Here is a 144,179-nt window from a genome sequence, read left to right on the forward strand (position 1 = left end):
TGATGCTGCGAAATAGGGTCAGTGTCTTTACTGGATTTGGTGATTCTTCTACAAACGGAGATCAAAAAGTACCTTACACATTACTATGACATGCCACATAGTTTTTATCCAATGGCTCACTACGCTTCATTGTAAGACGAGTACATTACTCTATTTTTTACCATCATCACCAAGTCTCTTTAAACAACGGTCGGAACATTCTTCCAGTGGCTCAATTCCTTGACCATAGAAATCTGCTCATTGGACACGGATCTATTCGAGAACCACTAGATGAACGTTCTCATCGTTGAGAAATCTCATTCACACCAGGAAATCTTTCAGATGGCCGAAAAGATGGAAAATGCATTGTGCAAGATGTGGGCTGTATGGCGGAGGCTTCCAAACCTTCCATGGAAAAAGTCTAAACAAAGCTCACGTTGGGCGCTACATATGGGTTGTTGCACCAATCGTAATGTCCCGCGTTCTTCCACTTTGGAGTACGTTTCCAGATGCCATTCCATTCCGTTCGCACACTGCAATGCACATGTTACCTTTACTGAAGCAGAATGTTGCCTAGGACACCCAGAACATGTGCTCTCTTCCGACAATGGGCCATACTTGTTGCGGATTGGTCTTAGCAAAGCCGGCCGAGGTGGCCGAGCGGTTCTAGGTGCTACAGCCTGGAACCGCGTGACCGCTACGGTCGCAGGTTCGAATCCTGCCTCGGGCATGGATGTGTGTGATGTCCTTAGGTTAGTTAGGTTTAAGTAGTTCTAAGTTCTAGGGGACTGAAGAGCTCAGAAGTTAAGTCCCATAGTGCTCAGAGCCATTTGAACCATTTATTTCTTAGCAAAGGCCGACATATGTAACTTATTGTCTAAAGTAACTTCTCAGACAAAAAAAATCAATACTTTGTTCACCTTCCCCACAATTTGCCGCGCGGGGTAGCCACGCAATCTAGAGCGCCTTGGTTTGCGCGGCTCCCCCTGTCGAAGGTTCGAGTCCTTCCTCGGGCATGGAGGTGTGTGTTGTCCTTAGCGTAACTTAGTTTAAGTTAGATTAGGTAGCGTATCAGCCTAGGGACCGATGACCTCAGCGGATTGGTCCCCTTAGGAACTTACCACCACCACCAACACCACCACCACAGTGTGAAAGTTCCAGTTTTAATTGCTCTTAATTGTAAGTACTAGATATTTACTTATATTGACAACCTTTAAATTTGTGTGATTCAGGGTGTAACTGAAATTTAATGTTTTCCTTTTGTTACTCGTGTGCGGGACGTCCCACTTTTTACTGTTTACTGTCGAGTGTCACTGATATCTAAATTATTTCCCTATGAGTTTTTAACTTTTGATGACACTACTGGACGGTAAACAACAGCATCATCTAGGAGGGCTGCTCAGATTATCTCCTACATCGTCTATGTATATTAAGAATATCAGAGGTTCTGTAACAGTCCGTGATGCGTCCCTGATCTATGGTTACTTGGAAAATTTTGCTCGATTCGACTTCCCATATCCGCAGTGACATTATGAAGTTTCTTTTTATCCGTCCTATATTGAGAAACTGTACAGTTCTTTATGGAGTAGATGGTAAGATGGTCGTGGATGAGCAGGTCCTATTGTTCCAATGGATCAACTGCAATGTTTAGTTGCTACTGTATTAAATATGAATGTATGATATTCTTAGCTGGGAAGTCCACAGGGGAACCACCATCTAATTTCGAGAGGCTCTTTTTCCTTTCTCTTAACCGTTGTGAACTTCCATTTTCGGATCATAGACATTGCTTGTAAAACATAGTTTTTCCGTATTTGGAGCGACGGTGGCCTTGTTTCGAGTGTGGCGTCGTCTCAGTGTTATTTGTGACTATTAGGGAAAAGGATAGAATGAAACTTGGCCCCTCTCCAAGAGGACAGCCTAATTGTAAGTCTGCATCCGACGTAAGAATCATCATCAACAGAGTCACATGTCCATACTGCGTGAGACGAAGCTGAGAGGCTGGTGTGTAGTGTGGTGATCAGCACCCTTACTTCATTATGCCTACTTCTCTTACTGGCGGAAAACCACCATAACTATTCGAACCGGTCACCTCACAGCCGAGCGTCACCAAACAAGCGGGTGTTAGTGATGCTGGCTGCGGAGAGGCGTTTCGCTACAACCGTTGAAGGTTTTTTTGCGTTTCCAGTACGCTAAACATGGACGCCATCCTCAAACCACAAGAATCATAATCAAAAATAGTAAACCGGATCACAGTAAGTATCTCAAAGCTTTTGGGGTATTTAACTGGATAATGTGAGTATATCCACCAATCGGCTATAGACATTAGAGAGAACATGAATAATACAGGATGTGTAAAACAAAAGCGTTTCGCTTGAATAATACATTGAGTCGTAGGAACACATATTTTATCTAAAACGAGAAAACACTTTTAAAGTAGTAGAAATCATTAAAAGTTAAAAATTTAAACATATCTTGAAAATGGTCGCTATTCATCTGTACGTATTTTGCGCTAGTGATATTGCATTCTAAGTCATTACACGTACAACCGTAACCTGAATTAAAAAGTCATAAGCCATACAATCTGACGAAGGAAATGACTACAAATATTTGCTTACTGTGTGTTCTTCTGTGAAGGCTTCATGAGTACGAGACAGCTACTGATGACGATGTGACACTTAGCTCTGCCTTGCTCGAAAAATCAGTACTGCCTTTCATGTTCTGTTAACTGAGAGTGTGTAAATTGTCGAAAATTTGAAGACAAATGTCTGTACTGTCATCGGGATAATAATTCGATTGCCAAACAACGCGCACTGAAGTCCGATATTTTTACGTTAAAGAGGAATTTAGTGCAGAAACTGACGGTTTTCGATGGACAAGTAGTGATTAGTCTGGCAGTTCAAATGGCCAAAAAGATGAAACCATGCTTCATCATTTGTAAGATGCATCTACAACGACCTTAAGAAATCAGTTGCAACACCCCACCTTCTTTTCTTTACGAACCGCGAGTAAAGCCTGAACAGTACAGCTCTAATCACTTTACTGCCATAAATTTTAGACCTGTTATCTGTAATTCTTACGTCAAAATTTGACTCCAAAGATCTGTGGCGGATATTGTACTGACGTCCTTCCTAATTGTTGTTCAAACGTAGGGGGATAATTGTGTGTGTGTGTGTGTGTGTGTGTGTGTGTGTGTGTGTAATGATCAACGGATCAACTTGAATGAATACTGCGCCAGCAACTTCTAGATTTTTAATTCTTTATAAATATGCATAAACAAAAAGCGTTGTATACAACCCCTTTGTCAGTTAAACTCGTAAGTAGGAGGTAATTAACTTTTAACTGTTCATGCCTTTGTGTTATGATGACACGTCAACTAGCACCGTTTAACCACACTGTGGACGGATATACTGACTAACCAGTTCCTTTACATAGATTTGTTAATATCTTAAGCCGTGGCGCAGTCGACCTGGCTTCAATGGTTTTCTTGGTTCGATACCTCGCACTAAATAGAAACTCTGATTACTAGAGGAACCTTGGCGCGGTTAGCTTTAAAAGGCCAAGCACGGTGGCACTGAGGCGAAAGTGAGACCGCAGAGTGACGTCTTGTTTGCGGAGATAAGAGGTGGAGCCACCGTACAACTACCCTGACGCGGCGGGCTGTGTGTTGTGTCCTGTATGGACCGGTGTCGTATGTGCCGGTATTGGGTTCTACCAGGCTGAACGAAGTACACCGCGTCCTAGTGGTTTGTACGCGGCGCAAGTTAGCTTGGCTGAGTTCCAAGTGTGGATTGCGCTTTCGGCAAATACAGCTGCTGTAGGCATCGTTCCAGATAAAGCTTTTGGAAAAAGCTATTGCCGATAGTGTGTGGAACGTAGCTTTGGAAGGGTCGCTAAGTGTGTCTAATGTATAAGGGAATGGAATTACAGCTCTGGTGATGAAGAGCGCAGTGAGAGTTTTGTTACTGGCAAGCACTACCATGCTCGAAATATATGAATTAAAGTAAAACTGTGTGAAGTTCGCCACCCATCTTGCAAGACACAGATTTAACTTCAATGTTCGCGTAGTTTAAAGAGCGCAGTGCGCCAAGCGATTTAGGTGCTGTGACTTATATTTGCTAGCTTATTTCGTTAATTAACTCGTCTAGTTCCATCTCTTGTTTAGGCATAAATGTTCTTGGTAACTCAAATACCTTGGTGAAACGTGATGGTTTCAGTGTTACACATATATTGATGTTTCATAGTAATTGTAAGTGTTGAATAGTTGTTGTGTTGCAGGAGCTATTACTATGTGCTGAAGTTGTATAACGAAAATTGCTGTAAGCCAAAAGTGGAAGCCGTAGAGGTTTCATGTGTAAGTGCTGCGGGCTGGGCCCCGTTTTAGAGCAAATGTAGCCATTCAAACGCGATCTCTTTTGGAAACAAGGCGCCCGATTTGCACTTCGGATTGGCCAACTTGCCATTTCAATGCTTATTTTTTAAAATTACTTAAATTTGTCAATACATTTTTAATGTATTGTTTTTTAAATTTATTACAACGTTATAACTGAAGAATTTTTAAAATTTATGAAACATTTAAAGGTTGAAAAATCTGAATGTTTTGTGTTTTTTTTATTTATTGTAAAGTTTGGTTAAAATTTGTAAAAGTTAAGGCCCCTAAAATCAAATGGATGTACAGATCGTTGCCGATACGTTTCATGTAGAGACGTTAGATTGCTTTACTTATTGACTGTTTCCTTGTGTGAAGTTTGTTAGTCCACTTGTCCTATGTTGGTATATATCATGTTGTGTGTGACATGCTTACATTTGATATGGGTACCAGTTTCTGTATGACATGTACTACTAGTCCATGATGTTTTGATTGTAATTTATATTATCGCATTGTATGCAGGTTTCTTGTCCTTCTGAAGAACACGGGTTTAAATCCGTCGAAAGAATGGTTAGGGTTAATTGAAAACCACCATTTATTGCAACTGGTTGGCTGTATTATTCACCTCCTATTCTGTAACCGTTGAGGAACCATACTCAGAATTTTCAGCAACTTGTCATTTTGAAATTACCGAGTACAAAAAATTAGTTGATTTAAAATTGTGGTTGAACACTTTCTGTTCCAGCATCATGACTTTGACAAAGCATTATAATATTTGATTTTAAACTTAACATAAAAATCCGTATATAATTATCTCACCGTAAAAAACAGCGTAAAATTAAAACTAGAGCTAATTTTCAATTGTCTTTATGATATTCTAGATCAGCAGATTTGAACTGATAGGAATTGGCTCTTTTCATTCAATTTACATTCTCCACATCATTACGAAATATCGTATTCATGATCCATGGAACTAGTATTAATCTAATCTAATCTAATCTAATCGTTGTTGCACAGTGTATTTACTCACAAAAAGGGTCAAAGAAGATGACAGAGTCGATATATCAAAGTAAAATCTTTTGATAAAATTATTTATCATTTACTGAGTGCAAATAATGTATGTAGGTTACCTGTCACAATATGCGAGTATAATTACAGATATTGAAAATTCAGACTTTGCACCAAACTAAAATTATAAGATTTCGAGCATGAAATAAACTTTGCAAGCACAATGGACCTTCAAATTAATTATTTCACACGTAAATTGTCTGTATAACACATTAAAATCCACACAGCTTGCCTACTGACAACATTAAATTCATCTAAATACATAGAAAACGGTTATAAAACACACATGAGCAGAGTTGCAGATCTTACAGTCTAAAGCACACTTATGAACGAGATTTAGAAAAATAAAGAATGTCATTCCAAAGAGAAGAAAACGTCTGGTATCAAGTTCAGGCAAACATTCGTAATGACCTGTGCTAGGGTATTATCTTCGTCTTGCACTGTATGACATTGGAAACTGCAAGTATACGACATTTCGATGGAAAAACATTCTGAACTGTAGTAATACAAATCCACAAAGGTAAAAAATAAAGGTTGCTATGCTTCCAAAGTCATCCAAACATTACAGAGATTCTATGCTACGGTATTAACTTTACCTTGCAGTACAAAACGTTGATCATCTTCTGCTAATAATGTAAAAAATTATACGGACATTCATATATATAAGATACTAGGATTGCTATGCTTTCAACTACCCAATTTCAAAGTTGGTCAAACGTTACAGTGACCTTAAAAGAAGGTGGTAATTTTGTCTTGCAGTACAATATGTTTATCATCGTTTGCTTACAATGCTAAATTGCCACACCACGACACTTTGATTAAATAACACACTGAACAGTAGATGATGACTGCCATCACCCAATTCACATTGAAAAGCTTGGAACTGCCTGTTTAGTCCCAAAAAATTATTATTTGTGTGTTTAAGATTTTGTTTGAACTTACTTTTTGAAAATTACATGACCAATCTTGTAATCAAACTAAACCCTTAGCAGAATATGTTTGCTGTATAAAGTCGTGACTGTACAACAGGCGACTTTGAAACAGCTGTTCCGCTGTAACATTTTTCCACGTCAATACGCCCCTTCCCTCTTCTGCAGAATCACCGCAAACTGCATCGTTCCTGGCAATTTCTCGAATTTAAAGCGAATTGGGGGAGTCTGGCGGGACAGTGAGTGGAAATCCAGAGTGGGGGAGGCGCGCCGTTGAAGTGCCGGGCCTGGAGAGAGATGCGCGTCTAAAGCGCAGTCAGTCAGCCCGCTTTTCTGCCCCTCCTCCCACACACACACACACACACTGCACACCTCTCGCTGCCCCCTCTTCCACCGCGCATTGAATAACTTGAAATATGGCGGGAGAGGGAGTGGTTGCAAATTGTGGCAGCGTGCAGGGCCGACGGAAAGCAAACACAGTCGGCGGTGTAGAGCGGAGCGGGGCTGGGGTAATGAAGTTAGGCGCCTCCTCCGTCCCCGGAACGCCGCCTGTCTGACTGATGGGCCCCCTGAGCCGAACGTCTCGTCCTTCGCGCCGCCACCGCACCCCTTACAGAGCCTCTTCACAATCGTTCGCTTTCCCATTGCCTGCCGTATTCCTTAAATCACTCACATTCTTACCTACTTCTCTTTCTTTCCCCTCTCGCAGGTGACTTGACTCGCCAGATTTCTTGTAATATTGGACATGTAGTATTTCATGCTTTCCTGTCTGTACCCACATTTGTTTTAAATCTCTGAACGTTTCTTCTATGGACAGAACGATTATGATTTTACCAGAGCTGAAATTGGAGCCGGACTCGGAGACAGTCAGTCAGAATCAGATGCCACACAATTATGTTTTTTGGAGACAAAGTCTGATTCTGAACAACTGTTTTATATGATAATTTTTTTCATAATGCGGGGCCACAGTCATAATATATTTCTTTAAAGCCAGTATCGCCATTAGACTGTTGTTTATTTACAATGTTACATTTACACTTACACCATCATGATTTCGGCTTCAAAGTGATATTTTCAAGTGTTTTAAGTGTTATAAAATGCCTAAGGTGGCATACTGTCGTATTAAAATACACTAATACTGTATTTTAACACGACAGTATGCCATCTTAGGCAATTTCTAACACTTAAAAATTTGATGATGGCACTTTGAAGCCGAAATCATGATTGTGTAAGTGTAAATGTAATACTGTAAATAAACAAGTCTAATGGCGGTGGATGGGGAGAAGACCAGTTTGGCTTCAGGAAAGGAAAGGGTACCAGAGATGCCATTGACATGATGAGGATATTGTCAGAGAGAGTTTTGGCCGTTAACGAAGAAGTTTGGGCTTGTTTTATAGACTGGCAGAAGGCCTTCGACAGAGTCACTTGGGATATATTGATGAACATCCTTAAGGAAATAGGAATCAACTGGAGAGATCGGAGACTTATAAGGAACTTGTACCTGAGACAAATGGTAAAGGTACGGGTTAACTACGGAGAAACGAACAGTGAGGAAATAGGAAGGGGAGTGAGACGAGGATGTTGTCTGTCGCCTGTCTCTTCAGCCTGTATGGAGAAATGCTGGCGAGAGAAGCGCCGAAAGGATGCGGAAACTTCAAACTAGGAGGACGTCTCATCAACACCATCAAGTATGCAGACGACCTGGTAGTGTTCGCCAAAACTCAGAGACAGCTACAATAGATGATGAACAATTTGGTGGAAAGGGAAGAAAATACGGCGTGGAAATCAATATCGAAAAATCAAAAGTGATGCGCATATCAAAACGTGAGAAACACTTGAAGATAACTGTTGACAGTCGGGAACTGGAAAATGTGAATCAATTCAAGTACCTGGGAAGTTTTATCACAAAGGATGCCCAATGCACCAACGTAATCCGAGCAAGAATCGCCATGGCCAAAGCTTCTTTCAACAAGAAGAGGACTCTGCTGATCAGCAAGTTGAGTTTGGCATTGAGGAAAAAACTGATGAAGTGCTACATTTGGAACATTGCACTTTATCGAGCAGAGACATGGACCATAAGAAAGAAGGAGAAAAAATACTTAGAGACCTTTGAAATGTGGTGCTGGAAAAGAATGAAAAAGATCAAGTGGACAGATCTCATAAAAAAGTGACGATGTACTGCGAAGAGTAGGAGAGAAGAGAAGTATTCTGCGTACTATTTTTCAGAGAAAGGCCAACTGGATTGGACATGCACTTAGACACGAGGGACTCATACATGATGTCATCGAAGGGGAACTCAGAGGAAACGCAGGACGAGGAAGAAGAAGAATTCAACATGTGGACGACATGAAAGATGGAAGGAGATACAACAGACTGAAGGAAGAAGCTCAAGACAGGGAACAGTGGAATCAGAAATTCTCCGCACGGAGGCATGGACCTGCCACAAGGCAGAATACTACATAATAATAATAATGGCGGTACTGACTTAAAAAAAATGTTTTATATGAGTCACACTGACAGTTTCCTTGCTGGATTTGAAGTTGGAGTCAGATGGTGCACAGTTTTTATTTCGCTCATCAAAATCGATGTTTTTGAAAAGACTGCAGCTAAAAAATCATGCTGCACAATTATTTGGCATAACTGAAATGGTATTTAGGTAGTTATTGTTTCTGAATAACTGTGTCAGTCTATTTCTTCGTATAATAAATTTAATGTTATTGTAAATTAGTTATCTGATCAACGATCTGAAGGTTTCATGGAAATATGTTTGTTGAAAATACAAAGAAATAGCATTCCCTGATTGGTAGTCTGGCATAACAAACTGCATTAACTGTTGAAGCATATTGCAAGGCCTTGGAGTGCAGTCACCGTAGTAATCAGCTTTTCAATTTCTTATCATACAGAGTTTTATGTATCCAACTCATCAAAGCTTTTGAGACTGGTTTACTTAGGGAAAAGACAGATTTCGGTGTGGATGGGGTCTCAGCTACCGTTGGTTGCGCAGTTTGTTTGTTTGTTCGTGTTTAAATCACGTACACTTTATTTGGAACCAATTGCTTAAAATGTTGACAATAAGGAACAATTATCAAATTTGACTGTTAAGACAATATCTAATTAAAAATTCTTTAGACAAATTGCATTCACAGCTGAAGGCCTTACCGACCAGAAATTCAAATTATTTGTCGGCTAAGGGCAATAATAGTAATAACTCAAAAACCATTTGATGGGTGAAGGCCTAGGTAGCAAGTTATTACTAAAATATTATAAAAAGGACCATCATATTAAGTGACAATATCAAATTAAAACTTCTTAAGACAAATAGCAGTCACGGCTGAAGGCCTTATTGACAACCATCACAATCTGATCAAATCAAGAGAGAAGTGGGCCTCAGACGGTGCTCCAAAGATATATCTGGGAAAGTCGCTCATTTCGTAAATGATTAGAGTTGTATTCACTTAACTGGATGGAAACTCCAACTAGTGACAGTTAAAACGCCGGCCAACACTCCTGCAACATCTACGTAACGTCTGATAACCAACACAACGATGGAATAGCCCAGGCAAGGCGGAACTGGCGGACAACCCTACGTCTTCTGAGTTCGGTGTTAGAACATCCAGAAGGAGAAGGACCCACTACGACCAAAGTAGTCCAAGGGAAACAAATATCCGAACCACTATCAAGGAGGCTGCCGAACTACACGCCTTACTGGACAGCACCGGCAAAGCGAGGAAAGGTACACTGCCGCGAAAATATGCTAACCTCCAGAGCAGATAACTGGGGCGTTAGCGGCCACTAGACACAAAAATACCGCTTGTTAAACTTCATCAATAAACACCAGGAATTCAATGATTAACAATAAAGGTGGAGGACCGCTAATTAATTTCGCCAACTCCAAACACTCCACTCGTTGCTCTTCGTCTCAGCGACCCTGCGAGCAGCAACGAGCGAACAAATGACGTGATCTCAAAATAGTGGAGGTTTCACTACTGAGTTGATGTTCACTCAACTCAAACGTCCTGGGTCCGGTGGAGAAAGAGGTTGTCGCCTTCACAGCTACAGCCCCACGATCCAGCAGTGCCTGCATGGCGCCAGAGGTCCCGGTATGTCTTCATTCTGTCGGACTTCACTGCTGCTCCATCCCAACCGAACTGACTCATACACTCCGACCTGGAAAACAGTTCCCTCCAACGATAGTAGCACCGAACTAGATATCGATAACCGCTGCTGCTGCCATTCGCGGACAGACAACACTAGCAAACGTAGCAGCGCCAGGAAACACAAGAAGAAAACGAGCCGCCACCATCCCTATATCACGATGCCAACCTACCAGCGGCACCACGCGAGCAGCAACACGGCTCAGTTTTCTTTCAACAATACCTTAATTTCTTGTGGTGGACCTGCAATGGAGGAAGATGAAATAATTTTACTTTCATTTTCAAGTTTCCAGTATTTTTCAAGTACAGCAATGTGTGAAGCAGGCCGCGCGGGATTAGCCGAGCGGTGTAAGGCGCTGTAGTCATGGACTGTGCGGCTGGTCCCGGCGACGGTTCGAGTCCTCCCTCGGGCGTGGGTGTGTGTGCTTGTCCTTAGGATAATTTAGGTTACGCAGTGTGTAAGCTTAGGGACTGATGACCTTAGCAGTTAAGTCCCATAAGATTTCACACACATTTGAACATTTTTTTGTGGAGCAGGCACAGGTAACTTCTGGTGACCAGCGGCGGTGATCCATTTACTTACGAGAGGAGTCCAGTAAGTGAAGCAACGCCTTTTTTACTGAAAGCAGGTTCGTTTAAATCACGATTACTATACACCATATTATTCCCCACTCATTTGGTTACAAAAACTTATTTTTCAACATATTCTCCATTCAATATGACGGCCGTACGCCACCTTACTGAGAGTACCTGTATGCGCGCATGGTACCACTCTACTGGTCGGTGTCAAAGTCAACGGCCTGCTGAATCAGTAGCCTCCACATGATGCACATACTGCTTCCCATGGAGTGCATCGTTCATTGGACCAAACAGATGAAAGTGGGAAGATGCGAGGTCCGGTCTGTAGGAAGGGTGAAGACGAACAGCCCACTGAAGTTTTGTGAGCACTTCTCGGGTGCGCAGACTTGTGTGACGCCTTGCGTTGTCATGGAGGAGAAGTTCGTTCACAGTTTTTTTGGAGACGTACACGCTTAAGTCGTTTCTTCGTGTTTCTCGAGGATAGCAGAACACACTTCAGAGTAGATCGTTGCACTGTGAGGGAGGCCATCATACAGAAAAACCCATTGAGAGTCCCAGAGGAACGTCACCATGCGACTTTGAACTTTTTCTTCGGAGGAGAGGTGGTGTGGCGCCAATTTGTGGTTGTTTCCGGTGCTAAGTGACGAACCCACGTTTCATTGCCTTTGATTATGTACCACAAACAATTTTCACGATCAGCTTGGTAACGCGCAAGCAATTCCGCACAGATGATACTTCGTTGGTCTTTATAGTCTTCCGCTAGCCGGCGAGGAACGTAGCGTGCGCACACCTTTTATACCCCAACTGGCGGACGAGAGTGTCAGCACTACCAACAGAGAAGTCCAGTTCTGGAGCGAGGTGTCTGATTGTGATCTGTCGATCACCTCGAGTGAGTGTCCACACGTTGCAACATTCCAAGAGTCACGCACCTGTGGATCGGACAGAACTGCGCGACCGTGTTGTGATGATGATAGACGTCTACCCCAACAACTCACCGTGCTTTTATTCACTGCCAGGTCTCCGTAGACATTCTGCAAGCGCCTATGAGCGTCTGCGATACTGTAGTTTTCCGCCAGAAGAACTTCAGTAACAGTTCTCTGCTTGGAACACAGACGTCAGATGTCGTTTTGAACGCTACGTATAGTGTGGCTACCTGTCGGAACTTCATGAAACTATAGGGGCTACATCGGGAGTATTTCATGAAGTCTCCCAACAAATTCCGCATTTTTTTTCAACCAAAATTTGCTGAGAAAAAAAAGGGTTGCATTACTTATCGAACGCCCTCGCACTTAAGTTCGCTAGCAGCCTCGTCACGTGAGGTGACAGCAGCGCTCTTCGGGCATACTGCCAAAGCAATGATATCCGTGACGTTAATGCATATGGGATAACGCATCCATATGTCCCCGACCACCGCAGACGCTCGATCACAACAAACTCCAGCTAGCTGACTCTAGTGCAAATTCAACGCTTCAGTTCTTTTTTCTTTTTTTTTTTCACTTCTCCAAAATTGTCTGCACCAGTAGTGGTTCTCTTTTAGTGGCTGTAATGCTAACAACAATTCTTCCGTTAGATTGAAGTCCACATTTACACCACGACCAAAAACTACTAACTGTGCTCTGTCTGACAAATCAGTGTTTTCGTCCAAAGCGACCGTAACTGCTTCGTATGTGACAGATCGACCACATAAACTGTTCTTAATGTTGTAATTCATCGTGTCAGTTCAACTCTTAGTCTATATAACCTTATTTGTTCTAAATCCCTCCAGGCAAATGCCGGGATGGTCCGTTTGAAAGGGCACGGTCGACTTCCTTCCCATACTTCCCTAATCCGATGAGACCGATGACCTCACTGTCTGGTTTCCTTCCCCAAAAAACAACCCTACTCTTATTTGTTCGAACTTTTTATCATAAAACAAGCCTTAACCGTCCCCAATTTGCCAAACATTTCCTGTCGATTGTCCAAATTGGAAATGTTGTCTTTCCGCAATTGCCTAGTAAGCTGTTGTTGAGGAATGTGTTTCGTAGAAAACTGGCTTTTCATATTCTATTTCATCACAACAGACAGCGATTCGCTATATGACAAGCCGATAGGTTTTTGCACCTGATAAAGAAATAATCCTTAATCCATTCTATTTAGCATCTACTTTTCTCACTTTTTATTGCGAATAAATTCATGAAGGTCGACCCAAAGACTTGTACGAAACTAACAAACCACTAGCCCAGAACTTTCCGCGTGAACTGAGAACAGATGACTAGTTCGTTCACCAAGTTACACCTCTGCTGTCCTTGTTCAAATCGGCACATTGCCCGAGAAGTCGGTAATTTTCGTGCCATGGCCGCCTACATTCAATGTTTGCGATCTATCCGTGTGTAGCGCAAGAGAGCCGACCGGAGTGGCCGTGCGGTTCTAGGCGCTGCACTCTGGAGCCGAGCGACCGCTACGGTCGAGGTTCGAATCCTACCTCGGACATGGATGTGTGTGATGTCCTTAGGTAAGTTAGGTTTAATTAGTTCTAAGTTCTAGGCGACTGATGACCTTAGAAGTTAAGTCGCATAGTGCTCAGTGCCATTTGTAGCGCAAGAAATAGACAGCAAGCAGTAAATAACGTGATTGTAGTCAACACTGATTCAGATACGAAAATATTTCTGCCCGCACCACTTCAAATTGGTCATCAGTTTTCCCCACTCTTCGCAGGTCCATAAGCACGTGGGCCATAACTTCACGCTGAGACGATAGACATGTTTTTCTTTGTTGCTCATATCCAGCAGCAGCAGCAGCAGCAGCGAAAGAGCATTGCTCATGTCTGATGTAAGCAAACCCTTCACAGGCTTGTGCCATGAACTACAAACACTAGGCGAGCCGAGCGTCGGCTGAAATATCCGAAAATACGTCTTCGCTCTGTGTCCCACGAGTTTCTTCCACGAGCCTAAATGAAACTAATCGGAGGCTGGATCCGGCTCGTTGGCCGCCGATTGCCCCACGTGCTGTAAAGGATCGAAATGTTCTTTCAAAAAAGTAGCTGGAACTTCATTTTGTAAATACTTTTTCTCACAAATTTAACTCTTCAAATTATTTGCGCCGACTTCACTAAAGTAATTCACATAATAATAATAACAATAATAATAATTTCGTGTGACTCAGTGGCCGAGTGCATGTCTTTGCACTGCATATCACTTCGGCACCCCCAACATATCCCAGTTACCGAAACTTAGGGGATCTATAGTTTAATGCGGCATCCGAACTGCGTGCCGTTTCTGGCGAATCTTCACTTCACTGACAGGTGAATTCTATGTTAAAGCCAAAAAAAAAAGAGAAAAAATGTCTGACTAGGATTAGAACCCGCTGCCTTTCGACTTCCTGCCACGTGCGTTGTCAACAGACCATTAGGCCCGAAGTAGTTCTAATGACACTTGTCTCAGGCTTCAACAGTATCTCTATTCAGGCTCAGGAGCGGCTTATGAATGCAGACTGCTGACATAGGAAGTTAACTGAATACCACAAGAAACACTTCAAACACTGTTAGGACATCTTGTCGGAACCTCAAAGCCGTTTGTGGCTTGTTTCGAGGTTCCACATCCCTAATGCACTTAACAGCTGACTAAGGTTTTTGGAAAATTCAACTGATCTGTCCCACAGTGGACATACTCAATGCTGTTTTCAAACAGCCTCATCTCTTCGTAGTGGGCCAAGGTCATTCGGGAGACAGCAACGTTCCTCGAACTGGGTGGTAAAACTATTGCAGCTATCTGACGTTTGATTTTTGAAGTTCTAAACTCTAACTTTCACCGCTCACTTATAGTGAAACCGCTTCAGAACTGTCCGTGGTGCTATTTCAGTTGAGGGTTTCGACGGAGTCCCGTTTCGTCAGCTTACTCGAGCTTATAAGGTAATCGCGGGTTACGAGCCGAAATGGAGCCACGTTTGCAAGCTTCATGGTACGACAAATGGGTTGTGCCAAGACGAAGTAGGTTATTTATTCACTGGGCGATGATATCATATAAAAGTCCTAATTTCTCTTGAATGTCAATACAGAAAACTGCGACCAATCACTTTTGATCCATTTGTTCATTTCCATAAACTAGTTTTATAGCCTTGACAGGTCACATCCCTACATCCGTAAACGTAACTGTAAAGGCGCACTCTGTGATAGAAGGTAGCAAACGCATTACTGAACTCCCATCAGAGATACACTCCTGGAAATTGAAATAAGAACACCGTGAATTCATTGTCCCAGGAAGGGGAAACTATATTGACACATTCCTGGGGTCAGATACATCACATGATCACACTGACAGAACCACAGGCACATAGACACAGGCAACAGAGCATGCACAATGTCGGCACTAGTACAGTGTATATCGACCTTTCGCAGCAATGCAGGCTGCTATTCTCCCATAGAGACGATCGTAGAGATGCTGGATGTAGTCCTGTGGAACGGCTTGCCATGCCATTTCCACCTGGCGCCTCAGTTGGACCAGCGTTCGTGCTCGACGTGCAGACCGCGTGAGACGACGCTTCATCCAGTCCCAAACATGCTCAATGGGGGACAGATCCGGAGATCTTGCTGGCCAGGGTAGTTGACTTACACCTTCTAGAGCACGTTGGGTGGCACGGGATACATGCGGACGTGCATTGTCCTGTTGGAACAGCAAGTTCCCTTGCCGGTCTAGGAATGATAGAACGATGGGTTCGATGACGGTTTGGATGTACCGTGCACTATTCAGTGTCCCCTCGACGATCACCAGTGGTGTACGGCCGGTGTAGGAGATCGCTCCCCACACCATGATGCCGGGTGTTGGTCCTGTGTGCCTCGGTCGTATGCAGTCCTGATTGTGGCGCTCACCTGCACGGCGCCAAACACGCATACGACCATCATTGGCACCAAGGCAGAAGCGACTCTCATCGCTGAAGACGACACGTCTCCATTCGTCCCTCCATTCACGCCTGTCGCGACACCACTGGAGGCGGGCTGCACGATGTTGGGGCGTGAGCGGAAGACGGCCTAACGGTGTGCGGGACCGTAGCCCAGCTTCATGGAGACGGTTGCGAATGGTCCTCGCCGATACCCCAGGAGCAACAGTGTCGCTAATTTGCTGGGAAGTGGCGGTGCGGTCCCCTACGGCACTGCGTAGGATCCTACGGTCTTGGCGTGCATCCGTGCGTCGCTGCGGTCCGGTCCCAGGTCGACGGGCACGTGCACCTTCCGCCGACCACTGGCGACAACATCGATGTACTGTGGAGACCTCACGCCCCACGTGTTGAGCAATTCGGCGGTACATCCACCCGGCCTCCCGCATGCCCACTATACGCCCTCGCTCAAAGTCCGTCAACTGCACATACGGTTCACGTCCACGCTGTCGCGGCATGCTACCAGTGTTAAAGACTGCGATGGAGCTCCGTATGCCACGGCAAACTGGCTGACACTGACGTTGGCGGTGCACAAATGCTGCGCAGCTAGCGCCATTCGACGGCCAACACCGCGGTTCCTGGTGTGTCCGCTGTGCCGTGCGTGTGATCATTGCTTGTACAGCCCTCTCGCAGTGTCCGGAGCAAGTATGGTGGGTCTGACACACCGGTGTCAATGTGTTCTTTTTTCCATTTCCAGGAGTGTAGTTCTACGGTAAGTTGAGTAGAAAAACAAAGTCTTTTACTTATTGCAGTGTGGGAAATATTATAGGTACTTAGTATCCATCTGACAGCTTTCAATTTAACTGTCTATTTCTTATTGAGTGGAAACCAATAATTTCACGCTGAAATGCAGTAATTACTCAGAAACAAGTAACGTGATTTTGCAGAATAAAACACCATTGAATTCCTCTGTTTTACAACTGTGATACAAGTAGCAGAAAGTAACATAGCTCCAATTGAAAAAACGAAGCTCATTTCTGTATCTTTGTAATTAACATGGCTATGAAAGAAATAAAAAATGGTTCAAATGGCTCTGAGCACTATGGGACTTAATATCTGTGGTCATCAGTCCCCTAGAACTTAGAACTACTTAAACCTAACTAACCTAAGGACATCACACACATCCATGCCCGAGGCAGTATTCGAACCTGAGATCGTAGCGCTCACACGGTTCCAGACTGAAGCGCCTAGAACCGCACGGCTACACCGGCCGTCTGAAAGAAATAGTACATCATTGGTGAGTTACCAACCTTCGCTTGGATTCCTACCAAAATCAATAGTTATAAGATCACTCGCAGAAAGCAATATTTCAACTTGTAGTAAGGACTTTTCCGCAATTCATTGTAAGGAAATATAGAACTACGATATCTTAAACGGTTCCGGAAATATTTGAGATGAACAGCTCAGCTGAATCACTTATATAACAACTGTAGTTTTTTAAGCATTTAACTACTGTAAGATTATCTTTCTAAATTCATTTTAACCTCAGTTTAGATAACATATTTGCCCACACATCGTTTATATGCGGTGGTTATAGTTCAAGTGCAGGTACTCACGGAGCTCCAACGTCGGCTGTAATTATCGCATGATAGCGAAACTTGCTAGATATGCTAATGCGTTACTGCCGAACCGTCCGCACGTTACCGAGATACGCTTTGTAAGAGAGCAACTGCGTGGAAACCCCTGTTTTCATGCAAGATGTGGCAACACTTTATGTCACTCGACCAATGAAAGATCTTTTCAATGCAACCTTAAACGAACGTGTTTTCTCCAGTTTTCCAGCTGCATGGCCTACTAGATCACCTTATCTAAATCCATGTGACATTTGGCTCTGGAGATATGTAAAAGAATGCCTTTACGTGGGACTTGTTCGGTGTCTATTTGATCTTAAGACAAGTATATAGGAATACGTTGGTCAGATTCCACGGGAATTGCTGCTGGCAACTGCTGATCACGTCATTTTACAGATACAGCATCTCGTCGACGTCTCCGGTGTTTATATTGAACGAATTGTGTGAGCGACAGTTAATACCTGGTCTATTCTGAAAGTAAATTCCGACCGGTTGCGAAATGGAGACCACTGTGAAAATAAAAAACGTTTTAATTGTAATGGTTAGCTACACCTTACAGGCACTCCTCTACAGAGTTGCCACTCCGACATTTGTCGTAGTGTTGTACCAACTTCCCATTACCATCGTCATAGAAAGCAGCCGCCTGTGCTTTCCGTAAATTCTCCTCAGTGGACTAAACTCGTTGTCTGTGCCAAAAGTTGTCTTCACAATCTGCGGTTTATGTCAGAAGAGATGAAACTCAGAACGAGACAATTACGAGCTGTGTTGTAAGCGATCAAACACGTCAAATCGAAAACGCTACGGGAGAATCTTCGTTGCCTCTGCAGAGTGCGGCCGAGAATTTTCATGAAGAACGAAACCCATGACAGTTATGTTATGTGAGCTGCATAACATCAAGCGAAATTTCTCACCAGGCTCTCATAGTTGCGCGTGACCGCTACGGTCGCAGGTTCGAATCCTGCCTCGGGCATGGATGCGTGTGATGTCCTTAGGTTAGTTAGGTTTAAATAGTTCTAAGTTCTAGGGACTGATGACCTCAGATTTTAAGTCCCATCTGCTCAGAGCCATTTGAACCCAAATATTTTGTGGGAGACACTATTTTCTATGCATCTTTACGTGCTCATTGTGCGCTCACAATTGAAAACAGCGACGTGCTGCGATCGAAGGGCATACTAGCGACAATATCCAATACATCTGTGCAAAACGTCATCGGGTTTTCACAGTGGTTTACATTTAGCGACCGACTGGAATCTTCTTTCCGAATAGCCCTCATAATAAAATCAACAGTAAGCCTTTTCATTGGTTTGACATTTTCTGTTCACGTCCCGTTCCTCGTCCACTACATATGGAAACATTTCTATACGTGTGATTCTTGGGTTTCTCCCGGCGTATTTGATAGTCAAAATATCCACGGGTGTGCTGCCGGTCTATAGTGTCCAACGGGCACAATATTTCGGCGATCATACATGTCGCCATCATCAGGTGAACTGACGGACTGAGCTCCTGTGAACGTTCCGCCACGGAGATCCGTACGCTATGGCTGCTCAGAGGGAACTGGGTTCGGTGAAATGGCTGGGTCTATACCCATGTTGTGTATGAAGAACCAGCGTCCTTGAAAACGCTCTGTCTTTCGAATTGGTCCTTGGTGGTGCGGATTCGGGGGTTATACGGTAATGGTTAGGGGTCGTTTTTCCCCTGGGTAGATGATGTTAGTGGAGGTGGCGGCGATGATGATGATAGTGGAGGCAGCGGCGATGATGATGTAAGTGTTTGTTTGTGTATGGGTTCATACGACTAACGCCTGAATTGGCGATGGATTGTAGTGATTGGTGCTCTTTGGTCAGGGTTTTCGTGCCTTCCCAGAGAGCTGATGAGTTGGTGTGGTGATGCGTTGGATGATTCGTAGAATTTTAATGACTTTTGTTTTATGAGATGGTAGAATGAGGGCTGTCCTAACATTGCTCTGATCTCTTCATTGCTCGAGAAGCACGGAGCGTCTGCAACGATTCGGAAGGCTTTGTTTTGGATGATTTCCAAATGCTTGAGATTGGTGTCTGCTGCCATACTCCGCGCTTCTGAACCGTAGAGCATGGCTGGGAGGATTATCGTTTTCCAAATTTTGAGCTTGGCAGGTACTGTGAGTCCCCTGCCTTTGAGGAGTGGGTATAGCTGAAAGAGCCGGGCAGAGCTCTTGTTTCTCGCCTCTTTAATGTGATGCGTAAATGTCAGATTCTTATCCAGTTTTAGCCCGAGGTAGGTAACTACTTCTCTCCAGGGTAGTACCTGGTTGTTGTGCGTGATGTTCACTATGGGGCGTTTGATTTTGTGGCTGAATAAGATAGTCTGACATTTGTCTGCGTTTATCTTTATTTTCCACAGATTGCACCACTTTGTCACTTTGTCTAGGTGTCGTTGTAGGCGGTAGGCTAGATAGTTGATGTTTCTGCCACTGTGGTATAATGCAGTGTCATCTGCATATAGGGCAATGTTACCGCCCGGCTCCTTCGGCAGATCGTTGGTGTATAGTAAGTATAGGAGGGGGCCAAGCACAGATCCCTGTGGGACACCTGCTTCTATTTGTTTTAGCTCGCTGTCTGCTCGATCTACTGTAGAGTAAAATGTCCTTTCCACCAGGAACGAGTGGACTATTTTAAGCAGGTGAAGTGGGCAGTTCATCTTCGACAGCTTGTATAGCAGGCCGCCATGCCAAACCCGGTCGAACGCTTTTTCAATGTCCAGGAAAATGGCAGCTGTCTATTGCCCTGGCTCTTCTCTTTGCAGATGTGCTCCACCAGACGAATGGCTTGTTGTGTTGTGCTATGCCCAGCACGAAATCCAAATTGTTCAGGGATAAGGATATTGTTGGCAGATAGGAATTGTAATAGGGAGTTTTGGATGAGGATTTCAAGTATCTTAGACAGGTGGTTGAGCAGGGAGATTGGTCGATAGTTTTGAGGGAATAGGTGATCTTTATTTGGTTTTGGGATTGATATTACTTTAGCAATCTTCCAGGTTGAAGGGAAATATTGTGCTGTAAGACAATTATTTAAGATGGCAGTGAGATGGGAGATTGCAGGTTGGGGGAGGGCCTTAAGGAAGGATGGTTTGATGTTGTCAGGACCAGGGGCTTTTGCAGTGCCGATTCGCCTGATGATAGCAGCAACTACACGCTCGCTGGTCAGTTCGAAGGTCGAGTCAGACCTGGTGCGAAGTCTACGATGGAGGTGTCGTTCTACCCGCTGTTCCAGGGCGTCTGCTTCGTCCTCGTCGTCCTCTATGACATTCTCCCGGAATTGGAGCTCGAGGGTGTTTGACATGGCAGTCGCTTTGTCCTCCGGCGTGTATACCAAGCCGTTCTGCCCGTGTAGTGGTCTGTTGCCCCCAGAACTTTTCAGAATTTCTCTCAGCTGCCTGAAGACTTTGTTCCCACCTGGAACATCGCAGGAGTTTCAGTCTGGTCTGTATTTCATGAGCCATTTGGTTCATGCGTCTCCTATCCTGGGGGTCTCGGTAGGTCTGCCATCTTTTGCGCATGCGGTTTTTATCTGAGATTAGCTGTGCTAGTTCTGGGGGCAGGTTGGATCGCCCATTGTTGTGTGTGATTTTGGTGGTGGCAGCCTTTCCACACGCCTTGATAATGTTGGTAAATCCCTCTATTGCCTGGTCAATTTCCACATGGGTTGGCATGTCTGGTGCATGGTCTGGGATGTGTAAGGCGACCAGTTGCTTGTACCTATCCCAGTCGGTGTACACCGTTGTGTGTATTCTGTTGTTGGGTACGTCTTGATCTCCCTCAAATCTGAGTACCACAGGGCTGTGATCTGAGTTTAGACTGTTGACAACTTCTGTGGTGGTTGCCAGATTGATATTTTTTAACAGAAATATGTCCAGTATGTCCGGTCGACACCTTGAATTATATGGGAAGTGAGTGGGCTCGTCTGGAGAGACGACCTGCACTGCCGGATGGTTATCGAGGTATCTTAATAACCGATTTCCACTGGTGTTCGTGGTGCGGCAACCCCATGCCCTGTGCTTGGCGTTCAGGTCCCCTCCTACTATTGTGTTGTGACTGCCGTTCAGAAGACCGTCCAGGTCGTGAGGAAATAGTGTCGTGCTTGGTGGGTGGTATACTGACGTTTCTCGATTTACCCTTGATTAACCCGATCGCTGGTTCCCAAGCCTTACTAAGATTATACCCACAGTCACGGTTTATGAGGTCGTCATTGGTGCGAATTTCGATGGCCTCTCTAACAACGCTGTCCCAGTATCTCGACGTCTGTACCAGAATCCTCGTGCGGTCATATTCCATGACGTGATTTTCCGACAAACAATGTTCAGCGACCGCCGACTTGCTCGGATACATCAGGCGAGTGTGCCTCTGGTGTTCACGGCATCGATCCTCGACGGTACGCATCGTCTGACCAATATACGACTTGCCACATTGACACGGAATCTGGTACACGCCGGCCTTCCTCAAACCGAGGTCATCTTTGGCGCTCCCCACCAGTGCACGAGTTTTATTGGGAGGACAAAACACAGTTCCGACCCGGTCTTTCTTCAGAATGCGAGCGATTTTCCCCGAGAGTGCGCCTGTGTACGGAATAAATGCAGTGCCTACCTCCTCCCTCGTGACTTCATCCATCTCAAGAGGTTGTGCTGCAGTGGTTGGGCGAAGGGCACGTTGAATCTGCCACTCTGAGTAACCACCCGGTATTCCAAACGGATTATTTCTGTAGGTTTGAATGAATATCTTTAAGTGAATCTACCTTAGTTGTAGAGCATATTCTTGTTCGTTCATGGAGACAGTGTTCTTCGTAAGTAGTGTTTAATTCTGTAGCTAACAGGCTATTAGCATGGGCGCTGCGCAGGTGGATAGTAACTACAGTACCGATCATATAACTATCACTCATGGTATTATGTTAAAGTGTTTCCTCTTTCTCGCAGAGTGGATACCCAGAATCGTTTTTCAAAAATACGGGTGTATGTTCTGTATGCCCCATCTGTAGATGAGCCCGAAAAGGCCCGAAAACTGGTTTGTAGAAACAAATCAATGTTTCAGATTGACTGGTTGCAGATGCCTGTATTTACATTCAGTAAGAACGCAGGCACTTTTTCTCGAATATCAGTAGTGCATGCAGTAGTGGGTGAGCTTGACCCTAATTTCTTCGTTTTTGTCGATAATCTTAGGCTACATGTGCGCTTCTGAAATTATTTTACAATATTTCTAAGACTACGTGTGGTATGGAACACTTCCGGGTTCGCGCGAACTCGCTTCCTCAGAAAGAATAGGAAACGGAGGTTTATATGTTGTCTAAAATATTAGTCTTATAAAAACCTCCCCACAGGGCCTTTAGTTTGTTGCTGATGATCGTTTCTTCACATATGTTTCAGTAATTTTCCATTAAAAAGGTATACTGTTGATAAAAAAATCGCAGTTACAAAAGTAGGCCAGACAAAGCGCGCGTGCCTATAAAAAGAGAATGATCATGAAGGCGCTCTCACTTGTAGCCACGTCTAATGGGAGAGAAATGCTCGTAACGTCGCTTCAACTGCAAATATCTCGATCTGCAGAATTTAACTTCAACTAGTGACCCGCCGCAGGGATAGCACTAAAACGGGGTTTTTCCATCTGCAGGAATTTTGTGCCGCGTAGTACTTAATGTGCCCGGTGCATTGCGTCGTCCATTCCACAGAGACAAAGGTGACTTGTTTTCCGATAGAGCACAGTGCGTAGTGCGCCAACGCTTTACGTCAGCCGTGACAGGCGAACGGGTTCTGGACGTGTCTACCGCGCTCTGTACTGCGTCGCAGTCAACGACTGCCAAAGACGGTGTGATCAATAGAGAACATAGGGAAAAGCAGAAACAAGTCTCGCAGCTTCTGCTGCAGGAACAGAGCCAGTAAGCTACTAGGACGTGTTGGGATTTGTGGAAGATGAAGACTTCTTCAAATGTTATATCGCAGACTGAAAATAAAATTGCCATTACGTTTCGGCGGAACCCAATAATGACTTCTGCAGCAATGCTGACTGAATGTGAACCACTTTTCCCCGAATCTCAACAAACAACGGAACCGTCTTTTTCAGCCACATTCCAGTGTCCTGCGACCAAAATGCGACGGAAATGCTTGCACCCTTGGCCCTATAGCCAGTGATCATGCACTTTTGGATGTCAGATAAATCGCTCCGTTTCTGCATTGCGACACCTATTGCACTGTTTTCTGCGTACCCCCCAGACATGCCTTACATACCGCTGCTACTAGTGCTCCCAACTGACGTCTATGAGTCGTTATTGCAAATTGACGTCGAACATAGGCGGTGCTCACATAAATGTGACTGGACCGTTTAATAAGAAATTATTCATAACATCGATACGATAAATCCTTCCACGCAATTTACTTCGGAGACGGCGCATGTAGACTGAATAGTTAACGTGCTTGCAGTTTCATTTTCTGCGAAAATACAAATGCGCTACGTATTTAAGTTTTATGTCCCTGTCGACATAGCGCCTTTGCGCAGCGCAGAATTACTTCTCCTAGAAAAACACAGCTTAAGATTTACGGCCCGAAGGCTTGTCTAGCGTAGCGATAATAAATTATATACACAGCCTTTCCTCGTGAGTCAGTCTATCTACGAAGGTTGGAACTTAAATAGTGGCAACACTGCTGTGGAGACACGATGCAATGGAATCTACTACTGTCGCTAATAGCACACTTTGTTGACATGCCTACCTTACCTCCAAGTAAATGGACTCGCCCGTCCCACATCACCGGCGTGCGCATAATCGAGGAATATACAGTCACTTGTGAGCGAGCGGTCAAACGTAACGGAGTCACTATGTTTTCGAAACAGCAACAATGGAGTTGGATCAAGATTGAATGTGCCAGAGGTCGTACAGCACGACAATGTTATCAAGGTCTCCAAGAGGCTTGCAGGGAATCGGCATTGCAATACAGAACAGAGGCACGTTGGGTAAAAGCCTTCAATGAAGGTCGGCAAACTGTGGCAGACAGGCATCGGGTAGGTCGTCCTAGCGTCTCTGAAGAAGAAGTTCATACTGTTGCCGCGTTAGTGGACAGTGATCGACGACATACGATTCGTGAGCTCGCCCACGAAACCAGATTAGCGCATTCACATCCTGAAGGAACGCCTGGACATGCGAAAAATTGCATCACGGTGGGTTCCGCATGAGTTGACGGGAATGCAGAAATAGATGCGTTACGACGCTGCTCAGACGCACTTGGAGCGCTATGAGCGCGAAGAGAGGCTTTCTTATATCGTATCGTAACATTGGATGATACATGGACCACATCGTGCGAACCAAAACTGAAACGCCAATCCAACGAATAGCGTCATTATGGGTCGCCGCGGAAGTCGATATTGCGTCAGACCCCCAGTATGGTGAAAGTTATGGAGACACTCGTGTACGACTGTGATGGTGTTATCCTAACGCATTACGTTCCTCCACGGCAGACCGTCAGTGCACAGTATTACTGTTCGTTTTTGGAGCATTACCTGCGACCAGCTTTGTGAAAGAAGCGGCGACACTTTCTGCGCAACCCACCCATCATTTTGCATGGCAATGCGCGGGCGCATACAGCGCAAGCTGTGGCTGCTCTGTTCGGTCGATGGGACTGGGAAGTACTGTACCATCCACCATACTCCCCGGAGTTAAGTCCTTGTGACTTTGATTTGATTCCGAAGGTGAAGGAATCACTTCGTGGCATTCGTTTCAAAACTGTTCCAGAGATTCGACAGGCGGAAGACCGCTCCATTCACACCATCAACAGAACAGGCTCTGCTAACGCCTTCCACATCGCTGGCAACGGGTTCTACACAACGGTGGTGACTATTTGAAGGACAATAATAGGTGCAAACATGTAGCTCTGTTGTATCGGTTGTGAATAAATAGTTGCCACTATTTAATTTTCAGCCCTCGTATTAGTGGAACCGCATCAAAATGCATACAGTAGTTACAGAGATTAGCTTGCACACATTGACGGAAAAACCCTGTAGAGGACATTAATTTAGTCGTCTACTATGTGGAGGTATATAGATTCTGGTCAAGCTCCGGTGCTCTCTTTACTGTTTACTTTACTGTTTTTCTCACTAGATACAGCCTTCGCTGTAGTTGATCGACTCATAGCTCCGATCACTGCCACGAAATGTCAATCAAGAAGCCAGTTCAGTATAGAACGTATAACAATACAAATATTATACACTCAGAATTACTATGATTATAAATCACATACACAAATCTTCCTCGTGAATCTACTAGTGAAAGATGTAGTAAAATCTCTGCAGTAGGTCCTGAGACTGGCCATCACATAGAGAAAAAAATATTGTGTGGGACTTTAATGTATAAATGTATACTCACGTGGCAGTTATTTTTATCGCATGTCAATAAGGTGTTCCTCCAGTTGTAGGGACAGTCATTCAATAAGTTAGTGTAACGAAGGAATGTGCGTTTGCTTCTTCATCAGGGTACCAAGGGATAATTGTACCTATACCCTTATGTAATGGAGAATTCCATAAGAGAGTTCACAAACCGACCCACTATACACGAAAGAGTAATAAATCAGGTTTGTTACCTCATCACAGGCCTTTATTGTGTGGTCCAGAAGTCAAGAACTTGTTTCAGACAAACGACTTTCGGCGTGAGGAGATTGGATAGCTCCGTTCTTGCTGAGCAGGTGAAGGTGGCAGGCTGTCTACGGAAGACAGCGGATGCCACCGGGAATGCAGAGTGAAATGAGTACCTGCTGAGATTAGGATTGCACACCCACTCTGCAACTGAGCTTGCGACGTAAAATTGCGCAGCAGGCCTCCTAGCATTACATGAGTGAACGAACACATGCTTGTCACTGTTTTATGTCGCTGGTGACAGGAGCCCAGTTGTTTTTATTTATCAGTTTCGGCCATGGCTCATCATCAGGATATCCGAGAAAAACTGCCTGAAAAGTAGGAAGACCACACACAAAATGCAGGATCTCGGGATCGCGTCTCGGTATCGCACATCCCGATATGCCGTGTACGCTCATCACTCAACCACAGATAAAATATTTCAACCTCTTAACGGTCAGAAAAAAACTATTAACTGCTTTAGTCTGCATACACAATATTTATTTTTCATGGTGGCTGCCTCTTTCGGTAGAAAATCATTTGTAGCGCCACCCAAATCAATCCTATAAAATTCCGACGGACCTCTTCTAAATTACAATAAAAATCTCATAACTTAGAGCGTAAAAGAATAGGCAGACTAATAAGGTAACGAGTGAATCGTAGCAGACAACACAAATGTAATGTATTGCGAATACATAGAAAGAAGGATCCTTTATTGTATGATTATATGATAGCGGAACAAACACTGGTAGCAGTTACTTCTGTAAAATATCTGCGAGTATGTATACGGAACGATTTGAAGTGGAATGATCATATATAATTAATTGTTGGTAAGGCGGGTGCCAGGTTGAGATTCATTGGAAAAGTCCTTAGAAAATGTAGTCCATCAATAAAGGAGTAGTCTTTAGATGGCTGCCTCTTTCGGTAGAAAATAATATGTAGCTCCACCCCAATCAATCCTACAAATTCCGACGCTGCACGTGATCTCGCGGTAGCGTTCTCGCTTCCCGAGTACGTGGTCCCGAGTTCGATTCCCGGCGGGGTCAGGGATTTTTCCTGCCTCTAGATGACTGGGTGTTGTTGTGTCGTCTTCATCATTCATACCCATTACGGTCGGAGGAAGGCAATGGCAAACCACCTCTACTAGGACCTTGCCTAGTACGGGGGTGCGGGTCTCCCGCATCGTTCCCCTACACTCCGTCACGGAGTATGGGACTTCATCATCATCATCATCATCATCAATAAAGGAGGTGGCTTAAAAACACTCGTTCGACCTATACTTCAGTATTTCTCATCAGTGTGGGATCCGTACCAGGTCGGATTGACAGAGGGGATAGAGAAGATCCAAAGAAAAGCGGCGCGTTTCGCCACAGGGTTATTTGGTAAGCGTGATAGCGTTACGGAGATGTTTAGCGAACTCAAGTGGCAGACTCTGCAAGAGAGGCGCTCTGCTTCGCGGTGTAGCTTGCTGTCCAGGTTTCGAGAGGGTGTGTTTCTGGATGAGGTATCAAATATATTGCTTTCCCCTACTTGTACCTCCCGAGGAGATCACGAATGTAAAATTAGAGAGATTCGAGCGCGCACGGAGGCTTTCCGGCAGTCGTTCTTCCCGCGAACCGTACGCGACTGGAACAGGAAAGGGAGGAAATGACAGTGGCACGTAAAGTGCCCTCCGTCACACACCGTTGGGTGCCTCGCGGAGTATAAATGTAGATGTAGATGTAGAAAGATACTGTTTAACTTACGTGCGGTAACTGCAACTCACGACATAAAGTGAAAGACACTTCAAATTACATAGTGATTGAAACAAGCTTACGCAGCTTTTTCACGTAATAAAGATACTTGCTGCTTCAGTTGATGCAATTAAGATCATGAACAAACACGATAACGTACTGATAGACATTATACAAAGTGAACCAGAACTGCAGCAATAAAATTTAAGCCGTTGGTAGCATTGACCAAAATAGGAAAAAATGTCATTAAACATGGGCTTTAACATGCATACCGTAAGAGCTACGGACATTTGATTATCTTCGCTACTGTGAGATACATCTCTTTTGCTGGAAGCTCTTTTGCTTTCAATATTTTGAAAACTGGTAGTGTGGGCCAAACCAAGAAAAATGAAATGTCCTGTAAACATGTGCTCTAAAGTGCATGCTTTCAGATCTGCGCCACTTGTTCATCTTCGTTACTGTGAAACAAATTTCTTCTACTAAATAAGTACTCATAGCTCTTAAAGTATGCATTTTAGAGCCCATGTTTACTGGACCTATTTTTTTTTTATTTTGACCCAAATTATCTCCTCCGATAACACGAAAGCAGGGAGCTTGTAACAGAACAGATGTGTTGCACACTATCGAAGATGAGCAAGTGTTCATAGCTCGTAAGGTATGCATTTCAGTTCCCATATTTACTACACAAAGTCCATACTTCTTTCTGTAGATCGCATTTGTCCTATAATTTGCCAGTTGGCTCTCGTAGGATTTGCATGAATCAATACAATTGTCAAACTAGTACCATTCCTAAATCTTCAATGACCGTCCATGCATTGTAATATCGAACACAGCGATATAGTATCGCTGATTGTTTTAAACGCCATAGATGAGCAACAACGCAGATTATACGAACAAGACAATTTACGCAGCAATAAAATAGATAACGCAAACTTGAAACAGAAAGTCGAATTTTCTGTTAGAGTATAAGGTAAGTAGTCATTCAACCTCTTTCACTTGAAAACTGATGTACTCTACGACAATTTTTTTGAAAGTTTCTAATGAATTAAATTAAAGTCAAGAAAGTATTCATGCAAGTGACCTTACCCGTGTAGCAAAATGTAGCCATTTTTTAAAGAAATTTTGTTAAAATTTACAAACAGTTGAAACAAATCACATCAAAAGTTTAATCACATCAAAAGTTTTTGTAAGTCTGCTCAAATCAGTCTTTAAAATATAATAGGAAAGGCCATCAATAAGGGGTCATCAATCTAAATGAAACTGTTGGTTAGAAAAAACATCTAACTTTACTGCACATTTTAATATAAGTTAGGTGAACGTTGGTTCACAAAAACTCGCGTTTCCCTTGGGCACTTACCTGTTAATGTCGACGAGGTGCGTCCGACACAGCTGGGGTGGTCGCGAGTGTCACTTATGCATAGGTGCAGTAAATACTGCCGAAATTCACATCACAGACGTGAGAGACTTTTTCTGAAAAACCTCCGATAAGCCCAAGTGGTAGCACCGTGATGGAACAGCATCATGAGAATAGTCTCAGTCCTCGCTTCGTTGACGCACATCACGCCGCACCACCGTGACCGCGCTCTGCCGTCGTCATCTTGCGGCCATTTCCTCCATTCTCTCTCCTGTTATGTCCTCCTGCTACTGCGACGTGAAGCGGCAATGCTACTTCTGCGTCTGCTTTTACTATCGAATTGTACATTTACCTGAAACTCTGCCATTGAGCCTAAGGAATTATTGTTCAATTCGTTTCATCATACTGAAGCACAAAATGAGTAGCACTGAAAAAATCAGGTTCTTAAATAAAAGAAATTGTTAAAAAGGAAAAAAAGTAATGAAAATGATTATTCCACATATTGTCCACACAGAACGGTATCTTAAGAGAAGAACTGAAAACTACATCCGTCATGTTACATGTTCTTTAAGTGGTTACTAAATGAAGGTGCCAAATCATATATGGATATGGAGGGACCAACTAAGAATATTTTCTTTTACATTCTACAAGTAAATCAGTATAGCAATCGGTCTCAAACAGAATCTGAAAGCTCATTAGGGTTTTATTCTCCTTTCCACTTCTCGACTTTAAATATCATGTGCTGACCTCCCGATCTGCCCACCGTAGCTACTCTCTTGAGTATTGTGCGTTCAATTATATTTGAATCTTGCGTCTTACGACTATCACTACGCCGGCCGTTGTGGCTTCAGCGTGGAACCGCGCGACCGCTACGCTCGCAGGTTTTTATCACCACTTTCTTCACGCGTCGCTTCCGAGGTATCTACAACTCTTGGATCTCCTTTCTACGACAACTATCCATACCTCGCACTGAACCAAATATCGTCCTAGAGATTTTAGCTCGAATATTAACAGTTTATCGTGGTACTCTAAGTCGGAACTGTTACTGCATTACATGTCTTTAATTTACTTTTGCTGTAGGTAGAGCACGACAGCGTATAAAGGCACATTTGCATGCCGAGCGTGAGTTTCCTCGGAAACGCGAGATATTAATTAAATAAACAATCAGTGACAAATAAATAAAGCCTATGGCACACAACTGCAGCGCTGTGTCGCTGATAAAACAAAAGCAGAATTACGATACTCTTATATTGGATTAAGAAAAGCGAGGTCCAGGTTGAAGTGGTGCGAGAAGCACGTATTTTAGTTTATTGTCTGGCACACCGCCATATTTCATGTTATAGAAAATTACTGCGAGTTGCAACCATACTAGGCACTCGATTCTGAAAAGAATTTATATTTATAAAAGTAAGTAGGATTATGAACTGTAGGCTTATTCATTGAATATATCTGATTTAACTAACTGTGTAATTTTTATGTTTAGTAGACAGTCACCTCTGTACGACGTTTTGGCATGGCTGGCAAATTATTGTAATATTGAGATTTAGATTTGAGTCCGCACCTACCGCAGCAGTCTTTGGAAACGATTTAAATACGAAGTCCGATTCTTTGAGTCTTATTTCACGGTCAACTACGAATAACATTACATTTACGAAAAAGCCATTGTCAAGCGTCTGATACCGAATAATTAAACGTCGCGCAAATATTAAGTACAACCAATCACTATCATACAATAATACATAATTAATATTTTATTTTATTTTATTTTATTTATTTTATATTGGCGACTGCGTGTCGGACTTGTTATTTTGTCATTTGTTACATTGTTCTCTTTGTTTCATGTGAAAAATCAACCTTCTGGTCCTGGACTTGACTATATGAGAAATAAAAAAATCAGAAGATATTTGCCAATTATAAAATTTTGCGGGAAGACGCAATGAAGCTTCCAGCAAAATAAGGTAAGACGCAGCATCTTTGCATTGGCAGGCTTGACCAGACGTATAATTCAGTGTATTAGCTTTTCAGTAAAATTCTGTAGTGTTTCTTTTCCGCATAACAGTTTCAGTGATAAATTCCATTCTCAGTATTTTTCCTTAAACAATAACGTATGCAACAATACCAATACACGAGTGTACAATATGGCCGACTTCTGTACGATATCATGTAACATGGCCAGCAGCCATTACCAATAATCTCAAATTCAGTTTATATTTTTAAATTAACAGACAGCCATTGTTGCTACGACCGATTCATACTCAACTGTATTTTATTTTAAAATCAGTGTCAAATATTTTCTTGAAACATATATCACGTGTGGCATGGTAATAACTAGAAAACAATACGCAAAAATGGAACAGCAAAGACGTACTATTCAGACGCAATCCGACTCGGACGAGAGACAAATGTTAGAAAATGACTTTACGACAGCAACCGGTAGTGACGATTCATCAAACATTGAGGCAAGTGTTGACGAACATTTTGACAATAGGCCGTCCACCACAAAAATTTCAAAGTCTCAGTCAGAGCCCATGTTAATACATGACGTCACGTCTAATGACGCGGCGGGGGCAGAGACCTTGCAAACAGTAAACATTGCCAACATGTTACAAGTGCTAATGAAACAGAACGCGGAAAACATGGCAACCTTAAAGACACAAAATGACGAAATTAAATCTGACCTCATAGCAATCAAGGCATGTAATGACACTTTGTGTAAACGTGTGGAACTTATAGACGCCACACTGACCAAACAGATGACTGAACTCAGTACGAAATTTTCCAAGCTTAATACGAGACAAGAAAAGACTACAAATGACGTAGCACTTTTACAGACACAATTAAAAAACCTTAACGTCACGTGTGAAGCTCTTACTGAACAAATTCAAACATATCCTTCAGTACACGACAACCTTGAAAAACGAATTACTGACGTGCAGAATAAATTTGACGATGTTGAACAACACCTGACTGACATCTGACAATCTGATGCCACAGCTCATTTTCAAAATATTAATAAAGAATTTCATGATTGGGTAGAGAACAAAGACAAACATTTTGATAGATGCATACGTGAAAATTTACCAACAATTGTGCACGACTCCGTAGCGGAATACATCACTAATAACAAACAGCTGATTAGTGATGCAGTACAATCCGTCACTGCACCCATGAGACAATTCACCGATCAACCACAGTCTGAATGTAACGAAAATATCAGTCAAAATGTACAGTTCAGAAATCAATATACATTCGAGTATGACGCACACATACCGCACACGACAAACACACAAGAACAAAACACACCACGACTACAACACATACCACGACGTGCAACCACAAACACAAGCTATTATCATGGTAAACCACAGCAACATTATCGTAATTACTCGCCAGCTGAGCATTGCAGTAATTACAGTGGAACAAATCCATATCATAATGCAAAGGAAGACGAAAGCTTAATGAAACACAGGCAATTTCAGATTTTTATCCCAGAAAAACGAACCATTCATCCGGTGATTTTTCTTAAATCTTTTAGTAACGCATTTCCACGCACTTGGAGTGACCGGAAAAAGATTTCATATATTGTCGGTTACATCCAAGGCGATGCAGCTGTCTGGGCATACAGTCAAGCTGACGTATGTACCACGTACAGTGAGTTTGAGCGTGCTTTTCTGAACAAATTCTGGTCGCAATCCGTCCAGGAGCGACTCAGAAGACAAATTTTAGAACCTGAAACTTTTAACAGTAAAAATGGTAACTTACGCAGATATTTTGAAAAATACTTGAACATGGGACATTTTTTAGACGAACCAGTCGCAACGCGTGATATACTCCGAGCGTTGAAGGCCAAATTGCCTTTCAACATTAAGGAAAAACTTCTACATATCCCGGATGACGATTCAGATTATTTTTTAACAGCTTTAGATTCGGTTGACATGTTACTTGAAGATCAGCGCTTCGCGCGGCAAAACAGCAGCCACAATGTTTACACTAGTGGTATGCAAAACATGCAGGCTTGCCAACACAATTCTGGCGCGCCCACAGTTGGATACGCGGTACAGCAAAAACAGCAAAATCACATGCCGTCTCAATACGGAAATCAAAATCAACACGCGTATTCCAATACAAACAACAATTACAACAGTAATAACACTTCATGCGGCAATCCATACAAAAGGCACCGCGGTAATAACAACAGCGGTAACAACGGATACAAATGTAACAACAAAAACACAAACAGAAATAGAAATAATAATAACTACGAGCCAAGACAGCATCAAGGCTGGACTCGTAGCGATCAATACTATCATTCAAATACTGCTTTACCACAGCAGCCACCAGGTCAAAATTGGAGCATACCTTACGACCGACAGGTAAGTTATAATGCGCAACAGCAACAACAACCGCAAAAGTTTGGAGATCATAATAGGCAATATCCGAATGTGAATATAATAGAAATGACACCTGATGCACAACCCCAATCTGTGTCAGTACCTAGTACAAATGCTAATCCAACAAACTAGAAACAGTCACTACTTTGCCCCAGGTCGTGGCTGAAGAATTCTTGGGGGGCGACTTCAATGTTAATCAGTTATTTGACACCACAATTGAACAACAAAATATTGATGTGCCTAATAATTCTAAACAAAAGCTACCTGTTTTATTTATAAGATACAACCACAATGACAATATATCAGATGAACTTTTACAAGACAGTACACAATGTCGTTTAAACACAAATGAAATTGTTTTAGCATCTACTACTGGTGTAGTAGGTGGGATTCCAACTACTATTATCCTAGATACAGGTGCAGCTGTGAGCGTTTTGTCTTTTAATTTCTATAAAAAGATGTGTGAATTGGAGCCTGTGCCTGAGTTTCCTGCCCAAAACTGTAAAATAACTACTGCACTAGGTAATAAGTCATGTAGGGTTACGAAGCAAGTTTTTGTAAACGTTAAAATAGGTAATGGAACCGTACAATGGCCATTCCTGGTTGTACAAAACCTTGTGACAAATTGCATATTAGGAATAGATATTATGAGCGAGAAGGACTGCATTATAGACTTCTCCAAAGGTAAATGTATTTTAAATGATAAAGGCAGTGTAATTATTATTGATTTGGACAGGAGAACTCTAAAGCATGACAAACACTGTACAGGGTACAAGGTTCAGTTAGTACTTGACAAAGACATTCAAGACATGCAAACACACTCATCTGACACAGAGCTAATGGACTTGAAAACATTGCTTGATCATAAGTGAAGCTACAGCTCTCAGTGTACATGAACGTATAAAACTACAGGAAATGTTATCCAAATATTTACAAGTTTTTACCAGACGATTAGGTGTTATCAACACGTATGTGTACAAGATTGAAGTTAAGCCTCACAAGATCTTCTACCATAAGACATATAACGTACCGTTATCTCAACGACCTGCTGTGTGGCAAGAACTAAAACAAATTACAACATAGATTATAAGTAGTATAGAAATTTTCATTTCAGCGGTTCCAGTGACGCAGTTGAAGACAGAAGAACTTTTCTTTCAACGCCGCGGCACCACCGAGAAGACTGAATATTGAAGTAAAATTTATGATTACGTAGCAGTGAACGATATATAAATTTTTCACGGAACATTTGTGACTGTAGGTACCACTGACTTGGTATGACACCTGACGAACCGACAGACGTCATCTGTGAAGCGATCTTTTACTTCGAGAAATAGATTAGACGCACATCTCTCAGCAAGAAAAGCATCTACCAGTAGCCAAGGCCACACAGACACTATACACACACGCACAAAACGCGAGGAATCTAACAACTTTCCGTCTCTTATTATTTTGAATATTTATTGAGTAGTGAAAACGCCTGGTCTTGCCTACTGATGTAATGAATGTTGTGTCTAACCTATCTTAATTTCAGATGACATCACAAAAAACATCGATAAAATCCCAGCAAAACCGTTAAAGAGGACGTAAATATCTGCAATCCATGTAATCAAATGTGACACAATGTAATAATTTATAGCTATGTAATAATGATGAAAACATGTTTATGTGTAACTGTATTATGTTTATGCTAAGAAAATATGTGACGTGTATATGTATGATTACTTATGTTTTTTTTTTAACTGATGTATAATGTAACTGTTACTGTGTGAAAATTTGAACGATAACGAGTGCCAAAATGTGAAAAACTTTTCTTAAAAAAAAAAAATGCGTAGTGAACCACTGTTCACGGACATTAACGTACATTACTAAGTCTGCAACTACGCAGAAACCTATGTGAAAGAAACTGTTAATGACGTTCATGATGCATCGTACCTTTGTAAACGCGATGAGTAACTACGAACATTTAGGTGAGCTATATTTAAAAAAAAAAAAAAAAACTGAATATGTGAAGTGCATAATTCGTGCATCGTCTAGTGACATTACTACAGTACCCAACTTCAAGATGTTAACTGGATTAAATGGACACAAAGTGCCTGTCCAGAAAACAACACGACGGGTGGAAGAATTCTGGTTGGAACTTCAGGGAATGAAATGTTCTCGAAATGTGACGGACACTCTTACCTGGACTGTCCGAGGATCGACGCCAGCTATGTGCCGTCCGAGGTTCTGCAACCAAGCTTCCACGGAATATCGAAAACGAACTGCATATGGACTAATTACTCGACGGGTCACGTCTGATCTGTAATAAACAATGCTTTTTGTCACAACGAACTGCATCACAACGACTATAATGGAAATAGGAAATGGACATGCTTATGTATCAATCACGTTGTTATACAGCGATGTTACTGTGATCAAAAAACTTTACCACGACGACACTAACCTGTGAAACAGTACTGTGCAGTAGATGAATATAAACTGTAATAACGACACGATGTGTATAGGTCAACGCACCTGAAACAACAGAACATTTTTCGTTGAAGCATTTCATTGCAATGCTATGTAACTAAGAACATTCAACAATCTAAAGTTGTATTGTATTATAACAAATATTGTAATTTTAAAACTAAGTTACCTGTCATAGAATGTAGTCTTCATGTGTAATCTTGGTGGAATATTTTCTTTGTGCAACGACTAAGAAATGCGCGCGCACACGAACAATATGAACTGCAATACTGTGCCGCGTGATCTAAATTTACGAAATAACGGCAGTGCCGTAGTTACACAGACGCTTCTGCGCATGCGCGCACTCTGTTTTGCCAACATAAGAACTTTTTCGGCGCACGCGCGTCATTCAAATTTTGTATATAATATACAGTATAATGTAAGTCATGTAAATAGTTGTAGATAACTTAGATTTTCTTGTGCCTTTAGGTGAATTGCTCGCCTGCAGGTGTGTCCTTTCGCCTCGCAATTCAGGGGGCAATATAAAGGCACATTTGCATGCCGAGCGTGAGTTTCCTCGGAAACGCGAGATATTAATTAAATAAACAATCAGTGACAAATAAATAAAGCCTATGGCACACAACTGCAGCGCTGTGTCGCTGATAAAACAAAAGCAGAATTACGATACTCTTATATTGGATTAAGAAAAGCGAGGTCCAGGTTGAAGTGGTGCGAGAAGCACGTATTTTAGTTTATTGTCTGGCACACCGCCATATTTCATGTTATAGAAAATTACTGCGAGTTGCAACCATACTAGGCACTCGATTCTGAAAAGAATTTATATTTATAAAAGTAAGTAGGATTATGAACTGTAGGCTTATTCATTGAATATATCTGATTTAACTAACTGTGTAATTTTTATGTTTAGTAGACAGTCACCTCTGTACGACGTTTTGGCATGGCTGGCAAATTATTGTAATATTGAGATTTAGATTTGAGTCCGCACCTACCGCAGCAGTCTTTGGAAACGATTTAAATACGAAGTCCGATTATTTGAGTCTTATTTCACGGTCAACTACGAATAACATTACATTTACGAAAAAGCCATTGTCAAGCGTCTGATACCGAATAATTAAACGTCGCGCAAATATTAAGTACAACCAATCACTATCATACAATAATACATAATTAATATTTTATTTTATTTTATTTATTTTCTTCACGCGTCGCTTCCGAGGTATCTACAACTCTTGGATCTCCTTTCTACGACAACTATCCATACCTCGCACTGAACCAAATATCGTCCTAGAGATTTTAGCTCGAATATTAACAGTTTATCGTGGTACTCTAAGTCGGAACTGTTACTGCATTACATGTCTTTAATTTACTTTTGCTGTAGGTAGAGCACGACAGCGTTATATATTTCACACTGAAGTAAGTACTTGATGCTTTCAAATTCAATTAATCTTCAATAGTTGAAATGCGTGCAGATCGTTAGCGGTACCAAATTCCCAAGTTACAGCGGTGCGCTCTCCATCGCTCCTGAGAGAAGCATCGACTCATCTGTCTTCTCAGCGTTTATTTCTGGGACGACTATGGTTGCATTGTCAATATGCTAGCATTTAATTCTCCCCTTACCCTAAGAAAGACCTAAAAAAATGTCATTAGGGATTTAAAAATTACTATTTATTTTGATTTATGGGCGGAGCCCTAGACATTGTACTAGTCAATATACATAACATTCAAGAACTTTACCGTATACAAAAAAGAAGAAATAAAAACACAATACAGTTACCACATGCGACAGATATTCCATATACAGTCTGAGTAAATACACCAACTTCGAATTATAAAAGCTGGAAACATTGTTAACGAGTGACGAAAGTAAGTCACGAATATTCAGACTTAAAAAACTGCAAAGATGAAATGTATGAGAATAAAGAGATTATACAATTGAAGTAGCCAAAATGAAGAACTGCATCTAGGTGCGGTATTCATCAAGTTATAGTGGACAGTATGGCGAATTTGACGTTCATCGTTTATAGTCGCCGAATTTTTTCTAGTGGACCTAACACTTGAAACAAGCTTCCAAGAGAGCTTCAGGGACGTAATATGTATGAGGTTTGATCAAATAGATCAATATATCAACGCCGAAAACCACTGTCCTGCCGTCAGGAGAAGAGGTTCCACAAACCCCTGCCCTGTTGTACCAAATGTGAGCAAGCACGGAACTCGGGTACAGTTCGTGTGTTTATTACCACGGCTGTCATACCAAGAACTCAAAATGTTGACCTTGAGCATTGCTACACACGATATGTGATTCTAGAGAAAAAGTACCGCACGTTGAACTTCACTTGGAGTTAACGGCAGCACAGACCCTTGTTACAAGGTATTTCATGCCTTTGTCAATCGTCGGTGTTCCCTAATAGAACGCTTGTTTTAATTTTCGCCACAGCTTAGAGTACAGAAGTGCCACGTTTGGTGAGTATGCGTTTCCTCAACGTCCATTTAAATGCTCTCCAAATGTTCCCTAAAAAGGATGTGTCATTACATGTGCGAAGTGGGAGGGGCATACGTCACGGTGGTACCACACTGATCGCCTTATGTCCAGTAGGGTGCTTGCCAATGACTGAGGCAGCAGCGCATCTTAGGAACTCGAGATGCTTGAGTGTATTTAGCTTCTCATTAATAAAACAGGGACCAATGATGGATGTTTTGAAAACCACACACCAAACTTTGGCAGACGAAGAGCGTTGTTTTCATCCACTTCTTTGGGACAGCGTGGGTTTTCAACTGACGATTAGTACATATTGAGAAGACTGACTTGCCCTGGCTTCTTCCTTAAACAAAATTTTGCATAGATGTAGCGTATCACTTTGCACTTTTCGTAGATAAGTTTCGGAGACCTGTAATCAATTTTGGAAGTCATTGACGTGAAGCTGTAGATGCAGAGAAATATGAAGAGGATAAATGCGATGGAATGTTGTGTTCGCAGAACACTCGTTTCGTCAGTCCATCTCGTGCTTTCAAAATGCCTCTTAGTGACATTTTCACTGTGTGTTACTTCTGCTAAAATGTTAGTTTCATTTCTTTCACCAGTTGATTGTCTTTTTCCTTGGAGTCTTTTTCCTTGACGTGTTTTATTCTCCACTCTTCCAGTTTCCATACTTTTTTCTTGTATAATGTTTGCAAAGACAAATCATGAGTGCTTGTCAATATCTGGATACTTCTCAGCATACAACCGCACCTCTGCTCTTATAGTTTGTCGACATTAGCTATAAACAATGTCTCAGTAGCTTTATAAGCAAATTATCTGCCTGCTACAACAGTAAAATAGAAACTGATTGGCTTCCAGTGCTGAGGTAGGCCCAAGAACTATTCTTGAGTTACAGGTTTGCTTACATTTCATGTGATACGGCAGATATTTGTGGACGCTCTTCTCCAGACAGCGGGATAGTGGTTTGCGGCGCTGTTATCTCGATAGTATTTGTTCACTTCCGTTCATGTTACGTCGTCGAAATTCTCTTAGAATCTTTTTTCAAAAGCCACAGAAAAAATGTATAGTTCCATTATAAATAAAGGAAGTGGATACCGTAATTCCGCGTCTATAAATGATAAAAATTACTTTCGAATGTCAGGAAATTCGCCATATTGTCCGTCATAACATGGCAAGAACCACACCTCGATTTATTTATTCATTCTGGATATGTTTGGGTCTGCTCCTCGCAGGTGCTTCACGCTTTGCATCTTCCCTCTATAAATTAGCATGGATGATGGAAATTCTAGAAGTACTAAAATCAGTACAAATTAAACCTACTGGGTAATTGACATCCTGAGTTCATAATGCAAGAGGATGGCGTTTATCAGTTTTGCTAAATACGATAACCCTTTGTAACAGGCATGTCAATTTAAACTCGATACGTACCTCATATGTTACAAAAGGCGAAAATCTAGCAACGTTTGAATTCCTATAACTTCTCTAGAACATAACGAAAAATCACATAGTGGCATAATAGGTATACTAGTCCGAAGTGACAACACCGATATGACTAGAAATGAATGGTGTCTCGAAATTTAGAGTCCAGATGAGAAATCGCATGACAAAGGAGCTGTTGGGGACGTTTATGAATAGTCGTATTGTCCGGAATTTTGGGAAATAAGAGTGACGTGATAGTGTGGTTACAAATAAGTACAGGCGTTAGCTGTCAATGAAAGATACTACTTAATTTGCAACAGACGGAGCATGTCTTGTGGGAAACAGTGCTCCACGAGTCGTCGTCCGCTGTGCGCCTGGGAAGCTGGCTAACCCGCAGCGCACAATCCAACGGGTCGCACCCTCCCGGCTCTTAGTTGGTTGCACGTCATACCAATTTGAAGTCTTTGTTTTCTGTTCTTCAAATAATCTTTCATAATTTTGATGTGCCTCCGTGGTTTTTTTTTTTTTTACATCGCCTTATGCTTTTCTTTCAATCGTTTCTTTTTGCTGTTTCCTATTAATGTCTTTCCTACACTTATAAGTAATTTCAATTTACCGTAAACAGCTTGGTGATAGTTTTATGTCAGTGGTACTTTAAGAACTATTTTGTTGGGCGGTTTTTAGGAGAAATGCCTTTCTTGTTGTTGCTCCTGTTAAGTTCTGATGCATTTCATCATTACTTCTATACATCCGGAGATAAAATTATACTTACAACTTTCCTAATAACACTAATTGTTTTGTTTCACGATTTACGCTAAATATTTGGTAGAGGTATTGTGGCCACTACTGCGTTGCAATGCGTCTCTGTCTTATATACACCAATGAGGCAAAAAGTTATGCACAGCATGACCTAAGTCTACCTCTTCGCGTTGTGAGCATATGAAGCAGTAAGTAAATAATATAAGCAGAGCAGATACGGATGGGGCATCATAACAGATGTTTGGTAAACCGTTTTCTAGACTTGTTTGTTTAAGATATTTTAAATTTTTAAGCTTTTCTGTCCGTCTAGTTCCTGTTACTAGCTTTTGGGGCCTTTTGTGACAGAAGTAAATCACCGTAATGTGGTGAATGTTGTAATATTTTATTAATTATATTTTTCATTTTCTTAGTGATAAGCAAATAGTTTCGTTACAAAGAAGTAAACGATGGATAATAATTCTGTATAGGTACAAACATGTGTATTATAAGAGTTATTAATGTAATGTCTTACGACCAACTGTGTGAACTAATCACTTGAGCTGCGAAGGGAAGGCAAAGAAAAAACATGGTGCTGGTGTGATAACTACTATACGTATTTATTACGGGCAACACCAGAATTACTACTTATGCCAAAATAATTACTGACGGCAGTGTTGAAGTAAGTAAAGCACCGATGGTAGCGATTTGAAAATTTACTGCATCTAAATTACAATTTAATTCAACGTCGACTACATTTTGAAACCGACTGTGCTGGCGTCATATATCCCCTCATAAATCTTGCTATTTCAGTGTCAACAAACCCAGTTGTACCCACTATTCAGAGGTGAAAGCTCGACGGTCTATTTATGCAACGGATAACTGATGTCTTGATCATATTAATACCTGAATACATCTAGAGTCATATAAATATGGACAGACTAAGATCTACTTACACGATTTCAGTCACATCAGTTCACTATTTTCTACTCCAGTATCACTTTATCAGGCTGATGCGTATCTGACGGTATCAAAATGACCAAAATAGAAAAAAAACTGCAAAAAATATTCTTACATAAAAACTGGTTGTAAGTACAGAAGACTACCTATTTAATACTGTAGTACATCTGTGACGTTATTCATTATGGTTGTTGTGACGGGTTATGGAAACATTCCATATGTTTCAATTGTCGTCACGGTAGTTACGTCGTCTCAACTGATTGGCGCAGCAGCTAGATGCACGATGAAATGTGTTGAGTATTCGTCGTTTATTATTATTTGCTTACGTGTGTCTGTTTAAATCATGTTGTAGAGTGCCAACGCAGAAGCTGTAACCTTATTAATGATTCGAGTGACAAAGATAGTACCTGCATGGGTGGCTGAGAGCAATTGCAGTTCGATCGTCGAAGATGCTACAACAGCGAAAACGGGTCACGAGAAGAAGATGCGACGGCCATCTGAAATAATACTTTAATTGTTAAAAGTGATGGTATCGCAATACATTTGTTTATGTAAGTGGTTTCAGAGTGGTTTAACATGGGCCTTGTGGTTAGTTAAGTTCACGCTGGTGAGTTGTTAGTGTTTAGTGTGAAGTGACGTGCTCACAGTTATGGTAAGCTGTAGGACCAATAGTTGCAATGGAGTGGTGGAACTTGTTGTAACAATAGAGTTAGGGTACTTACAGATCATAGTGACTGCTGGCCCAGTATAGTTGATTTGTTTAGCTCTGCAAGTTTCCGCCGATGAATTACTGTCTAGTGGTTCCCATTGTTAATCACTGAATTGCTAGTGAGGAAAATATGATTAAGTTCGTTGGATGATAGAAGTATTTCTTTGAGAGCACTCTACTGAGACAAAGAAAATATTGCTGATACATGACTGAGTTTATTTTAAATACTGATAGAGATTGTTCGTACATTTTCACTAGTGTTCCTGTGTAGCAAACTCAGAAGTAACTAAGTGCTGTTATGTTTTGGTATAAGTGGTTATCACACATGAGGGAATCGAGTGTTCATTGTATGTATTGCTCACAGTAACTGGATAGTGTGGTGCGTTGATTGTATAGAGAATTGATTTGTGATTGCATTTAACGGTAGTGACTCAACTTGCAAAGTATTTTATTGAACAGGCACTAGAGAATTTCGGAACAAAACTATATTTTTGTTGTACAATGTTGATTTGCCGTAATCGCCGTAGAGCGTTCCCGTGACGGTACACACTAACCTAATGGAACTACTTACGCAAGTACATCACAGGGTTACCATTAACTTCCCCTCTGAAGCGGCGAGTGACCATCAAATTAGGAAACGATAGTAAGAAGCAGGTCGCCAACACCTGAAGAGGCTTAATTTTGCTTAATTATTTAACTTCTGGTTCCAAAATTATGTTGATCGTAGGTTTTTTTGTTTGCTTTTGTTTTTTAGTGAATTTCCAATAGCTGTGCTGGGGAACAGACGACTGTCAGCGCTCGTGTACTGCCGTCGATTTCTGATCTATACGAAAAAGGAAAATTCGATTTTGGTACGTTATTCCAAAATAAAGTTCCCATATATTATTTTAAAATAACGGAAATAACTTGAATCGTATAAAGAAAACAATAATAGAATTAACTTGAAGAAACATACCTTTAATAAGTGGGGAGAAGAAAATTAGATACAATCAGTAGTGCTGCTGATTGCTGGAAAAAAAGGTCAGAGATGCAGTTATTTAGAAATACGCCTATAAAACAAACACCGTACGAACACGCCTTGAAGGTCCAACGATACCTACAGACCGCCGTGTCATCCACAGCCCTAAGGCGTCACCGAACGCGGATACGGAGGGCATGTGGTCAACACACCGCTCTCCTCACCATTAACAGTTTTCGTGGCCGGTGTCGCTACTTCCCATTCAAGTAGCTCCTCAGTTGCCCTCACAAAGACTGGATGATGTTATTTGAGCAGAATTTTATGCACAAAAATAAATAAGGAAGAGAATATATTATCCTCGTACGTGGCTAATATTTGCAGAAATATTTCATAGTAAAGATTTTGGAAAATAAAATTAAGGAGATATAAAAGACGTTTATTTTATATTGAAGCAAAACAGAGGTAAAACAATGTCTACTGAAATTATATCGCTAAGTCAGTAATAAATTATCTCTATGGTTTAAATGGACGACATTAATTTACAACTTAAGGAGAAGCTTTAACATTACGTATTGTGAAATACTGTAAGTAAATCAAATTGTTTAAGCGACGGATGTGCGCAGAATTAATTGTAGCGTTGATTTTTATGTTTACTTATAGAGATTAATCACCACGTAATTTGAATCGTTATCAATAATCAACGATGTAACTGTGACTGAACTGCGCATTAAGACTCTCCCTCTCAGTAAGGCATGATTCTAAAAATCGATATTAAAAGTAATTCTTAATTGATATACAAGTTTTAAGCATTGTCTTCCGAATAAGTTTATGAAGTACTGGTCTCAGCTTCTATTAGCTGTCTACCGATATATGAACTACTTGATGATCTCTGTGTAGATATGTTTTAGTAGTCAGAGCAGGCAGCATCGACAGCTGCCTGGAATCATTTTCTATAAAACAGTGCACGAAGTAGCAACAGTTTCAGACGTAATTACGTACAGTGTACTGTACACACACCTATACGTCATAGAAATAACTTATATTAACATTTTATTGCATTTATTTTAACAAGTAAATGAAATAAAATGTTAATTTCAAATGTTTTCTTATTTTGCGCTATCTGTGGCGTCTCCAGACACGTCTTCTACCTGCAGTGTGATTGACTGGAGTAGATTTGTCTTCGGTGTTTTGTCCTGCTTCGAAATGAGCCCCAATGACTAGCAGAGCAGTGTTTGAATACGCTCCAGAGAGCACTGGGATATCAGCCTGACAGCCACCCACCATACTGACCGAGTGATGGTCAGGTTGCCATTTAATTTCATAGCAGTTTCTTTTTGACTGTCATCTGCGGTACATTAAGGCACGGTGGTACGTCGAAGATATTCTACACACCGTTTTGTTGCCATGCAAGCCATCTTGGGCTTATATTTCAGCAAGGTAATGCCCTTCCGAACACGGTGATAATTTATGCTGCTTGTCTTCGTGCATACCAAACAATACCTTAGCCAAAAAGGTCGCCGGATCTCTCACCAATCGAGAACGTTTGGAGCATTAAGGGCAGGGTCGTCAAACCATGCGGGATTCTGACCATCTATCTTTTCAGTTGGACAGAATTCTGCACCATATCCCTCAGAACGATGTATAACAACTCTATCAATCAATGCCAAACAGATTAACTGTTTAAATAAGGGTCAGAGCTGGATCAACGAGTTATTGATATGCTCAATTTGCAAATATGTTTCTCTTGAATAAATCACCCAATTTTTCTGAAATTGGAATCTTTTATTTGTCTGTCCATGCACATCGCATCTAGCGGTTTTCTCCCAGTTCAGACAAATCTTTGGTGGAATGTTGTTCTTTTTTGTTTTAGAACGTATCTTAAGCTCGTTAAAAGCACATTCTAAAAAACTGTATAAGTCTTTCAACCACTCGCTGTAATTTCTGACAGGTAACTGACTGTAACGCGTTTTAGTATCGTGTAGTCGCGGCAACATTCTTAGGCCAAAGGTTGATTACTGTTTTGTATTAAATACCTATTACTGAAGAACTAGGAGGGTTATTAATAGTAACTGACAAGATCGGTACTGCGTATGATTTACCTTCCTCCTCTGTAGTACTAGCGAGCGAGGTGGCGCAGCGGTAAAACGTTGGACTCTTTGAGATGGGTGAATACTTCAAGTCTCACCCTGACCAACATGTTATTCTAGGATCCTCAAAATCACTGACGACAAATGATGAGTACGTTCCAGAACCTTCCACAATTAGAGTTTGGGCTCTAACGACCTCGACATCGTCAAGACGTTACACCTTACTGTTGTTTCCCTTCTTTTACAGCTTTCTCAGCTTACATATGAATATGAGCTGTGTGGGGGCATAAGCAGAAAGGAAGATTACTCTGCATAGTGCTGGAAAGCTTCTACGTGCCGTTAGGACAATTTTCGCAGAGCGGCCGGTTTCAGACATCCAACTAGACATCTTGCAATGCCATTACAAGCGGTGCTTGCCTGTTTTGCGTGAGCGAGAGCACTTCGCCAAAATGCACAGCGAGTGCACCGATGCCTTTGCCTTGATATGCAGAGGCAGTGTTCCCATTGCGCGCTGCCTCGCTTCCGCAGGATGTCCTATCGCACGCAGATTTTACTTTCGCGTTTCGCATAGTGCTTTTGTGAGATCAGCATGTAGTTTGCTGTTTCAGCCAGAGATTTTGCCGGCCGGCTGCCTCTGAAGTGCTTCCGGAGTGCGTTTTCTAGGTTACTGTCTCGAGCTCTTTCACGTGTCTCTACTGGCAGCAGGAGCGAACTATAATTCAATATGAGTCTTAGTGGATCGTTCCTTTCATTCACCTTGCGATGCTCGTAGGTTTTGCCCTCTGTTTCCTGGCGTTTATCTCACCGTACGGGGTTATTGTTTTCTTGTTTTCCATAAACTGAAAAATCCGTGAAATAAAAACAGCAAAGGCTTCGGCGCAAGCAAGTGTATGGACAATTGGTCTCGACACAGGTAGAGTGCAGCTTTACTTCATCGCGCTTTTAGGAGGGAAGTGTAGCGGGCCGGCCGCAGTGGCCAAGCGGATCTAGGCACTTCGGTCCGGAACCGCGCTACTGCTGCGGTCGTAGGTTCGAATCCTGCCTCGGGCATAGATGTGCGCGACGTCATTACGTTAGTTTGGTTTAAGTAGTTCTAAGTCTAGGGGACTGATGACCTCAGATGTTAAGTCCCAAAGTGCTTAGAGCCATTTGAACCATGTTTTTTTTTTAAGTGTGGCGGGTCCACCACCTCAGAAGGCTTTACCTCCGGGAAAAATTTATGGTATTCATTTGATAGAAGGCTGAGTTGACCTGGGATCGCCCTAGAGGCACTGGAACGAGAGAAAATACCCATCTCTGTCCAGAACTGAACCAGGACCTTCAAGGTCGATGCACCACAAAGGAATTATCTGAATGTGACAGATATCCGTAGATGTAATGTACATGTGCAGATAAATAAATGATACAATTTCAGAAAAATTGGATGATTAATTCAAGTGAAAGAAATTCATAAAGCGAGTAAGTCAATAACGCTTTGGTCAGTTTCTGGTGGTTATGTAAGTAGTTATTCTGTTAGCATTCATTGATAGAGTTCTTGGATGTCCTTCTGAGCGATATCATGCCAAATTGTATGTGACTGGCGCATTAGATCGTCAAAATTGCGAGATGGTTGGAGAGCCCTGTCCATAATGCTCCAAACGTTCTTAACGAGGACAAATCCGAGGACTTTGCTGGCCAAGATAGGGTTTGGCAAGCAAGAAGATACGCAGCAGAAACCCTCGCAGTGTTCGTGAGGGCTTTAACTTGATGAAATGTAAACTCAGGTTGGCTTTCCATGAAAGGCAGCAAAACGAGGCGTAGAATATTGACAACGCACCACTATGCTATAAAGGTGCCGCGGATGACAGCCGAAGGCGTCCTGCTATGAACTGAAGCAGCACCCCAGATCATCAGTCCTGGGCGTCAGGCTGTATAGCGGGCAACAGTCAGGTTGTTATGCTACTGGCGTCCGGGGCGTCCCAAGACACGTCGGCGGCCTGCTAAATCACTGACTGCCTTCAGTGACGAGTCTCGCTTCGGACTGAGCCACCATGACCAACGAATACGAGTCTGGAGAAGCCCCAGATAGCGTAGGGTTGCTAACCTGTACCCGCCTGCCCGAAAACCAGTAGTGATAGTCTGGGGTGCCATTTCTTTTCATCGCAGGACATCCGTTTTTGTTGCCTTCCATGGTAAGCCATCCTGGGCTTACATTTCAGCAATATAATGCCCGACCACACTCAGCGAGAGTTTTTACTGCTCGCCAAACACTACATTGGCCAGCTAGGTCGTTAGATCTCTCCCGAATTGAGAACGTTTGGAGCAATATGGGCAGGGGCCTCCAACTACCTCGGAATTTTGACCGCCTAAATAGCCTGTTGGACAGAATTTCGCACGATATCCCTCAGGAGCACATCCAACAATGTCAGTCAATGTGAAGCCTAATAACACCTTACATAAGAGCCAGAGATGGGCCAACTCGTTATTGACTTGCTCAATTTGTGATACTTTCCCTCTTGAGTAAATCATCCAATTTTTGTGAAATTAGAATCATTTGTTTTCCTGTACATGTACGTCATATCTACCCATTCACATGACTTCAATCCCTTTCGGATAATTTCTTCGCCGTGCGTCGTGTTTTTTTTTTTCTTAGAGTGCAATTACAGTGTGTGCCATAATAAATAGCATAAACGCATACCGTTGAAAGTACACGATACTAGAAGCAAAACAGTCTCTGTAAACGTGGGCTCTGAAATCCATATCGTAAGAACTATGAGCACATATTCTGTTGTAAGTTCTCTGTTTTCCGTATTTTTGAGGTGGTTGTGTGAACCAAAACACGTAAAAATGTCCAGCAAATACGGGCTATAAATTGCATACCGTTAGAGCTATGAGCAGTTCTTCATCTTCGTTACTGTGAAACACATCTCCTTTGCTGAGCAAGTGCTCATAGCTCTTAAAGTATACAGTTCAGAGGCCATGTTTACTCGACTTTTTTTCTTGTTGTACTCCATACTACTACTCCCAAAATGTGGAAAGGAAAGAGCTTGCAGTAGAAGAATTTTGTTTCACATTTTTGAAGATAAAGAAGTGCTCATAGCTTATAGGTGTATAGGTGCAGATATTTTCATTTTTTATTCGTGACTGAAGACAGTATACTGAACAACATTACATCAAAATTTGCTTCATTTGCGGACTAATAACCTAGCCATTAGGAGCAGTAATTTTTGTTTTGTTTTGTTAGGCTGATTAGTACCTCCAAGCACATGTACCAAGAGTAATCCATTAATGCTTATTTTGCCCTGGGCAGCAGCAGATCAGGTGTTTAAGTGTGGATACATGGACAAAAAACAATAGTCTATACTGACAGGTGTAGTCCAGTTAGTAGTGCAATTACGACCATGCAGAAAAAATCAGGTAGTAAACTATGTGAAATGTTTGCGGGAAGAGTGTTAGACTACAAAAAAATAACCAACATATTATAATACCAATGATCACAATATCTGTAGTTATACATCTGACACCCTGTATATATGAGGATGACGATCCTGATTTTTGTGTCTGATGTTACGTATGATTCTCTCGCTGTGCACTTCAGTGGTTGTGCAATGGTAGCTGTTGTGGTTCTCGAGATATGAGTGTTTGAAGAACATTGTGGTTGTCACTAGGACATCTCCTTTACCTTTAGCATCAGTAAAATTTTTCAAGGGAACATTTCGTTTGCAAAGCTGGCACGCAAACCGAAGTGTAGGCCATAGAACTTGTAACAAGTGCAAACATTAAGGACGTAGTTGTAAACATCTCCTTAAAAGTCTCGACACAGACGTCACTGGAATTTGCTAACTTACGACTAGCCTTCCGAACTGATTTCTTCGGGATACGCGTGAAAGACTCTCACTCGATCAACATAGTCTTCAGTAACTCTTGGTCGTGCCATACTCTTTCCTTTGCACACAGGTAGACAAAATTGAATGAGTGGCTCCTTCATTTTCTGTATTATTTATAGTTGTAAGCTGACTGTAATAAGTACTATAAAGCCTTAAAATCCGTATATTTATTTTGAAACATCCTGCATGTTCTAGAAATCCGAATGTTCTAGAATACAACTTGCAAACAACACATATGATATTGATCGGAAATCCTGCAAGATCGTGTGAACCGAGGTTGTCCAACGGTCTGCGTGACTCACTCAATACCGTCAGAGTGTGGCAGTTAGGTGCTCAATAGATCTCTCCGTCCGAACAGGCCTCGGGTGGCCGAACGGTACCGACCAACTGTTGTGTCATCCTCAGTCGATAAGCGTCACTTGATGCGGATATGGAGGGGCATGTTGTCAGTTTTCATGACCATGGCCGCTACTTCTCAGTCAAGTAGCTCCTCAATTGACCTCACAGAGGCTTGCCAACAGCGCTCGACAGACCGAGACGGTCACCCATCCAAGTGCTAGCCAAGCTCGACAGCGCTTAACTTTGGTGATCTGATGGGCACCGGCTTACCACTGCGGCGAGGCTTTGGCAATCAATGAATCGCTGATTCTCATCTCGATGTAATGTTTTATTTTTTCGTTCATTTCGTACACACGAAAAACTCATCGAAAAATTGTATCTTCTTGTAGAGAGGAAGTGTGAAAACAAATAATGATTGTGTGAGAGAAAAATTTTAGATATAAAAAATGAGATAGATAAAAGGACAGTTAATACTGACTAAAATACAAGAGGAAGAAAATTAAAATCCATTGACACAAAAATAAACCAAGACAAAAGAGCAGACTTCCCATATAGTGCCTAAATTCGTTCAGTGCCGCCGGTATGCCCTTCAAAAAACGTTTATAAACATTACAGAACCAGAAATATTAGCCGGAGAAGAAAGTGGCAACATTCTTACCATAATTTCCACTCATTTTCACGAACATCCTATTCAGCTTCAAAAGGTTCCAATTTCCGACAAGATCAGCGTATACTATATCTATTAATGAAGCACAAGGACGGACATACCAGTGTTGCAGAATTAATTTAAAGGAGTTGTATTGCTCTTAGATAACTATACGTACCGTGTTCACATGAGCGACAATCGGTAAACTTTTTTGTTTTTGCACCTGAATGCAAGAAACTAAATGTAGTTTATAATACATCTTCAATATGTTAGATGCCTTGCAAATAGGATGGTTAATTGCATATTTTTTCCAGTTCGGAAAACGGAAGAAAGAGGAACAAGGAGTCACTCGTCAGCCGTAGGTTTTGTAACATTTATTTATGGTGCGTCAAGTTCGGAACTCCAGTATCACTGTCCCAAAGCATCTGGATGTGACTCTTAAAAATTCTCGAAAAAATCGTTTGAAGATTCACAAGGTACTATAACCCATTAAAGATATAGAGTGTGGTAGTTGGGCAATCAATAGATCACTTGTCTGAATATCAGGGTAATTTTTTTTTTTTAGTTTTATTTCCTTTTCGTCCATTTCAAATACCTGCATCAATATATGCTAATTAACGCATATCTAATCATAATTTATTACGAAAAGTGCACGTCATCTTACTTATAATTACTTATTGCACTCATTGCATAAATATATTCTTAATTAACGATATTTTATAAAAGAACTGTTAATAAAGATTGTTTAAACTTTTAAAAAATTAAACATTTATTGACAATGTTTCATAAGATACCGATATTTTATAAATTATCGTTAGTAAGGATTGTTTAAATTAAAAAATTACAGAATTTATTAACCATATTTTATAAAATATCAATAGTTAAGAATTTATAGTTGCAATGAAAACTGGAATTTTGCATCCAGTACGTAATTACGTAAAAGTTAATGATTACATACATGTTAATTAGCGTATGTATGATGAATTTCATATTTAAATGATTTAGTTATTCGAATTAACAGAAAAGAGGTACCGTAGGAAGATTCGAACCAGCTATCCACTGATAATCCAACGACTTACTTTCAGTAAATTAAAGTTTCTCGGAAAACTTAAAAGTCGATTTTTCTACAATTTTTAGAGGTGCATGGGATTGCTGTGGTGGATTAATATTTGAGTTATGAACTTCCCGCACAATAAATATTAAAAATTTCAAAACTCCGACTGCCGAGCTGTCTCCTTGTAAACCAACCCTGTATTTTCATGAACCAGAATGAAATTTTCACTCTGCAGCGGAGTGCGCGCTGAAATGAAACTTTCTGGTAGATTAAATCAGTGTGCCGGACCGAGACTTGTAGGACTAGAACTGCTGGAAGAAAGGTAGTGCTAGTCCTGCAAGATTCGCGGGAGAACTTCTCTGAAGTTTGGAAGGTAGGAGATGAGGTACTGGCGGAAGTAAGAATGTGAGGCCCTGTCGGACGTGCTTGGGTAGCTCAGTTGGTAGAGCACTTTCCCACGAAAGGCAAAGGTCCCGAGTTCGAGTGTCGGTCCAGCACACAGATTTAATCTGCCAGGAAGTTTCTTTTGAGGTTGTTTATTTTATTTTGAATTAGCGACCACATGCGCTACCTGACGCCACAAGCGTCAGTTTTCCTGATGGGTGGTAGTCGTGTGCGCCATCTGTCCGTCAAAAGTGTAAAAATCTTTTTGTATGTTACCTTGTTTTAACTGCTTGTGCTTCGTTTGTTCTGAGATGGAGAACGGGCCCAGCCCAGCATTGGCGAAAGGAGAATGTAAACTGCACTAAGGCTTGTCGGTGTACCACAACGACAGTTGTTAATATATTGAGCGTTTTCAGTCCGCGTCCAGTTGAACTGCCCATACCAAGTAAAGCTATATAAACTATGTAGAACTTTTGGACATACTCTCAGCTTGTATACAGTAAATTTCCTTAAGACAGAAAAGCTTCTGTCCGTCAATCAGCACGGTTTTTGAAAACATCGCTCTTGCGAAACTCAGCTTGCCCTTTTCTCCAAAGAAATACTGCGAACTATGGATGAAGGTCAACAGGCATATTCCATACTATTTTCTAGATTCACATCAAAGCATTTAATACGGTAACCCACAATAGGCTGTTAACGAAAGTACGAGCATACCGAATAGGTTCACAGATACGTGAGTGACTCGCAGGCTTTTGAAGTTTAGGACCCAGTACATGTCTTTGATGGCTAGTGTTCATCAGAGACAAGAGTATCGTCAGATGTACCCTAGGGAAATGTGATAAGACCTCTCTTATTTTCTATATCCGCAAGTGATCTGGCGGCCGGGTGGAGCAGCAGTTTACTGGTGTTTGCTGATGACGCTATAGTGCACACCATACAGTTGGCAATACAAAATCATATTATGTAAAATCAAGGTAAGAAGCAAAACGAACAAAAACTTTCTTTAGGCCTCACTTTGTTAAATCAGTTACAACCTAAAATATGTTCACTTTTTACAGTTTTCAATAAACAAAAACCCATTGATGACGGTAGTGAGGGCTGAAACATGTCTGAGTAAAAAGAAAAAACTAGTTGTGTTTGCAAAGACAGAAACTGTAGCCTATAATTTAACTGAAAAGGCGGAAAGAAAGGACGAGAGCTGCAGATCCAGAAGATGAATCGCTATCGAACGTAAGTTTGTTTTGTTTCTAGATACTTTTATTATTTCATTGTTTCCCTAACAAAGTCTATCTAGAACGTCTATAATGCTGCAGTACAAATTGTGAAACTACTTTTGTATACTAAACTTGGCTGTTGTTAAAATTGCTATAAATTGCGCAAGTTCCGATCTACAGGGTGTCCAGAAAAGGGCTCCCTGATTTCAAAATTAAATATCTCGAAAACAAAGATCGATAGAGGAATGCAGTAAACGGTATGTTTATTGTGAAAGCTGTAAGAAGTTTATACAGCAGTTTGAAATAATAGTTACAAAAGCTGGTAACAGATGGCGCTTTACGCTGTACAGCTCATATCAGCATACATAAGTGAAATAATCGTATGAAAACATGGTAACAAATGGCGCTTTACGCTGTACAGCTCATATCAGCATACATAAGTGAAATAATCTTATGAAAACAATCTTTGCAAACAAACACATCACAATATTTTCAAAATGTTCACCATTGGCACTACAGAGGTGGTGCAAACGAAGAATGAAATTCGCCATCACATTTCGTAGTGTCTCAACCGAAATGGATCCACATGCCACAGAGATCGCCGATTCAAGCTCGTCCAGCGTGACGGGATGCTTCGGGTAGAACATGTCTTTCACTGTGCCCCACAAAAAAAAAAAAAGTCACAGGGAGTCAAATCCGGCGAATATGGAGGCCAATCCATGCCTGCACCAGTAAATTTGGGATATTCCAAAGCAATGACTCGATTCCCGAAGTATTCCTCAAGAAAGCGAAACACTTGTTCGGTCCGATGTGGTCTGGCTCCATCTTGCATAAACCATTCAGTACCTGGTCGATCCTCTAACGCTTGCTGTGTGGCGACTAATTGTTCCAAAATTGCAACGTAACGTGCACCAGTGACCGTTTCTCGAATGAAAAAAGGGCCAATAATGCCTCTGCTGCATACTGCAGCCCACAAAGAAAAGTTAGGGGAATACAGGGGTTTCGCTGCACACCAATATGGCTTTTCGGAACCCCAAAATCGCCAGTTCTGCTTATTCACGTATCAATTCAGGTGGAAGTGTGCTTCATCTGTAAACCAGATGCAGCCAACATCAAATCCTTCACTGTCAATCATTGTGAGCATCTGATTAGCAAAGGCAACCCTTTGTTGCACAGCTTACGGGTATGGCCTGGTGCGTTTGAATTTTGAATGGAAACATGTGTAGGCTCTTTCTCAGTGCTTTCTGGGTGCTGGAACGCTTCAAACCAGTCTCAGATGCAATTCTACGGACGGATGACATTGGATTTCGCTGAATAATTCCAGAAACTGTGGCGATATTTTCAGGCGTAACTGCGGTTTGCTTGCGGCCAACATGCCGCACTAGATCATCAGTTACGCTGCCTGTTCGCTGAAATTTTGCGAAGAGCGTACGAATGATTTTCGCATCGGGTCCTTTTGGAACATTAAATCGTGCTTGAAAACTTCCCCTTGTTACCGTAGGACTCTCTTCTAACCTGTGGTACTCTAGCACCAGAAAAACGCGTTGTTCAATGGAGTACATGGTTTTAATCTCTTCCTTCGGTACGCTAACCTCCTTTCACGTTTCACTAGTGGAATTGATCGCTCTGTGCTTCGGATCACTATTTATACTAGGCATTACGTATGGCGATTACAGCGCCATCTGTTAGCAGCTTTTGTAACTATTATTTCAAACTGCTGTATAAACTTCTTACAGCTTTCACAATAAACATACCGTTTACTGCATTCCTCTATCGATCTTTGTTTTTGAGATATTTAATTTTGAAATCAGGGAGTCCTTTTCTGGACACCGTGTATAAGGCGCCGCAGCCCACAATCTTCGTCAGACGTGTCCAGCCGACTCTACTTAGCAGCAGTAGGAACTGTGGAGCGCTACCTCTGTGAGTGACCGCCCCGTACAGGCAGCGTAATCCCGAGTCCCCCTTGACGGACGAGCACAATTAAGCGGCGCGTGCGCCAGTAGGCCTACGCAGCCCGCACCTCTACCTTGGTATGCAGCCGTCCGCTGGCTCATTACCGGTGTGTTCGGGATGCACGGCCGCACTTCCGCCGTGCGCCTGCTATCTGCGCCTGCTTCCTCTCTGTCTCTGTGTACTGTGCGCGCCGCTTCCGCCCCATCCTCTGCGCTCAAGCGCCTGCTGCTGCTAAGGAGTGGCTGTAAAACCACTGTAAAGAAAGCTCTGCAAACGAGCGAAGACTTACTGCCGCAGCAAGCTCTTTCCGACGCTTTCGAGCGCCACGAACCCACGCAAAGGCTGGTTTTAACACCACGGTGCTTTGCTACACACGATCTTGTTGCAGATAGTTAGGTGGACGTAGTTCCGCGAAGAATAAGAACAGATACTTGCGCTTCCGCAGTGGGGGAAACAGTAGAGTCTGATCTGAAAGGAGCGGAATTCACATGTCGCCACCCACCCATCCCGATTCAAAACATTTGACAATTTTTTCCCGCTAAATCTTTTAAGGCGAATACTGGCAAGGTTCTTTCAACAGTACCAAGTTCCACTCCCTTTACCATCCCCGCCAATCTGACCACGAAAATGGGAAACTGACTCTCCTTGATTTTCTTTACACTTATAGGAGTTAAAGCTCAGCGTGCGGACATCAGTTTTCTACGGAAGCAGGATGCAATTCTCAAAAAACTGCAGATTATAAGTTTCCAGGCGCTGTCAAGCGTAAAATGTGTCTAGTTTCACAAAACAGGAATAGGTGGTGGACTGCTTAGCGTAAAAGTCTTGTAGTCACAAAGTCACTCCTTCGAATCTTTCGAGTGGCATCGAATTTTAAATTTTTATTTAATTTACATATTTGTTAACAAAGGAAAATACAGGGTGTCCCAAAAAGAATGACCAGACTTTAAATAGAATTATTTATTTGGAAGAAGAGCTTAACATCAACAAATTGCAAACTAAATTACTCTGAAAAGACAGAAGTTTATAAAAATCCATCATAAATGTTCAATATGTCCTCCACTGGCTGCACGGATGACATCGCCGATAGCCGAATTCATTCCAAACTGAGCGTAAGGTGTCTTCTGTCACTGAAGCTACAGGTGCCGATATTCTGGTTTTTAATTCATCAATGTCACGAGGTAAGGGTGGAACGTAAACACATTATTTAACATATCCCCACAGGAAGAAATCACCTGGCGTTAAGTCATGGGACCTAGGAGGCCAAGAGTGTAAAGCCTGGTCTTGGGGTCCTGTACTCCCTATCCTACATTGAGACACGTTGGCATTGAGGAAACTGCGCACGTTGTGCCAGTGCGGGTGTGCTCCATCTTGCTGATAGATGAAATTGTCAGAGTCAACTTGTGGGAATAACCAGTTCCGCAGCATTGGAAGATATTATTGTCCTGTTACGTTTTCTTCCTCAAAAAAGTAGGGTCCATAAACCTTGCTTTGCGAAACAGCACAAAAAACATTCACTTTTGGTGAATTACGTTCGCGTTCAATTGTTTTATGAGGATTTTCGAGCCCCCATATGCACCACATTATGACGGTGAACCTTATCTCTAATATGGAAAGTTGGCTCATCGCTGAATATCAACTGTGACATAAAAGTATCATCTTCCATGTCCTCTAGAATAATATTGCTAAAGGCCACTCGCTTCACTTTGTCAGTATTTCGAAGAGTTTGTACCAGTTGTAATCGGCATGGTTTAAGGGCTAAACAACGCCGTGACACACACCACACTGTCATGCGCGGTAACGCAAGTTCTCGGCTAGCACAAAGCGTAGACTTGCGGGGGCTCCGCTCAAATGCTCGTCAGATTTGTTCCACTGTTTGTTCAGGAACGCGTGGCCGGCCAGGACTTTTGCCTTTGCAGAGGCACCCTGTTTCTTCAAACTGTTTTTTGTGATGGTGGTTTAGCACGATATCGAATATGAAACCCCCGCTGGACTGTGATCACTGATTGAGTACGACTAAATTCAATAACACAATACGCCTTCTGTTGCGCGGTCGCCATATTGTGCGGGACTGGCTGCACGCCCCATGTCAGCGCTCGTAGCGACATCCAGGGTATTTTCTCTGCAACTCTAGACCATGCCGATTACATCTAGCGCTGTTTGAGTTACGTAGTGACGTTTGTCTCAATATTATTACAAGTTAAAATCGGGTCATTCTTGTTGGGACACCCTGTATTAACACATGTGCAATCATATCTGTTTACTAAAAATAACTTTGTTGTTAGTGATCTTGACTTTCCCGGCGTATATGCCGATTCCAAGTTTCTCGGGTGTACTGCAGGACTAATCGTCGAAGGTTCACGATACTTCTGCGAACAACCGTTCTCCCGCCATCAGGTCGTGCGTCTGCGTAGACGTACTCCCAGTCCTGGGAGGGTTCACAACCCCTTCCGGAACACCACATCGTACAACAAGCCACGGATGTGGCTAACGTCACGCGGATGGTGGGGAAGGCGTGTTCTTTGTCCTTGACAGACGGTAATTGAAGAGTATTGACGAAAAATAAGAGGATGACAGCTGCAAGTCACTGCAGAATTGAATCTTGCACTCGAGAAACCTGTCAGCGCCAAAACAACGTGAACGGAACTCCAAAGCAGGAAACTGCAGGGCGAACTGAAAAACCAAAACCACTCAGGGCGACGCAAATGGCCGAACAGGAGAACTTGGTGCGAAACATTAAATCTATAGAGCATTGGAAGAAAGTCATTTGGTCGCACGAGTTTTGTTTCACACTGTTTCCATCTTCTGCCCTCGTCTCCGATTTCTTCTAACAGTGAAACATGTTGTGGGTTCGGTAACGATTCGGGCATCAATATCGTGGCATACGTGGTTACCATGCCATGTCGCATTGCTGCCAGTTATTATGTGACCGTTTTGGCTAATCAGGACAATCCCATTGTACAATAATTGTTCCCTAACGGTGACGTTGTATTGGAAGATGACAGGGCCACTGTGCACACGTCTCTCCCCAGGGCTGGTTTTTTAAGCAAGAGGATGAATTATCGTATGTCCCCTGGCCACAACAGTCACCAGATCTCAATGTTATTGACATTTTGTGAACTATTTTGTAGAGAAGGGTGCATGATCGCTGTCCACCTCTTTAATAGTTAGCTGAAGCTGCCTTTACAAAATTCCCTTGACTCGTATTTGTCGACTCAGAGGCAACTGGAATCTGTTTTGAATGCCAACTGATTATCTACACCGTATTTGGTATGGTAATGTGTTGTGTTTTGTTGTTTCCATATTTTTGTCTACCACTGTAGGACGTCCACAACTAAAAGTTTCGCTGTCATTTCAAAGGGCCGTAACTTGGAAACAATTAGAGATAGAACATAGTGATTTGATGTAAAGCTACATAGCTGTGACATGAAGACTGGTCGCGATCTTTGGGCTACTTTGAAGGAACATTGTTATACACTACTGCTATTGCACATCATCTGCCTAGCGACAGGTATTCCCTAGATTCGATTGAAAACACAGTGACCATCCTACATCTGGAAGCAAAAGATATAGACTCAGTTACACTCGAGGAGCTTGAAATTTGGAGTCATCGTGTGGACATCCGCACAATTCGTATTCTGTTGAGCTATTTGCGTAAAGTCCGCGAAGAATCAATGGTTACCACGTAGGGTATTATCTCGTTAATTGACACTCCCCCTGCCCACCTCCTGCCCCCTCCCCCTCTTAGCATTTTCTACAATTTACTTGTGTACTTCCATAATAGGGTGTTATCCTATGATTGATCTGTTACTTTATATCTTTTGCATAAGTTTTATTTCTTTCGACGACGGATGTGTTCTTAATAACTGGAATATACCAAAGTCACTTTTACTCTTTTGCCGGCCGGTGTGGCCGAGCGGTTCTAGGCGCTTCAGTCTGGAACCGCGTTGCTGCTACGGTCGCATGTTCGAATCCTGCCTCTGGCATGAAAGTGTGTGATGTCCTTAGGTTAGTTAGGTTTTGAAACTTCCACTTTAAACAATTATACAAGACTGTGCTTAACCTAACACACAATATTTTTAGCGCAACGCAATCTGACTTTCAAAAAATCCCTACGAAAGAATGGGCCCTGACTAACAGTAAACTATACCTTTCACAAATCACTTACCTCACAAAAATCTTCGCTACTCAAGCTACTGCAATACAGCGAGCGCCACTACTGCCAGCTAAATAAAAGATTCGAACTACTGAAGGCACTAACTACTGATAGGGATAGTTAGCAAATGAAAGATATTAATAGAGAACAAACAATGTATTTACTTTGATATCATCATATATAAATATAGCAGTTCATGACAAATTTCAAAACTCCGCCATCTCTCTCCCCACATCCACCACTGCTGGCGGCTCACCTCCAACTGTGCAACGCTACGCGCTGTTCACAGCCAGCTGCCTAACACTACAATGGCGAGTATTACAACAATGCAAAGCAGCCACAGACTGCACACAGCACAGCCAGTGATTTTCATACAGAGGTGGCGTTACCAATAAAAAAACTTAAACAGCCTACTTACATAGCCCCCGCTCGCTGTATTGCAGTAGCTTGAGTAGCGAAGATTTTTGTGAGGTAAGTGATTTGTGAAAGGTATAGTTTACTGTTAGTCAGGGCCCATTCTTTCGTAGGGATTTTTTGAAAGTCAGATTGCGTTGCGCTAAAAATATTGTGTGTTAGGTTAAGCACAGTCTTGTATAATTGTTTAAAGGGGAAGTTTCAGTTTAAGTAGGACTAAGTTCTAGGGGACTGATGACCTCAGATGTTAAGTCCCATAGTGCTCAGAGCCATTTGAACCATTTTTTATTCTTTTTACAATTATTTGTTTTATAGCTTCATCGTTTTGACATTATTTATTTTTCTTAGATATGTACTATTTAATTCTCATTTGTAAACCCGGGTAGAGTTGTTGTGCTTACTCTTTTCTCAGTACAATGTTTTTATAAAAATTATTCAGTTTGTTATAACATGTTAGTACGTCGACAACATGTGTGAATTGCTTTCATACCAAAAATTTGTAGTCTTATGATGTTCCTGCTTTCTATTCTTCGACTCTTATGTGCCTTTTGCTTATATGCGTGTCATCATCGATTTACGTTGACAGATAGCGCTGCAGCTCCCATAATGTTCATGTGTAATGACTACATAATTATTGTGTTAAATATTGTCGTTTTCTGCCTTTTGATTAATGTTGATACGTTAACTTGTTGATAAAACGTTCCATCCGGACTATATTAAGAATTGTACTTTTCATGTTGTTCTGTATTATGCTGTTTATCGGTACTCCATGTTTATTTTTGCTACTAATCATCTGTTATTACATCCGATTCTCTTTCAAATTAAATTTAGTTACTACTTTGGCACTGTACAGCGTCAATCTCGCCATAATAACGCCATCTGGTGTTGAAAATTTGTATCTTAGTACGGTTAACACCAACTTTTATGAGTCTACTTATGTTCGTTGCTACCAGAAAATGTAACTTTTGTACCTATGTGCAACGCTGTGTGTCTTCTAATGACTTGAAATATATTTTTTTGTGTGTCCGATTATCTTGGTTTTGTAACTCTGTTTTATTTTATTCGTACCTATATATTTTGACCTTGTTTTCTGAGTATATCTGATGACTGCAATGTCTGAAATGTGTAATATTAGAATAATAAATACAGCTTGCACCCAGTCAATGACTTTTTCCTCAGACTGCACGTATTGTTGTAGAATATTTAGCACTTTTCAAAGTTTTTTTCTGTTATGATAAGATTTCAATGTATGCCCCACTCGTCGTTCGTAGAACATCAAGGCGATGTGAGAGTTCTGCCCACGTACAGGACACTATTGTGGCATCGACAGTTCTGACTGACTAGTGCGCGAAGCATTCAATGACATTGTCTGGTGTTGTGTATACTTTATCCTTGACGTAACACAAAAAAAAACAAGACCTAATATACATTTTTTGATAAGATTTCTTGTGAGAACAGCCGTCTGGCAAAAAGTACATTAAAAGTGAACGGAAACAATCTCGGTCACAAAAAAAACATTTATTTTGTGGTAACCGGCTTCGGTTAGTTTTTTACCACCTTCAGACCGTCACATCATAATGTTAGGCGGTGGTGGTCAAGGGAGTGGGTGTTATAACTGCACAAATGTAAACTGCAGTTGACATTTGTGGAGTTATAACACCAGCTCAGTTCAACACCACCACTTTCGATTACTTCCTTCTTAAATATCGATCACTAACTGACAAGAAACTGTAGTTATTATTAGCCGTCTAAGTTCCTATGTTCACTTGGCCGGCTGAGGTGGCCGAGCGGTTCTAGGCGCTACAGTCTGGAACCGCGCGACCCACTGCGGTCGCAGGTTCGAATTCTGCTTCGGGCATGGATGTGTGTGATGTCCTTAGGTTAGTTAGGTTTAAGTATTTCTAAGTTCTAGGGGACTGATGACCTCAGAAGTTAAGTTCCATAGTGCTCAGAGCCATTTGAGCCTATGTTCACTTGCCGGCCAAACTCCTCTTTAATCTAAAATGTTGATCAGTAAGCCTCACAGATTTGAATGCAAGGATAAACTTCAAGCAGCTATATCGACTGCTTAAATAACCACCAAGAGAAAATTTGAAGTCATGTAGTTAAATAAAACTATTTCGCTGGCTGATCATAATTCGTTAATTTAGAGAAAATTAATGTTTTTCAGCGATATAGCACTTCCGAAATATAGCTGAGGCACTTTTCACAGTTAGGAAAACCTACCGTATACATCTCGTTGAGCAGTAATTTAGTAAAGTTGTCTCGTCCATCAATAATTTCAAAATAGGCTTCTTCAGTCACCACCAGATTAAAATTCAAGCACTATCATTCCAATAAACATCAGTCAGAGAGCTTTTAGAACTTCCTTGTAAGAAATCCAATTCCAATAACTTCAGTAGGCTTTCACGGTACGATTACAACGTCGATCAGCAGATGTAGTTGACACATTTTTAGTTAACATTCTGTTACACTTTACAAATTTGATAATATACAATGGCCATACTAGTTCAAGACCTTATGCAGAACTGATATATTTTTATATATTCATTTCAAATATCAATTCTTAAGAAAACGCAGAGATGATGCTGACAATGCTGCCGCGATGTTCATGCCGCAGCGGACTGTCGATGCTCTCGTTGATAGTGGCTCGTTGGAACGCCGATGAATCACTTGTCAGAATTCCTCCGTACGCCGTGAAATAAACAGAAAACACCAGCTTTTCAGTACACAAATCATAGAAATAAATATATATATTTAAAGCACATCCTGTTATGGCTTACCTAATTTCGCTCGAGTGGAAAATAAGGACAGTGCTACTCACCGATTTGAAGCACTACCACGTTCGAGCATGACCGGATAAATATTCCCCGTTATGGTTTTCTCTGCAAAGAGAAATTGGCTTTTCACCCTATCGCACATTAAGTCACACCAAACACCAATCTTCGGGCTGTCACGTATGTGTTCGCGTCAGTTGTATGGTTTTCGGAGCCAGATGACACACTGCACCTTCTCTTGATCTGTTGCCTTTTTCATGAACTCCAAGTCAGATCTGCAAAGAAGGGAAAGAAGACAGAGCTGCTAAACGTTTCCCAACAAACCATGATTCTCTGTCTCTAGTAGTTTACAAGTTTGAAATGGTAGTGGGATTTTATGGATATCCTGTAATTTTTTTCTTTATGTTCAATAGAGCGTTTCGGTTGTCTGTATCAAAATTATAACTTATTTTGACGTGACTAGTAACTAGAAATAAAATGAAGTTATTTTTATTAAAATGCATAATTCAATATTTATTAATATTTTTGTTGTATTTACGATTCTCGATAGAAGCTTCGTTTGATAAGAATAATTTTTCCCTGTTAACAGACACTTGTGGTTTCAAAATAGTTTCCATATAACAATTTCAGTTCTGTATAAAAACAGTTCTTCATAGCACATTTAAAAAGAAACTTAAAAGTGATAAATCAAAGCGGAACACATTCGAAATTATGTTGTCTTCTTCTGAGCACTTGCCTCTTATGAAAGCATCATAATACTTTTTTTTAACTGGCCATTCACATATTCCGCTATCTGTTCTAAGGCAGTGTTCATACAGCTATCAAAGCAGGCAAACGTTCACAGATATTGCCAATCGAATACAAATGAAATTATTGAGTACTTGCCGTTCATCAGTATTCAGTAGTTCTAGTCTAGATTGTTGTCCTACTCCAGTTGCATTCAATTTAACCCTTTTCCTTGCTTATGAAATATTAATTGAAAATTTTAGTGAATTTTATTTTGTCATCTTGTATAGCATATTCTTTATAGCATTCAACTCTGACGTATAATTTGTATTCCTCGGTTCAGCCTAAATCTGTTTCATACATAACTTTTTTAATAAAGTTTCTGTAGAGCCCTACAATAAATCAACTATTTTAGGAGGTGAATATCATCTGACGTAATCAGTTTCGCCCTCGCGATGAATGTTCCGTCATTCTCTCTTCGGAAAGCTTCATGTTCCCTTATACCGTTCCATACAGTTTTGCAACTGTTGCATGTATGTCGGTGTATTGATGCGTACACTAATCCAAATTTGAGACATAAGATGGTATCGATTGACCTGTAGCATCCAACCTATCATTTATTCGTGTAAATTTGATCACCATGGACCAAGTGGATCTCATGTCTGTTGTTAAGACTTTGTTGTTAATGTTTTTCACATATTCTGTAATTTTTAAAAGGTTCTTTTCTTCCTTTCTTTACAGTGTTTAAAGGACACCTATCCTGGTCCCAGAAAACGGCTATGGATTTAATTGGGATAACTACCAGTTTTTACTGCATAACTAAAATTACGACTTTCAGATATCACCCAGAAAATAAGTGGTTGAGTGCGTTTTTAGAGAATTATTTCGATTTGGCCCGCATCTCGTGGTCGTGCGGTAGCGTTCTCGCTTCCCACGCCCGGGTTCCCGGGTTCGATTCCCGGCGGGGTCAGGGATTTTCTCTGCCTCGTGATGGCTGGGTGTTGTGTGCTGTCCTTAGGTTAGTTTGGTTTAAGTAGTTCTAAGTTCTAGGGGACTGATGACCGTAGCAGTTAAGTCCCATAGTGCTCAGAGCCATTTCGATTTGTGAGGACGTACTTGCAGGATAGACAAACATTAAGGACAACCAATCTGCACTCAGTCAAAGAAATAGTCAATAACCTTCCGCACCGTCGACAGTATATGTCTCCGGAAATGATGTTCTTACGAGCAGAAAACAGTGAGTGGTTGAGCAAGTTATCAAGAGCATACAGCGGAGAACTTCAGCTCTCTGATGGCCGTTGCTTTTCTAGGGTCTATTTCTTGGAATTGAAGGTGCTGCTTCAGGATACTCACGTTTCAAATGGTTCAAATGGCTTTGAGCACTATGGGACTTAACTTCTTAGGTCATCAGTCCCCTAGAACTACTTAAACCTAACTAACCTAAGGACATCACACATATCCATGCCGGAGGCAGGATTCGAACCTGCGACCGTAGCAGTCGCAGGAAACTGGTCCGGGCACTGAGCTTTAAATGCTGTCAATATGAAGAAACTCGAACAGGACCAGTCAGTCCCTTGTAAGCTAACAGTATCGCTCTCTTTGTGATTTGTAAACTATAAGTGCCGGATACGTCACACTTGTTAAGATATTCTGGGCTGCAGTGCCATGGCATATCCCAGAAGAGTGATGATAGGACACTGATTAAACCAAAGTACCAGAGAATCGACTCTGGTGGTTCCCTGGTCCCATTCTAAACTGATGCCGTGGATGTGGAGAAACCACACAGTGTGATTATAGCGAATTTCTAGGCAGAAGTATTTGAAAATGGTTCAAATGGCTCTGAGCACTATGGCACTTAACATCTGAGGTCATTAGTCCTCTAGAACTTAGAACTACTTAAACCTAACTAACCTAAGGACATCACACACATCCATACATAGAATTCGAACCTGCGACCGTAGCGGTAGCACGGTTCCAGACTGAAGCGCCTAGAACCGCTCGGCCACAATGGCCGGCGAAGAATTTGAAGAAGGAGCCCTTCAGAAGATGGTGGAAAATATCACTTGTCTGTTTCGGTCAGTTGATGACACTATCGTTATTTACTTCCCTGGTGTTATCAAGATCATTACGATGTTAGGATGTACAGAGAAGCCATTGAAGTTAAAAACAGAAAAATAGAAAATGAGGACTGAAATACGGTAAGTTGTGGGCCTTAGTGCTAAACAAAGCACACAGCACTGTATCTTTCGTACATAGCACAGGCTCCTTAAGACACGTGCATCTGTTGCAGCGGTTGGGTGACGTCACTACCCGACCGTCGCTCTGTTACTTATAAACAGTTCGCCTTGCTAAGTTGTTCGAAAAGCAGCCAACAAAGTTTGTGAAAATGTCTCCACCATTAGGAGACGAAATATGAAGCACATCGCCTAATGTCCACACAAGCAAAATCTCCAGGACTGTCTCATGCAGTTTAAATAAGTGGAAGGACAAGGCCGAGGTTAGTGCGATAGGCCTCCATTTCGTCCATAGTGCATTTGACCAAAAGAACGCTTCAAACTCAATTTCATTATAACAAAAGACTTCCACAAAAAAAACGCATCAATTTTGGTAAACATAAAAATCTCGTATAATCATAACAGTATTACAGTGTAAAGTCTAATATCGCTTTAAACGATTACATAGATCCACCTTCACAATTTTCTCGACAGTTACAAGAACGCGAGCAAAAGTTATTTTAGAAAAAGCTTAACAAAGACGTATGCCTCAAACTCATATTCTATAAGTCCCTTAGTACCCATGCATGTAAAATATTAGTGCAGAATTTATGGCACACTAAACGTTCATCAGTACTTGTCAGTACTGTATCCCTTACCAGAAGCTCAAGGCAAATAAAAGCAACATTGTTCATAAACTTTCATATAACTGAGAGTCGACTAACTACAGCAAACCAACAAAACTATGTCATAAACTCTTGAGACAACCAGCCGTTGTTAAAGTAACGTTTCCAACAGCATTATAAACAACAACCAAAGCCTTTTTTAATAATAACCAAGGTCACCCAACGCTACCACGCACCTAGCGAGATACACCTGGGTATACAACCCGGACAGACGATCACCGGCGACGTCGAAGGAACCAGGCAATAAAGTCGAATAAACAATCTTACCACATCTGATCACTCTATGGCAACCGCCGCTGTTGATGATACGGACCAAGATAATAGGAAGGCCAGTACGTGGAAACGGTGCCCTACGCTGAGCAGACCCAGTGGATGCTCCTTACAAGTCGAAGGCTGGAAGCGCAAGGTCCCGGCTGCTGCCACTCAACACTAGGCACATTCGTTTAGAAAATACTAGTCACAGCCCCGCGCGGAGGTTCGAATACGTTGCAACTGTGACGACCTTTGGAGTCGGCACACTATCCATGCCTTTAAACTAATATTTCGAGTTTTTTCGTCATAGGTATCACCCGGTGGCAAATAACTGTTTGATACATTGACCTAAGTTTCGACACCTCTAAGAATGTGTTCATCAGATTGAAATTTTAAGAAACCCTATAAAATAGTACATAGAAAATTATGTTTAACAAAAATATTAAGCAATATGTCAACTGTCATGACATACAAAGGTTACTTGTGTAAAGTTACGTTGCGGGAAAGCAATGGTCAAAGTTTCGAACAGATATGCCTAAGTCAAAAATTACCTTGCTAGGAACAGTATCGCCGGCCATTGTGACCGAGCTGTTCTAGGCGCTTCAGTCCGGAACCGCCCTACTGCTATGGTCGCAGGTTCGAATCCTGCCTCAGGCATGGATGTGTGTGATGTCCTTAGGTTAGTTAGGTTTAAGTAGTTCTAATTATAGAGGACTGACGACCTCAGATGTTAAGTCACATAGTGCTGAGAACCATTTGAACCATTTAGAAGGAACAGTATCAGGCTGTTCAACCCAGTGGTTTACATTGATACCACGAAAACAATACAAGTAGCGCCGCCTATCGGGCGCGGACTGTGACATGTGCCTATTTGAGACATTATAATAGAAATAATTGAATTAAATAACAGTTACTTACAAAAACAAAATACCGAGGAAGAGAGCCTAATGTACTTTCGAAAATACATAAAAAGTCGAGCAAATCTGTTAGACTACACCGAAATTACCATTATATAAACCACAAGATCTTGTAGAATATTTACACAAACAGCTGCACAATCCAGAAAAATATCTGCGAGAAGGTAACTTTAGTAGCACACATCAATGAGGTTCGAAGAAAAAGATGTTTCGGAACTAGGGGCAGGAAAACATAGTAAAAAAAGGACTCATAGTTCCGCGATTAATGGATTAAAGCCGTTGAAAAAATTTTTGTTACGTAATTTTAACTATTCATTGAGAATGAGGTCATCGTTCTTAGAAATATGCCTGAAAGTCTCCAGCTCTTCGAGTACGTCGAAATATGACCATTTTTTCCCACGCAAAATGGAAATTTCTCAAACACTTTTCGTTTTGTGACCAGAAATTAACAGGTGATCAGCAAAAGCAGAATTGTGTACGTTAGTCCCTCTTTTTTCCCAACAAATGTTGCTTGTACCTGACGCTGAAAAATCTTGCAGTTCGTCCTACATAGTTAACGGGACACATATCACAAGTGATTTTACAAACTCCTGAACTGTGTATACGTGCAACTGTCGACTTGAGATTGTGAATAAGATTTTTTGCAAGTTATTGTTAGTGGAAAAGGTAACTTTGCATCCATATTTTTTAACTAGATGACCATGAGTTCTATAGGAAATAGGGCGTAAAAATGGAACAGAAAACAGTTTTTTGCACTCTTTGTCACAAACAGCACTGATGTCTAAGGTGATCACTTTAGCGTGGTCAGTTTTAACTTCAAAATCCTTTCAACAAACGAGGGATTATAGCCGTTATTACCTGCGATAGTTTTTATTATAAATTCATCTGCTCATTGAGCTTGTCAGTTGAAAAAGGTATAGAAACTGCACGATGAATGGCTAAATGGAACAATACTTTTTTATGGGAATTAGGATGCACTGAATTGCACAATCTGATCTATATTAGTAGTTTTTCAAACAATACCAAAGGAAAGTCTGACGTTGTCAATAGCAATACAAAGGTCCAAGTACTGTATTAATGTTATTGGAAAACAGTTTTAACATTTCTACTATCTGAACGTTTATTCTCCTTCCAAAATTGGCACTGGTTTTCTTTACTGCGCACTAGATGTACGGATTGGATAGAATGAGGGAATAAGGTACAATCCTTTCTCAGTCCTTTCTCAAATCATTGTATCCCTGACAGTCACGTAAGGTATTCGAAATATTCCCTTGTAAAATAGTAGCAATAGATTTATATTTTTAACGTTCACATATATATGAAATTTAATTGTAGCTTTATAGTTCTGACACTTCATTATTCAAAAAAATGGTTGAAACGGCTCTGACCACTATGGGACTTAACTGCTGTGGTCATCAGTCCCCCAGAACTTAGAACTACTTAAACCTAACCAACCTAAGGACATCAGACACATCCATGCCCGAGGCAGGATTCGAACCTGCGACAGTTCGTTAATGTTTGTTTCACTGTGACAGCTTTAATTCTCCCCGACATTATCTCCTGAAACGCTAGTTATCCGTTAAACAGTTCAGAGCTAACATCCTCAGTAAACACTTTCGAGTTCTAAGAGCACCAATTGAACCGTGGCCGGCTCGCGTTGATGCTGTTTTTTCTTTGGCAGTTTGTTTCAATCGAGTGGTGTCTTTTTTATCCTTGAGTTACTACCATAATGAGTTGCTGACTTGCCTCCATCAGTGGCAGCAGCAGCGTTTATCGATATTAGTACTGCTGTGCCTGTTGTGGCGTAACAAGACAGCTACGCCACACTGAAGTAGCCGAAAGGCACGCGTAATCTCACGTAGGCTAGAGAGAGGTCTGAAACAGGATACGTAATGAATGGTAGCAAGAAAAGTACGTAGCTGCTATAATACTTAACTTTTAATGCATCATTTGTATACAGCATTCCTTGATGATGCAAGTGAGACTCTATCTTAAAATGGTTAATGGCGCCTTGCTAGGTCGTAGCCATTGACTTAGCTGAAGGCTATTCTGTCTCTCGGCAAATGAGAGAAAGGCTTCGTCAGTATAGTCGCTAGCAATGTCGTCCGTACAACTGGGGCGAGTGCTATTCCGTATCTCGAGACCTGCCTTGTGGTGGCGCTCGGTCTGCGATCACACAGTGGCGACACGCGGGTCCGACATGTACTAATGGACCGCGGCCGATTTGAAGCTACCACCTAGCAAGTGTGGTGTCTGACGGTGACACCACAGTGCCATCTTTGGTGTGACCGCTGTATTTCCGTGTGGTGGTGTGTGTGGCGGTCGGTCGGTTGGGACAGAGACGCGAGGAAGTCTCCACAGCACGTCAGGCCAGGACCGCTGGCGGCGTGCTTGCGTGGTCAGATTTGTGAGGCACTAGCTGCAAGAGCTGCAAAGTTCGTTGCCCACAGAACCTGGACACTGAGGCTGAGTGATCAGTTAACCTGTTATGAAACCTCAACTGCTGTCACATCTCTTCGTACATTGTCGCTTGCTGCTTCCTGGGCCGTTCCGGCTAGCAGCAACGTATGGTTTGTTGGAGTCGGCGAAATTTTGCAGTCGTCTTCCTGTGTGGTCTTTAACTATTAAATTGGTTGTTACTTATCAGTGAAGTGCACCAGCGGTATTTTCTGCCTTGTGGCTGTTAACGCCCCAGTTACCTGCCTTGGTCGTTAGCGTAGTTTGCGGCAGTGCGTTTTTCCTCGCCGTGTTGATGCTGTCCGGCACGGCGTGTAGTTCGCCAGCCTTTTAGTTGTTTGTTCATTTTTTTTAAGAGTGGTTATTGTGCCTTGGTTGTTCTTAGGCGCCAATTCTGAAGACGTAGTGCGGCTGATATCTTCGTACTCGACTGATATTTTCCGTTGCCATACCGTTGCTCGGGAGGAAGGGAATTGATCAGGTTGTTGGTCAATCCTTCAGCCATCCCTGGGTCGGGTTGCCATCCGGTTATTTAACCTGACTCTTGGCTGCCTGTCTCACCTCATCTTACGTTAGAGCTACCTCCTCAGGCCGACCCTTGGAACACTTCTGAGCACCACTGTTCTGTTGGTTTTAGACCGTGATTTTCATTTTAGTCTGATGTACTGTGCGAGACCATTAGCCGTCTATTAATTTAATTTGTTTTAATTTTAAGATAAGGCCTTCAGCCGCCTTAAATTAAAGTTTGAAGATTGATTTGTTAAATAACTAAATTTTTGAAAGTTTGTTCTATCTGAAATTCTTCCAGGCCCTAAGTACTAAGTTGTTCAGTGTCCAGTGTATGGCATTCAGCCGAGCTTTTACGTGAAATATTTTTAAGATTAGGCCTTTAGCTGTCTAAAATTAAAATTTTTTGAAAATTTATTTGTTTGAAACTAATTTTTTTTAAATTTGCTCTATCTGAAATTCTTGTTATCGAGGCCCTAAGCCCTGAGTTGTTCAATGTCTTGTGTGTGGCCTTCAGACGAGTGTTTACATGAAATATTTTTTTCAAGAAAGCCCTTCAGCCACGTGTATTCTTTAAAGCAATTTTATAACTTGTGTTCAGGCCTTCAGCCGTTCTTGTTTTTTGCGTGGTTTTAGGCCTTCAGCCCAGGAGGTATCGCAAGTTTTCTTAACTAGGCCTTCAGCCGTATTGTTTTAATTTGATCCTTTTAAGGTAATGTGTAATTAAGTGGTTCTTAGGAAAATAAAGGTTTTGTGTTTTGTGCAACTAACAGTAACTGATTACGGCCCCCTCCACAACCATAACCTGATCCGCTCTGTCCTGTGAAACCAGATTTCAGCAATATGCCTCTTCCTCCTTCCTGCCGCAAGCAGCAAGTGCGTTTCAACTGGCTGTGCGCTCGATTTCATTGTCGTCCGATACGTTCTCAATGCTTCCTCTTTCCTCGTATTCTTCACAAAGTTATTCACAATACCTCATAAACTTAGAAGAGTAGCAACAGGAAAAAAATGGTGGTCGTACGGAGTACAATGCCAGCAGATTAGTGCGCCGTTACAAGACGTAACGCAACCGCGGCTCCTTAAAATAAGCGCCACCGGTGCAGCATGGATGGTCGCGATACAGGCGCCACCGCGAGGGCCATCTGGAGTACAGGAAGCGAGTAACCAACTGGTAGCGGGCAGCTACCAGTACAGCACACGGCCGCTGGATTTGTCTGCAGCAGCGCGGAGTAGCAGCTTGGTTTGAGGCGTCATGTCACGGACTGCGCGGCCCCTCCCGCCGGAGGTCAGATTCCTTCCTCGGGTATGTGTGTGTGTATGTGTGTTGTTCTTAGCATAAGTTAGTTTAAGTAGTGTGTAAGTATAGGGACCGATGACCTACGCAGTATGCTCCCTTAGGAATTTACACACATTTGAACTTTTGACTGCACGCCGTGGCAGCCATTGTGGGACAGCGGCAACGAGGAAGAGTGTGCTGGCTGAAACTGGCGTTACGGTGAGGCTAAGCACAGTTTGCTTCAGGGCTATCTGGTTGGTTGTTTCCGATTCAGAATCTGGAGACACCGAGTTTTCCTGTGTGAGTGCGTTGTAAGACTGCGCTGTTTACTGCTGGTTGGGTGTCTGCAAATGTTGCAAGATAGTGTGGGCTCCTGTATGTACTGTGTGTAATTCAGCCTGATCAGCACACGTTGTATTACCAGTACTCGCTGCGTAACTTGGGTACGCACCTCCGAATTCCTCATACATATCGTTAAAGTTGTCGGATGCGTGTTTGGTTGGTCGCTTTATTTATGTTTGTCAACCAACCAATCCCTATTTAGTGTGTATTTACTTTTAAGAGAGGAAGTAGAATTTTCCCTTTTGCACACCGATTTTAGTGTCTGATATAAAATTACTGTCAATTTATGAGAAAATTTATGGAGCTTTCGGTGGAATAAATTAATTCTTTACAGTGCACTTGGTTTTAATTGATTTTCAAAAACTGGCTCTGAGCACTATGCGACTTACAATCTGAGGTCATCAGTCCCCTAGACTTAGAACTACTTAAACCTAACTAACCTAAGGACATCACACATATCCTTGCCCGAGGCAGGATTCGAACTTGCGACCGTAGCAGTAAGGCGGTTCGCGACTGAAGCTCCTAGAACCTAACGGCCACAGAGGACGGCTTTAATTGATTATTTTTCTTGGGCATCTTGTTGGTTTTGTAATTCTTCTATTCACCTGCTGCAGAGCTGACTCGTTATTTCATGTTGTGCTAGTTATTCTTCTGGACCTTGAAAGTGCTTTCAAATGCTGAAAATGACACTGTACTCGTATATATGAGGGAATAAATGTTCAGGGCTTGTTAAACAAAATAAAAATAATTTTAGCAATTTATCTCAATTGTAGGGCATCACTGCTGACAGCTGCAGTGGGACAATAAGCGGAATCAGCAGCGATGAGCGAAAATGTATACCAGAGAGGGATTCGAACCCGGGATGTCCTAATTACCGGCAGGAGGGCCAACCACTGCACCATTTTTATAATATCATTTTGTTCGTTCTTGGTCGTTGTATTTGTTCGGGGCGGACGTCCCATGACGCATGTTTAAGTTCGTCGTTGATCTATTCCTTCAGTTTTTTTATTATTATAGAGGGTCTAGGGGTAGCATCTTTGATTCATGATCAAAACGTCTTCGGTCCCGGGTTCGATCCCCGCCACTGCCTAAATTTTGATAAATAATCAGCATTGGCGGCCGAAGACTTCCGGCATAAGAAGTCAGCCTCACTCTGCCAACGGCCTTGTCAAAGAGGGCGGAGGAGCGGATAGAGGTTCAGGGCACTCTCTTTTCCTGGGGGTGGGAAATTGCCCCTAAAGGCGAAAGAATCAGCAATGATCAACGACATGAGGATGCAGAAGGCAATGGAAACCACTGCATTAAAGACACGTAACGTGTATCCACAGGACATGTGGCCTGTAATTGAAGAAGTATCATGATGATCTCTCCAGTGGAAAAAGATTCCGGAATAGGAAGGTAGGGCAGAGGGTGTATTACTGTGAACAGTTCAGTGACCGGGTTGTTCTAATCAGAATCGACAGTAGACCAACACCGACAACGATAGTTCAGCTATACATGCCGACGTCGCAAGCTGAAGATGAACAGATAGAGAAAGTGTATGAGGATATTGAAAGGGTAATGCAGTACGTAAAGGGGGACGAAAATCTAATAGTCATGGGCGACTGGAATGCAGTTGTAGGGGAAGGAGTAGAAGAAAAGGCTACAGGAGAATATGGGCTTGGGACAAGGAATGAAAGAGGAAAAAGACTAATTGAGTTCTGTAACAAGTTTCAGTTAGTAATAGCGAATACCCTGTTCAAGAATCACAAGAGGAGGAGGTATACTTGGAAAAGGCCGGGAGATACGGGAAGATTTCAATTAGATTACATCATGGTCAGACAGAGATTCCGAAATCAGATACTGGATTGTAAGGCATACCCAGGAGCAGATATAGACTCACATAGTAGTGATGAAGAGTAGGCTGAAGTTCAAGACATTAGTCAGGAAGAATCAATACGCAAAGAAGTGGGATACGGAAGTACTAAGGAATCACGAGATACGTTTGAAGTTCTCTAAAGCTATAGATACAGCACTAAGGAATAGCGCAGTGGCAGTACAGTTGAAGAGGAATGGAAATCTCTAAAAAAGGCCATCACAGAAGTTGGGAAGGAAAACATTGGTACAAAGAAGGTAGCTGCGAAGAAACCATGGGTAACAGAAGAAATACTTCAGTTCATTGATGAAAGGAGGAAGTACAAATATGTTCCGGGAAAATCAGGAATACAGAAATACAAGTCGCTGAGGAATGAAATAAATAGGAAGTGCAGGGAAGCTAAGACGAAATGGCTGCAGGAAAAATGTGAAGATATGATTGTCGGAAGGACAGACTCAGCATACAGGAAAGTCAAAACAATCTTTGGTGACATTAAAAGCAACGGTGGTAACATTCAGAGTGCAACGGGAATTCCACTGTTAAATGCAGAGGAGAGAGCAGATAGGTGGACAGAATACAATGAAAGCCTCTATGAGGGTGAAGAGTTGTCTGATGTGATAGAAGAAGAAACAGGAGTCGATTTAGAAGAGATAGGGGATCCACTATTTGGAATCGGAATTTAAAAGAGCTTTGGAGGACTTACGGTCAAATAAGGCTTACAAAACACTCGTTCGACCTGTACTTGAGTATTGCTCATCAGTGTGGGATCCGTACCAGATCGGTCTGACGGAGGAGATAGAGAAGATCCAAAGAAGAGCGGCGCGTTTCGTCACAGGGTTATTTGGTAACCGTGATAGCGTTACGGAGATGTTTAATAAACTCAAGTGGCAGACTCTGCAAGAGAGGCGCTCTGCATCGCGGTGTAGCTTGCTCGCCAGGTTTCGAGAGGGTGCGTTTCTGGATGAGGTATCGAATATATTGCTTCCCCCTACTTATACCTCCCGAGGAGATCACGAATGTAAAATTAGAGAGATTAGAGCGCGCACGGAGGCTTTCAGACAGTCGTTCTTCCCGCGAACCATACGCGACTGGAACAGGAAAGGGAGGTAATGACAGTGGCACGTAAAGTGCCCTCCGCCACACACCGTTGGGTGGCTTGCGGAGTATCAATGTAGATGTAGATGTAGAAGGGATAGATAACATTCCATCAGAATTTCTAAAATCATTGAGGGAAGTGGCAACAAAACGACTATTCACGTTGGTGTGTAGAATATATGAGTCTGGCGACATACCATCTGACTTTCGGAAAAGCATCATCCACACAATTCCGAAGACGGCAAGAACTGACAAGTGCGAGAATTATCGCACAATCAGCTTAACAGTTCATGCATCGAAGCTGCTTACAAGAATAATATACAGAAGAATGGAAAAGAAATTTGAGAATGCGCTAGGTGACGATCAGTTCGGCTTTAGGAAAAGCAAAGGGGCGAAAGAGGCAATTCTGACGTTACGGCTATAAATGGAAGCAAGGCTAAAGAAAAATCAAGACACTTTCATAGGATTTGTCGACCTAGAAAAAGCGTTCGACAATATAAAATGGTGCAAGATGTTCGAGATTCTGAAAAAACTAGGGGTAAGCTATAGGGAGAGACGGGTCATATACAATATGTACAACAACCAAGAGGGAATAATAAGAGTGGACGATCAAGAACGAAGCGCTCGTATTAAGAAGGGTGTAAGACAAGGCTGTAGCCTTTCGCCCCTACTCTTCAATCTGTACATCGAGGAAGCAATGATGGAAATAAAAGAAAGGTTCAGGAGTGGAATTAAAATACAAGGTGAAAGGATATCAATGATACGATTCGCTGATGACATTGCTATCCTGAGTGAAAGTGAAGAAGAATTAAATGATCTGCTGAACGGAATGAACAGTCTAATGAGTACACAGTATGGTTTGAGAGTAAATCGGAGAAAGACAAAGGTAATGAGAAGTAGTAGAAATGAGAACAGCAAGAAACTTAACATCGGGATTGATGGTCACGAAGTCGATGAAGTTAAGGAATTCTGCTACCTAGGCAGTAAAATAACCAATGACGGACGGAGCAAGGAGGACATCAAAAGCAGACTCGCTATGGCAAAAAAGGCATTTCTGGCCAAGAGAAGTCTACTAATATCAAATACCGGCCTTAATTTGAGGAAGAAATTTCTGAGGATGTACGTCTGGAGTACAGTATTGTATGGTAGTGAAACATGGACTGTGGGAAAATCGGAACAGAAGAGAATCGAAGCATTTGAGATGTGGTGCTATAGACGAATGTTGAAAAATAGGTGGACTGATAAGGTAAGGAATGAGGAGGTTCTACGCAGAATCGGAGAGGAAAGGAATATGTGGAAAACACTGATAAGGAGAAGGGACAGGATGATAGGACGTCTGCTAAGACATAAGGGAATGACTTCCGTGGTACTAGAGGGTGCTGTAGAGGGCAAAAACTGTAGAGAAAGACAGAGATTGGAATACGTCAAGCAAATAATTGAGGATGTAGGTTGCAAGTGCTACTCTGAGATGAAGAGGTTAGCACAGGAAAGGAATAAAGGAATACGTGGCGGGCCGCATCAAACCAGTCAGTAGACTGATGACCAAAAAAAAAAAAAAAAAACAGGGCAGCTAACCCTCTGACCGAAAACGCGGAGCTACCGTGCCGCACTATCCGGGACACAGCGTTGCCGCAACTGCACAGACTATCCTGGAACGCTTCACGGCCGATCCACACTCCCACCGAGCGCACCTGTCCGCGTCCGTGTCCATTATCCTCCGTTCCTGCTCAGAGATTCCCGCAGGAGGTTGGACGTATTTGTGCATCTGCACTGAAGAAGGTGGATCCATTCTCCAGCTAGGCTTATCAGTTATACGAATGCACGGTGTCTGTTCTTTCGTATATGTCCGAAAGCACAGACACCAAGGATTCATGTAATATATAATCATATAATTTTAGCAAGTTGCAAGAACCACTCACAGCTCAACATAGTCCTGGCACCCCAGTAGCGGTATAATGAGAATACGAAGAACAATAAATCTCTGCCTCTGCGGCGCGTATGTGCGTGCTGACAGCCCGAACAGCAGAAACAATTCGGTAGCGCGGAGAGAAAGCCACAATAGGGTGGGACAGCGTTCTGATGGCTCAGAGTTCCTCTCGAGCTTAAAATTCAAATGAGACTTTTTTTTTACGGCGCTTCTCTGAACAGCAGTAAAGAGCGGCTTGCCAAACATTCCCTAGGAACGCCGTAAAGCGACCCGCCTTTTACTGCCGACGCGCGGCTGCGGCAATTCTGGCGCCGGCGATTAGCATTCCTTTGATGGGCCGATCTCTTTCCTTTACCTTCCTTTCCGCCCTTTGCTTTCTACCGCCGCTGCCGTTTCCTGTGCGGTGGCCGTGCGCGCGCCTGTATGTATATGTGTGTGTGTGTGTGTGTGTGTGTGTGTGTGTGTGTGTGTTTCGGACGCTTGCAGGCTCTGAGCACTATGGAACTTACCATCTGAGGTCATCAGTCCCCTAAACCTTAGAACTACTTAAACCTAACTAACCTATGGACATCATACACATCCATGCCCGAGGCAGGATTCGAACCTGCGACCGTGGCAGTCGCGCGGTTCGGTACTCAAGCGCCTAGAACCGCTCGGCCACCGCGGCCGCCTGGACGCTTGCACTTTCCCACCTGTCGACGTAGGAATGTCTGTCTGCTCCCTTTCCAGTTACTTGTAGATCTAAGCACTAGCGTTTGCCTCATTGACGAATGGTTTTGGAATTTCATCTTTCCCTGCAAAAACCAACTTACGGAACTCCTTTTGTGTTGTTTTGGTGCTGAAAAGATTAGCGAGTGCTACATTCAGTTCTCTTATTATTCTTCACAATCTTCTTCAATGACCCTCTGTGACGTTCACTCAACACACACTCTCCTCCACCTTGTGACTTAGCGAATGATGTTTTTCTGCTTTCCCTGCGTCGGGTGCCGTGCCACTTGAAACACCAAATACTTCGGTTGCCTTGGTTACGGAACCACCCACCACACGAACACAAACAATTTGCCCACGCACAGAATTCATTTAGCACCGACATAATGCACTCAACTACACAAAACACTGATCAGACCATTACAGACACTTGCTGCACGAGATGAAGAACATTCCATTAAATAAAAGAAAGTGCAATACACCTTTCTTGTCAGTCTTCTGACTGGTTAAATGCGGCCAGAAGCAAAAGACTCGTGTGAAGTTATTCTAGGAGCGCTCTCAACATACAGCCTAGAGCAATTGGTTAGAAAACCAACTCGAGAGGGAAACATATTAGATATCTTGGCGACAAACAGATGTTATCTTTTTGAGGAAGTTAATCTAGAAGAAGGTTATTAGCGACCATAACGTTGTTGTGGGTTCTATGTCAGTGGAAGTTGCAAAAAAAAAAAAAAAAAAAAACCTGGAAACAGCGTAGAGTTTTCTTGTTTGGGAAAGCAAATAAGAGTCATTAATGAATATCTTCATAGTCAGCTCCAAGCATTCACCGCGAGACATAAAGATATTGAGCATCTTTGGTCGGAATTTAAAGGTATTGTCCACCACGTGCTAGAGAAGTATGTGCCTAGCAAAAATATAGGGGAGGGAAAGAATCCACCTTGGTACATCAAACATATTAGGAGGTTGCTGAGAAAGCAGCGAATTTTGCACAGTCGTTTTAAACGTAGTCACTGCCCCGCTGACAAACAGAAATTATGCGAAATGAAAGATTCTTTGAACAAATTTGAAAGCAATGTTTTATCTGCGGCCGGCCGTTGTGGCCGTGCGGTTCTAAGCGCTTCAGTTTTGAACCGCGTGACCGCTACGGTCGCAGGTTCGAATCCTGCCTCGGGCATGGATGTGTGTGATGTCCTTAGGTTAGTTAGGTTTAAGTAGTTCTAAGTTCTAGGGGACTGATGACCTCAGTAGTTAAGTCCCATAGTGCTCAGAGCCATTTGAACCATTTTTTTTATCTGCGGATTATAAAAATAACCCCAAAAAATTTTGATCGTACGTAAAATCTATGAAAGCAACAAATAATCCAATACCTTCTCTTGCTGACAGTACGGGTAATGATGATGATAAAGAGAAGGCCGAAATTCTAAACCTAGCTTTCAAAAACTCGTTTACGGTAGAAGGCTGCAGCATCATTCCCCCTTTAAATTATCGAACAAACGCAAGGATGGCTGATATAGCGTTTAGTGTATCTGGGGATTGTAAAACAGTTAAGATCCTTAGACGCCAGGAAGGCATCTGACCCAGACGGTATCCCCGTAAGATTATATGTTGACTATGCTACAAATATAGCTCCATTCTTATCCATCATCTATCAGAGATCATTGGAACAAGGGTAGAAAATCTATTGCACATAATTACCGGCCAATTTGACTGACATCGATTTGTTGTAGAATCATGGAACATATTTTGTGTTCAGACATAATGACCTATCTAGACTCTGAGAAGCTTATCTGCAGAAACCACCAGGGTTTTAGCATATAGCGGTCATGCGAAACACAACTGGCCCTCTTTGTGCATGCTATACAACAGGCTCTAGGTACCGGTTCCCAGGTTGATGCCATATTTCTCGACTTTCGAAAGGCGTTCGACTCAGTTCCGCACTACTGTCGCTTGCTCGAAAAAGTGCGCGCTTACTGTCTATCCGATGACAAATGCGGTTGGATAGAAAGTTTTCTAACAGACAGGGAGCAGTATGTCGTGAGTGGGGTGACTTCAACAGAAACAAGCGTAACTTCAGGTGTGCCCCACGGCAGTGTAATAGGTCCCCTGCTTTTCACGACTTACATAAACGATCTGGTTGATGGTACTGACAGCGGCATTAGACTGATTACCAATGATGCTGTAGTCTACAGGAAAGTAGTATCACACAAAAGTTGTGAACGAATCAATGAGGATTTGCAGAAAATAAATGCGTGGTATAATGACTGGCAGTTATCTCTCAGTATTAGTAAGTGTAACCTACTGCGTATAACAAAGCGAAAATCCCCATTAATGTACGAGTACAAAATAAATGCCGTCTTTGGAAGCGGTAACATCCGTCAAGTATCTGGGTGTGACTATTCGAAATGATCTCAAATGGAATGATCAGATTACACAACTAACGGGCAAGCGAACTCTAGATTGCGGTTTATTGGTAGAATCCTGAAGCGATGCAGTCCTTCAACAAAGGAAATAGCTTACAATACGTTAGTTTGTCCAGTATTAGAGTATCGTTCGTCTGTATGGGACTCTTACAAGTTGAGTCTGATTCAAGAGATTGAGAAGGTCCAAAGAAGAGCGGCAAGATTCGTGACTGGTACATTTAGTCATCGGGAGAGCGTTACAAATCTCATAGAAAGTTTGAAGTGGGACACACTTGCAGATAGACGGGGCGCTAAGGAAGGGGCTGCTCACCAAATTCCGAAATCCGATCTTCGCCGAGGATGTAGAGCATATATTATTACCACCAACTTTCAAATCGCGCAATGAACACCATTCAAAGATAAGGGAAATTAGAGCTCGTACTGGGGCGTTCAGACAATCGTTTTTCCCTCGCGCGGTCCGCGAGTGGAACAGAGGGTGGGGAAATATGACTTTGGCGGAAATTGTGCCCTCCGCCACACAGCGCTTGGTGGTTAGCGGAGTATATATGTAGATGTGTAGATGCAGATGGATTCCTCTCTTGAGCCAACGTCTGCATCTCAGTGTAGCGCTTGTACCCTGCGCCATCAATATTTGTTGTATCTATTCCAGTCTTCCTCCAATGTTGTCAACCGCTATAACTTCCGCTACTACGATGGAAGTCTTGACAAGTGTCTTATCGTACCGTCCCTTCTTCTTGCCAGTGTTTTCCATACATTCATTTCCTCGCCCCGGAGAACCACCTCCTCATTCCTTGCACCAGTCCACCTAGTTTTTAATATTCTTCTATAACACCACATCTCAAACCCGTCCACTCTCCTCTGTTCCGGTTGATCCCCTCCCCCCCCCCTCCCCCGTCCATGTTTCATTACCATACAATGCTGTACTCCAGACGTATATCCTCAAAAATTTGTTCTCCAGATTAAGGCCTCTCTTTGATACCAGTAGACTTATTGGCCAAGGATGCCTTCCTAGCCTGTGTTAGTTTGCTTTTTGTCTTCCTTGCTTCGGCCGTCGAGCGGTAGTTTGCTCCTAAAGCAGCGTTAGTTTGCTCCTAAGGCTGATAGCCTTAACTTCATGGTCACAAATTTTGGTATTAAGTTTACGCTAGTTCCATTTCTGCTATTATTCGTCTTTTTTCGCTTTACTCTTAATACATATTGTGTACTCGTTAGACTATTCATTCGAGGCAATAGGTCCTGCATTTCTTTTACACTTTCGTGGATGACATCAATTTCTTCAGCGAATCTGATCATTGATATCGTTTCAACCCGAATTTTAATTCCACTCTTGAATCTTTGTTTGATTTCCGTCATTACATCTTTGATGTATAGATCGAACAATAAGAGGCGAAAAACTCAACCTTTATCTTACATCTTTTTTAATCCGAGCGTTTTGTTCTTGATCTTCCATTCTTATAGTTGCCTCGTGGTTCTTGTACCTATCATATATTACTCGTCTTTCTCAGTTTTTCTCAGAATTTTGAACATCTTGCCCCAGTCCATATTGTCGAATGTTTTTTCTAAGTTTTCTAACTCTATGAAAGTGTATTACTTTTTCTTAACTTCAGAACTGTCGCCCTCGTGTCTTTACCTTTCCTTAGGCCTAGGTAATTGTCGTCTAACACATTGTCGATTTTTTTGCTTCTGTGCAGTCTTATTGTCAGAAACCATGATGCATGAGCTGTTAAGCTGATTGTGCGATATTTGTCGGGCTTATCTGCCCTTTCTGTCTTCGGCATTGTGTGGATGTATTTTTCCGGAAGTTTGATAGTATGTATCCAATCTCATAGATTCTACACACCAATCTTTTGGTTACCATTTCACACACAGACTTCATCAAATCGGAAAGACATTTTTCTTTATTTTTTTAAATTTATTTATTGCATTCATAGCACCCGCCCTCCGGTGAGTCTAAAGTAGGTCGTATGGTACATCTGTACATTGAAAGTTTTCTGCATAATAGTATACGAGGGCAGTTCAATAAGTAATGCAACACATTTTTTTCTGAAACAGGGGTTGTTTTATTCAGCATTGAAATACACCGGGTTATTCCCCAATCTTTTAGCTACACACTATTTTTCAACGTAATCTCCATTCAATGCTACGGCCTTACGCCACCTTGAAATGAGGGCCTGTATGCCTGCACGGTACCATTCCACTGGTCGATGTCGGAGCCAACGTCGTACTGCATCAATAACTTCTTCATCATCCGCGTAGTGCCTCCCACGGATTGCGTCCTTCATTGGGCCAAACATATGGAAATCCGACGGTGCGAGATCGGGGCTGTAGGGTGCATGAGGAAGAACAGTCCACTGAAGTTTTGTGAGCTCCTCTCGGGTGCGAAGACTTGTGTGAGGTCTTGCGTTGTCATGAAGAAGGAGAAGTTCGTTCAGATTTTTGTGCCTACGAACATGCTGAAGTCGTTTCTTCAATTTCTGAAGAGTAGCACAATACACTTCAGAGTTGATCGTTTGACCATGGGAAGGACATCGAAATGAATAACCCCTTCAGCGTCCCAGAAGACTGTAACCATGACTTTACCGGCTGAGGGTATGGCTTTAAACTTTTTCTTGGTAGGGGAGTGGGTGTGGCGCCACTCCATTGATTGCCGTTTTATTTCAGGTTCGAAGTGATGAACCCATGTTTCATCGCCTGTAACAATCTTTGACAAGAAATTGTCACCCTCAGCCACATGACGAGCAAGAAATTCCGCACAGATGGTTCTCCTTTGCTCTTTATGGTGTTCAGTTAGACAACGAGGGACCCAGCGGGAACAAACCTTTGAATATCCCAACTGGGAACAATTGTGACAGCACTTCCAACAGAGATGTCAAGTTGAGCACTGAGTTGTTTGATGGTGATCCGTCGATCATCTCGAACGAGTGTGTTCGCACGCTCCGCCATTGCAGGAGTCACAGCTGTGCACGGCCGGCCCGCACGCGGGAGATCAGACAGTCTTGCTTGACCTTGCGGCGATGATGACACACGCTTTGCCCAACGACTCACCGTGCTTTTGTCCACTGCCAGATCACCGTAGACATTCTGCAAGCGCCTATGAATATCTGAGATGCCCTGGTTTTCCGCCAAAAGAAACTCGATCACTGCCCGTTGTTTGCAACGCACATCCGTTACAGACGCCATTTTAACAGCTCCGTACAGCGCTGCCACCTGTCGGAAGTCAATGAAACTATACGAGACGAAGCGGGAATGTTTGAAAATATTCCACAAGAAATTTCCGGTTTTTTCAACCAAAATTGGCCGAGGAAAAAAATTTGTTGCATTACTTATTGAACTGCCCTCGTACATTTCGTATTGAACTCTTATGATGCAGTATTGAGATACTAAGCAATACAACAAAACGTAATAATAATTATAAATAAAACGCAAGAAGTTAGGAAGAAAACAAAAATCAAATGAGGTACATCTATTGTGTTAGTTCGTTCGTAAGTGTCCCTATATAATTGCTGTTTGTGTCTGTCTTGGAACATCTTCGAGTTTTGTCTGCGCTGGGTGGAGAAACTGCCTTCACTTCAGCCATCTGCAATTAATTGTCCAGTTGTCTAGTGACTCGACAAAAACTTCGAGTTATAACAGATATTTTTGCTAATAACTAATGTACGAGTATTTATATTAAAACTAAATTACAATGTTATCCATCCACTACAACCCGCCCGGATAGCCACGCGCAATAGCATTCCGCTACCGGGTTTCAGTGGGGCGCACCGGCACACGGCTACTCTATTACTAACATTGCCGAATCAAATAATTAACATGTCGACCGCGAGCACATACGGGATAAACGCGAGCAAAAAGAAAGTTATCTATACCTTTTGCCCAACTTGATTGCAAGTCTTTCAGAGCTTTGTTTCACACAACACCCAATGGCTTCAAGTGGCTCTGAGCACTATGGTCATCAGTCCCCTAGAACTTAGAACTACTTAAACCTAACTAACCTAAGGACATCTCGCAACACCCAGTCATCACACGGCAGAGAAAATCCCTGACCCCGACAACACCCAATAACTCGAGAAACAAGTGCTAATGATATACGCCATGTTTTTCAGTTAGTTTGATGCTATCCATCTCTTCCTATCTTGTTGATCTATACCTAACGTCTACCTAAACAAACTCTGAAGTCTAGATTTTCTCTGGCCTACTATTTATCCCCACTACCACCCCTTCCAGAGCCGAGTCCACTAGACCAGGATGTGGTAGCGGGTATCCCTTTATCTTTTCCCTTTTTCAGGCAAGAATCAACCTAAGAATCATTTCTTGAGCTATTTGTTTTGCCACTTCTTCCTGTTGCAGGAAGCGGTTCCTTTTATTAAGCAGTAAGTACATACATGTTGTGTTAAGTAAGAGCGTGGTTGCCATTACACACTAATGGTGAATGATGGCCCCTTAGTTCTTTCACAGGCCACTAGAGGAAACCATTGTCCTTCATGAAATGTCTACAGGGTGGTCCATTGATCGTGACCAGGCCAAATATCTCACAAAATAAGCGTCAAAAGAAAAAAAAAAAAACAAAGATTGAAACTTGTGTAGATATAGAGAATAGAACACGTGAAAAAAATCTGTCCTCGTCCCGTAATTTCTCTTGTGCCCAGTGGCAGAAATGTACACGACGTTCAAGGTCGTCGCCATGCAATTCCTGCTGCATAGAAATATGGTACGGGTGCAATCGATATTGATGTAGCATTCTCAACACCGACGTTTTTGAGATTCCAGATTCTCGCGCAATTTGTCTGCTACTGATGTGCAGATTAGTCGCGACAGCAACTAAAACACCCACTTGGGCATCATCATTTGTTGCAGGTCGTGGTAACATTTCACATGTGGTTAAACACTTCCTGTTTCCTTAAATAAAGTAACTATCCGGCGAACGGTCCGAACACTTGGATGATGTCGTCCAGGATACCGAGGAGCATACATAGCACACGTCCGTTGGGCATTTTGATCACAAAAGCCATACATCAAGACGATATCGACCTTTATCGCAATTGGTAAACGGTCCATTTTAACACGGGTAATGTATCACGAAGCAATTACCGTCCACACTGGCGGAATGTTACGTGATACCACGTACTTATACGTTTTTGACTATTACAGAACCACCTATCACAAAGCGAAAAATGTGGTCCAAATAAAACATTCATATTTCTTTACGTACTACACGAATATGTAATAAAAAATGGGGGTTCCTATTTAAAAAACCGCAGTTAATATCCATTTGACCAATGGCAGGGCCATCTAGCGGGCCAACCATAGCGCCATCTGGTTTCTCTCTTCGAGATAGACAAGTTTCATTCTGTGTAGTTTTTTCGTTTGATGCTTATTTCGTAAGATATTTGGCCCGGTCACTATCAATGGACCACCCTGTATAAAAACTCTGAATTCGTGACAGATTTGTACGTGTTTATCGACAGTTTAAATGTACAGCACATGTTATCCGTCAAAGGTGTCTGGTGTTACCCGCCAAACGTTGGTTCATCCACAAAAATGAAAACCGAGTACTGCTTTTCAGCGACTGGAGAAAGGTGTTCAGGTACTGGATTGGCTCTTACAGTCGCTTGACGCTAATACTATTGAAAAAGCATGGTCTTTCATTGAAACCAAGATGCAAGGAAAAAAAGATCTTCACTTTGAAACACCTGTCAATGCAGATTCGACATAGTTGGAGGTCTCCTCCACATGAATACCCAGAAAACTTGGTTTCAAGCATGCCTCGGATATGCCAATCAGTTGTCGACGCTGCGGGTGACTGGACGTATTATTAATAGTAATTACATTTTTCTTTCATTCGTGTATGATACATGTATATGTTTTAGTTTGTTGTCAAATAAAATTTTCTACTGATTAACCCGACCTCGATCAAACTGTACGTCACTGTGTCTGTTATAACGGCGGACCTCCCAGTGGAAGAGTACTCGGTGCAGTCGTTACCGCCGTTAATTGGCTTCAGGCAATTTTAAGGGAAATAGTCAGCTGCCGACCACCCAGTTACCTCCTGTGCTTTCTCTCCTTCTACAGCCGTACAGCGCCGTTAGACGGAGGACTTCCGGTTGCCAATTCGCTAATTGTTCCCCTAACCTCACTCACCATGACGCTCTGGTCCACTTTCTGTTAAACACTCACCGTCCACCGGTTTCAGTTGATGATGGACACTGTACTGATGCTGTGGTACAGTACTTTCCTCTGGACTTGGGTACAACGCGGAGGCGGAGTGGTTAGCTAGACACGAAGAGAGTAGGTAACGAGGAGTGGACAAGAGGGAATGAAGTGACACCCGTATTCTGATTAATTTTGTTTATTTGCATATATAATGTTGGATGATATACATTTAATGCAAAATGAACCTTTAAATACTTAACGCTTCGTAAATAATAATGGCGACCTGTGGTATCTTCTTAATGAACATTTAATAATGTAAACCCATGGACAACGCATATCTGATAAATCTTACTTCATGGTCGGGGGGCTGGGGGCAAGCGGGTGGACATGAGAATAATCGCGTAAGTACTTAGATATTGTCGTGAAAGTGGTTAATATAGAATAGAATTACTGAAGGTATTACGTAGCAGGTTTTCAGAGTGAGGTTCTGAGATTACAATATTCTAAATTGATTCGGAATTCCCTACGTTTCACGTCGAAGTAGTTTGGTCTCATCATAACGTATCTGTTGGAGACTAAAGTACTGCGACATCAATCAGTGGCAGCACCAGCGGCACTCGCCTGCAGCTAAGTGTCGGATGACTCGAATATTTTCCATATCCCCCACACGTATCCGATCAGCTTTGGCTGAAGCTGATGAAGATGGCGGACAGGCAGTTGAAATTATGAAGACGAAGTTACGAGATGAAGGCACAAGATGAAGTCATGAGACGAAGTTAAAGGCCAAGTGACTTCCGTGCGACTGCGTCCGACGAAGAAACTTCCCTTCGCCGTTTTTTTTCGTATAGGCTTAAAGTGGCTGTCCAGGATCTGAATCTTCCGGGCTCCGACCGATCACAATTCTCCTTAGCGTCCCCTTCTCTGGGCTATTTTTTGCGTGGTTAACCAATGGTCTCCGTTGTACTATTCTCCTCTGAAAAAAGTCGTTATTTGCTATTCCTGTCTCTCTCCCAATGAGGCAACTCACCTCTGACACTGTTGTGCCCTCTATCTGCAAAAAGTTTAGATGAACCAATGTTCCGAGTTTTGACATACGCAAACAATGCTTTTATTTTAAGAGTTATGCAGTTTCCCCTGCCACTGTTGTGCTACCTGGAGGTTCTTTTCCCACCTGCGGGATACGGATCTCCAGTGTCGGTCCCAAAAGTTGGCTTTCCACGTTCGGTGGGCAATAGGGCCCTTGGCTGAAAATTCTTCCTGCACCATCCCGTTTGCAACGTGTACATTAATTAAGAAGTATGTAATGTAGCCGGCCGAAGTGGCCGTGCGGTTAAAAGCGCTGCAGTCTGGAACCGCAAGACCGCTACGGTCGCAGGTTCGAATCCTGCCTCGGGCATGGATGTTTGTGATGTCCTTAGGTTAGTTAGATTTAACTAGTTCTAAGTTCTAGGGGACTAATGACCTCAGCAGTTGAGTCCCATAGTGCTCAGAGCCATTTGAACCATATGTAATGTAGATAATTGTTAGGATTTGTCCTAATATAATTGCGCTTACAGTTGCTACAGAACATCGTAACTGTTCTTTGTCTTCACCGTGGCGCTCTGGGGTGTCCCAGGGGAACGTGTGGACGAGCTGAGGCAATGACCACGTCCCATCGCTGTCCCTCTCAGAAGGATATACCAGGGTGCTCGACTGTTCCGGCACTTGACTCAGCGGCTGTGTTGGCCACTGTATCTACGAAAGATATCCCTTATTTCCAGTTAGCATACAAATCTGTTAGAGGTTATTACAAAAGTTGACGATCACTTATGTATTTAATTTTGAAATCATTTCTTCGATTCTAATCAATTACTCTGGCCAATGGTGGATCTAATATGAGGTTATATTAATTTGCATATGTTGCCGGAAATGTGTCCAGAAAAAGGAAAGTCACGTGCCCATGTAGCAAGATGACTTTCATGAGATAGAAGCTGTAACAAAAGAGACAAAATAATGAATAAAACAATAAGATCAGGAAAAAACAGAAGAGAATAGAATGAAATAGGTTGTGTTGACAGAATGATAGACGGTAGACTGCCAAAAATAGATCGTGAATAAGCAGCTGCCTGGAAAGAGAGAATATTCTTCTTATCTGTTCAGAATTAAGTACTTTCAATAGTGACGTAAGATGAAAATGCATATACGTATACTAAATACATTATTTTAAATACGAGACACAAACACTGATAAGAGAATACACTATGACCGCTGCCAACCGTGAGATTGATGTACAAAACGGATCAGAGACTTGGGTTGGAGTCCCACAGAAAGTCCTACATTCTCTGCCAAAGGCCGGCCGCGGTGGCCGTGCGGTTCTAGGCGCTCCAGTCCGGAGCCGCGCTGCTGCTACGGTCGCAGGTTCGAATCCTGCCTCGGGCATGGGTGTGTGTGATGTCCTTAGGTTAGTTAGGTTTAAGTAGTTCTAAGTTCTAGGGGACTGATGACCACAGCAGTTGAGTCCCATAGTGCTCAGAGCCATTCTCTCTGCCAAAGCTACAAACCCATGTTTCCTAACTGATTAGATTAGATTAGATGTACTTTTCGTTCTAAAGAGAAACGTTCCGCCTTCTTCGCGTGTGTCGCCGCTTGTCTCGTCCCGCCACCGCCGCTGTTTCGTCGGCCGTGAGTCTTCTTGTCCCGCCGTCGCTGCTCCTCGCCATCGCCAGTGTGTCATCACGGAGACCGCCATGTTTTCGTCGCCGGTGGGCCACGTCGCCCGTCTTTTAGTCACCACTGTCCTTCTGCATCGAGTCCCTTCCCGCTTCGGCCGTGAGCCGATGTCGTCTCATAGGCCGCCTGCTAATCTTCTACGACTGCGCCGTAGTCAGACGCCGTTGCCTTCTGAGCTGTCTCGGCAACGGCTACAACACTCATCGCCGCTTACCGCCATCCTCCATCATGTATCTCCTCACCACACCAATAATCTATGCCTCCCCATCGCTTTCTGTCTGTTACCGTATGGAGAACTTCCTCCACCACCCTCGTCCCCTATCTTAAGTTCCTTCTGCTGCCCCAACCACAGCACGTGAGTATCCTTCCCCTCAATCATCCACCTCCATCAGCTTTCAGCCACGGATTGCTAAACACCACATTTATTATTAAAACACAAATTACAGCCCACCTACTAACAGTAGCTAAGCTTGACGTACCAAGATCCCATCGAAAAGCCGTAGCTCACAGCTGACGCAAGATATACTGATAAACCTGTACAGTCCACAGGTAACTCTCATCCATAACCTACCACCACAGGGCCAGCAACCATCTTTTCCTCCCCCAGTAACTAAGAAACCACCAAAACGCTAAAGCACCGAAACTGCTCCCACTGCTCCCACTGCTCCCACTTCCAACTCAAACTCAATTGGAAAACATTCTACACATGGTCACAACTCTGCCTCTTGAATATCCTCTGATGCTATTCACCCCTTCATCCACTCTCATCTAGTCCCTAAATTCCTAAAACCAAAATCCCTGACCTTAAAATTTGAAAATATCTCCCAATCCCATAAATTCAATAAAAGATCTTTAGGAAAGGCTCAGTCCTAATGAAGCCCACAAATTCCCACTTCCATACTGACTTGCTTTGCAGAATCCCTCGTCTTACATTCGGTTCCAAAGCCACAGTTACATCTCTGATGATCATTTCCACAAATCCACCAAACTTCTCCTCCCCCGCCCTCTAGCCTTCCCTGAGCACAAAGGTCCAAACAACAAAAGACAGACGAGAAGTGGGATCTGAACTGAACTTCCACACTAATATAGAAATGAAGGACCCCACATCAACAGTCATCTCAGCCACACCTACCTCGTCCATGGTTTTAGAGAATCAGCCTCCATAGCAGATCATCTTCTTTACAAGGGAGCCACACAGTTGAACTTTCCAAATCCTATCCTCAGTCAAAGCGCTGCTCTGTTGCAATGATCACCTTACAGCCGATTGCAAAAACCAACCAATCTATCCATCCTGTACAGCTTCTCATTTCTTAAACCATACTCTAATCTTGCGTCCCATACGTTCTGCAACTCAATCAACACCAATCCCACCTATTCTGCCAAGATACAATCTACCAAAACATGAACTAACTGTGTCAGTCTATCCCACTGATAATCCTGTTCCTCCCAACGATTCTCTCTCTATCCGTCCCCAAAGCTAAACATATAAAAATCATGATAATCGTATTTCCGAAATATCCACCCACCCCAGTAACCACGCATCCTCCGACAAATCTTTCTCACTGCCTGCTCCATATTCCATCTAAACACCTGAACCACCTACTCCCACAACCAAGTCCACTTCATCTTCAACTGTCTCAGCACTCTGGGCTAATCACTCTCTTGTCCTCACCCACCCATCTAAGCACCTGAAGCACCCACTCCTACAACCAAGTCCACTTCATCTTCAACTGCCTCAGCACTCTGGGCTAATCACCCTCTTGTCCTCATCCACCCAAACTAGTCCCATACAGTTATCATGGCGTGTTGTAACTGAAACACATTGTTCCACAAACTTAAACCCTCCCAAGAAATATATCCCTATTTAGCATTCCCTATTCCAACACAATATTCAAGATTTCATTGGAAATGAGACCTTCCACTAACCTTTTCATACATTTAAACCACTTAACATATCCTACACTTTGCAGGAAACTCCCTTTCCCTAGCCAAAGGCATAGTAGCAATTGCCCAACAAAAGAACATCCTCGTTTGGCGACAACGCTTATGCAGTACAATACACTAATAAAACACGTTATCTATGACCTCTTCTCCGGTACCTTAACTGTTAACTTTGTCACCCTTTACATCCAGCGTCATTTTCCCATCCCCTATGACTTTCTCACCCAAGCTGACTATACATTTTCCACCTATTTTCGCATATTTCAGTATCCATAGCACGTCCTCAGCAGAATTCCAGCATTGGCATCTGTTTATTCACTTCCTCCAACGTGACATATTCCCCGTACCACAGCACGCCTGTCCCGAAAGTAATACAAGCTCAGATGTCATCCTTGCATCTTCAAATTCCCGAGGATGACAGACGTCCTGATTCCAACTGGAAGTGCCAATCTACACGTACTACTAACCGTCCCCTACTCAACAACTGACCCCACATATCCCATCGTAATCCATGCCCCAAACGTATCCATTACTATTCTTACACTAACTACTACACTCCTGGAAATGGAAAAAAGAACACATTGACACCGGTGTGTCAGACCCACCATACTTGCTCTGGACACTGCGAGAGGGCTGTACAAGCAATGATCACACGCACGGCACAGCGGACACACCAGGAACCGCGGTGTTGGCCGTCGAATGGCGCTAGCTGCGCAACATTTGTGCACCGCCGCCGTCAGTGTCAGACAGTTTGCCGTGGCATACGGAGCTCCATCGCAGTCTTTAACACTGGTAGCATGCCGCGACAGCGTGGACGTGAACCGTATGTGCAGTTGACGGACTTTGAGCGAGGGCGTATAGTGGGCATGCGGGAGGCCGGGTGGACGTACCGCCGAATTGCTCAACACGTGGGGCGTGAGGTCTCCACAGTACATCGATGTTGTCGCCAGTGGTCGGCGGAAGGTGCACGTGCCCGTCGACCTGGGACCGGACCGCAGCGACGCACGGATGCACGCCAAGACCGTAGGATCCTACGCAGTGCCGTAGGGGACCGCACCGCCACTTCCCAGCAAATTAGGGACACTGTTGCTCCTGGGGTATCGGCGAGGACCATTCGCAACCGTCTCCATGAAGCTGGGCTACGGTTCCGCACACCGTTAGGCCGTCTTCCGCTCACGCCCCAACATCGTGCAGCCCGCCTCCAGTGGTGTCGCGACAGGCGTGAATGGAGGGACGAATGGAGACGTGTCGTCTTCAGCGATGAGAGTCGCTTCTGCCTTGGTGCCAATGATGGTCGTATGCGTGTTTGGCGCCGTGCAGGTGAGCGCCACAATCAGGACTGCATACGACCGAGGCACACAGGGCCAACACCCGGCATCATGGTGTGGGGAGCGATCTCCTACACTGGCCGTACACCACTGGTGATCGTCGAGGGGACACTGAATAGTGCACGGTACATCCAAACCGTCATCGAACCCATCGTTCTACCATTCCTAGACCGGCAAGGGAACTTGCTGTTCCAACATTACATTGCACATCCGCATGTATCCCGTGCCACCCAACGTGCTCTAGAAGGTGTAAGTCAACTACCCTGGCCAGCAAGATCTCCGGATCTGTCCCCCATTGAGCATGTTTGGGACGTCACGCGGTCTGCACGTCCAGCACGAACGCTGGTCCAACTGAGGCGCCAGGTGGAAATGGCATGGCAAGCCGTTCCACAGGAGTACATCCAGCATCTCTACGATCGTCTCCATGGGAGAATAGCAGCCTGCATTGCTGCGAAAGGTGGATATACACTGTACTAGTGCCGACATTGTGCATGCTCTGTTGCCTGTGTCTATGTGCCTGTGGTTCTGTCAGTGTGATCATGTGATGTATCTGACCCCAGGAATGTGTCCATAAAGTTTCCCCTTCCTGGGACAATGAATTCACGGTGTTCTTATTTCAATTTCCAGGAGTGTATTTTTACAGTAACTACTAGGAATTGGTAAGACACTCATATCGGAAGTCAGCCACGAACCTTTCAAAAACCTCACGATGTACCTTGTGCCGCTCCCTTCCTGCAGCAAGCCTTTTTACACGACATATTCACCCGCATCTCTATCAAACTCGTTTACCCTATTTGCCATACCATCCCTCCACCAGCCCTACTTCTGCTACACCCTACTTCTGCTACACGAGTCCGTCATTTGTAACATTCGTTCCTGCAGACTCAGAATCGGGATACCCTGAACCGCCATCAGAAATTTAAAAGGCAACTGATAAACTTACCCAACCTCAAAAACCTCCGCGATTATGGCAAACATCCACTAAACTTAATTCTACAGTCTTCATTAACTCCTCAGAGTACTGGAAAGGTTTCCACCGACTTACAGGCATCAAATATATTTCCCATTATCCACTCCTTCACAATAACTAACCCATACCTGACGCCCTGAGCAAAGGCAATTGCTTTGGAACCAGTGGTTCCAACATCTTCACAGTTCCTGATGACCACCATTTCGATTACTACTTATTCCCTACAGTTCATGAACGTACAGACACCAATGACCACCACCTGCTCCCAGCTTCCATTACTGGACAACATACCACAAACGGGGCTAAACGCTTCTGTCGCATGACATGTCTTACACAAAAGTCTTTACAACGTTTACAACGAGATGCTCTCCACCTGTATTCGTGGGTAGTGTCTTTGACTAGTAATCAAAACAGCAGTGACCAACGGCATGAGAATGCGGAAGTCAATAGCAACCACTGCATTAAAGACATAATTTGTACCCACAGGACATGTGGCCTGTGATATGAAAAGCGTCATGATGTCTCCATTGGCAAAAGATTCCGCACTAGTTCCCCATCTGGATCTCCGGGAAAGGACTGCCAAGAGAGATATGTGTTCTAGCGTAACCATAAGCGCCGGAACGAAGATGAAGAACGAAAGAGAAGAGAAGGCGGTGAAACGACGTCGGCCAGTGGTGCGCTGATGAGAACAGCACCACGACACGAGCGGCCTCTACAAGAGGAGAATATATGCATAGCTCCTGCCAGCCTCGGCCGCTCAGTATCGGGACAGTATACGGACAGGCCCAGCAGAGAACGCTACGATTGCAGTTATTAGTATTCCACAAACTGTGTGTCAAACTTGCATGAACATTGTATATAGCGAAGGACTCGGATTTGTGTTGCATGTCGCCAGTCGCTTGTGACACCATTGTAAATTCCAAGTACAGAATTGTCAATCTTCTTATTCGTAATAAAAACTATTAATGTTATTTGCTTGAATTGTTGTATAGTGTTCCGAGAACGCAGCATCCTTTAGGCATCCGACGAATGGGCAGGACCTCACAATATGTCTATGAAAAAAAGATTGAATAACCAACGATAGGTACTGTTCTACGAGTCAGGCCAAGGAATGTGAGAAGTTTGAAAAATAGGAAAACTAGAAAATCTATAAAGGGACATGCTAAGGATCAATCTAAATGGGCGGGAAGTCACAATATATCTATGAAAAAAAGATTGAATAACCAACGAAAGGTAATGTTCTACCAGTCAGGGCGAGGATGTGAGAAGTTTGAGAAACAGGAAAACTAGAAAATCTGTAAAGGGACATGCTAAGGATCAGTCTAGATTTAGTGGAGATCAGTCTGAAATGGGAAGATGGGAAGAATCGACAGAAAACGAACACCGACAACAATAGTTCAGGTATACCTGACGATGTCGGTAGCTGAAGGTGAAGAAATTTAAAAAGTGCACGAGAATGTGGAACAGTGTAATTCGGAGCTTAAAATGATATGAAAATCTAATAGCCATGGGGGACTGGAATGCGATAATAGGGGAAGAAGTCGAAGAAAGGTTTATGGGAGAATATGGGCTTTGTAGTAGGGATGAGAGAGGAGAAAGACTAATTGAATTATGCAATACATTTCAGCTAATAATAGCGAATACTCTGTTCAACAATCACAAGAGGAGGAGGTATACTTGGAGAAGGGAGGGTGATACAGAAAGATTTCAGTTAGATTACAACATGGGCAGGCAGAGATTCAGAAATCAGATACTGGATTGTAAGGCTTACCCAGGGGCAGATACATATTCAGATCACAATTTAGTAATGATGAAATTTGAGAGACTACTGAAGAACAGTCAGTGCACAAGGAGTGGGATACGGATGTATTAAGGAACGGACACATACATATGAAGTTCTGTGATGCTGTATGTGCGATTATGAATTGCTCAGCAGGCTGCTCAGCTGAAGAGGAATGGATATTTCTAAAAAGAGCAATGACGAAAGTTGAAAAAAAAACGTAGGTACAAAGAAGGTAACTATGAAGAAATCATGGGTAATAGAAGAAATAATTCAAGAGATCGAAGAAAGAAGGAAGTACAAAACTCTTCAGCGAAATTTAGGAATACAGAACATTTCAAAACAAAAGAAAGGCTACGAACCAAGGAGGAATTACCCGAATAGGACGAAAATCGAAAATGTGATGTATAACTATAGACAAAAAAATGATTACAATTTAAGAAATATTAGACGATTTAGTCAAGAGAAAGTGCTTCGCAAATTGAGCAGGTGAATAAAGCATTGGTTTGCCACGAAGGAGAAGAAAACTGGGCGTAGAATATCACGATGTCAAACGTCCCATTAGAAAAATTAATGAATTATTGTGCTGATAAACCCCTTACGATATTTGATTTTCAAACAGCTGAGCAAAACTGAACGTACTCAAACATTTCTCTTTTTACTTATTCTGATCATCACTAAACTGACACACAATATTTTTAGCGCAAGGCAATCTGACTTTCAACAATCCCTACAAAAGAATGGCCGTGACTAACAATAACCTATACCTTTCATGAATCACTTACCTCACAAAAATCTTCGTTACTCGAACTACCGCGATACAGCGAGCGCCACTACTGCCAGCTAAATAAAAGATGCTAACTACTGGAGGCACTAACTACTGATAGGCATAGTCAGCAAATGAAAGATTTTGATAGAGAACAAACAATGTATTTACCTTAATAGTATTCAAAAGTCATAAGATATACATCATTTAATGACTACCACTAATACAAATTTACTGTCTCTGCTGGACACACATCCAGATCATCCGCTCTCAAAACTCTGCCATCTCTCTCCCAACATCCACCACTGCTGGCGGCTCATCTCCAACTGTGCAACGCTACGCGCTGTTCACATCCAACTGTCCAACACTACAATGAATATTCCAACAATGCCAACCAGCCACAGACTTCACATAGCACAGCCAGTGATTTTCATACAGGGTGCTACGTGGCGTTACCAACATAAAAACCTTAACAGCCTACTTACAGACGTACCGCTGTGCTGTAAGGACGCCGCTGATGACAACCAAAGGGATCCTACTACGAAAAGAAATAGCACCCCAGATCATCTCTCCTAGCTGTCGGGCCGTAAGGCTGTCGACAGTCAGGATACCACGTCGTCCCTGTCTGGGGCGTCACCAGACACGTCTTCGCTGGCCGTCGGGGCTCAGCTCGAAGCGGGACTCACCACTGAAGACAATTCAACTCCAGTCAGTGAGATACAAGGCCGAGGAATATCAGCAGTTTGCTTATCCATCGGTCTCGAAAAAGCCTAGGACCAGGTACATCGTTCTATTCTCTTCTTCAGAATATGCACTTGCAATAAACCATGTCCACCTAATTGGTTCCTTTCTACCAAACATCATCCTGTTCCACAACATAGTTTTCCACCCAACAAATAAGCCCCTATTTTTGCATACTCTGTCCCAACACAAAATCCATCCCTTCATTTTGAATAAGACCTTCCTCCATCCCTACCATATCATCTGAACCTCTTCTTTTATCCTACACCGCAAAGAAAATCGGCTTCCCATGCCCAGAGGTCGAGTTACAGTCGGCCACCGAAAGAACATTCCTGTTTGGCAACAACTCATATATAATACTTTCGTAAAACTACTTATTATTTTTTCAGTGCCTTACTGTTGCTTGTGCCACCCTATACCTATACATCTGACATTATCACCTCATAGAAAGTCATAGGGGCTTTCTCACCCGTATAGATTATGCCCATCACAGCATATAACATGTACCGGTACTACATAAGAAGCGCAATACTGCTCCTGATCACAACATACATCTTTTGCCACTGTTGACAATACAGATTCTCACATTTTCTGTCCTACTGCAGGAGTGCCCCAAAGTTTTGTCGCTTTCCATCTCCTAATTTATGTATGTGTATCTTATACAGGTGTATAACATTACCTAAGTTTCTGATCCATAAGGAACTTTATCGTCAGCTTTCATGAGGTCACTCCAACTCCGCTGATAGGAACGAAAGGGGCATTCATCTCTAATGTCTGGTTCGGAGCCCCACAGTCAAAAACTGGAGACTGTAGCACCCCAACTGCAAAGTGAGTCTGCGCGTCGACCATGCCCAGCGCAAGCTCTCTCAGTTTGACGTATAGCTTTCTGTCGAGTTCTGTGCCAGCAGTATCACACTTATACTTTCGGAACCATTCACGCTCTTCAGGATTTTCGATAAATTGACAGTTCTGATCCCACTGGTCTCTCACCACGATATAACTGGCGTCTAGCTGTTCCGCTTGTTGTAACGGTGGGTTTCTTGTACGTAGACGTGCTATCTGTTTAACCAAATAGCGGCACAATACTCGGCTGCTGAGAAGACCAGCGCAATGGATGATGTGCGCAAGGTATCTGCTAAAGCTCTCCGTGTCATTCCAAACAATTTTCGTGTAACACTATCACGAGTTTTTGTCTTAGCAGCGGTAGCTTCAAGAAGTTTTTAATATAAAAGGGTGCGGTCAAGAGTGACAACAAGGTACTTAGGGTACTTGTTTCCGTTAATTTTCACTCCGATCTCCATGTCCAAAATGGCTCTGAGTACTATGGGACTTAACATCTGTGGTCATCAGTCCCCTAGAACTTAGAACTACTTAAACCTAACTAAGGACATCACACACATCCATGCCCGAGGCAGGATTCGAACCTGCGACCGTAGCGGTCACGCGGTTCCAGACTGATGCGTCTAGAACCGCACGGCCACACCGGCCGGCGATCTCCATGTCAGTTCGTTTGTTGTTCATATGGAATATGTATACTTCAGTGTTACTTGTACTGGGTTTAAGTCACCACTTTGAAAAATATGAGGTTATAACGGCTAGATCCTCTGTGAAAATTGTCTCCGCATCTCTGAGATCTTTAGTTCTACAAGCAAGAGCGACATCATCCGCGTAGCAGAATTTTGTCGAGCTGGTATTTGAGAGATCGGAGATACATAGTTTGCACAATAGGGGAGGGCTAAGACTGAGCTCTGTAGACCATTCCTTATTTTCCTCTCGTTGCTCACATTTTCTCCAAGTAAACGCGGAAATACCTATTGTTTATCATGGTGTTGATGAGAGTTACAGTTTTTCGACATCGGACTGTTTTTAGTAATTTGTATATCATCCCTTCTCTCCAGATTCTGTCATATGCCGTGGTTCGTCTAAAAAAACTCGACAGATGTCTCACGTTTTCTTCGAAATCAGCCTCAATGAAAGTTGTTAGGGCCAGTTTCTCTATGGCCTGAAACCTGCTTGCTGAGCTAATTCATGTTCCAGAACGAAGACGCTAATTCTATTGTAAATGAGCTTCTCCAAGAGTTTATAAGTACAGCTCAAAGAAAAAATTTATCTGAAACTATGAGAGTGGTCAGCTGGAAGCCATTTTTTTTCACCATTACACATGTTTATCAGGGATTCCGGGTGTATATTATCCACACCAGGTGCTTTACTACGTTGAGTTTGTTTCAGGGACTCATCGTATTTAGTCAGCGTAAATGATGAAGAGAAATTAGATTCGTTTAGGCACTGAGCTTTTAGAGAGGTGAGTTCTCGTTATATTGAGGAACTATGTCATGGGATGATCAAGATGTTTCAGCTATATGGTTAGCGATTTGGTTGCCTGAAATACCGGGCTTCTGACCGGATTTTTTGAAGGCTTTACCAAGCTTACGCAGAAGGCTCCATGCCTTCCTACTTGAATGTTTGAAATTTAAATTTTCTACCTTCTCGCACCATCGTACTTATCTAGCTACGTCAAAACTTTGGATGAGGTCGTCTGCAAAATCGCTGTCACCAGTTTCGCTGTATTCTTCATAAACTTGTTCACAATATTCATTCCGCCCTGGTATACATTCCTTTCTGTATCCACGAGGGATAAACTTCTTAGCAGCAGTAATAACAGCCTCAAAAAGTCGAGGGTAGTTTTTAGGTTCTGATGGAATAAAGCAGATATATTTATCGGCAAAAACCTCACCAATCAGACCTGCGGAAATACCCATCTCGGTCGCGGTGCAGATCTCGCTATTGGGGCATAGAGCCCCATATCGAGGGTTACTGGCCTGTGTTGGCTGTATGAGAAATTAGGTATGATTTCTCTGGCTATAGACAATGAGTGTCCTCTGCAGTCCCCGGACACAAAACATAGATCCGAGTTGTAATATCTTCGCCAGGCGGCCGATCTTAAAGTTTCCAAATCCTTGGCATCATTAACAAGGTATATAAAAGATCGTAGCCATGAATCCTCCAGCTTCTGCACAGATCTTCCATAGTTTGAGCCTGTATATCCTGGATTAGAACTACGTATCTTTATCTACAAGGAGTTTAGATAGGTACTCGCTTTTAGCTCAGCTAATTCCCACTGTGTTTGAATGTAATAATTGGACGGAAGGGCCAAGTCCTTTTTATCGGTTGGTCCTGAGAAGTTCCATTTTTAAGGCTTTTTGATTTTGATTTGTATACATGTTTGTAGCCGGTAAATCCAATATTTTGCCTGGCTGCCGATTCGTTCTGTAGCGGGACTTTGAATTTCGCCGCGCTACACTCGTTCGCTCAGATAAAAATTATACCGTCGCAGCGGTATGATCGCTCGACGGCAGAGAGTAACTCTTTTTTGTTTTCTATCCGTTTCTTTATTGTCTCTCGAGAGCGGACGCTTAATGCAGACGTGATGTGATTAAGACGAAAAAACTTATTAATGTGTAGACATTGTGGAAGTTGTTATGAAATTCGGAGGATGGAGAGAAGCAACTAAAATAAATTGCATTTAATATCAAGACGGTTTTGGGTACATTAGAAATTCCTGGACAGTGAAACTTATTGCAAGATTTCGGAGCAGACTTTTCACGCAGAAATGAAGGAGATTTTTGAAGACCTGGACGCCGCATGAAAGAAGACAAGTTAACCTGGTAAAGGATGAACTCTTATCTACGCCATTTCCCCCTGTCAGTTACATTTTGTTATTCTCTGTTCTTTTTCAATAATTTTTGTAGTGGAAATTGGTTTAACTTTTGCTCAAAAACGCCACAAGGACCACCCCAACAATAGTTTTTCCGAATCACGAAGTCCGACAGCTTTTCTGTAATACGAAGTCCGATTTGCTTTTCATTCTTTCCCTTTTTCACAGTCATTAACGATTTAAAAAAAAAAAAAACCTTTCCACTCACGATTTCTTCCCACATTTTCAACCTTTTCTTTTCTTCTCGTCTATTTTTCTTTTTTATTAACCACTACAACTGGCTCCCGCGACAGGACGCAATTTTCGGATGTGTCGTTTTTGAGCAAATTTGAAACTTTAATTTGTATTTTTTCCCAACAGAGAATAACGAAAAATCCTGAAGTTTAAAGGGTAACTAAAACACCAACTTTATTGTACCTAAGCAAATGATTATACAACAATATTGTAAAGAATTTTTGTAACTAATTCAATCTGTTTTTCTTTTCATGGCATATATTGATCCAAAACTGTTATTTTGAGACCTTTTGGTGATTATCCGATGGAGATGTATTAAGAAAATCCGTATTTTGACGAATACGATTTACGCAGAAGTGTTTGACCAGCCGCTGCAGGACAGAAAATTTGATGGTGAGTCACACAATTATGTTTCATTCAAACATTCAATAGCCAACTGCAGAATCCATTTTTCCCTTTCCACGCATCCTGTAGTTTACTTCTAGATTTTTCCAAAATTATCTACCTCTATTGTAGTTTGTGGTAATTATAGTATTGTTGTAGCATATGAAGATCGTGAATTTGACCGCCAAACAGTCATTTGTTACGAAAAATTTTGTCCGCCCTGCTGCATCTTACTCAACCATTGTTTGCAATAGAGCAATCATTTACGTTGAAGAGAAAATATTTCAAGCTAAATTTGAGTCAAATCTTTATTAATCAGACTTATATTATTCCCTTATTGACTTACGATTATACATCCTATTACAATGGAACGCGGTAAGGTAGAGATAGTTTCGGCAGATGAGTTAAGTGAAGTAGATTCATCGTTCAACCAACAAGAAAGTCCGCGATTCCCTCCATGGACGAGTTCACAGATCAATGCAATGATTTTGCCTCAAACTCGCAACATTCGTGATAATACACAGATAGCGACTTTAAATGACGAAATGTGGAATGGACGCGAGACTAGACCGTCAGCGCCATTGTTAACATCCATGTCAGAACCGAATATGAGACAAAAAAATGGTTCAAATGGCTCTGAGCACTATGGGACTTAACATCTTAGGTCATCAGTCCCCTAGAACTTAGAACTACTTAAACCTAACTAACCTAAGGACATCACACACATCCATGCCCGAGGCAGGATTCGAACCTGCGACCGAATATGAGACAAATTCAGCAATGTGACACAAATTGGACACAGGAAAGTGACAAACTGGACCGACTATTAGAGTTATTTTCAGACATGAAACGAGACGTTAGTCAGAAAATTGAATTAGTTACAGAAAATTGACATATTAAACCATACTATGGCCGAAAATTTTGAGCGAACGACAAAACAGATAACACCACTAAACAGCTCAGCCAGCGATTTGAGACATTGTCCGACCGAGTCACTAAACAGGAAGAAACTTTGGTTACATTCACACATGAAACAAAAAACATTATCACCCGACGTGAGAATCAGTTAACTCAAATAGTTAATGTGCAGCAGGAAGTGAACACCCGTGTGGAAGAGTTAGCTCAGGCCCACACTTCAGCTAGCTCCACCCAAGAAAAGCTGACTGAAGAAGTGGGAAATATTACACAACAACTCACAATGGTCGTTCTTGAACAAACCCACCTCAAAGAAAAGATAGAAAAATTAGAAGACCGAGCGGACCTCGCGTCACTAAACAACGACACCAACATGGCCGAGAGAATTGTACATGAATGTAGATTGTGTGACGACTATCTGGACAAAAAACTTGAAACAATTACACAGGACATACTTACAAAAACAAAGACACATGTTAAAGACGAGACAAAACAAATAGAAGACGAAGTGACAAAATCACGAGACAATGTTGTGGCGTGTTTGGCGATTGGCGCAAACGCATCGTCAGGGAACTACAAAACAGCTAAAACCATGGCTAATGACACAGACAGGACACCTATTGTGGAATCACCTATTTCAAGTCAAAATTACAGTGTGCCTCTTTCTTTTCCACCAAACGAGCAATATTACGGTACGACACCTAGAGTAGCAAGTGACACAAACCACGTCAATAGAGTTATGCCAACCGGCATGGCCGATGACATGTTTGTGAGGCATGAGTATTTCCAGACATTTTCCAGTGAGAACAAGCACAAAGTCCACCCTATTGTGTTTATTAGATCATTTGACGGTGTTTTTCCACGTAGTTGGTCAGAAGTCGATAAAATCAGATACGTCACCAATCTCTTGAGAGGACGAGCAGCTAAGTGGGGTGCCGCTATGAAGCGGCGGTGCCTTACGTTTGAACAGTTAGAACAAGCCTTCTTGGATGAATTCTGGTCCGAGAATGAGCAACAGAGTCTAAGGAGAGAAGTGTGCAACCCCGAGACCTATGACCCTAAAAAAGAGACATTAATACAATACTTTGAGAGGTACCTAGACAATACACTGTACTGGTCCAAACCAGCCGACTTGCCAGCGATAATTGACACTTTAAAGAGCCACTTACCCTTTTCATACCGAAGAATGACGTTAAGACTTTCTTAAACTTCTTAGATCAAATGGACGTAGTTTACAGAGGCGATTCACACTATTCAAATTTTACTCATATTAGCAACCAGAATCAGCACCCACCCCAAAGGAACCGTAGTGACGGTGGGTAGTGGAACCATCCGTCCGCGCCGCGACACAGTACGATGCCTACGCGCGAAACATATTCAAATGGAAACGTGTATGACGGTAGGAACAACCGCAGAAATTCGTGGAATAATAATAACAACAATAATTATCACCCATATCAAAATGGTAACTACATGCAAAATGAAAATCACAGACAGTACAACAACAACCGTAATGGGAGACGTGAGAATAACCGGTACAACCCGAGCTACTTTGACAGGAACATGCCATATAACAGACATAATTACCACCAAAACAATAACAATTCCAACAATCAACGGCAGAATATGTGGAACACACAGAATTCACGCATGACGAATCATAACCCTCCACGGAATCCGCCGCCGTTCCCCAGTACAGTTATGCACTCCCCGCCACGAAGTAGCAATAACAATTGCGGCGCGCCATCAGCTGACGCGTGGGCCCCAACCGGCTGGAATGTAAACATAATGGAGCTGGTCAATGAGCCCGGCCAAACACAGCAGACGACGGAAAACAGTCGACGACCGAGCTAAGCGCTCGTGCTTCGGTCGTGAGGTGTTGTAAGAGCGACGGCTGAGACGGTTTGTTTCCTCAGGTACGATGACAAAATGACAGCAGAACAGGAATTAACCGACGAGAAAAACATTAAATCAGATAGTTGTGTTAAAGAATTCATACAAGCTACGGCATAACGATTATGATGTACAAATTTTATTCGATACTGTTGCTGCTGCAAGTGTGATGTCAACCGCATTCTATAATGAATTGAAACAAATTATAAACATACCTACATTACCTGTACAGAATTGCCACGTGGTTAGTGCCACAGGTACTAAATCTAAGAACATACGCATGCAAGCCCTTGTCAACTTCACATTTTCCAATACACAGTGCAAGTGTAATTTTCTGGTTGTAGACAAGCTTATCGTACACTGCATCCTTGGGATGGATTTCTTGAATGAACACAAAGCAATCATAGATATAAGTAATGGCATATGTCAATTATCTGTAGGAGAACAACTAATTAATGTTGAACTTAACAAGACGATTGAACCACGACAAAAACATTACAAAGTAAGTCAATTTCAATTGGTATATCCTACCATAGTTAGTGTATGCAATTTAACACTTGAAGATTCAGACTGTCAGGAGATTGAGCAGGATTTATCATATTCAGGTCCTTTCAGAATAGCAAGAATACCTCACCCAAGTTGTTACTCCCTAGAATACCCGTTATCTCACAAGCCGAGGGGGCTGCATCCCCACAGACATTTGAAACCCTTTGTGCACTAAAACAACATAATATACTGATAAGTAAGTTGAACATGAGCAAGTTGCTGTGAAAACGAGATCATAAATATTTGTATTAAATACACGAACATTAAGTTATACAGCCTAAGAACACAAACATTAATTTATAGAAATTATATACTGCAGTTACACTTGTACACATAATTATGAAGAGAATGTAAACCCGGGTGAGTACACTTACTGAATGAGAAAAGATATTCATATAGGAATGAGATCTACACAGGTTACATTTGTTCTTAATTGTAAATTATAAGGTGAATCAACAACTAGTTAGTTATTTCAAGGCAATCTAATTACAGGAGACAATAGCTATTGAGATCAGTAATGAGATAGGTATGTAGCAGAATGAATGAGGATGTAAGAATGAATGATCAGTATGAATGAGTTAATATTTAAGTTCATATAAGAAGGTAAGTTACCGTGAAGTAGTTGATGGAGACAAGAGATTATTTGAGGAAAATATTATTGGAGTTTTATGAGAATGGAAGTGCCAAATGGCCCCACATACGTGATATATTAACGTTTGATGAGGAATATGTTTAATGTATAAGGATATATATATTATGACGAATATGTGAGTATGGAATGAGTGAGAATGTTTTGGTAATATTGTGCTACATAGAGAAGTGAGTAAGCAGTCTACATCTTTAAGATTACATAAGAATTTCAGTTTGAAAGAAAACATTTGTGATGAGTTAGAACACATGAGTACAAGACGTTAAATGTGAATCTATTTACAGTGCCCTTGAAAATGAACGAATGCAAGAAAATCAGAGTGAACATAATGATGATTAAAGCTGTGGAAAGAAGTGTAATAAGATTGTAACTTGGAAACACATTAGCTTTAATTTATTTCAGAAGTGTAACTTAGTAACCTTTCGTTAAGTTTTGTTAAGCCATTGTGTGGAAGAAAACATTTATAGTTCGTGTTCCGACAGGAGAATGATATTTTAAGGAACTTAAGTTGAAATATAGTTTTTACACATCCCTCATGTCAATACATTTGTGTATACGAAAGTGAAATTTAGTGCCATGTTAGCCTTTATTATACTTACACACAACAGAAAACCCTGAGGAAGCAAAAGATAGGAGAGTTATTAAGGCCGTTTTGCGACTTGTACAACACCTACACTTAAGCGAACAGATGACAAAATTACATCTACATTGAAGACAACATTTGACTTTACAGGTAATGCAAGGTAAGTCCAAAGGAGCAGTGACCACCCGTGCAACCAACGTCGAGCAACGGACACTGCGGAAGAGATATTATACTGTCAATTATAATATTATGTTCTGTATTTATGTTTTATAGAAAGAAATGATATATACACACAACATACACGATGTTTAACCTTCATTAAAGTAGAAGAAAGTTCATGGTTGAACTCTTGAGAGGGAATTTTAAATGTTATTATATAATACACATTATGAGAGAGAGAATCTCTGTGAGATATATTTTCCGTTTGTATAGACGGTATCCACAAGAAGTGGAGATATTGAGGAAGTACTGAGCAGATATGCGATTTACTCATGCAAGGATTTGTTAAGGTATAATACACTTAGTAATCTGAACAATCACAACACAAACAGAGAATCTGTCATGATGTGACTTGACGTAAGGACACTTACATTTACCCATGATTTGGTAAATGGTAAGCACCTCCTTTCACACACCTCGTGAAGGTGATGCAAATGTTATAATGTATTATGTTCTCTTTTTATGTAGTAGCTGTAGGATTTGGTAGTTTACAGGTAGTGAATAGTTTCTTCCAGTCTATCTTTCTTTCTTTCTCCATTATCCTACCACCTCCTGCCGTTGGGTATTGTTTGTTTATGGAATGTAAGAATATATTGTGTGCCAGTAAACTTTCAGGTATGAATAAAAAGACATGAATATTGATGGCATTACAAGCCTGGTCAGCCACTAGCCAGCCAAGATATGGAATCAAAAGAAAGAAAGAAATAATAAAGGAAAACTCGTGCTTTAAACATTAAGTCTTATATCCCTTGGCACGCCAAAACCTTAATAAAGAAAATCAAAATGACCATAAACCCCAATAAAAGAAAGTAGCCAATGGGACTTGGTGTAATTTTTAGTGTAAATATTTCGCATGCATATTCTTGTAAATTTATATGTATTTGTATATGTGTTAAAACTTTGCATACTGTCAACATATTTTGCAATGTGACCACGAAGAATAAGCTTTCATAATTAACGATGTAAACATGCTGGGACACAGTGAACTTTGTTAAAATGTAAATATTGCAAAAAAGTGTTGCAAACTGTGAACGTTACAAACGACAAATTTTGTGTTATTTGTGAAACTTATGGTGCATAAACCAAATAACTATTTGTAAATCGATATAAACTGCAATTTACTTCGACGATAACGAGGATTTTCACACTGCAAATGAACGTTTGTTGGCAAGTGTAAACAACGTGGTGAAACACCTACCTTTGCGAATATCGACGCCATTGTTCCTGACCGGCCTTCAGGTGCTTTGGAGACAATAAACTTAGCACCTGTCGTAGGCGATGTGGAGGCTAAAAACTACATCGACCATATATGCCCCGGGGACAATAGTCATGAAAACGCACAAGGACCTGGAGTGTTGTGTCGTAACAGAAGACATGGACATTGCTTCAGATCACGCACACGCTCAATCTTATGGTGTCTCCGGACTTAACACGCCATTTATGCTGGAATAACAACTTATAATGAACACTACATGAAAGTGAATACTGTGCAAGACTGCCATAACACAGCGATTTTGAAACTGCCGCACGCGAATTTCAGTGATGCTATTGCGCATGCGCAAAGACTACATGCTGCCACAGTGGAATCTGTATTTTTTTTCTGTATCATTTGTAATGGGTCTTCATATGCTTGGAGAACTACAAGTTACGTAAATCTTCTGTTTACTGCAATCAACTTATTTGCTAATTATTTCGGCTCAAGTCCAGCTTCTCTACGACGACAGTTGACACAACGTACTGTAGCTCACCTCTCCTTACCATTGTGTACAAGTCGTACACAACAGTCTTTGAGGTGAAACAACTGTACGTCTTAAGGGACAGAAGGGCGTCAGCATAGAGTGAACGGGCACGCAGACCGACAGAGAAAAAACGCAGAGTTAAAGAAGGCGGAGCGCGGAGTCGGGTTTCTGGAGGCTCCGCAAACACCGGGCACGGCAGAGCGGAAAGCAGCAGCCGCGACGTGACCGCGCTCATTAGCCGGCGCGCCGTATTCATCACCCGCGGCTGCGCCTCGCCGCCTCCTCACGGACCGTGCCGGCCGCGGCTGCCCAGCTGCGCTCTTACCCGCACTCAGCACTGCCGGCGCCGATACCACACTGCCGCGAACCCAACTCCAATACCTGTCTCCCAGCACCACTCTCGGATCCACTTTTCTTTTTTTTTTTTTTTTTTTTTTTTTTTTTGGAGTGATTTCATTGTAGGTATGTCCGCCCCGATTGTTGAATGGTCAGCGTGACGGACTGCCGTCCTAAGGGGACCGGATTCGATTCCAGGCTGGGTCGGGGTTTTTCTCCGCTCCCGCTCAGGGACTGGGTATTGTGTTGTCCTCATCATCATTTCATCCCCATCCGGCGCGCAGGTCGCCCAATGTTGCGTCGAATGTAGTAAGACCTGCACCAAGGCGGCCGCACCTGCCCCGCAAGGGGCCTCCCGGCCAATGACGCCAAACGCTCATTTCCATTTCCATTGTAGGTATGGGAAAAACCGATACCAGTTTTTTAGTTCTAAATAACCGGTATTTTGGGTATTCGGTCGTAGTTATAAGAGTTTTTTGTTTACTTTTTAGTAATAACTAGGTTAAACAACAGTACAGTTAACCATAGCAACAGTCCTAAAATTTTTGTTTTTTAAATAAACGTTTTTTTAAAAAAAAAAAATTAATTTTTATTCGTAGAATCTGCATTGCTTTGAAATACTGCGTTATTGTAGAAAGCGAGAAAAACTATCGGTGTTCCTTTAATAACAACGCCGACAGAAACGAGCAACAGACACGGGGCATAAGAATTGGTACATCCCGGTGGGGTTGGAGACTTTGTTCGACCATGGAGTGGGTGTCGTATTGTCCTCAACATCCTTTCATCACCATCACCGACGCGTAAGTCGCCTAATGTGCCATCTGATAAAATAAGACTTGCACCCCGTGACAGAACTTCCCTAGCTAGAACCTCCCGGCCAACAATGCCATGCGATCTTCTCAATTTCAGCCCTTTTGGTGATGTGTTCCCGGGACTTGTGAGTCAGCGTGCATTGTGTTACTGTGCCAAGATTTCTTTTGGATTCTTGTCAGACCGAATCCGTCGTAAACGGTTCTTGAGTTTCTTCGGGGTCTTCACATATGCCTCTGAATTAATTGTTGACACTTTAGACAACACATCACGAGGATGACACCATCACAATCGCTGTGTCGTCATGACTTTGCAAATGGAGGCAACTGCCTCGAATTTCTTCTTTTTTGGCAATTGCGCATGGGGCATTTTTGTTTCCAGCACAGTCTGATGCATCCACAACGATTCGTGATAGAATGGCCTCTCTATTGGCTCAAACTCTTCCAACAGATAAGACAAAATGCCTTTCCTTTGAATACTGTGGTTTGTTGTGATCATTCGTGGAACCCATGTTGAGCTCACCTCTCAATATCCAAGGGTCTCAGCAAATGCAGACACACCTTCAATGCTCATCAGTAGCTGCACAACCAGCTGTCGTTGTGATGCAGTTATCTGAACAAATAATTGCATCCACACGATCCATCATGTACAGAGCAGCGGTTGAGGTAGGACGCCCCGAACCTGGCCCATCAAGAAACTCAGTTTCTGCACTCCCGCATGCTCTAACTTTCTTTGCCCAGCGACCACTAGTACACTTATCAATTGCATAATTACCATATTCTGCACACAAACATTTATGGATATTCACCATGGTTTCTTTTTGCGCAACTAAGAATTCAATTACAACTCTTTCGTTGTAACGAGTGTCTTGCAGCGACGCTACTATCACGGTTTACTACGGCTCTGCCATATGTAGGAGTTACTCGAAACATTGCACACGTGCAGAAGAAACATTAAATTTGAAACACCTAAAAGAACTTTACCTATATTTATTAACAGCTGTGAGAAACAATGGGGCATTACTTACTGATCGATCCTTGTAAAACAGCCTGTCGGGCTTTAAAATTGCAACACCAGGAAGAGATATATACATACACTGAAGCGCCAGAGAAACGGGTATAGGCATGCGTATTCAAATACAGAGATTCACTATGTGATCAAAAGTATCCGAACACCCCCAAAAACATACGTTTTTCATATTAGGTGCATTGTACTGCCACCTACTGCCGTGTACTCCATGTCAGCGACCTCAATAGTCTTTAGACATCCTGAGAGAGCAGAATAGGGCGCTCCGCGGAACTCACGGACTTGGAACATGGTCAGGTGATTGGGAGCCACTTATGTCATCCGCCTGAAGCGAGATTTCCACACTCCTAAGCATCACTACATCCACTGTTTCCGATGTGATAGTGAAGTGGAAACGTGAAGGGACACGTACAGCGCAAAAGCGTGAAACGTCCCCTTAGAAAAATTATACAAGACTGTGCTTAAACTGACACACAATATTTTTAGCGCAACGCAATCCGACTTTCAAAAATCCCTACAAAAGAATGGCCCTGACTAACATTAACCTATACCTTTCATGAATCACTTATCTCACAAAAATCTTCGTTACTCAAACTACTGCAATACAGCGAGCGCCACTACTGCCAGCTAAATAAAAGATTAAAACTACGGAAGGCACTAACTACTGATAGGCATATTTAGCAAATGAAAAATTTTAATAGAGAACAAACAATGTATTTACCTTAATAGTCATAACATATATAGCAGTTCATGATATCCATTCTTACAAATCTACTGTTTCTGATGGACACACCTCCAGATTATCCATTTTCAAAAATCCGCCATCTCACTTCCCCACATCCACCACAGCTGGCGGCTCACCTCCAACTGCGCAACGCTACGCGCTGTTAACATCCAGCTGCCCAACACTACAACGGCAGACAACAATGCAAACTAGCCACAGACCGCACACAGCGCAGCCAGTGATTTTCATCCAGAGCGCTCCGTGGCGTTACCAATATAAAAACCTAAAAAGCCTACTTACAAACGTACAGGCCGACCTCGTCTGTTGGCTGACAGAGACCGCCGACAGTTGAAGAGGGTCTTAATATGTAATAGGCAGACATCTGTCCAGACCATCACACAAAATTTCCAAACTGCATCAGGATCCACTGCAAGTCCAATGGCAGATAGGCGGGGGATGAGGAAATTCAGATTTCATGGTAGAGCGACTGCTCATAAGCCACACATCACGACGGTAAATGCCAAACGACGCCATGCTTGGTGTAAGGAGCGTAAACATTGGACGATTGAACAGTGGAAAAAAAGTGTGTGGAGTGACGAATCGCGGTAAACAATGTGGCGATCCGATGGCAGGGCGTGGGTATGTCGAATGGCCGGTGAACGACATCTAGCAGCGTGTGTAGTGCCAACAGTAAAATTCTGAGGCGGTGGTGTTACGGTGTGGTAGTGTTTTTCATGGAGAAGGCTTGCACCCCCTGTTGTTTTGCGTGGCACCATCACAGTACAGGCCTACATTGATATTTGAAGCACCATCTTGCTTCCCACTATTGAAGAACAATTCGGGGATGGCGACTGCATCTTTCAACACGATCGAGCACCTGTTCATAATTCACGGCCTGTGGCAGAGTGGTTACACGACAATAAAATCCCTGCAATGGACTGGCCTCCACAGAGTCCTGACCTGAATTCCATAGAAAACCTTTGGGGTGTTTTGGAACGCCGACTTCGTGCTTGGCCTCATCGACCGACATCGATACCTCTCCTCAGTGCAGCACTCCGTGAAAAATGGGCTGCCATTCCCCAAGAAACCTTCCAGCACGCGACTAAACTTATGCCTGCGAGAGTGGAAGCTGCCATCAAGGCTAAACGTGGGCCAACACCATACTGAATGCCAGCACTACCGGTGCTGGGCGCCACGAACTTGTAAGTCATTTTCAGCCAGGTGTCCGATACTTTTGTTCACACAGTGTATGTAAACAAGCAGAATACGGAGCTCCGGTCGACAAAGCCTACAACAGGTGTCTGCGCGCTGTTGTTAGATCGGTTACTGCTGCTACAAAGGCAGGTTATCAATATTTATATGAGTTGGAAAGTGGTGTTATAGGCAGCGCATGAGCGATGGCACACAGCATCTCCGAGGTACGGGATTTTCCCGTACGACCATTTCACAAGTGTACTGTGAATATCAGGAATCCGGAAAAACATTAAATCTCCGATATCACTGCCACCGGAATAAGATCCTGCAAGGAAGGGACTCGTTCAAGGTGACAGAAGTGCATCCCTTCCGCAAACTGCTGCAGATTTCAATTCTGGGCCATCATCAATTGTCAGCGTGGAAATCATCATCGAAACATCATCGATATGGGACTCCAAGGAAGCGCGTACATCCACAGCTCAAGACGTTGCCGGAGAATGCACAGCGCCGGCCAACTCCCGCCGCCTCCATTACAACCACGTGATAACCACTGCCCGGCCTCAGGCACGCCGTCTTCGCTTCTCCCTCCAGCCAATCGCCGACTCGCGCACCGCCGCCTTCCGTTCTCAAAGCGGTCGGCACTCGCTAATATCCCGAGCCGGCCCAAGCCCCAAGACAAGCCTATGTACTGAGAAATCGATCGTACTGATGTCAGAGATATTACTGGCACCGGTCCCGCCACGGCTCAGCGCCAATGTTTTGAGCGGGGGTGCACCCAGGAAATCTTGTGGTTCAGTTTGCCATTAAAGTATGTATTGGTGATACACAACTGATACTTTGCACAGACTTCAAGCAACCGTAGACCATTTGCATTGATCTTGTCCACTCCATGTTAGCCTAGGCAGTCACTCCAAGTGGCAAAATCACTACTAATACGAGCGTTGAAATCACCAAGGATACATAGACGGTCCCCGGAGTGCACTCCTTGTACCACATCGCTGAGTTGTTCATTAAACTGATCCTTGGCATCTGCAGCTGAGGTAAGTGTTGGTGCATATACAGTTATCAGCGTCAGTGGTCCACTATTTGTTGTGAAACGCAGAGTCATAATCCGTTCTGATATCCCAATAGGATTTTCGGCAGAACACAGCAAGTCATTGCGGACAGCAAAACCGATTCCGTGCTGTCTGGGGCTAGCAACATCTTTGCCCTTCCAGAAAAAGTGTAGTCTTTTACCATAGTGAGCCTTCTTCTGGTAGCGTGGTTTCCTGCAGTGCTGTTATAGCGATATTGGGTCTGACTGGCTCTAAGTCGATAGTAGCCGTTTTGTGTAGCTCTTGTGAACTTCCACAGGTGTCCGGGAAGGCTTGCAGCATAGAGCGGATGTTCCATGTACCGATGCGTAATGAAATATCTTTACTTTTTATTTTATTTTTATTTTTTTATTTTTGTAGCAACGGGTGTCGATATTATGGTGACGACTTCTAGCAGTGCTTGTGTTCCATACACCCAATGGAACAACCAGCACCTAAGTGACTGGGGGCTGCCCAGCTTGAAGCGGGCGGCGACTGGCAATAGTAACCCCTGACGCCCGTTAGAGTGAGCTTATGACCGGTAACTGCCGCTATTCGTGTTGTTTTCACATGGATGGAGTGTCCTCTTCGTGGATGCTAATGCGCCTGGACGCAGATTTTAGGTGACGGCGAGCTTGCCCACTACTCGTGCCACCCTCTCGGCCTAGCTGACTGGTTCCACAGGAGCGAAAATAAGCGTCGTGCGGAGTCAGGTTGGCTGCAGGCAATACCCGCTCATTTCCTGTTGGACCGTACTTGCGCTTAACGAAAGTGTCGATATCGGGATTCAATTCGGAGATGTGTACTTCGTTAGCAATGGCATGCCATGCTTATACAGGGTGAGTCACCTAACGTTACCGCTGGATATATTTCGTAAACCACATCAAATACTGACGAACCGATTCCACAGACCGAACGTGAGGAGAGGGGCTAGTGTAATTGGTTAATACAAACCATACAAAAATGCACGGAAGTATGTTTTTTAACACAAACCAACGTTTTTTTATATGGAACCACGTTAGTTTTGTTAGCACATCTGAACATATAAACAAATACGTAATCAGTGCCGTTTGTTGCATTATAAAATGTTAATTACATCCGGAGATATTGTAACCTAAAGTTGACGCTTGAAACCTCCGACTGTTCATTTGCGTGTTGAAACAAACACGAGCCACGGTCGGCGAGCAGCATCTGCAAGGACATGTTTACAATGACGACCGTGTTTACGAGTGTGGCTGTAGTGCACTGTTGTGGTTTGGTCTAGCTGTCGCAGTGTCCGCATGTAGCGCTTGCTGCTATTGTTATTCTGCATTCGTCTCCGCACGCAGACCAACTGTAGTACACCGTGTTACCAGACGTCTGTGATAGTGTAGTGTTGTAGAAACTGTGACCATGGTGTATTCGAACTCTGAAAAGGCGGAGATGATACTCATCAATGGCGAGTGTCGACGAAATGCAGCTGAGCCCTGCAGGGTGTATGCAGAACGGTACCCGGACAGAGAGCATCCAACGTGCCGCACATTGCAAAACATCTACCGCCAACTGTATGCAACAGGTATGGTCGTAGCACGCAAACGGGTCCGTAACAGGCCCGTCACAGGAGAAGCGAGTGCAGTTGGTGTGTTAGCTGCTGTTGCCGTGAACCCACACATGAGTACACGGGACATTGCGAGAGCCGGTGGGCTGAGTCAAAGTAGTGTCATGCGCATACTGCACCGTCACCGCTTTCACCCGTTTCATGTGTCACTACATCAGCAATTACATGGTGATGACTTTAATCATCGAGTGCAATTTTGTCAATGGGCATTAACAGAGAATGCGTTGCAGTTCTACCTGTTTACCGATGAAGCAGGTTTCACAAACCACGGGGCAGTGAATCTACGGAACATGCATTACTGGTCCGTGGACAATCCTCGCTGGCTCAGACAGGTAGGGCGACAGCGACCGTGGACTGTAAATGTATGGTGCGGAATCATTGGTAACCACTACCTAAGGTCCATCACCGTTCCCTTTGGAACCCTACGTAATTCGGTGCTCTCCGATACACACGATCGAACAGCGGAGGAGTGGTACTCAAGCGTCAACTTTAGGTTACAATATCTCCTGATGTAATTAACATTTTACAATGCAACAAACGGCACTGATCACCTATTTGTTTATATGTTCAGATGTGCTAACAAAACTAACAGGGTTCCATTTAAAAAATGTAGGTTTGTGTTAAAATCGTACTTCCGTGCATTTTTTTATGGTTTGTATTAACCAGTTACACTAGCCCCTCTCCTCACTTTCGGTCTGTGGAATCGATTCGTCAGTATTTGATGTGGTTTACGAAATATATCCAGCGGTAATGTTAGGTGACTCACCCTTTATACCTGCATGATATTCATGCCACGTTGCCTACAGGCTGCAGCAACGTCCTCAAACGGAAACCTTTTGTTCGCCCCTGGTGTAAGTCCACTCTACGGGTTTACACATCTCAATTCTAGTCTCTCCGTGATGTTAGGTAAAAACTCCGATATTCTCCTGCCTGTCCCGAAGTGTCCCGTCCATTTTGCCATAACTGTAATATTAGATCTTCATGAACTTTTTCGTATTGACCTCAATTCCAAGTATTTTTCATACTTCCATTTGTTTGCCTTTTTATAGCCAATAAAGGGCTCCCCTTTTCTTGAGCTTCAAGTCCAGTGGGCATATCCCTAGATTTACTAAAAATACATCATTTGAGGAAATGCAGCAGGCACCTATTAATCTTAGTAGCATCATTTCGACTCTTCTGACTAACGACTTCACAAGCTGCATTTTTTTGAGTCCAAACATTCGCATCATATCCCACCATTTGCTAATCTAGACGGGTGTTATGCTCCTATTTTTCAAGAGAAATCGAAATCACTAATTTGCGACGGTTATGATTTTGTTCCTCACGTTTCTAACTTTTCTGCCTGCATCCCGCATATTATACGCAAAATTACGACGTTCGTCCAGGAGTACGCCTAGACATCTCGATACTAAGACCCTTCTGATCGTTCCATCGTTTAATTTTATTTTAAGATTCCTCGATAGCCTCTCTTTCAGCAGGTGGTTCTCTGTCTTCTGAGGTGCTGGTGATAATTAACAGTTCGACACAGTCCTTCGGGTTCATAGAGCTCTAAATCGCATTTTTTCTATAATATTTCTTCTGTGATACATGTATTAAAAAAAGTTTTGCATCACCCTGGTAGCTAGATCTCCTGAAGATAGACGTTGACTGTGCGTATTTTATCACAGACACAGCCCCTTTGACTGTTCAGAGATGTCACTAAACCCGCTCAAAGATGTACACAACCAAACACAAGCAGCGCCTATTAGACGGAGGAGGTTCGACAGCCAATCAGTTCCAGTCATTCCACCAGGAAGGAGGTACACGGCTCGTGTTGTCTGTAGTTCAACCATGCCCAGACGATCAATACCGCGGTTCGATCGCGTCCGCATGGTTGCTTTGTACGAGAAAGGGCTCTCAGCAAGGGAATTGTCCAGGCGTCTCGGAGTGAACAAAAGCGATGTTGTTCGGACATGGAGGAGGTACAGAGACATAGGAACTGTCAATGACATGCCTCACTGAGGCCGCCCAAGGGCTACTACTGCAGTGGATGACCGCTATCTACGGATTATGGCCCGGAGGAACCCTGACAGCAACGCCACCATGTTGAATAATGCTTTTCGTGCAGCCATAGGACGTCGTGGTACGACTCACCCTGTGCGCAATAGGCTGCATGATGCGCAACTCACTCCAAAAGTCCGTGGCAAGGTCCATCTTTGCAACCAAGATACCATGCAGCGTTGTACAGATGGACATAGCAATATGCCAAATGGACCGCTCAGGATTGGCCTCACTTTCTCTTCACATGCCTTCGCACATGCCTTCAACCAGACAATCGATGGTGACGTGTTTGAAGGCAACCTGGTCAGGCCGAATGCCTTAGACACACCGTCCAGCGAGTGCGACGAGGTGGAGGTTCCCTGCTGTTTTGAGGTAGCATTATCCGGGGCCGACGTACACTCCTGGTGCTCATGGAAGGCGCCGTAACGACCGAACGATACGTGAATGCCATGTGACCGATAGTGCAACCATATCGGCAGCATATTGGCGAAGCATTCGTCTTCATGGACGACAATTCGCGTCCACATCGTGCACATGTTGTGAATGACTTCCTTTAGGATAAAGACATCGCTCGCCTATAATGGCCAGAATGTTCTCCAGACATGAACCCTATCGAACGTGCTTGGGATAGATTGAATTGGGCTGTTTATGGACGACGTTAACCACTAACCACTCTGAGGGATCTACGTCGAATCGCCGTTGAGGAGACAATCTGGACCAACAATGTCTTGATGAACTTGTGGATAGTATGCCGCGATGAATACGGGCACTCGTCATTGCAAGAGGACATGCTACTGGGTATTAGAGGTACCGGTGTGTGCAGAAATCTGGACCAGCACCTCTGAAGGTCTCGCCATATGGTGGTACATGTAATATTAATTATTTTCGCCTCACAAACATTAATATACGCTCACTATTAAATGCCTGATGGCCTAAAGTTATCGAACAATTGTAAAGTAAAAGAAATGAACCATCGCATAGCAGCGAAGGGTCTATTATTCTTTATCTTTGCCGTTCTTGCGCGGTGTCTGTAAATCTCTATGTACATGTATCGATTAATGGTATAAAAAAGAATTATGTTGTTTCAAGACAAATGAGGCTTTTGGCGCCTCACCTTTTATTGTTTGTATTTTATGAAAGGCGGACGCGGACTTGCAGCGTTCCGCAACTGTATTTTATATTTTATGTGAAAATATTGAGTGAATATGCTAAATGTTATTTTTTTTTTCAGTCAGAAAACATGTAGTTTCTTGTGACTGATTACGAACAGACAGCATCAATAGGACATTTTGACTGTTATGTATAAAGTATTTAACCACAATGGTCATCTATTGTAATTTAATATGAAAAGGTACGTAGCATTAAAAAATGGGTGTGTTACAGATAAGTGTGCTTATTTTAGTAAATTAACCTTGATGATTTCCATCTCCTCATTTACTTGAATTATAATTATTTTGTGTTAGTTCATCATCAGAAATTACGATCACGCTGATGGGCCGAACGCAGCATGAGGCGGAAGCAACATTATCGTTTTTTCTATTATTTCTGAGCAAATTTTTTTTTATTGTGTAGTGTTGCATTTCTTTTAAAGTCTGTTAATCTTCTGGTCCATTAGTGTTGTTCCGGGTATGACTACATCGCGAATATAAAAATGCACAGAAATGATAATGTTTCTCTTAGTCAGGTATTCAATGCTCAATGTATGTTATTATAATAGTGTAATCAATCCCTGATTCTGTTGCCAAGTGGCCCACCAAAATATTCACTTTTTCGACATTTTTTCAAAAAAATAAAATAAGATAACAATTCTTTTTCTTTTCGTCCCCCAAGAGCAACGCTACATACAACATGTAATGTGTGGTTTTCATGAGCAATAAAATGGGTTGAAGTCCGATTGTTAAAGGCCACTCCTTGACCCCTGTAGCGGAAGTGGTGTATCATATATCTGAAGCTGGGAGTTTGTGATTCACAGCGAACGATAAAGATATTCTGCCCGTACGAAAAGCTAGCAAGAATACGCAATATTTCTGATCACTATTTCTGTTCTTGTAGGCGAGTTCTGTGGTTGAGTAAGTGTTCACCTAATTAATAGTCAGCGGTCTCGTATTGGCTCCTGAAACTATTACCTTGTTGCAGGTGGTGCTTGATGAAAGATTATAGTAAGAAATTGCATTTTTTCGTGAAAATTTGAAGTGTAATGCTTTCGCGTCATTTTGTAACTACGTAGCGATGAACTGTTACTTCGTTTTGCCTGTGTGGGGATTTCTGCGATAGCTGAAAGAATAATCAATTGGGCGCTGTGTATTGTTAGTGGTGTACGTTTTTCAGTCCAATGCTTAGAATTTCGTGTTTTTGCGAATGGAGAGCTAGATTGTGCCAGGATATTTATCAATAGTACGGAAGTTTACTCTCGTCTCGCGATTCAAAGCAAGGCCAGCGTCCCTTATTAAGACTGGTCTTGAAGTGTAACAGTGCCGACGACTGCGCCAGATCCGTCGATAAACATTTCCTTGCTAATCAGTGCCGCACGTGAGCCTACGCGCAACCCGACGATATCTCGGAAGACGAGATCAAAGAAATTCGAGAAGAAAGTCCTTTATTCGTCATCAGAGTAACAGCCTTTATCAGAGTTTACAAAAATGCAGGAAACTGCCAGAAAAGACTTCTGTTATAGCTGATCAAAGCACTGGCATCATAGCTCTTTCATTACCTGCCGAAATGTAACGCAAACAACAGAGGAGTTCTTCCATTTTTAGTGCCTTCTCTGCTCCAAACTGAACGAATGCTAGGATCATCAAGGCTTAACATCTGTGGCCTTGGTTTGCTGAATCCCCACGCCCGGGTTCCCGGGTTCGATTCCCGGCGGGGTCAGGGATTTTCTCTGCCTCGTGATGACTGGGTGTTGTGTGATGTCCTTAGGTTAGTTAGGTTTAAGTAGTTCTAAGTTCTAGGGGACTGATGACCATAGATGTTAAGTCCCATAGTGCTCAGAGCCATTTTACCCATTTTGCTGAATCCCTGCTACAGGAGTGAGTGAAATCACTAGCAGCCTTCCATCGTGCTGTCTTCCGTTCGTCAGTCAGGTGGTGTGCCACAAATCGTGAATCGCTCTCTTACTTAAATAAATGTTTGCCATTGATGATCTTAACACTGTAACTACTTTCTATAAAATCAGTCTCAAAAGCAGTTGCCGAATTTGAGCGACAGCATTTGTACCAGTTGTTCGATGTTTCGTGTCGTTATAAGGGTTGCGCTCAACATGAAAGTGATCCATTAATTAGCTGCCTCTTTCACAACACAGATCTGAAGTATCTGGTAAGTATAGTTTAACCTCGCAGTATTTGTTCCGTACACCTGCGCCCAACTGTCGCTCGCCTTCCTCCACGTGTCCAGTGCGATAAATCTTCTTCGCCTACGGAGTGTTTCTCTATATGCGTTTCTGTAGAGACGTGCTTACACTTTACCATTTACATACTAATACAGTCATCAAACGTCTTACCAATAACTTACAGTTAACATGCCATTGTGATTTATCACTTCATTTTGCTTCGTATACTAAAAAATGGGTTATTTTCTTGGTATTTTGGCAAGGAAATGTCGATATTTCACTACGCCAAGTTGATATTTTCTACACCATAAATCAAACACAGCTAATAAAATGGCTGGAAACTGCAAATAAAGTGGTTTTTAGCATTTCTAGACGTATTGACGGTCTTTTTGTGCCTCGAGAAAGGCGAGAGGTTTGCCTGCCGAAAAACTGGTGGCTCTCAGGTTCTCAGATTGTCAACGACAGTCTACAGTCTTATGGAGCAGATTAAGTACTGAAGTAACCTTTCACAATGGTAGTTTTTTTATTTTTATCCGAAACTCTTTGTGATTACTCAGTCAATCTGTATCGAATGAGGTAGTCCGGCTAACACTTCATGATGACGAAATATTGTCCATTAGGTTGAAAAGAAGAAGCTTATTCTTTTGTGGCTTGTTTGACTGGCAGTCATTTCTCGCTAGGTGACGCCGCTATCGCCGAGACGGGTTTATGTCAATAACAGGTCGGTGGTCACATTGTTCTGGCTGATCAGTGTATGTTGGTATATACCTGTTTCTTGGAATTTTTCGCTTGTGGATGTTTAGTTTGTTTGAATTTACTCTGCCAGAGATTTGTTTGTTTTGTTTTCTACACCACATACTGTCTTTGTACATTCAAAATGTGGCTGCTACACTATGCTTCTGTCGACATCGAGTTCATTATATAGGAAGCTATAACATTGTTTGATAAGGAGAGAAAGAGAATTCGTGTTGAAAAAAACAGTTTCGACATTTACTGGAAGTGACCTAGTGAACGACCCGAATGAAGATGTGAATTTGAATCTTGCTCCCAGAAACTTCTTAAAATGTGTCACAGCACTTCCATTGGACACTGTTTCTTGTACAACTAGGTTGCTTATGCAAGAAACTTCTGCGAAGTGTTTTTTTAACTGTTCTATTCTTGTTTAATGTTACTGACCAGAGAGTCTTCCGTTGCTGTTAATATTATATTAATCATTAGGACAGTGAGAAGTCACACACAGTGTGACAGACAGTATCCAGGTTCAATTAAAAAACTGACAGTAAAATACCGAGAAACATGACAAACACAACGTAGGAAAATAACGCAAATCACCAGACCATACAAATACTCACTGACTGCGCCACAAAAAGGAAAAGGGCATGGTACATAATGACATACACACATTTTGGGAAAAAATCACATTTTATCATGGAAATAGTACATGAGGGCGTGCTGAAAAGTAATGCCTCCAAATTTTTTAATCTGTTCTCAATATCGGGTGAGGTATTACATGAGATGCATATTATTCAGTTCACTTCCCGAGTTTTGGTGACACAAGCTGCAACCCTCTGCCAATCTGGCTTTATGTATCGTAACTATTTCGATGCTGGAGAAACAGCTCAGAAAAATGAAAGTACGAATTCGAAGGGTTCACATATGGAGCACTGCCTCCTTCAGCGTGACAATCCCAGACCACACACGAGCGCTGCAACGTGTGTATCACTCGGACACCTTGGTTTTTTCTGTCATCTTCGTCCTCGAACCAGTCCCGGTTTGGCGCCGTCCGATTTTCATCGTTTTCAAAACTTAAAGAACACTTTCGAGGACTTAACTTTTATGATGATGAAACAGCGCAGGCAGGGATGAGGTTGTGGCTCCCTCGACGGTATCAACAATCTGGAACATGTTCAACGCTGGGTTGAGTATGTTGAGAAATTAATATATAGACATGAAGAACTGAGATGTAGAATGCTAATGAATTTGGTTTTATTTAAAAGACCTTTAAGAGTTTCATCATTCGGAGGCATTAGACTTCTAGCACGCCATCCTATGGGTACTAGTACCCAACTTTCTTGTTCTGATGATGGTGAAATGCGGACGATGGAAATTAACAATATAAACCATTGTCTGTGAGCGTGTCAAAGAAAATATTAGATGTACAGTTTGAGCACATGCACATAGTGTAGCAACCACATTCCAAATATACAGCACAAAGCCAGTATGTGGTGTAGAAAACAAAACAAACAAATCTCTGGCAAAGAAAGTCCAAACAAACTAAACATCCAATAGAGATAAATTCCAAAAAAACAGGTATATACCAACATTCAGTGATCAGCCATAACATTATGACCATGGACATACTATGGATATAACCCCCTCTAGGCGACAGCAGCGTCACCTAGCGAGAAATGACTGCTAGTCAGACACACGCACGGTGGATGTAATATCAGTGAGCAAGCTATCAGTGTGTACAATGGGGAAGGCGAACAATCTGCCTGAGTTTGACCGAGGGCAGATTATGATGGCCTAGAGGCTGAGCACTAGCATTTCAGAAACTGTACGACTTGCCGCGTGTTCGAGGATTGCTGTGGTGAGTGTCTTCAACACGTGGCTAAACCAAGGTGAAACGACGTCCAGACGTCGTGAGGTTGGGCAGCCACCCCTAATTACAGATGTCGGACGTCGTAGGCTGGGCAGACGTCTAAAACAGGACAGGTGGCGAACTACGGCGGAACTAACATCAGACTTCCATACTGGGCAGAGTACAAGTGTGTCTGAACACACAGAGCACCGAACACTGCTAACGATGGGTCTCCGCAGCCGATGAGCCATGCATGTGCCAATGTTAATACCACGACATCGACAACTAAGACTAAAATGGACACGTGACTATCGGCTCTGGACGTTGGCTCAGTTGCATTGTCTAATGAATCTCGATACCTTCTTCAACATTCCGATGGGAGGGCGTGAATCCGTCGTCTACCAGGGCGACAGCTCCTTGACTCTTGTACTGGTGGACGGTGACAAGCTGGCGGCGGCTCCGTTATGCTCAGGGGAGCATTCATGGGGGCATTCATGGATGCAGTGGACTTCGTGCAAGGTGCCATGACGGCCGAGGAGTACCGTACACTGGTTGCACGATTACATACATACATCCATACATGACGATCATGTTTCCCTACGGCACTGGCACTTTTCAACAAGGTAATGCGCTATGTCACAAGACCAGACGAGTGAGGCTCTAGAAACATAATGGAGAGTTCCAATTGATGTGCTGGCTGAAACCGAATACGTATGTGATTGAAGGTGGCGTCAGAGCTCATCGGCCCCTCGCCGGAATTTACGGGAATTAGTTGACTTGTGTGTACAGACGTAGTGCCAATTCCCTCCAGCGATCTACCAAAGCCGCTGTTATACCTCCCAAAGGTAGGAATACAAGCGGTTAGGCAGGTAGTCGTAATGTTTTGGTTGATCAGTGTAAATGTCCAACCTGCAATGCGGTAAGGGTGCAGAAGATTTATGACAGCAAAGCCGTCACCTCACAAACGTATACACCAAATTATCAAGATAAACACAGTAAAATGTATCACGCTGGTCCGAGAGGAACTCGAAAAACCACTTCATATCAAACCGATTCACGGATGACGCTGCCCAGAAACGTGAATTAAATACAAAACACTAAGCACAAATAATACTACTGAATATAGATATGAAATACACTCTACAGTTGACAATACTGCCCAAAACAAAACATAATAACACTTTTAAAAACTGTCAACACGATGTTTGCCAGCTGTGCTCCCAAATGTCTGTAGTGCAGGAACAAACCAACAGCTCCATCGGCAAAAAAGGCAAGGAGACGTGTGGTGCAACACCGACACACGCTGTAAGTAGTAAAAGAAAATGACAGGCACAGAACTGTTTACCAACTGTAAGTCAACACCAAAATATTCAAGTTAAAAGTTATGAACGTAACTGAAAATGTATAATATATTTAATTTCGTTGCGGATGCATGAAACAAATTGAGGAGAAGTACTTATGCCACAAAAGACACTGAAGGGCCAAAGACACTGATACACCTGCCTAGTATAGTATAGGGCCCCCGCGATCACACAGAAGTGCCGCAACACGACATGGCATGGACTCGGCTAATATCCGAAGTAGTGCTGGAGGGAATTAACATCATGAATCTGGCAGCGCTCTACATAAATCTGTAAGAATATGAGGGGGTGGAAATCTCTTCTGAACAACACGTTGCAAGGCATCCCAGATATTCTTAATAATATTCATCTTACCTGTCAGTCTCGTATCTAGACGTATCAGGGGTCTCATATCACTCCAACTGCACACGCCCCACATCATTACAGAGCTCCACCATCTTGAACAGTTCCCTGTTGTCATGCAGGGTCCATGGATTCATAAGGTTGTCTCCGTACCCGTACACGTCCATTCACTCGATACAATCTGAAGCGAGACTCGTGCGACCAGGCAACATGTTTCCAGCCATTAACAGTCCAGTGTCGGTGTTGACGGGCCCCCAGGCGAGGTGTAAAAATTGTGTCGTGCAGTCATCAAGGGTACATGAGTGGGCCTTCGGCTTCTAAAGCCCATGTCCATGATGTTTCGTTGAATGGTTCACACGATGACACTTGTTGATGGCCCAGTATTGAAACCTACAGCAATTTGCGGAGGGGCTGCACTTCTGTCACGTTGAATGATCCTATTCAGTCGGTGGTGGTCCCGTTCTTGCAAGATCTTTTTCCGGTCTCAGTGATATCGGTGATTTGATGTTTTGCCGGATTCCTGATATTCACGGTGCACGGTACGGGAAAATCCCCACTTCATCGCTACCTCGTAGTTACTGTGTCCCATCACTCGTGCGCCGGCTGTAACACCACGTTGAAACCCACTTAAATCTTCATAACTTGGTCTAACAACTGCGCCACACACTTTTTGTCTCATACACGCGTTGCCGACCGCAGCGCCGTATTCTGCCTTTTTACATATCTCTGTATCTGAATACGTATGCCTATACCAGTTTCTTTGGAGCGTCAGGGTAAATTTCATTTACTGAGCTATACGCATGCATATATCACAACATTAAACTAGTATATCTGTAATTTTTTTGTAGTTTATTCATTTAATTTACCAAACGTCATCAGCTACTACATGCAATTCTTGTATAAATGCGGATTCATTATTTTAAACATTAAAAGTAGTTGTATTATTAACAAGACTGAGTGAGGCAGAAGATGAGTTTTTGTGAGGCCGGAAAATGTTAAAAACAGTAATATTCATGTTGGACTAATGAATGTAGAGAGAACAACGTTTTGATTTACGACCGTTCTTATTCGAAGCGCTGCACGTACGCAAAGAGCATGTTTCCGCAGCTGTCGCTTCACATCGTTATGTGGACGCCTAAATTGTTTTCTCCTCGGAATCCAGGCGTTTTACTCTTATTAAGGAGCGCGTTTGGCTGAACTCGGACAAGCTTTGTTACCTTCCACACACTCCTCTGCTCGTTGTTTTTCCTCGGAAGTAGATAACATCGCCAAGTCTTCAGCGAACAATGTACCTCTTATACCCGGCGATGCTCTAATAAAACGGTCGTTTAACATACGCTCCCACAACACTTTGTTAGACGTGCTGTGTTCTCCCGTGCTACGCGGGGGATTGAGGAAGCTTTTAAGAACCTCAAACGTCTCGGCGCTTCCCTGTTCAGCCCACACGGAGGAGGACACACGCAGTTAGTGGCGCAAAATAAATAGAAGGCTGTTGTATTCACCTCATACGAGCCAGGTAGACTTCTTCGTTTATTAATTTACTTACTTAATTAGAAGAGAGTAAGTAGGGACCGCTACTTTCTTCTGTTTATACTTCTGTTTAGAATCTAATAATTATTATAAAAGGTGGGAACTTAAGGAGATGGGACCTGGATAAACTGAAAGAACCAGAGGTTGTACAGAGTTTCAGGGAGAGCATAAGGGAACAATTGACAGGAATGGGGAAAGAAATACAGTAGAAGAAGAATGGGTAGCTTTGAGGGATGAAGTAGTGAAGGCAGCAGAGGATCAAGTAGGTAAAAAGACGAGGGCTATTAGAAATCCTTGGGTAACAGTAGAAATATTGAATTTAATTGATGAAAGGAGAAAATATAAAAATGCAGTAAATGAAGCAGGCAAAAAGGAATACAAACGTCTCAAAAATGAGATCGACAGGAAGTGCAAAATGGCTAAGCAGGGATGGCTAGAGGACAAATGTAAGGATGTAGAGGCTTACCTCACTAGGGGTAAGATAGATACTGCCTACAGGAAAATTAAAGAGACCTTTGGAGATAAGAGAACCACTTGTATGAACATCAAGAGCTCAGATGGAAACCCAGTTCTAAGCAAAGAAGGGAAAGCAGAAAGGTGGAAGGAGTATATAGAGGGTCTATACAAGGGCGATGTACTTGAAGACAATATTATGGAAATGGAAGAGGATGTAGATGAAGACGAAATGGGAGATATGATACTGCGTGAAGAGTTTGACAGAGCACTGAAAGACCTGAGTCGAAACAAGGCCCCCGGAGTAGACAACATTCCATTGGAACTACTGACGGCCTTGGGAGAGCCAGTCCTGACAAAACTCTACCATCTGGTGAGCAAGATGTATGAAACAGGCGAAATACCCTCAGACTTCAGGAAGAATATAATAATTCCAATCCCAAAGAAAGCAGGTGTTGACAGACGTGAAAATTACCGAACAGTCAGTTTAATAAGCCACAGCTGCAAAATACTAACGCGAATTCTTTACAGACGAATGGAAAAACTATTAGAAGCCGACCTCGGGGAAGATCAGTTTGGATTCCGTAGAAATACTGGAACACGTGAGACAATACTGAAATTACGACTTATCTTAGAAGAAAGATTAAGGAAAGGCAAACCTACGTTTCTAGCATTTGTAGACTTAGAGAAAGCTTTTGACAATGTTGACTGGAATACTCTCTTTCAGATTCTGAAGGTGGCAGGGGTAAAATACAGGGAGCGAAAGGCTATTTACAATTTGTACAGAAACCAGATGGCGGTTATAAGAGTCGAGGGACATGAAAGGGAAGCAGTTGTTGGGAAGGGAGTAAGATAGGATTGTAGCCTCTCCCCGATGCTATTCAATCCGTATATTGAGCAAGCAGTAAAGGAAACAAAAGAATAAATTGGAGTAGGTATTAAAATCCATGGAGAAGAAGTAAAAACTTTGAGGTTCGCCGATGACATTGTAATTCTGTCAGAGACAGCAACGGACTTGGAAGAGCAGCTGAACGGAATGGATAGCGTCTTGAAAGGAGGATATAAGATGAACATCAACAAAAGCAAAACGAGGATAATGGAATGTAGTCGAATTAAGTCGGGTGATGCTGAGGGAATTAGATTAGGAAATGAGACACTTAAAGTAGTAAAGGAGTTTTGCTAATTGGAGAGCAAAATAACTGATGATGGTCGAAGTAGAGAGGATATAAAATGTAGACTGGCAATGGCAAGGAAAGCGTTTCTGAAGAAGAGAAATTTGTTAACATCGAGTATAGATTTAAGTGTCAGAAACTCATTTCTGAAAGTATTTGTATGGAGTGTAGCCATGTATGGAAGTGAAACATGGACGATAAATAGTTTGGACAAGAAGAGAATAGAAGCTTTCGAAATGTGGTGCTACAGAAGGATGCTGAAGATTAGATGGGTAGATCACATAACTAATGAGGATGTATTGAATAGGATTGGGGAGAAGAGAAGTTTGTGGCACAACTTGACCAGAAGAAGGGATCGGTTGGTAGGACATGTTCTGAGGCATCAAGGGATCACCAATTTAGTATTGGAGGGCAGTGTGGAGGGTAAAAATCGTAGAGGGAGACCAAGAGATGAATACACTAAGCAGATTCAGAAGGATGTAGGTTGCAGTAGGTACTGGGAGATGAAGAAGCTTGCACAGGACAGAGTACCATGGAGAGCTGCATCAAACCAGTCTCAGGACTGAAGACCACAACAACAACAACAACAATTATGACTTCTCACTCTAAGTAAAGTTTTGAGTTTAATGGACTAAGAGGCTGCTGTGATATCTTCTATCGGACTCTCTACAGTGAATGCAATAGAAGAAATCGCAGTAGCCTGTTAGTCCATTAAATTCAAAATTTCACTGAGACTGAGCCGTCATAATTATTAGCTTCCAAACAGAAGTATAAACAGGAGAAAGTAGCTGTCCCTACTTAGTGCCCTATGAGTCTCTATTAAAGCAACATAAAAAATCTATAAAGTTCATCAAAAGTTTTATCAATCTGAAACTAAGTGGCGGCATTGGAATTGGAAAGATAAGAAATATGTGAAGAAGTAGTTATGGAAGTTTTAAAAGTCTTTACTTCAACGCGAGAGATATTGCAGTAGAACGAAATTGAATTTTATGTATCAGTTCCGTCGCAAAATAACGTTGAGAAAGAGTAACTCTACGTTTTGAGTTACTAAAAATATCACTGATCTGAGTGTTATTCACTAATAAAATCCGCCGACAACAGTCCTGTGTCGGTATTGTACACGATGATAGAAAAACTCAGCGCTGAAAATTAAATTGCTGATGTATTCGTACTGCGCAATGAGCCAAGCGCTAGCTCACGAGCTTAGAATTCGAGCTAGACACCATCCAAATCTACGCAAGGATTAAAACGACGTTTGGTTTGAGGACCTTCGGCTTGCGTTTGATATTTACGCGGTTTTCCATAGCCGTTTTGGAGCATGCTGGGGTGACTGACAAACTCAAGCTCTCAAATACAAGAGCTTAAACACGATAGCACACCGAAAAGAGTAATTTGATTCTTACACGTGTAAATACGATGTGCATTTATTTATTTATTTATTTACACGTCAAATTCCGTAGGACCAAATTGACGAGCAAATCTCCAAGGTCATGGACCGTGTCAGTACATGAAATTACAACATAAAAGTAATAACAGACACACACACACACACACACACACACATACTCACTCACCCACTGGTCATACCGGACTCGAGAGTCCATTACCGCAGCAACGTATTTTCGCCATCTGTCCCTGTCTTGGTCTATTTCCTTCCATTCACCTTCAATACCTAGGCCCCTCAAATCAGCCTTCACATTGTCCTCCCATCTACGCCTCGGTCTCCCCACAGGACGTTTTCCCTGTAAGTGCCCTACCAGTACTCTGCGCGCTGCCCTGCCCTCATCCATTCGAGCCACGTGACCCACCCATCGCAGCCTACGTGATTTAATAATACTGATTATGTAAGGGCTTGAATAGAGTTCGCGAACGTCTTCGTTATGCAGTTTTCGCCACTCTCCGCTAATGTTATCCCTTTTGGCTCCGAAAATTTTCCTCAAAATTTTGTTTTCAAATACTCGAAACGGCTTTTCATTTTCTACAGTGAGAGACCAAGTCTCACACCCATAATGCTCAAATCATTCTCAATTGGGGAGAAATACGACGACGTTGCTGGCTAAGGCAGGATTTGGCATGCACAAAGACAAGGAGTGGAAACTCTCGCTGTGTGCAAGCGGAAATTTTCATGCTGGAATGAAAGTCCAAGATGACTTGCCACGACGGCAACGAAACGAGGCGTAGAATATCATCGACGTACGCCCTGCTGCAAGCGTGCCGTAGATGACAACCAAAGAGGTCCTTCTATGAAATGAAACGGCATCCCAGAACATCACTTCTAGTTGTTGGGCCGTATTACGAGCGGCAGTCAGTTTGGTGTTCCATCGCCGGCCAGGCGTCTCCAGACAGGTCTTCAGCTTGGAATCTCGTTTCCTGGAGTAGAATTGTGGTCAGTGAAGAGTCCCGCTTCGAACTGTGCCCCGATGACCATGGAAGAAAAGTCTGGAGACGCCCCGGAAAGCGGTAGGATACCAACCTGACTTCCGCTCGCCGTATGGCCCGACAACGCTTAGTGATGGTCTGAGGTGCTAATTCTTTTCACACTATTTCTTTTCATTTCAGAACATCTTTGGTTATCATCCGCGAAACCCATAAGCACAGCGGTAAGTCGATGATATTCTACACCGCATTTCGTTGCCCTTCATGGCAAGCCATCTTGGGCTTACATTTCAGCAGGCCGTTTCATTTCATAGTGCGACTCCTTTGGTTGTCAACCACGGCACTCTCACAGCACGGCAGTACGTCGATCATATTCTACGCCTCGTTTCGTTGCCGTCTTGGCAACCCATTCTGGTCTTATATTTCAGCAATATAATTCCCGCCCGCACACGGTGAGACTTGCTACTGTTTGACTTCGCGCTTGCCAAACCCTACCTCGGCTAGCAAGGTCGCCGGATATCTCCCGAATTGCAACGTTTGGAGCATTCTGGGCAGGGTCCTCCAATCAGCTCGGGATTTTGACTGTCTAACAGTTGGGTAAAATATTTGGCACGATGTCCCTTAAGCTGTCGGCAGACGGTCCGTGCACTCGAACGTTGAATGTTGAGCTTGCCGAGCGAAGCCTACGAGAAAGACAGGCCGCGGCGCGTACGTCACGAAGGTAGTCCTGCGCTCGCTGGCTCGCTCAAATCAGCAGACAAACTACGTTTCTACACCTGTTAACTCGTAACTAGGCGTGTCCGTATAAAACGAAAACTAAATCTTCTACTGGAATCCACTATTATGGAACCATACTGTTATTAGTCCAGTAATGATGGGCAGTCCATGGGACTACTTATTATTTGTTACGGCTGTACTGGCGTACAATAAAATAAAATCGTGCTAAAATGATTATCAGTTGCATAAGGCACCACTACCAGCGTGTAATGAGTACTGTTAAACAGAAGAGACTAAATGCTATAAACAAACCGTTATATCATTAATATCGAGTATTGATCTTAAATTAAATTTTGCTGCAGTACTTTTAATCAGTAAGACTTCATAATAGCAGATTCCAGTGGAAGAAGCAATTCTCGTTAGTACTTACACCCCAGCTGCGAGTTAACATGTTTAGAAACGCATTTTGTCTGCTGAGCTGACGTACGCGCCGTGGCCTCTCTTTCTTGTGGGCCTCGGTGCCGAGTTTCTGACGTCACAGCGTGGAAAAAGCACGTTGGGGAGTCTTTCCGAACGTGCAGAGCAACGTTTAGCATGTCAGATATTCTGAAGTTGCGTTTGAGCGTTGAGATGGAAGAACGCCACCTAATTCACTGGTAGGTAGTCTCTCCACTCAGTAGTATTAGAACTTTAAAGGAGAAGTACGGCTACCTGGACACGCGATGAATTGTGTGTGTTAATAGACGCGTTCAAGGAAGAGCAGTGCTTATACAATGCGAAATGCAAGAACTCTCACAATAAATAGAGTGTTACAGAAAGTGAAAAGTGTTCGGCTGCTGATACAGTACCCAAAGGAATGGTTCAAATTGCTCTGAGCACTATGGGACTTAACTTCTGAGGTCATCAGTCCCCTAGAACTTAGAACTACTTAAACCTAACTAACCTAAGGACATTACACACATCCATGCCCGAGGCAGCATTCGAACCTGCGACCGTAGCGGTCGCGCGGTTCCAGACTGTAGTGCCTACAACCGCTCGGCCACCCCGGCCGGCCCCAAAGGAATGCTAGATAAAGTTTTCCAATACGAGAAACATGTTCAATGTGGAAAACGAAAAGGGAAGTGAGAGTATGAAAACCGGATCAGGAACAGATGATGTAAGTATTTATTTTCCTTAGATTTGTCTGTTATAATGATATTTTATTTACTAGCGATCTAAGTAAATCGCAGAACGTTGTTTTTATAGCATTTAATAGCGATACAAATCGCTACGTGTTTTTATAGTATTTACTAGCGAAATACATGAATCGCTGCACCTTTGTTTTAGGTATAAACACCAAATTTATGGTATTTTAAAAATCTGCTATTCCTGGACGAACATTATGTGCCACGGGAAACGAAGGCAACTGAGTTGCCATTCATGGCAATTGCCCATGATTTTCAGGTTTGTGTAAGTACTTGTAAGTATAACTGTTTCTCCACATAAACTAATGTTAATTTACTGCTAGAACGTACTTGTCTGAAAGAAATTACGACTATGGAGTACTGTCATTTGGGAAAAAATTCTAGTTGTAGTAGTTTCTGCATTTATGTATCTTGCCACCTGCACAATGGTTTGTGTGTGTGTGTGTGTGTGTGTGTGTGTGTGTGTGTGTGTGTGTTTGTGCGTGCGTGCGTGCGTGATGTTCGGTGGGGTTTTTGTGTATTGTTGGGTCACTTTTATTTACTGCATGTATCAGTGCTTGATGTTTTGGTATCGGCTCTTGGGGTTGATTTATGTATCTTAGGGGAAGTACTCGATTTCAATTTTTTTGGTATCATCAGTAGTATTTGAGCTATATAGATCATGGTAAGTGTCCGACTCCAATGTGTCATCGTAGCTGCTGTTGACTTATATAAGTCAAGGGAAGTGTCCGATTCCAATTTTTGTTGTTTTAGGTGTTGGTTTTGTGGTATCGATAGTTGCGGCGTGATTATAATTTTTGGAGTAGTTGGTTTTCATTTTGTGGTGTCGACAAATCCGGTTGAGCTATGTAGGTGAAGGGAAGTGACCGATTCCTGTCGATATTGTAAGTGTAGCGGAATGTGGGATCGTGGAGTGTGTATGTATCGTATATTTAGTTTCTCCATAAGCAAAAACCCCCAATTTCCCGCGTTGGTCCCGTTACTTTGATTATATTTTTTGAGGGAGATGTGTTTGTTGGTTTTATGTGCAAACTTATTTCCAACGACATTTCACTTTAATTTTATTGAGACGATTCAGATAGCATAAATACACTCCTGGAAATTGAAATAAGAACACCGTGAATTCATTGTCCCAGGAAGGGGAAACTTTATTGACACATTCCTGGGGTCAGATACATCACATGATCACACTGACAGAACACAGGCTCATAGACACAGGCAACAGAGCATGCACAATGTCGGCACTAGTACAGTGTATATCCACCTTTCGCAGCAATGCAGGCTGCTATTCACCCATGGAGACGATCGTAGAGATGCTGGATGTAGTCCTGTGGAACGGCTTGCCATGCCATTTCCACCTGGCGCCTCAGTTGGACCAGCGTTCGTGCTGGACGTGCAGACCGCGTGAGACGACGCTTCATCCAGTCCCAAACATACTCAATGGGGGACAGATCCGGAGATCTTGCTGGCCAGGGTAGTTGACTTACACCTTCTAGAGCACGTTGGGTGGCACGGGATACATGCGGACGTGCATTGTCCTGTTGGAACAGCAAGTTCCCTCGCCGATCTAGGAATGGTAGAACGATGGGTTCGATGACGGTTTGGATGTACCGTGCACTATTCAGTGTCCCCTCGACGATCACCAGTGGTGTACGGCCAGTGTAGGAGATCGCTCCCCACACCATGATGCCGGGTGTTGGCCCTGTGTGCCTCGGTCGTATGCAGTCCTGATTGTGGCGCTCACCTGCACGGCGCCAAACACGCATACGACCATCATTGGCACCAAGGCAGAAGCGACTCTCATCGCTGAAGACGACACGTCTCCATTCGTCCCTCCATTCACGCCTGTCGCGACACTACTGGAGGCGGGCTGCACGATGTTGGGGCGTGAGCGGAAGACGGCCTAACGGTGTGCGGGACCGTAGCCCAGCTTCATGGAGACGGTTGCGAATGGTCCTCGCCGATACCCCAGGAGCAACAGTGTCCCTAATTTGCTGGGAAGTGGCGGTGCGGTCCCCTATGGCACTGCGTAGGATCCTACAGTCTTGACGTGCATCCGTGCGTCGCTGCGATCCGGTCCCAGGTCGACGGGCACGTGCACCTTCCGCCGACCACTGGCGACAACATCGATGTACTGTGGAGACCTCACGCCCCACGTGTTGAGCAATTCGGCGGTACGTCCACCCGGCCTTCCGCATGCCCACTATACGCCCTCGCTCAAAGTCCGTCAACTGCTCATACGGTTTACGTCCACGCTGTCGCGGCATGCTACCAGTGTTAAAGACTGCGATGGAGCTCCGTATGCCACGGCAAACTGGCTGACACTGACGGCGGCGGTGCACAAATGCTGCGCAGCTAGCGCCATTCGACGGCCAACACCGCGGTTTCTGGTGTGTCCGCTGTGCCGTGCGTGTGATCATTGCTTGTACAGCCCTCTCGCAGTGTCCGGAGCAAGTATGGTGGATCTGACACACCGGTGTCAATGTGTTCTTTTTTCCATTTCCAGGAGTATATATACTAATGTCTATTTTCCAATTATTGCTTGTGGTACTGTTGTAATGTAATAAGTAAGTGCAGAAGAAACTACAGTTGAGGTTGGTCAGGCAGCCAGCTCAAACAAACCAAAACTAACTGTCATAAAGTTTTATTTCTGTTCATTGCAATTTTCAGTGAATAATTTCTATACAGTCTTCACTAAAATCAACCTGGGTGTTTTGTATACAACTCTATTTTATGTTTCAGGTAGGTGATGGTGGCACATCCAAGGATAGTGATTCAGCTCCAGCATATTGTGAGAGGTGGACCCTGCAACTAACAACGCTGAGGATGTCTGCAGTAACAGTAACATCAGTATGAGTATGTTTGTAGCATCCTCACAGACAGTTCAGGAGTCACTAGATATTAAAATGTCCACACCTACGGCCTCAAAAACTAAGAAAAGAAAGCGAAATGAAGAACATGTGTCTGCAGTTCATCTGATTGCGAAGGCACTCCAGGAAAATGATGATAATGATGAAACAGATCTGTTCGTTAAATGCCGGCCGCGGTGGCCGTGCGGTTCTAGGCGCTGCAGTCCGGAACCGCGGGACTGCTACGGTCGCAGGTTCGAATCCTGCCTCGGGCATGGATGTCTGTGATGTCCTTAGGTTAGTTAGGTTTAAGTAGTTCTAAGTTCTAGGGGACTGATGACCTAAGATGTTAAGTCCCATAGTGCTCAGAGCCATTTTTGTTCGTTAAATTTATGGGAGCATAAAACAAATTAACGGTGACAAAAAGAAAAAAACATGTAAGATCAGAGCTAATGAGAGTACTGTATCAAGCATTCATCATCATCATCATCATCATCATCATCATTTAAGACTGATTATGCCTTTCAGCGTTCAGTCTGGAGCATAGCCCCCCCCCCCCCCCCCTATACAGTTCCTCCACGATCCCCTATTCAGTGCTAACATTGATGCTTCTTCTGATGTTAAAGCTATTACTTCAAAATCATCCTTAACCGAATCCTGGTACCTTCTCCTCAGTCTGCCCCGACTCCTCTTACTCTCTACTGCTGAATCCATGAGTCTCTTGGGTAACCATGCTTCTCCCATGCGTGTAACATGACCCCACCATCTAAGCCTGTTCGCCCTGACTGCTACATCTATAGAGATCATTCCCAGTTTTTCTTTGATTTCCTCATTGTAGACACCCTCCTGCCATTGTTCCCATCTACTAGTACCTGCAATCATCCTAGCTACTTTCATATCCGTAACCTCAACCTTGTTGATAAGGTAACCTGAATCCACCCAGATTTCGCTCCCATACAACAAAGTTGGTCGAATGATTGAACGGTGCACAGATAACTTAGTCTTGGTACTGACTTCCTTCTTGCAGAAGAGAGTAGATCGTAGCTGAGGGCTCACTGCATTAGCTTTGCTACACCTCGCTTCCAGTTCCTTCACTATGTTACCATCCTGTGAGAATATGCATCCTAAGTACTTGAAACCGTCCACCAGTTCTAACTTTGTTCCTCCTATTTGGCACTCAATCCGTTTATATTTCTTTCCCACTGACATTACTTTCGTTTTGGAGATGCTAATCTTCATACCATAGTCCTTACATTTCTGACCTAGCTCCGAAATATTACTTTGCAAACTTTCAATCGAATCTGCCATCACAACTAAGTCATCCGCATATGCAAGACTGCTTATTTTGTGTTCACACATCTTAATCTCACCCAGCCAGTCTATTGTTTTCAACATATGATCCATAAATAATATGAACAACAGTGGAGACAGGTTGCAGCCTTGTCTTACCCCTGAAACTACTCTAAACCATGAACTCAATTTACCGTCAACTCTAACTGCTGCCTGACTATCCATGTAAAGACCTTTAATTGCTTGCCAAAGTTTGCCTCCTATTCCATAATCTTGTAGAACAGACAATAACTTCCTCCTAGGAACCCGGTCATATGCCTTTTCTAGATCTATAAGGCATAGATACAATTCCCTGTTCCACTCATAACACTTCTCCATTATTTGCCGTAAGCTAAAGATCTGGTCCTGACAGCCTCTAAGAGGCCTAAACCCACACTGATTTTCATCCAATTGGTCCTCAACTAATACTCGCACTTTCCTTTCAACAATACCTGAGAAGATTTTACCCACAACGCTGATTAAAGAGATACCTCTGTAGTTGTTACAATCTTTTCTGTTTCCATGTTTAAAGATTGGTGTGATTACTGCTTTTGTCCAGTCTGATGGAACCTGTCCCGACTCCCAGGCCATTTCAATTATCCTGTGTAGCCATTTAAGACCTGACATTCCACTGTATTTGATGAGTTCCGTCTTAATTTCATCCACCCCAGCCGCTTTATTGCACTGCAATCTATTGACCATTTTTTCCACTTCCTCAAATGTGATCCTATTTCCATCATCATTCCTATCCCATTCTACCTCGAAATCTGAAACATTACTGATCGCATTTTCACCTACATTGAGCAACTCTTCAAAATATTCCTTCCATCTGCCCAAGGCATCCATAGGATTCACAAGCAGTTTTCCTGACCTGTCCAAAATACTTGTCATTTCCTTCTTACCTCCCTTTCGAAGACTGCTAATTACACTCCAGAATGGTTTTCCAGCAGCTTGACCCATAGTCTCCAACCTGTTTCCAAAGTCTTCCCACGATTTCTTCTTGGATGCTGCAATTATCTGTTTGGCTTTGTTTCTGTCTTCAACATAACTTTCTCTGTCTACCTGGGTTCTGGTATGTAGCCATTTTTGATAAGCCTTCTTTTTCCTTTTACAGGCTGCCTTGACTGTATCATTCCACCAAGCTGTTTGCTTCATCCTACTTTTACACACTACTGTTCCAAGACATTCTTTAGCCACTTCTAGTACTGTGTCCCTGTACCTTGTCCATTCCTTTTCCAATGACTGTATTTGACTACACTCAACTAACTGGTACCTTTCTGAGATCGATGTTATGTACTTGTGCCTGATTTCCTTATCCTGAAGTTTCTCCACTCTTATCCTCCTACATATGGACCTGACCTCCTGCACTTTCGGCCTCACAAAACCAATTTCACTGCAGATTAAATAATGATCAGTGTCATCAAAGAATCCCCTGAATACACGTGTGTCCCTCACAGCCTTCCTGAATTCCTGATCTGTTATTATATAGTCAATGACAGATCTGGTTCCCCTGCCTTCCCAAGTATACCGGTGAATGTTCTTATGTTTAAAAAAGGAGTTTGTGATTACTAAGCCCATACTGGCACAGAAATCCATGAGTTGTTTCCCGTTCCTGTTGGCCTCCATATCCTCTCCAAATTTACCCATAAACTTTTCATACCCTTCTGTTCGATTTCCAATCCTGGCGTTAAAATCACCCATGAGCAGAACACAGTCCTTGTCCTTTACTATAACAACTACATCACTGAGTGCCTCATAAAAACTATCCATCTTATCTTGATCTGTCCCTTCACAATGCGAATATACTGACACAATCCTAATTTTCTTGCTAGACACTGTCAAATCTATCCACATCAGTCGTACGTTTACGTACCTTATTGAACTACGCTGGGTTCCATTTCTTTCCTGATGTAAAGCCCTACACCATATTGTGCTATTCCTGCTTTGACTCCTGACAGGTAGACCTTGTATTCTCCCATTACCTCTTCTTTCTCACCCTTTACCCGAATGTCACTAACAGCTAAAACGTCCAGCCCCATCTTACTTGCAGCCTCTGCCAGCTCTACCTTCTTCCCAGAGTACCTCCCCATCTCATTACCATTTGTTTGCCAAGTCGTATCTTAGGAGTCCCTGGTTAGTCAGAGGTGGGACTCCGTCACCTCCAAAGGTCCGAGGCATTTTGCTCTGATTGTTGCCAGCATCATATTTAAAGCAGGTTGCTAGCCTTACTTGCCCCGAGTCCCATTGGGTTTTACCCCTAACGGCTGAGGGACTAACCGGTGGATTTGGTAGTCTTTGCCGTATGAGCAAAAGGTGACCACGACTCAGAATATGTCCGAGATGCGCAGCCTTATTCCAAAGTAACTGGTATCCCGACTGTCGGGACCACTTACTTGGCCACTCATACATTGCCCATGGTTCATGAACTAGGACATGACTACAGGAACCCACACCATGAACCAAGCATTAGATGAATAAATTTAATTTTGAAACGTAATTTGCTTCTAGACTAAGGAATTACATTCTGTGACTGTCCCACTACCAGTATCCTAACATTACCTTCTGAGAGAGAAAGTAATATGGGACCATTTGTGTCTCCAGGCAGTGTTCCTTCATATGGTCAGCATGACTGCATTTATTCACAAGCAGTTGTAAACAATTAATAGTGTGCAACAAATCTCTCTAAATCTGATCAAATGAAGAACAGACTGCTGTATCACTATTTTTGTGCACTATGAGCAGTTTATTTAAGTAATTGAGCCATCCAATGTGAACCATATTATATGAGCATGTGAAACATCGCATTATAATAAACTAATTTGTGTAGAATGAAATTCAAGATTAATAGCAACATTATATAATACTGGTAGTTCCCATCTTTATGTACTTTGTTTTTGTATAATAACATACTTTCAGTGAGGTGAAATTTGCCTGCTCTTTTTTTAGTACCTATTTCATGGACAGTGTGAAATGATAAGTTCAATCATCTACATGATTAAAGTGTAACATTTTATGTATTTCCATTTAAAATGTCATTGTTTATGTGAATGCAAATTGCTGTGTAACTTACTTTGGCAAAAATATGAGTGCAGTTCTCTATTCAGCTAAATAAGAGGGAGTTTGGCAGTGAGTACTACACACATATAATATACTAGATTTTTCAGTTTTTTTTTTTTTACTGTTATTGCCATATTTCCTATCCTCTTGTTGCTATTAACCAGTGTGTAAGTTCACCTATTGATACATGTTTATTTCACCATTTTGGAGCTATAGTTCCACAATCCTTCCCACATAACCAATTTTCCAATCACACTTTTTTTGCAGTATGTTTAATTTCACTTTATCTGTTATGACTTTCTTTATAAATCTGAGTCAGTGTACCATCCCTTTTCTTAATAACTATTTTTCTCCAAATTGTGCACACTGTTCCTCAGTATTCTTGTTGAACTTTTTGCTTCATTCAGTGGTGCAGTCATGTCATGGCAGTTTGCAAATGATAATTACAATGTAAAGGGCAGCAGTTTACGGAAGTAAGCTTATGTGTTGTGTTTCCAAAGACTGATTACATGTTGTAGTACACAAACTGGCACAGAAAGTTTTGTCAGTTTCTAAATATTGTAGGAGTGAAGAAAACTCACTAAGTAGTAGAAACATTGGGCCAGCAATATACAGAATAAGTAATAAATTTTGGATGAAGAGAGGTACAAGTGCATTATATAATCTCACAAATGTATACTGAACAAAGTAATGTAATTTGCTTCTATGGAAATGAATTTTTGTTGGTACTTAAGGAAGGTATTGACATGCTGTGTCGTCTGGTAAAACTGCAGAATTCCAGGGAAGAAAATAGAAAAAATAGTACTATAGATGATAGTATTGGGCCAGCTGCTCTTGTAGGAGCTGAATCCAGACACAAATGAATAGACGAGGGTTGGTTTTTTCATTATACTCTACAAATCATTTACTTGCTAGCAGATTTTTTTTGTCAGTATGAATAGAAGTCCGAGGTAAGAGCCCAGGAATTTTAAGTGGGAGGAGGTGAATGTACGAGGTAGATCTTATGGTATAATTTGTTAGTATTCTTTACCACTATGGCAATTATATACGTCATCTAAATTTGGATGCTTGATACACACACAAAAGCTAAATTCCCAGTAAGGTTGTATGCTGAATGCAATTCACATAAAAATCTGGTATTCATTGATAACTGCTGTGGACCCCAAGATTTATTTACATTTAAATAAACTGATTATACATAAGCAGCAACATATATAACAACAAGTTTGGGATATAACTGATGTGCATCAAAATGGTGTGGATAATGTAATTAAAACAGCTAACTTGTTACCAAATCATGATATTGAAAGACATCTGACAGAAAACATACGTCATAGTTTTCATTTCAGTCCAGCACTATAGCAGGTAAAAATAGCATTCATAAACTTCATCTTCCACATCACTATACTATTCACCGTCTCTCTGGATCTAGCTATTTGCCATATGAAACTCGCCATTATAGCTTGTGACAGGTGTTAGCAACATACGTTTCAAGGTGAGAGCTCCCTGTACAGTTTTACCCAATGAGACTCCAAAAGGTTACTGATGTGAATCAAGAATCACAGTGTATATGTATGTTGTACTCATTTAACGAGAAGTCTTTTGCTAAATTGCACCAGAGTAGTTACCAAATGCAACAGCACATTATGTGGTTACTGTTACTAAGTGCTATACTTGCTTCAGGTCAAATTTAGACTGATATTGTTAAAGGAAATTTAGTTTACAAGGACCCCCAGTTGATATAACAAGAATAGAGGGAAAGGGGGATTAACTTCCTCCACCAGAATATTAGGGCATACACATCAAAATAAGTGGGCAGCTAATTTGAACTGTATGATCCTAGTAGTTGGAAAGGATCTGATGTCAGTTGTCTGCCGAAATGCCCTACAATCAGAAGGATAGAAAATCACACGTAAGCTGTTATCAGTTGGTTAACCCTACTTTAGAAACATTTGGATTTAGCTATTTTCGTCATAATAATAACTGTCAAAAATGGGGATATAAAATTCTGTACGTTAATATATTTTCATTCATTGATATATTACAGGATAATACTTTGGGGTATCCCATCTCTTAGACAAAATTATTTATTGGACAAAAGAAAATAATTAGAGCTGTGTGTGGGGTTCATGCACATACATCTTGTGGACATACCTTTAAGCAGTCGGAATTATTAACCACAGCCACAAGGTGCATTATTTCATTCACTTACATAGTTTTTTCTCAACAATGTAAGTTTGACAGTAATAGAGATGTTCAAAAGGATCACAGTAGAAGGAAAAATTATCTCCGTTACTCTTCAATGAATCTGTTGAACAGAAATGAATGTAATGTGCTGCTATAAAACTCCAACAATCTACCCTTGGCATTAATATGTCTGACAATGTCATAAATGTTTTCAACTGTAAGTTCAACATGTTTCTCCTTAATAATACCACGTAAACTTAGAGAAATTCTTGAACAGAAACAGTCATTCATACTGAAAAAGAAGTCTATAAACAACCAGCATGTACCCATCAATATTTTCTACTTTGTTTTTAAATGTGTCTGATATTTGCTCAATTCGGAAGTTCCACATCATAAAGTTTATTGTAAATGTTATTTATAGGACACACAGCTAATTAACTTTACCTGTGTTATTAAATGTAACCTTGAGAGCAGCCATTTTTATGAGTCAGTGTAAATTACTTATGTAAGTGTTTGAAAGTTTGAATGCTTGAGAGACAAATTTTAGATTTTCCACTCATCTGCACAATAGAAGCAATGTACATGAAAACAGTAGCACTGATTAGCAGTCGCTGTACAGCCCAATAAGATTTCTTTACACATAAATAAAATGGTTCGACATAAGCAGCAAAATACATAATACAACACATATCTGTTTGGGATAGAACTTAGGTACATCTGGTCTCAAAAGGCTGTAGATAATGTAATTAAAAAAATTATTTTGGTATACAATAATTTTATTGTAACAAGTATTTCATTACAACCCATGAGCTTTCATTGAGCTTTAACATTTATCTACGACCTTCCTGCATCCACACATTCCTGTTACCATGGCACAGAATCTACAGTGTTTAAGTAGTTCCTGAATTGGTCTCTAATCTTCAATGCATTTACCGTAGGATTCTGTCCACTTTGTTGCTGAATGCCTTCCATAGTAGATGCGAATGTGCTACTGACAATTTCAGGTGGAATGTAGCATTGGGATTTCTGTTCTAAAATAAAATTGTGCAGCACACAACAAACTCTTATAACAATATCCATCTTCTCTGCAGAAAGTCGAATTGGACTGAGCAGAACCCAAAATTTATTTGACATGCCAAATGCATTTTCAGCGACTCTTCGAGATCTGCTCAGTCTACAATTGAACACCCTTTTATCCTTTGAGAGGTGTCTTTCGGAATATTCCTTCATCATATACTCTTTGAATGCAAGTGCATAGTCCGCAATAAACACATAAGGCAATTCCACATCACTGAAACACTATCTTCTTTGGTGCTGGCAAATTCAGTTTTTTATTATTCAAGGCTTCAGCCAATTTACTGTTATTGAAAATTGCCCCTTCATTCACCCTCCCATTTGCAACAACAATTGCTAGAAGAACAATGCTGTTGTTTCCTTTGTAGTCTCTGAAGTATGCACCTTCAGATCCTGGTGCCCTGAAGGTAACTTTTTTCCATCAATAGCACCAATTCAATGAGGGAGTTCCCAGGACACATTAAATGAATGAGCAATAGTTTTCCACTCACTAGCAGAGGCTGGAACCTGAAACAAGATATATTTTTTTTACTAAAATGGCAGGACAAATGCAGTTGTTAACTTTCATATTTGAATACATTGAGATGTATTTGGAACAGTTTCTGTGAAACAAAATGTTTTTCTCAGAAAACTAAAGGTTTGAATCACATGAGAGGTACCCCCATTTACAGTTATAATTATTAGCATGAAGGAAATGTTTCGGAGTACTGCACTGTGCAAAAGAAAGATTCTTTGTTGCTACTCAGCATCTTATTGCAAGGAGTACAAAATCAGTTACACATGAAATGCAGTGTGAGTATCATACTACTGAGATTTGTAGAGTGACTTTTGCTTAAATTAAATGTTATGAATGCTGTTTCACTTAAATCATGATGGTGCTACAGTGTGATAGTGGATCTCTGGTTGTAGTATATCCTATTTCGTGACTTCGTCGACATTCAAAAAATCTTCAAAACAAACCATTAACTTGCACCATGTACACAGAATGAAAAATGGGACGCCAGAGTAATCACAAAGATTGGCGCAATCACGATCGAAGGCGAACTCCTTGGGAGTTACAAACCGTGTAGGACGTTTAGCTAGGCATACATTCTTAAAGAATGCCTGTAGAATCATACTGGTGTAAAGGAGTGGTGAGAAATGATGGAATTTGATGGCATGCGACCCAATACGAAACAGTCTATCATGGAACATTGTGAAGATATAGCTGCAGATAGTACGATTATTTGCTTCATAGGCTCGGAAAAAACAAACATGCAGAGGCTGAATTTGTCCAGTGATTCCAAGTGGAATGAACTGCAATGCTACACTTTTCAGGAGGGATAGTTTGCTCTAAAGAAGTAAGATTTTTATATGCAGACCATAAATCAAGCAAAACCAGGTTATGCTGACCAGGTATTGGTCAAAAGCAGTTCTCATACAATAGTTGTTCTCTTACGCCCATTTTACAACTCTTATTTGCTGTGAGGTAAAATTCCCCACTGTTCTAGCAAGATCACGCACACGAGAAAGAATCGTAGGGAGCAGAGCCTCTCCAAATTCTCGCAGCGCAATAAATAACTTTCCACTAATTTACCATCCAGATTGACAGTTAGCATAGCTGCATACGAATACCGTAAAACATTGATGTTCGTTGATCTTGATACAACTCTCTTGGTACATCTAATTTCAAGGGTTCCTTTTATATGCATTTCATCTTCAACTCTCTACTGGTCGGAGTTGAAAATAAATTCCTTACTGAACAATAGGATAAGTTCGTTTATCTTATCTACAAATTTTCTGGCCCATTCCGCAGTTTGCTGTGCATCGTCAAGTTGACGATTTGTTTGAAATTGCTTCATATTACGTCTTCCAGTTTTGTGCCACTGTTTGAAGTCATGCAGCCATCCACTGCTTCCCTTGTAAACACTGTAATCTGTGTCGCGCGAAGCTTGATGTGCATAACTAGTAGGCCAATATCATGCGTATGCTGTGAACTGTATAGAGTATCCTCGAAACTTACAGACACTAGTTTTGTAACAAGTACGCCTTGTTCTTCCTTGAATACTGCTAGTTTTTCTTACGATCTACACGCTCATATTGCTCCGGACTTAATCGAAAGCTGTTCATAATTGTTTTTTTATTACGCTGCGGATGATCTTATAGGTACTTAATTATGTTTAGTAGCCGATCCTTGGGCAACGATTGTCCTTTACTACGTTTCACGGAAGACGGGATTTGTGGCTTCCTTTTCGAAGACGATGACGAACCACGTGGCTTGACACCTGTATCAGTATCACTTTCACTTGTTAAGCATGTGTCGTCATCAGCATATTCTCATGTACATTGTCTACACGGTCCAGCATATTCAACACCACGCGTTCCATTGATTCATCTTGCAGGAAAGCTAATATTTCATCTGCCACTTCTTTCTCACTCTGCGAAATTCTTTGGGTTCCTTTCTGACGAAATGTCAACTTTGGCAATTGTTGTTGGAGATACAATGCAATGTTTGCTTTGTTAATCGTTGCCATTGCTCTGCTTTGTATCAAGACCACTAGCACTGCAGCACTGTCTGTTACTCGTCAACTACGCTCCATAGCCTCCTGCTGTGCTCACCATTGGATACCTCCAGTCCTGCCCCCTGTTGCCATTAGCAGCCAGTGTTATTGTTGCGTGGTAGACTGTACGTGGGGCGTCAAATGCCGCCAACATCATTGTCCTTTTGCGATCGTGCACTCAAGAGAGTCCTTGTTAGTGCGCGGAGCGGTCGGTCGGTCAGGCGCTTTGTCTCAGCGTAATCTCCTCATTATACAGGGTGTAAAATTTAAGTTGACAAACCAGAATAACTCGAAAAATAAGCTTCACATGAAAAAATGTGTAGAATCCAAAGTTGATTATTTTCGAGGGGGACATCAGCTGGTGCTAAAATTAGCCCGCCACCCCAGCCCCATG

The sequence above is a fragment of the Schistocerca serialis genome, chromosome 8, assembly GCF_023864345.2.
Source record: "Schistocerca serialis cubense isolate TAMUIC-IGC-003099 chromosome 8, iqSchSeri2.2, whole genome shotgun sequence".
NCBI classification, from domain to species: domain Eukaryota; kingdom Metazoa; phylum Arthropoda; class Insecta; order Orthoptera; family Acrididae; genus Schistocerca; species Schistocerca serialis.